This window comes from Pipistrellus hanaki (assembly GCF_964339955.1).
Source record: "Pipistrellus hanaki genome assembly, chromosome: 3".
NCBI lineage: Eukaryota > Metazoa > Chordata > Mammalia > Chiroptera > Vespertilionidae > Pipistrellus > Pipistrellus hanaki.
The window spans coordinates 83,864,937-84,009,115 of NC_140505.1; the positions used below are offsets into that span (position 1 = coordinate 83,864,937).

The 144,179-nt window shown below is 40.6% G+C and overlaps 1 protein-coding gene across 2 annotated transcripts; it reads right to left on the reverse strand.

Moving 5' to 3' along the window:
- Positions 1 to 7,864: 7,864 nt before the first annotated feature.
- On the reverse strand, positions 7,865 to 112,221 carry HTR2A (5-hydroxytryptamine receptor 2A). Of its 2 annotated transcripts, XM_084879425.1 has the most exons (4): positions 111,847 to 112,221; positions 110,699 to 111,421; positions 107,859 to 108,059; positions 7,865 to 10,438 (listed from the first exon to the last, which is right to left on the reverse strand). In XM_084879425.1, exons 2-4 carry the CDS (start codon positions 111,108 to 111,110, stop codon positions 9,639 to 9,641), a joined length of 1,413 nt encoding a protein of 470 aa, XP_084735551.1. In that variant the 5' UTR covers positions 111,111 to 111,421; positions 111,847 to 112,221; the 3' UTR covers positions 7,865 to 9,638. The 2 variants fall into 2 exon arrangements, with proteins under 2 accessions (XP_084735551.1, XP_084735552.1); XM_084879426.1 differs by lacking the exon at positions 111,847 to 112,221 and having other exon boundaries at positions 110,699 to 111,449.
- Between the last annotated feature and the right edge of the window lie 31,958 nt (positions 112,222 to 144,179).

The window sequence follows — 144,179 nt, forward strand, 5'->3', positions numbered from 1 at the left end:
CCCTTCCCAGACAGGGCACTCAGACTAGCTGAGTTGCCCACTGTGCTTTATGCCAAGGGTATTATTAATAACCATAGAGGCCTGGTGCATGAAATGTGTGCACTCGGGGGTTTCCCTCAGCCTGGCCTGTGCCCTCTCACAGTCTGGGAGCCCTCTGGGGATGTCCAACTGATGCGAAAGCAGAAGAGGCTCTTGCCACTGCTGCACTCGCCAGCTGTGAACCTGACTTGTGGCTGAGTGGTGCTCCATTTGTGGGAGTGCTCTGACCATCAGGGGGCAGCTCTGCATTGAGAGTCTACCCCCTGGTGGTCAGTGCACATCATAGCGACTGATCATTCATCCATTCAGTCATAGTCTCTCAAGGAGCCTCATTGGGTAAGGCATGTTAATTTATCCACAGTTAATTAGGCTAATTTGTGCCAAAGCCAGTGGTCTCAACACAATAAACATAAATTTTATAAAAGAGGACTGGGTAATTTCCCAACAAACATCTTACTTTTAAAAAAGTAATTTCATCCCCAGACCTCTCACACTTAATGTCTTAGGTATAACATAATCATAATAGACCCTCACTAACAAATATGTTGCAAGAATGAATGATTTGCTGAACTTGTCTCAACCTGATTTGAATATATTTTTGGTTATATGACCAAATAACTATATAGACCATAAACCAATGGACCCTTTTTGGATTTATTTTTTCCTATAAAAGGAGAAAAATTGAGTTTTGGGGGTATGAGATCTGAATTCCATTGTTGCTTCTGATGCTGATAGGCCAGGGATAATTTCTCTACATTTTCTAGATCTTCATCAGTCCTTCTGCTAACTGAGGAGCCTGGATGAGATGGTTGCTAAACTCTTGCTTTCAAATTTACTGAGTATGCATCTTTCTGTTCATTCCACTTCAGTGGTTTAGATCTATCACTCAGGGCAAATAAATAGAATTAATACAGAGAATTTGGCTCAATAATTAGAACTTATACAAAGAACTCATCATCTATGTATTAGGATGGCAGATTGTTGTTTAGATCTTCTTTAGCTGCAGGAGGAACAATAATAGTTACCATATGTATCTTAGCAGAGCTGGAAGGAATTATCTGTAGCATTCTTTTGAGTTTTTAAATGCTTAAATGCTTTTGAGTTTGATTCTATATGAAATGTGTGTGCTGGTCATATGGTCTCAGGAATGAATTTATGTGCCATGCCAGCACAGCCAAGGGTTCAGTGTGCCTGAGGTGGAGGGAGGGGGGAAAGAGAAGGGCATGGTGGTGGTGATGGCTAAGGATTAAAGAAAAGACCGACAGGAGAATAAGCTGGGTCTAGGTGAATCTCCTGTGCCTGGCTGAGGCTACAGAGACAGATCCAGACAACAAATTCAGCCTTTATTTTATAGCCAGATGTAAACAAGGTGGTGGTCACCATAGTTACAATGTTCTTGTGAGTTTCACTTGTTTTCGCAGCACTTGGTGCACCTCCCACTGCCTATTAGCTACCCAGATAAGATCTAGAGAGAGTCATAAGGTCAAGCTTAATTATGCTAAAAAGGCTGTGCTCTTCAAGCTGGGACTTGTTTATGGCTTTACCAACAGGTAGTAAGTCCAAGGCTTAACCCTATAGCCGCTCCCTACATCTCACCCTTCTTTTATTTTTAAGCTACTGTAATGGAAGTAAAACTTAAACATTGAGGACAAAGCTCTGACTATTAAAGCAATACCAAAACAATGCCAATGCAAAACCCAAACTACAGACATGTTAACATTTTAAAACTTGAACACATGAACAAAACTCTAGCTATTAAAACAATAACAAAACAATACCAATACAAAACCCAGACATAGCTATTAACAAAATAATGCCAATGCAACACAACAAAAATAGAGAAATAAAACTATAGTAACATTTTTCTACTAAATGAGTTTCTTTTGCTAATTTACTTAAAGTCTTCAGACTTGGCTGCACAAGACTTCATAGAAGACTGGCAGCTAACCAATGCTAGCATGGCCAGAAACATGGTTGAGGGAGTAGCTTCCATTTCTTGCCTTTCTACCATCTGCTGGGCCTCAGTTAACTTATTTAGATGACCCCATGTTGGCACCTCAGTCCCTTGAATAGCCTTCATCATCTTCCTTTTCTATATTGCTGTCAGCAGAAAAACTCTCAGTCTTTTGAACGACGGGACAAGGAGCTTCTCTGTGTCCATTGTGGTGACGTACATAACTCTCTGGCACCCAAATTGTCTGCGCTGCTCCTTCTGAAAAGACACAAAACACAACCTCTTCCCCACATCATTAGTGGATCTGGTAAAACTCTTGTCTGGTTTGTGCATCCTTCCACCTGGCTAACCTGGCAAAGGCTATTGTACAGGAGGTCCGGTGCCTTCCAGCTGCTGTACAACCCTCTGCATTGTAATTCAAAAAGTTTAACATAGTCTAGGTGGATCTCTGTGCCTGGCTGAGGCCACAGAGAGAGATCCAGATGACAAGTTGAGCCTTTATTTTATAGCCAGAGGTAAACAGGGTAGTGGTCACCATAGTTACAACGTTCTTGTGAGTTTCACTTGTTTTAGCAGCACTTGCTATATCTCTCATAGCTTATTACTTATCCAGATAAGGTCCAGGGAGAGTTATAAGGTCAAGCTTAATTATGCTAAGAGGGATGTGCCCTCTAAGCTGGGACTTGTTTGTGGCTTTGCCAACAAGGTCAGTCCGAGGCTTAACCCTATAGTTGCTCCCTACCATTTTAGATGTGATTGTATAATATAAATATATGTTTATTTAATAGTTCTTACCAACCAATATATCACTTTCTACTGAGAGGCATATTGATTTTTGAGACCACAATTAATCACCAAATGTGTAAACATTCACACAAGATCTCAACCAAGTGTCTTTGCCCAACCTTGATTTTAGTTGCATACATGATGAAGAGTTTCAGGTCACCTCTTACTTCTAGTATAATTGAGTCCCAATTGTCTGCAGTACCCTTGATAGCATACCCTTAAATAGACTTTAACTTCTTTCCTAATTTTATCTGTTTCCTTGGATCACTTCACACATAAACAACTTGTACCCAGGTCTGCACTTGGGGTGACCAAAACCAAAACAAGATCATCTAAATATCTGAAATAAATTTAGACAGGAAGAACAAATTGTTTTGTTCTCTAGAAGCCAAAATAAATACCCTTTTAAGATCTCATAATCCTAATTATAAGTAAAAACTTAAATAATCTAGGCTCTAAAAAAGAGATCTTTGGTGCCCCATGAATTTTAAATCTATTTGAGCTCATAAATTTCAACACTTCAAGAGACTTGAATTCAGATAATAGTGAGAGCACTTGTTCTTCAGAAAGACTGTTCAGAAGAGTTACCCAGTATCTCGTAGCAGCTAACCAGTGCAGAAGAGAAACTACAGTAGGAATACTTTATGTTGATATCTGACTCTTGGTCTCATATCTTAGAAACTCCTTAGGTCATTAACAATTTTTGTTCTCATAAGATTCCCATATAAAAGGGAAAACTGTCATTTATTTAAGATTCATCCAAAGAATTGAGAACATGAGTTGTGAGTTCCAGAATATACTTTCCACACGAAACTGTGCTTTGGTTCCTCACCTTGACTGGATTCCTTAGCATTCAGATAAGCATAGACCGAGAAGATCATTGACTTTATACTCTTTATTATATACTTGAGAGAAAAGAGGCTATGACTTGTCTGGGTAAGACAGCAGCAGCAGAGGAGACCAAGGTTTCCTGCCTCTGTCTTCTGTACAATGAAGACAGGTAAATCCCAAAGTTCCAACTGGGTGTGAAAACTCCCCATAATGTGTTGCTTCAGATGAACATACTATTGCTAATTATCAAAATGATAGAACAGAGCTAGGATTGATGTTTAAGGGAAAACATTTGTTTTTGCAAGGCACCTGCAAAAATAATAATTAACAAATGCATTTTGTCTTATTGCATATTTACTGGGGCAAATGCCATCTATACTAGTAAAAAGGTTATATGCTAATTAGACCAGACATCCTTCTGGACAAAGCCATGGTGGCAGCGTCCAAGGCAGAGGCAGTTAGGGGCGATCAGGTTGGTAGGGGAGGGGAGTTAGGGGCAACCAGGATGGCGGGGGCGGGGGGGGGGGCTATCAGGCAGGCAGGCAGAGTGTTTAGGGGCAATCAGGCAGGCAAGTGGGTGAGCAGTTAGGAGCCAGCGGTCTCAGATTGCTAGTGATTGGGCCTAAACTGGCAATCAGACATCCCACAAGGGGTCCCGGATTAGAGAGGGTGCAGGCCGGGCTGAAGGGGACCCTCCCGGCCTGTGCACAAATTTTGTGCATGAGGCCTCTAGTTGACTATAAAACTTGAGAAAGAGCTTAGTTATATTATTAATGTTCCCAATTTAGAACAGAATCTACAGATGTTTTTTTTCAAAATCATTATTATTGTAAATTAATATTCAAAGTTAAGTTCTAAAAGTTTACATAAATTATGCTTGAAGTTACTTGTTTTTTTTGTGTGTTATCTGAACATTTCTTATTCCCCAATTTATTTCTCACTTGTCTTCCTAGTGCTTAAAGTTTTTGCCTTTGGTTTTTACCATTTGAATTATCATTATGATGAACAGCTATAGGGATCTCAGTCACAGACAATGGTTTATCAGCTTGAATTACTTATTAGTGTTCTACCAGAGAGGAGAAGCTTGAGAGAATATAAGTAAGATTTGATGGAAGCAGAAGAAAAGAGTACAAAGAAAGTGAACTCTGTATCATGATGAGGAAAAAGCAGAAGCAAAAGTTTTAAAATGAAGCCGAAACCGGTTTGGCTCAATGGATAGAGCGTCGGCTTGGGGACTGAAAGGTCCCGGGTTCGATTCCGGTCAAGGGCATGTACCTTGGTTGCGGGCATATCCCCAGTAGGGGGTGTGCAAGAGGCAGCTGATCGATGACTCTCTCTCGTCGATGTTTCTAACTCTCTATCTCTCTCCCTTCCTCTCTGTACAAAATCAATAAAATATATTTTAAAAAAAAGTTTTAAAATGATAGGCATGCACAAAGAATAATAGAAGTTGTTGAATAATAATATTGCTTAGCTCATAATTTTGTCTAGATTTTGCTCTGATGGCTTATAATATATAGATACTTTGTTCTTTTTCTTTTTAATAACAACACATTCGTAACATTTACAGAGTATATTACAGGTTACCAAGCACAGCCATAGCCATGGACTAATTTAAGTGACTTTTCAATTAGCCAAGCCAGATTCTAGTAGCTTCAGAGACAATAAAATTGAGACACAGAGCTATTAACTGACTTGCCCAAGTTTATATAATCAGTGAGTAGGAAAGCTAAGATGGGGACTTGCATCTTTTGGTTCTGAACCCAATACTCTTTCTCCTGACTAGATTGAGTAGGGAAAACATTTATGCTTCCCTACTCAATCTAGTCAGGAGAAAGAGTATTGGGTTCAATCTAGTCAGGAGAAAGAGTTAGATAACCCAGGCTTGAATTTGCCTTTTTTTTTTCCCCCCCACAACATGCCAGTGTTGTGGCCTTGGGCATGTTACTAACTGCTCTAAATCTGTTTCCTCATCTATGAGAAAGAGGGAATAAAAATACCTACCTTGTAGGCTTGTCATGAGGATCCATCAGATGAAGCAAGAAAACAGCTTAATGCCTGAACATGGCAGGTACTTAATACATAGAGCAATAAACACCTGGAAAAGATACCTACTATTTCTATTTCATAGAATTTTCCTATATTTAAAGGTTATATGATGAATGAGGGCAACTTTCCAGTTTATTCAATGATACAGTGTCTCCTTGACTTACTCTAATTCAGGAAACTAGCTCCTGTGAAAATGTGTGTCTGTGTGTGTGTGTGTGTGTGTGTGTGTGTGTATGAATGCACTGTGCATGTCTTGGTGTACACCTGTACAAGTGTGTCCACAGGCACCTATGTGCATGTACTGAGGATATAGTAGCAGCTGGTTATCTGTGTTCCTAGGCTATATGTATCCAGAAATGTGGTCAAATATGGAGCATTTGTCTGCTGAAGATAACTGGAAACTGGATCATGACCATAAATCTAACTCAACCAAGTGGGCCTGAGCTCCAGAAACACAAGCTCTGTGCTCTCTAAGTATTTTTATGATACTTGAAGTTCCCACCCTGGACAGTTTAGAGCAACTGTCTTCATTAGACACAGCTATGAACTTGCAAAATTATGTTTTATTTTTTAGTATACTTTATTTACAATTACAGTATTCATTCTTTCTTGAAATATTTTAGAATAGACTTGATTAAAATAATTACATAATAATATCAACTTTTTGTTATATATGGCACAGAATAATTTAACACTTTATAAATACATTTCATTGATGCACAAATGGGAGAAGCACCCTTTGCCAAAAGCAGTACAATAATTTAGTTTCATTTAGCTACAGAATCGGTTTAAAAACTGACCATGAGATGGCACTGCGACCAAGGGATTAAGTATGTCTTAAACAGAGTTTTCCCTAGTTATGGCATTTAATTTCTTTCCTTAAATACAGAATAATCTGCTATTCTACTTAACGCAGAGTAAAATTGGTTACTTTATTTTAAAGTATTGACTAGGACAGTGTTCTTTAATTACAGATCTATTAATCATTCAAGGACTGTATTTCACTGGGGTAAGGAATGTATTTAAAAAGCCTTAGTAGTCAGGAAGTTTCTGGACTAAACAAAGGGCCAAAAGATAGCATTTTATCTAAGATCAATCAACTATAATATATAGAAGGAACATTGTTTTCCCAACCTTCATAGAATTGCTCTACAGTCTTTCCATAAAATTAGGTCAACTTCCAGTTTATTTAAATACTGATACTTGTTACATTTTAATCTGCTTTGACAGCAATGGAAAGTCATAGAAACATTACAACATGAATTCACATTTAAAACAACATAATACAAACATGCACACATATGTATATACTGAGTGTTTTCATTAATGACTTGCTTTTCCTCCATATAAATATGTAAATATTGAGTGAAGTGCATGGGAACATGTCTGCACATGTATACAGATACATGTTTGCCTATAATATACCCTTGAATTATATATACATATGGAAAGAAAAACATACACATTTGTAATATATATATGTACTCTCAAAAGACATCTGTCAGGTAATATTTATGCTCATTCTGCTCAAGATTGAGTATATGGGTGGAATCTGTAGTCTTTAATATATAATGAGATGGGCAGAGTTATAAACTAAGGCAAAATGCATAACAGCAGAAACTTTAACACCTGTATATTTTTATCTGTTAGTATGGTATAATCATTAAAGTAGTTCAGATCCAATGCAGTCTTGGTACTAGTGATTCACTATAATTTTTAGCTTTGAACTAAATACCTTTCAATGTATCTATAAGGACTTATTTTGGATAGCCATAAATGCATTTCCAAATTATACAATGGCACTTATCATGTTCTTCAGTTTTCAAATCTACATATTTTTCAAATAATTTAGAGAAAAAATGTAATTCTCATTCAATAGAAAATATTATATTACTGCTTTAAAAAAAATTAGGAAGTACAATTTTAGTGAGAAATAAATCAGTTAGTTTTTACCGAAGTGAAATAAATTTTTCCCCAAAAAACTTTGGTAGTCACAGGTTGGGTCCAGGTTAAACTACATATTTCTGAATTAATTGTAAATTTTGACTTCAAGTGGTATTTTCCTTCTACTGTGTTTGGTTGATACTCATCAGGAAACTTATTGAGAAAACTATCCTCAGAGTAGAAACAAACCACTTTCTGAACCAGAAAGAAAGAAAGAAAGAAAGAAAGAAATTGAATTGATTCTCAAAATAAGTCTGTTAATATTTTTTTAATATATATATTTTATTGATTTTTTTACAGAGAGGAGGAGAGAGGGATAGAGAGCTAGAAACATCGATGAGAGAGAATCACCGATCAGCTGCCTCTTGCACACCCCCTACTGGGGATGTGCCCGCAACCAATTACATGCCCTTGACTGGAATCTAACCTGGGACCTTCAGTCCACAGACTGACGCTCTATCCACTGAGCCAAACCGGTTTCAGCAAAGTCTGTTAATATTTTTGACAAGGACTATTCCATTAGGTCATTTTCTTTGAGCTGGAGAGCATTATAAGTGCAATAAGCCAGTCAGAGAAAGATAAGTATCACATGATCTCACTCATATGTGGAATCTAGTGAATAAAATAAACTGATGAATAAAATAGATCCAGAGACATAGAACATGCAACAGACTGAGGAATCTCAGAGGGAAGGTCGGGTAGGATGTGTGGATGGGAAGAGATCAACCAAAGTACTTGTATGCATAGATACATAACCCAGGGACACAGACAAAAGAGAGGAGAAGGCTTGGGGTGGAAGTGGGGGTGGGGGTGGGAGCAGACTAGAAGGGGTCAATGGGGGGAAAGGGGAGACATATACAATACTTTCAACAGTAAAGATTTAAAAAAATAAAGGCAAAGATCTTATTTTAATTATTTTTATATCCTTAGTATTTAAGACATTTCCTCATAGATAGTATACACTTGGTACAGGATTGTGAAACCAAAGCTGAACAGGAAATAAAATAGATTGATTGCTGTGAAAGCATCAGTTTACCTGATGGATGGGTGCCCACAGGAAAGACATCTGCATTTTATAGAGAAGTCTAAGACTACTGCTGTCAGTAGCCAAAAACCTGAGTTTATTCCTAAGTCCTGACAGAGTTACATCAATATGACTCAGTGCTGTAAGAGAGCATGCATGATGCAGTTATAAGAAGCAGTAACCAAACACCTACCTCTATGATGCCATTTAGGAGAAGCAATTTTTAGAAATGTATTTGATAATGTTAAATTATCATTTTGATAGAATGGCTAGTAGAACAAACACTAAACAAGACCACATTTTAAATTCAGAGTAAAGCACAGGTAGTAGAGAAAGCAGCAATAGTTATGAAATAACATTTAAAATCTTTTTCACTTCTGAGAAGAATTAACCTGAAATTCAGCAGATGACAGCAACTTTGCGAATATTTCAAAATGGCATCTATGGAAAAGTTGTCAAATATTTCATTTAATTATTTTAGCAATACCGACTTCATAACACTGTTCTTAATGGCTTATTTTTGTTGTTGCAAATATGTATCATAGTAAGCTTTAAAGAGAATTGTTCTGTAAGAGGCCATTATATTCAATAAACTTTTCACTATACATAGCTATTTTTATTCACAGCGGTCAAGTAACCAATTTATGCCATCAATTAACAACATAGTAGGAAGGTTTCCACTTGAAAATAGAAATTAATTTAGATTTATTTATAGCCTAATTATAATTAAACAATAAAAGCTAGTTATTTTAAAGACATATCATTTACAATGTTAAAAATAAGTATCATAAAACTACAGCTTGAAATGCTGTCAGAACATTTTTGAAGTGCACATTTTGTGACATTAACCCTGCTTTTAACTGATGGAATAAAATGAGGCATCTAGATATTATTGTTGGTTTTACTAGACCCGCCTAATTTTTTCCAGCCTCTCTGTTATCTTCTTCTTTTTTTCCAGATAGGTGAAACTTGTTCAGTGTGTCTTCCATGGTTGCCACGGCAACTAGTCTATCACACACAGCTAACCTTTTCATTCACTGGATTGATATTGTCTGTGGGAGCATATTCCAAATTTTGTTTTCCTAGAGGAATCATAGTACAGTCATTACCTGTCATTTCGGCATCTTTCTTTGAATTCTTTTTCTGTCCCTTTTGGAGTTGACTAGATTTGTAGGCTAAGGCTGGGATAGTGTTCACTAAAATTAACTGCAATGGTTTTTTATTTTCCTTGTACTGACACTGAATATACCGGGAAAAGGCTGACCTGTAGGTCTTGTTGAACAGGGTGTACACCAGGGGGTTCACTGCTGAGGAGAGGTAACCGATCCAAACGAACACGTTGAGCAGGGCTCCGATGACGTCCTCGTTGCAGGACTCTTTGCAGATGACGGCCATTATGTTCGTGATGAAGAAGGGGCACCACATGACCACAAACAGAAAGAAGACGATGCCCAGCACCTTGCAAGCTTTTTGCTCATTGCTGATAGACTGCATGGTCCTCCTGCCATAGGCACCTGGCTCCCTGTGGATTGACCGCTGGAAGAGCTTTTCTGAAGACAGGGAACTCTGAGGAAGAAAGCTGAAAGAAGCTAAGTTGGTCCGTGTGCCAAGGTCACCCCCACACAAAGTAGCTTCTTTCTGGAGTGACTTGATAGTGAGAAAGTAGGTGATCACCATGATGGTTAAGGGGATGAAAAATGACACGAAAGAGCCGATCAGGACAAAGTTATCGTCCGCGAGTAAGCAACTCCCTTCCTTAAAGACCTTGGAATCATCCTGTAGCCCAAAGACTGGGATTGGCATTGATATACCTGGAATTAGACAGAAAATGAAAAGTGATTATTAAGGAATTGAGTACCCGAAGGCAAGAGCGAGGATACATAATGGTGGCCGTGCAAAAGATTTTATATCAACATTATTTAAAAGCTTAATATATACTTTTAGGGACAATTTAAAATTCCCTTGGAATTATTTCCCTTCAACTTAAAATTCTCTTGAAATTACTTTATATCAACATTGCTTAAAAGCTTACATATACTTTCAAAGAAAATTTAAATTACCCTTGAACTTAATTATAGATATTAATTTTTATATTGTAACTGTATATTATCTATACTAATAAAAGGGTAATATGCTAATTAGACTGGGTCAACCGGACATCTTCTGGACCTCTGACTTCCTTCTGAACAAAGCCACGTTGGTGGAGGTTGAGGAAGAGGCAGTTAGGGACAGTCATACCAGCAGGGGAGCAAGCAGTTAGGGGCAATCAGGCCAGCAGGCAGAGGTGGTTATGGGTGATCAGGCAGGCAGACAGGTGAGCGGTCCCAGATTGTGAGAGGGATGTCCCCCAGGGATCGGGCCTAAACCCACGGTCTGATATCACCCAAGAGGTCTGAGATTGGAGAAGGTGCAGGCAGGGCTGAGGGACTCCCCCCCACGCACAAATTTTGTGCATCAGGCCTCTAGTATATTATAATATGTAATCATAACGTTTAATTTTAATATATAGTTATATATTAATTATAATCTATACTAATATATAGTATATTTTGATCAGACATAATTAACATAATATATAGTTTCTTATACTTATACTAGAGGCCAGATGCATGAAAATTCATGCAAGAATAGCCCTTTCTTTCCCTGGCTGCTGGCACTGGCTTCCCTCTGGCACCTGAGACCCAGGCTGCTTCCCTCCTCCAGCCACCTGCAGGCACCCAGGACCTGAGCTGGCTTCCCTATGTCCCTGGCTTTGTCCAGAAGGATGCCCAGTCTAATTAGCATATTACTTTTATTATTATAGATGTTATGTTGCCCTATATAATCCTTTACCTATAAAGAACAATAAGACTAGCTTTAATAGTTCATGCCATATTTTTCTGATTATATTATACTTATTAGTTGAAGAAAACACACAGAGAAAAAACCCCCACAAAAATAAAATGACCAATAACACCACCACCCAGAGATAATCACCATTAATAATATAATGTTGTTTATTTCATTTTATCTATTTACTAGAGGCCCAGTGCACTAAATTCATGCATGGGTGTGTTCCCTAGGCCCGGCTGGTGATCAGGGCTGATCAGGGCCTTCTGGTTGCTGGCCAGGGCCTTCCTGCTGGCTCTTGGCTGCCGGATGGGGCCTGTCAGATGGGGGGAGGGACCAAGGGAGGCTGGCCAGCCATGGGAGGTTGGCTGTGGGAGTGCACTAACCAGCCAAGGCAGCTCCAGCATTGAGTGTCTGCCCCCTGGCGGTCAGTGTGTGTCATAGCAGCCAGTTGTTCCGGTCATTTTGGTGTTCTGGTCTCTTAGGCATATATACATCTCCTGATATTATCACACTACCAGTCCCACTCCTAAATAGAAATTTAATATTTTCTTAATATAATTAAATATAGAATCAGTTTTCAAATTTCTAATTTTCCTGTAAGGTTATTATATATCTTTAGTAATAGAATATTCATAAGGGTGTATTACAAAGTAATAAGCAGCCACAGACTTTCTTTTGTTGACAAATACAAGAGTTAGGTATAGGATGAGACAATACATGGGGTCAGTTGCTCTGTCACTCAAATGTGGGGAACCTCTATCTGGCACAGGAGTAGGCAGAGTAGGGAGCAGAGTAGATAAAAGCAACACTTTTCCTCTCATCATGCTAATTTCTCCCCCATTACATAGGACTTTATTAAAGGGAGATTCAGCTTGCCACCACCACCTTGTGCAGTTTTTGGGAAGTGGGAGAGTCTTTCTCTAGTGCCCTGCGAAAGGCCAAGGCAATCCTATGACTGCCACAAGGAAGAAACAAGGTGATAAGGAAGACAAGGAGACATGAATCAAATTCTCTGTATAACTTGGTTTAAGGTCGCTTCATTTGTGAAAAGGTAGATATCATAGGGGCACTCTGAGAGAAAGTCAGAACCAAGTTTCTTTCTAGTACTGGGCCAGGTTTTCAGCTCCCTCAGAAGTGTATAATAGGGAGTGTCACAGCTTCTGATCCAAACTCTTTAGAGTTTATTAAGTGGTCACAATCCAGCCAAGAACACAGCCTCATTCCAGAGTTGGGGGCTACTACTCGCTTGACTCTTGTGATAATGTATTCATTATCATCTGGTAAAAATTTTGTTGAGGATCTATAATCTAATTTGTACATACATAGAACAGAGGTCAGTTCCATTCAATTGTCCTACTGCATATCACCTCATAATTGCCATTCTTGCCAGGAGAGAACATTAGCTTGAGTTAAAGTAATACTTAACATAATTCTTTCTCAGTAACATTTTCTAGTATCTTCATAGACTTAATGGACAATATTTTTCACTTGTCTATGCAAAGCCACTCCAGTACTCTTGGAAGGTGGAGATAAATGACATCAGAACTGCTCTTAAGGAAACTAATGTGGTTAATGACCCTTCACTTCCTTCATTCCTCTCTGTCCCTGGCCTATTTTTGGGAACATTCTTTGGGTCAAGAAGAGATGGAAGAATGATGGCTCCAAGAGGAACATCTTCTGAAACTCTTTTTAAAAAAAATGTATTTTTATTGATTTCAGAGAGGAATGGAGAGGGACAGAGAGATAGAAACATCAATGATGAGAGAGAATCATTGATAGTCTGCCTCCCTCACATCCCTTATTGGGGATTCAGCCCGCAACCTGGGTATGTGCCCTTGACTGGAATCGAACCTGGGACCCTTCAGTCTGTAGGCTGATGTTTTATTCACTGAGCCACACCCTGCTCAGGGATCCTCTGAAACTCTTTCTCTCTCTCTCTTTTTTTTTTTTAAAATGTATTTTATTGATTTTTTACAGAGAGGAAGGGAGAAGGATAGAGAGCTAGAAACATCGATGAGAGAGAAACATCGACCAGCTGCCTCCTGCACGCCCCCTACCGGGCATGTGCCTGCAACCAATGTACATGCCCTTGACCAGAATCGAACCTGGGGCCTTCCAGTCCACAGACTGATGCTCTATCCACTGAGCCAAACCGGTTTTGGCTCCTCTGAAACTCTTGATACACACCAGTTTTATTTAGCCTTCACAAAAATCTTACTTTATTTTATTCGGTTATAGTTTACAATCAATATTATTTTGTATTAGTTTTAGGTGTACAGCGCAGTGGTTAGGCAATCATATATTTTACAAAATGTACCCATTGTTAAGTCTAGTACTTACCTAACACCATACATAGTTATTAGAATACGAGAGGCCCAATGCGTGAAATCCATGCAAGAACAGGCCTTCCTTCCCCGACTGTCAGCACCAGCTTCCCTCTGGCACCTGGGCTTCTCTCACAGCCCTGGCTTCGTCCAGAAGGTTGTTCAGAAGGATCTCCAGAAGGATGTCTGGTCTAATTAGCATATTAAGCTTTTATTATTATAGATTATTGCTCTTTCTGGTTTGGCTCAGTGGACTGAAGGGTCCTGGGTTTGATTCCAGTCAAGGGCACATGCTTGGGTTGCTGGTTTGATTCCAGTATGGGGCATACAGGAGGCAGCCAATCCATGATTCCCTCTCATCATTGATGTTTCTATCTCTCTCTCCCTCTCCCTTCTTCTGTGCAATCAATAAAAATATATTTAAAAGAAAGAATACTATTGACTGTATTTCCTATGCTATACTTTATATCCCTATGGCTATTTTGTAACTACCCACTTCACTTCTTAATCCCTCATCTTTTATATCCAGCCCCTTGATCCCTCCTTGCTTCTGGCAACCATCAGTCTGTTCTCTGTAGCTATGAGTCCGTTTCAGTTTAGTTTGTTCATTTACTTTGTTCTTTAGATCTCATGCATAAGTGAAATCATATGGTATATATCTTTCTCTGACTTATTTCTTATAGCATAATACTATTTAGGTCCATCCATGTTGTTGCTAATGGTAAGATTTCATTCTGTTTTATGGTTGCATAATATTCCTTTGTACATATGTACAAGAACTTTTTTTTTATCCACTTGTCTATTGATGGGCGCTTGGGTTGCTTCCATATCTTGGCTATTGTGAATAATAAAGCAATTAACATAAGGGTGGCCTTCAGGAAACTCTTGATCATAAAAGTTAAGACATGATTACTAAGAAGAATGTTTGTTTTCCAAGTGTTTGAACTTATAACTGTTAAAGGTGTTTCCTGTACTTTTCTACAACGTCTTTGTTTCAGAGTGCAGTTATTCATTGATTAAAATAGACCTGGATTTGAGTCTTGGCCCTGGTTCTTTGCTCCTGGGCCAGTGACTTCACCCCTGTAGGCCTCAGTGCCTCATCTATCACATTAGGATGGCACCCACATGTCTCCACTGATTGTGGTGAGGTTAAATGAATTAAATATACAGAAACCTAGAACAGTGATTAGTTCAGTTATTCTCCCAATGAAAATAGCATTCTCCACAGAATTTTTCAGATTGAATACATTAACTTCATTTTTTCTAATTTTGTTTTATTTCACTTTGTTTGTATATGCTATATTTTAATATATAATATATCTTAAACCAAAAGAAGCTAAAAAGCATTTTGGTTATTGGCCACATAATTAATAATGATGTAATTATCAACTTCTGCCAGGGTGACAAAGAGACTCAATTAATTTAATTTTGTATAGCTTGAACTGTTGATTGCTTTTCAAATGTGATAAATTATAGTCATTACTATTAGTTATGATACACATAAACAAAATATCAACTGTAAAAAAAAGTTGTATTATTTTGTCATTAAACTCTTGGGTGTATACCTTTAGAGCTCTTTGCCATCTTTGCTTGTGACCTGGTGATTTATATAAGTGAAAATTCTCAATTAAACAGAATATGGGATTATCTAAAACACCAAATTATTCAATAATTTGAAATTCAAATGTGTTCTTGTTTGGGGAGAATGAACACACACACACACACACACACACACACTCACTCACACAAACACCCTTTCAGAATGGCTCACCTTCTGTGGGCAAAAAGGGGAAGTGTGAGGGAGCCATCTCACTGTAGTAGAGATTCCTCCCTCTGCTGCCTGGGATGAAGAACCATTTTAAAGTGAATGTGGCAAGAAGCCTGTCTAAAAGGGGGACCTTGATTTGGAGGGGGAGAATCAACTGATTAGGTCTTTCAATGGCACATTCCTCTTTATTTATAACAAAAATATCCTAAATATTTCTCATACACCATTCTTTTTCAGAGCCTCCCTCATAATAGCAGTCAGCAAAGGTTTGTGAAAAGAATAAGTAGATAGTTAAAGCAATACTCTATAAGGGAGAAATTTTCCACCAAAGAATCAAAACACTTGGGTAAGCTTTCTGGGTAAAATAAGCAGTTTAAAAACACCAAGAGATGACTGCACTGGCTTATATCCAAGATTGTGGACATAGCCATTTTCAGTGCATTGATTTTCTGGATGCTTTATTTGATAATAGGTGCTTTGGGAAACCTGACATTTCTCACTTGGAATTTCTGCATATAAAGCATTTTCCTTTATGAACAAACAGAAAGTAGCTTGAACTATGTGACTCTGCATTTTATTTAATACATTTTTTCTGATGAGTGGAAAACAGCAATCAAAATTCAATATCTGTAGAGAGCTCTCCATACACATTTTAATTTCTTTTGATTGCAACTCAGACAATGAAATGAATGGAAAACATGACACTTAGAAACACATAGGCTTTCACTGGTGACTTTATTTCAGGGTAGCCCTGCTTACTCTTTGTACAGAAATTAGTTTGCACCTCTGGTAAAATCTTGCCACAGTCTGGGTAAATGGCCTTAATTCTGAAGCACTGGCTGTGAAAGATGAGCTTTATTCCTTTTAGTTTTTTTTTTTTAATTAGCAATTAGTTTACTGATAGTTGATTAGTAACCTCCTTGATCCAATGACATAGTGAATGAGCAACTATATATTGAAGCCTTATTCCATGGTGGATACTGTTTGTGGTATTTTGGCCAACATAATCCTTGTATAAAACTAATTTTTCTAGTTCTGGTTTGTTTTAGAAAAATGTATTTTTAAATCTATTATTGTTGAAAGTATTACCTACCTGTATGTCCCTTTCTCCCTCACCCCCCCCATTGACCTCATTAGCCCTTCCCTGCCCTCTGCCTCAGGCCTTCACCACCCCATTATCTGTGTCCAAGGGTTATACATATATGCATACAGGTTCTTTGGTTTTCTCTTCCATCCCATGTACCCATACCTGCCTTCCCTATGAGATTTGATAGTCTGGTTCATGCTTCTATGTCACTGGATCTATTTTGTTCATCAGTTTATTTTGCTCTTTAGATTCTACATATGAGTGAGATAATGTAATGCTTGTTTTTCTCTGACTGGCTTATTTCACCTAGCATAATATTCTCCAGGTCCCTCTATGCTGTCTCAAAGAGTAAGAGAACATTCTTTTTTTACAGCTGCAGAATACTCCATGGTGTATATGTACCACAGGTTTTTTACCAACTCATCTAATGATGGGTACTCAGGCTGTTTCCAGATCTTAGCTATTGTAAATTACACTGCTATGAACATAGGGGCGCATACATTCTTTCTAATTGGTGTTTCGGGTTTCTTAGGATATATTTCTAGAAGTAGGATCAGTGGGTTAAATGGCAGTGGGTTAAATATTTGAAACTCCATATTGTTTTCCATAATGGCTGCACCAATCTGCATTCTCACCAGCAGTGTACTAGGATTGCCTTTTCTCCACATCCTCACCAGCACTTGTCATTTGTTGATTTGTTGATGGTAGACATTTTGACAAATGTGAGGTAATACCTCAGTGTCTGCTTAATTTGCATCTTGCTATAATTAGTGATAGCATTTTCATATGTCTCTTGGCCTTCTGTGTGTCCACTTTGCAGAAGTGTCTATTTAGGTTCTTTGCCCATTTTTTTAATTGGATTGTTTGTCTTCCTTTCTTAAGTTGTATGAGTTCCTTATATATTTGGATATTAACCCTTTATCAGATATATCATTGCCAAACATGTCCTCCAGTATAGTGGGCTCCCTTTTCATTTTGTTAATGGTTTCTTTTGTTGTGCAGAAGCATTATTTTTATGTAGTTCCCTTTGTTTATTTTTTCCCTAGTTTCCTTTGTCCTAGGAGATGTACCCACAAATACATTGCTATGATGAGATTTTTGTCTGAGATTTTTCTCCCTATTGTTTCTACTAGAATTTTTATGGTTTCATGCCTTACGTTTAAATAATTTTATCCATTTTGAGTTTATTCTTTAAAAATATTTTTTTTATTATTTTAAAATATGTTTTTTTTTATTGATTTCAGAGAGAGAGAGATAAAAACATCATAATGAGAGAGAATCACATATTACTGGAAGTATTAGCCATTGTGATTAGACAAGAAGAAGAAATAAAAGGCATCTAAATTGGAAAAGAAGAAGTAAAACTGTCCTTATTCTCAGATGACATGACATTGTACATAAAAAGCCCTAAAGACTCCATCAAGAAACTAATAGACTTAATAAATGAATTCAGCAATGTAGCAGGATACAAAATTAATGCCAAGAAATATATGGCATTACTATACACCAATAGTGAACTTACAGAGAGACTGAAAAAAATCCCATTTACCATCACACCAAAAAAAAATTAAGATGCCTAGGAATAAACTTAACTAAGGAGGTAAAAGACCTAAATGTGGAAAACTACAGGGCACTGAAAAAAGAGATAGAGGAAGACGTAAACAGATGGAAGAACACACCATGTTCATATTGATAGAATCAATATCATTAAAATGTCCATACTTCCCAGAGCAATTTATAGATTCAATGTTTTTCCCATTACAATACCAATGGCATGTTTCACAGACCTAGAATGAACTCTCCAAAATTTCACCTGAAATGAAAAAAGACCCCGAATAGCCACAGCAATCCTGAGAAAGAAGAACAAAGTAGGTAGGATCTCAATATCACATTTCAAGCTGTATTACAAAGACATTGTACTAAAACCAGCCTGGTACTGGCACAAGAACAGACATATAGACCAATGGAATAGAATTGAGAACCTGCATATCAACCCAAACCACTATGCTCTATTAATATTTGACAAAGGAGGCATGAACATACAATGGAGTCAAGAGAGTTTCTTCAACAAATGGTGTTGTGAAAATTGGACAGATACATGCAAAAAAAAAAAAAAAAAAAGAAACTAGACCACCAACTTACACCATAAACAAAAATAAACTCAAAATGGATAAAGGACTTAAACATAAGACTGGAAATCATAACAATACTAGAGGCATCTACAGGCAGCAAAATCTCAGACATATGCCAAACCAATTTCTTCACTGATACCACTCCTAGGGTAATGGAAACTAAAGAGAAAATAAACAAATGGGACTTCATAAATATAAGAAGCATTTGCACAGCAAAAGAAACCATCAACAAAAAAAATATGCATGGGAGAACACATTTGCAAATGTTACCTCTGATAAGGGTTTAATCTCCAACATTTACAGGGAACTCATACAATTTAATAAAAGAAAGATAAACAATCCAATAAAAATATGGGCAATAGACCTAAATAGATACTTTTCAAAAGAAGACAGAAGGAAGACCAAGAGACATATTGAAACATGCTCAAAGTCACTAATTATCCAAGAGATGCAAATCAAAATGACAATGCGGTACCATCTCACACCTATCAGAATGACAATCATCAACAAATCAACAAATGACAATTGCTGGCAAGGTTGCCGAGAAAAAGGAACCCTCGTGCATTGCTGGTGGGAATGCAAACTGGTGCAGCCACTGTGGAGAACAATATGGAGTTTCCTCAAAAAACTAAAAATGGAACTCCCATTTGACCCAATAATCCCACTTCTGGGAATATATCCCAAGAACTAGAAACACCAATCAGAAAGGACATATGCGCCCCTTTGTTCATAGCAGCACAATTCACCATAGCTAAGATTTGGAAACAGACTAAATGCCCATTAGCAGATGAGTGGATTAGAACACTATGGTTCATCTACACAATGAATTGTACACTGCTATTAAAAGGGAGGAATTCTTACCATTTGCAGCAGCATGGATGGAACTGGAGAACATTATGCTAAGTGAAATAAGCCAGGCAATGAAAGAAAAATACCACATGATCTCACTCATTTATGGAAAATAAAGAACATTATAACCTGATGAACAAAATGATCTATACAAAGGCAGTAAAGCATCTAACAGACTGTCAAATTACAGCAGGAAGGCTGGGGAGTGCTGGGGAGGTGGAGAAAGAGATCAACCGAAGGACTTGTATGCAGGTATATAAACATAGCCAATGCACACAAGATACTGAGTGCAGGGTGGGATGAGGGCATGTGACAGGGGTTAGGGGAGGCTGAGGGAAGGTCAATGGAGGTGGGGGGAGGAGATATATGTATACTTTAAATAATAAAATAAAATTTTAAAAATAGGATTTTAGCCTCTATATTCATCAGGGATATTGGCCTGTGGCCAGTCGGCCTCGAGTTTGACAGGATCAGGCTAACATCCCACAGCAAAGCAGAGAATTGATGGAGAGGGCAAGAAACTTGTCCTCTATTCCTCCCCCAATTTGTACATGAGTTACTTGAAACAACAACAACAAATAGGCTAAATGTCCAAAAATGTTTTAAACCTCGTGTTCCATCCAAGGCAATATATGTTACTTGGAAGAAATGCTCATCTCCCTTAAGGATAAGCAGTTGTTCACTGCTCAAGCTGGTGGCTTAATTGCCCCTGTCATTGATTTCTAGAAAGGCAGTCTCCTGCTCTTCTGACCTAATTCCTTTTCCTTTCTGTTTCCCTGTCCAGAAGTTGTGCTTGCTGTGTGATAATCTTGCACTGAAGGATAAAGAGACTGAATTCTGACTTGTTAGTGTTATTGCAACATCTGAAAGGCCATCCACGTCCTCATTCCAGGGCAGATTGACTTCCATTGACCACCTCTTCCTCTGACAATATGTTACAAAACCCAAATATGATATGAATGACATAATGGAATTTGAAAAGTTATCAGAACGTTGTTTTGACATTGGAGTCACAAGTAATAGCATCTTTTCAAATTATTTCATTTGACTTGTCATCCACTATCCCTTCCTCTTTAAATAATTGAATTACATTATTCAGAAACAGTGGAAACCTGTTCTTTTCTAAACTGCATATTTAGCAACATGCTCATGAGCAAAGATTTTTACAAAAAAAAAACCACACAAAAAACACGTCTGTGCCACTTTATTAAACCTCATTTTTAAAGTATTACCCCATTTCCTCCATTTGTTTTAAAGGGAACAGATTTTTGGGAATAATTCTTTCTGAGGCTTCTTTCTGGTTCTGGTGCTCCGGGCTTTGGACCCAACTTGGGGTTTAGACCCCATGCTTCTCAGTGGGTTCTTCTGAAGCTGATATATATATACTTCCAGAACCTCAGCTGTGGCCCTTGGGAGTGGGAACACTCTGCTCACATCACCACCTTTCCTATGAATTTTAATGTAGCTTCTTTTGTAAATCCTTGGTTATAAGACCCCATGACAGCTTTCTTTCAAGACATACCATATATAGAGCCTTCTCTAAATTATTTCTTTTCTTAAAAAAATTCTTATTATTATTCTATAGTCTTTCATCAACCTTAAAAATAATTTCTGCTATCCTATTTCACACTTCTAATATCTTTTTTTTTTTTCCTGGAAAAGTCATTTCCCCCATTAGAAGATAATCTCATTAATGGTGGAAGTATATATCAGCTTCAAAAGAACCCACTGAGAAGCATGGGGTCTGAACCCCAAGTCGGGTTCAAAGCCCAGAGCACCAGAACCAGAAAGAAGCCTTTACACATATATCTTATTGTAAGCCACTCCAGCACCTAATGTACCTTTTCTTATTCTAGAGGTTTAGTAAATGCTTGTGGAATTGGTGAGTAAACAACTAAGAAAGAGAGAAAAGATAGAGTTATAAGAAGTGAAAATTACATTTAATTTTATAGGCACAGTTTGAATTAACTGAAATTATTTTATAGTATTTCCTTTCATTTTTGCTGTGGAAACACAGTAAATTAGGTTACCAATTAGTCAGAGAGGACAGAAAGAGGGAAAACATATATTTATGTAATACTTAATTCTTCTAAGAGAATTGCATATAAAGTTAACCATCCCATGAGCTGACCACCTTAACAATTAAAATCATAAGGGAAAAGATCTCTGTAAAGGGCAGTGTCTGAGTGGGAATCAGGGGCCTGGGTTTATTCCTGTATGTTCTGACTCATAACCTGGATTTAGGCCTGTTATTTGCTCAAAGCTCTTTTTCAAGTTAATTAAACAAGTGTCTGCAGGAAAAGTGCCAAATATAGCATCACAAGACATAGGTTTGTGTCCTGAGATTGTCAATCACTAGCTGGATGACCTTATGCTGCTTCATTTTAAAGCATCTCTCTGTAAGGTGGAGATAATAAAAACGGACCTTCCTTAACTTACATATAGGGCTTTGGTGAGAAAATAGTGAGGCAATGTGCCTGACTTATTTTGAAAATGTTTAAGATTAAAATGATTATAATGTACTAAGATCTATGCCAGACTCTGTGGGTACTGCAAAAGACCTTTGAGAACTTTCATGAAGTCTAAAATTTTGTGTGGAAAAAATAATACACACACGATCTAGTAAGATAGCAGTGTAGGACAAAATGAAATAATGAGGCAAAATAGGCTGCCATGGATAAATACTCCTTCCTCCATGATGTTAGAATGCGATGCACATTGTGAGTTAGTATCTCCAGCGAAAGGTTGAACAGGAGATGAGGTTGCTGAACTGGGCCATGTGGGTGAATAGAATCTGGACAGAGTCAGGACCAATGATGAGGAGGTGAGTATATGATCATTGTACATCCAGAGACCATTGTGCAACTGGCCTTGCTGGGACTGAGTTCCGCTGTATCTGGCATGCAACTGTGAATTTAGGAATAAGCCCACAAGCTGCTTATCAGAGACATCAAGCAGGTCCTCTCTATGAGACAACAATCAGTTTTAGTAGTTCATTCACAAATCAAATATTAATTGAATATACACTGAACTAGATATTTTAGGAATTTGAGAGGAAGGAAGAAGTACTTGAGTCTATAATCACAACTTTATTTATTTTTACATTTTTAAAACACATTTTTATTTATTTCAGAGAGGAAGGGAGAGGGAGAGAGATAGAAACATCAATTAAGAGAGATCATTGACCAGCTAGCTGCCTCCTGCATGCCTCCTACTGGGGATCAAGCCTGCAATACAGGCTCGTGCCGTGATGGGGTATTGACCTCCTGTTTCATAGGTCAACACTCAAACACTGAGCCACACCAGCCAGGCTATAATCACTATTTTATAATCCAAGACTTTTTGCTGTTATTCATAAACTTATCAATCCAAAATAAGACTAAGAGGAAAAAAGTACAGAGATGTAAGCAGAAAAACTAAGTTTAGTACTGGCATAAAAAAAAATTAAGAACAATACAATCAATGTAAATCTGTATTTACCCTGGCTATACTTTTTTAAAAACAGCTATAATGCAGGATAGCATATCACAAATGTTTTGGTCTCAAAACTCATTCACACATTTAAAAATTATTGAGAATTCTGAAGAGTTTTGATTTTTTGAGTTATATCTATAAATATTTGTTGTATTAAAAATAAAAACTGAGAACAAAACATAATTCATAAATTTTGAATTATTTTAAATTTAAAAATAAAATTAATAATCCTATTATATAATGTAAATACATTTCTATGAAAATAATTATATTTTCTATAGTACATCAAATAATGGCACTGATTTACAGCTTTGAAATCTCTTTTATGTTTGCCTTAGTAGAAGACAGCTGGATTCTCAGATATGCTTCTGCTTCAGCCTGTTGTTATATCAGACACTGCGTATACTTTAAAAAAATTCCACTGTACCCTCATAAAAAGATAAAATGGAAAAGGCAAACATCTAATTTTTTCCCATGCTTTATTGAGAAAAAACTAATATTTAATGATGTGTAAGTTGTACAATGTGATGATTGATATACATATATAATACATAACCAAGTATCTATAGAGGCCTGGTGCACAAAATTTGTGAACTGGGGGGGGCGGGGGGGGGAGAGGATGTCCTTCAACCCAGCCTGCAGCCTCTCCAATCTGGGACCCTTTAGGGATGTCTGCCCGCTCGTCTAGGCCCGATCCCATAATTCAGGACTGCTGGCTCCCAACTGATTGCCCCTAACTGCTTCTGCCTGCCAGCCCGATCACCCTAATCACTCCCCTGCCAGCCTGATGATGTGTAACTGCTCCCGGGGAGGCCCAATTGCCCCTAACTGCCCTCCCCTACTGGCCTGATCTCCCCCAACTTCCATCCTCTGCAGGCCCGGTTACCCCTAATGGTCCTCCCTGCTGGCCTGATTGCCCACAACTGCCTTCCCTTGAAGGCCTAGTCCCCCCCAACTGCCCTCCCCTGTTGGACAGGTCCCTCCCAACTGCTCTCTCCTCCTGGCCTGATCGCCCATAACTGTCCTCCCCTGTAGTCCTGTCTCCCCCCCCTACCCCCCCACTGCCCTCCCTTGCTGGCCTGGTTTCCCTCAACTGCTCTCCTCTGCTGGCCTGATCACCTCTAAATGCCCATAACTTCCTTCTCCTGCTGGTCATCTTGTGACAGCCATCTTGTGTCCAGATGAGGGCAGTCATCTTTCACCACTTGGGGGCAGCCATCTTGTGTCTTGGAGTGACGGTCAATTTGCATATTACCTTTTATTATATAGGATAATAAAAGCATAATATACTAATTAGATTGGATGTCCTTCCAGATGAAACCATGATGATGGGGCCTGAGGCACAGGGCCCCCCCACCTCTGCAGTGGCGGGGGCCAAGCCCCATGCAGTTAGGGGTGACCAGGCCAGCAGGGAGGGCAGTTAGGGGCAGTCTAGTTTACTATAATAAGGTTAGTTAACACATGCTTCACTTCACATCATTACCATTTTGTTGTTCTTATGGTGAGAATAATAAAGCTCTGAATTCAGCCATTTTCAAGTATATAATAGTCAACATAATGTACCTTAGATCCCTGGAATTTGTTTATCTTATAAATAAACATTTGTGCCCTCTGACAAACATCTCCCCATTTCCCCTATCCTTTATCCCATGGCAATAACCATTTTACTCTGTTCAAATATAATGATTTTAAATTTCACATATAAGTGAGTTCATACAATATTTGTCTTTGTCTGTCTTATTTCACTTAGAATAAAGCTCTATGGTTCATCCATTTGTCATAAATGGCAAAATATACTTCTTTTTTATGGGTAAATAACATTACATTTCTTATATATATCATATCTTCTTTATCCATCCATCAATGGACACTTAAGTTGTTTAGTGTCTTGGCTATTGGGAATAATACTGCAATGAACATGGGGGTGCAAATATCTCTTTGAGAGAGCAGTTTGATTTCCTTTAGATATATTTATTAAAAAAATAGTATGGACTTCTTGAAAGTATCCCAGAAATCCTGGAACTTTGAAAACCACTGATATAGAAGAAAAAGCCATCAATCTGGAATCAGAAAAAAAAAGTTTTGATTCCCTTTGACCTTTAAACGAGCCACTTAATCTCTTTGAATTTTTTTTCTATCAAGTGAACACTATTATTATTTTAAATATATTTTATTGATTTTTTTACAAAGAGGAAAGAAGAGGGATAGAGAGTTAGAAACATCGATGAGAGAGAATCATCAACCAGCTGCCTCTTGCACTCCCCCTACTAGGGATGTGCCCACAACCAAGATACATGCCCTTGACCAGAATTGAACCTGGGAACATTCAGTCCGCAGGTCAATCCTCTATCCACTGAGTCAAACCAGTTCCGGCCAGAGCTGTTTTTTAATGAGGCCAGAGTTTTATTGGAAAAGATGGGAAACATGATGGAGATGATGTTGGTTTGGTTCGCACACAACAGAATCAATGTCCTTAACACCATTGCACTGTGGATTGAAAACATTGGGAAGGGAAAATGTCACCGTGATAAAACTAAACAAAAAGAGAGAAAGGAAAAGAAGGCCAGGTCTTCAAACAGTTCCCAGCAGGCCTCTGGACACACAGTGATGAGAAGAGCCCGGGGTGTGAGGTCCGTTGAGAAACCCTGGGCAAGTCTTGGTTCCCCCTTGCTACCCAACCGACCTATTAAGAGAAGCAGGGAAGCTTCGAGGGGGTCACCATCCTGTGCAGAGAGGCACACATCTCTGTAGGGAATGCATTTTGTGCAGCCAGTATGGAAAGCAGTAAGGAGTTACCTCAAAAATTAAAAATGGAACTTCTTTATGGCAGAACAATTCCACTTCTGGGAATGTATCCCAAAGAATCAGCGACCTTGATTGGAAAGAATATATGCACTGCTATGTTCCTTGCAGTGTTATGTACAATACCAAGATCTGGAAGCATCCCATGTGCCCATCAGTAGGTGAGTGGATAAAAATGCTTTGGTGCATTGAGACCATGGAATAGTGCTTGGCTTTGAAAAGGAAGGTAATTTTACTATTTGTGACAGCATGGATGAACCTGGAGAGCCTTATGGTAAGTGAAATAACGTGGATGGACCTTGAAATGTTTAGTGCAAAATCCAGTGAAAAGAAGACAACTACTGTGTGATTCCACTCACATGAGTTCCTTAGCGCCATCGGAGTCAGAGATGGAAGGTAAGATGAAGGTACCAGTGGTGGTGGTGGTGGTGGTGGGGGTAGGAGGGAGTAAGAGGGTGAGATGCAGAGTTGTTGTTTACTGGGGCCAGAGTTTATGTTGGAGAAGATGGGAAACATGATGGAGATGATGGTGGTGTGGTTTGCACAACAGTATGAATGTCCTTAACACCACTGCACTCTGAATTGAAAAACAGTGAGAATGGAAAATGTCACCGTGATAAAATGATCCAAAAAAGAGAAAGGAGATGAAGGCCAGGTCTTCAAACAGAACCATGGTGGGAGGTGCTAAGGCCACCTGAATTCCAGCTCCCAGGAGGACTCTGGACACACAGTGATGAGAAGAGCCTGAGGTGCGAGGTCTGTTGAAGAACCATTGTCAAGCCTTGGTTCCCCTGACTATCCCACAAGCCTGTTAAGGAAAGCAGGGAAACTCTATGGGGGTCACCATCGTATGCAGAGAGGCACACATCTCTGTGGGAAATGCATTCTGTGTAGCCAGTATGGAAAGCAGTAAGGAGTTACCTTAAAAATTAAAAATGGAACTTCCTTATGCTTCAGCAATCCCACTTCTGGGAATGTATCCCAAGGAATCAGAGACATTGATTGGAAAGAATATATGCACTGCTATGCTCATTGCAGTGTTATTTACAACACCAAGATCTGGAACCAGCCCATGTGCCCATCAGTAGACGATTGAATAAAAATGCTTTGGTACATTGACATTATGGAATACTACTTGGTTCTGAAAAGGAAGGGAATCTTTCTATTTGTGACAGGGTGGATGGACCTGGAGATCCTTATGGTAAGTGTAATAAGCCAGTACACCTTACTGTTGTGCCAGTACACCTTATTGTTGCCGGCCCTCTCTTGTTTGCCTATGCCTCCCACTTTGAGTCCAGAAACACTTTATTATTTCTGCGTGGTCGGTTCCTGTGGTTAGGCTGCTCAAACTGCCTTTTCTGTCCCGCCTATCGTCCACCCGCCTTTGTTTTCCACTGGACCCCTGCCCTGAATGCTTAAGTCAAACTAACTTTTCTCACTACGATGCCCACCACAGTAACCCTACCATATCTGGGGGTAACACTTCAATGATTGTGTGGCATACATTTGGGATAATCAATTTTTTTATTGTTTACCTGTTCCAGTTTCTTCAAATTAAGTTATTTGGAAAAAGTAAACAGCTGAAATTTGAGTGTATTTTTTTGCAGATTAAAGACTGATAAGAGAAGAATATTGGACTGATTTAATATTGTCTTTTGATCTGCTTCACACTGGAGAATGGAGGTGATGCCAGATTGTGAAAAATAATAAAGCCAATTATTTGTCTGTTCCTCAGTGTGACCTAGTGCCATGATTGTGTGACTAGCAAGTCTGAAATCTGTAGGGCAAATCTGAAATCTGATGCTGCAGTCTTAAGGAAAAACATTTTCTTCTATTGGAAATCTCAGTTTTTGCTCTTAAGACTTGGGTCAGCAGCTTGAAAGGTGCCAGGGACAGAATTGTCTGGCTTCAGGAGGAGAGCTGGAAGGGCAGTGTTTCCTTGAGAAAAGTGCTGACAGAGGCATTGCTCCTTTGCCCAGCCCTCCTCACACAGAGCCAGGAGGTGGGTGCCATCCCATGTTTTTATTTTTAATTTTATTTTAAAATATTTTTGTTGATTTCAGAGAGGAAGAGACCAGGGGAGGGAGGGGGATAGAAACATCAATGATGAGAGACAATCATTAATTGGCTGCCTCCTGCATGCCACACCCTGGGGACCAAGCCCAAAAGCTGGACACATGCCCTGACTAGGAATTGAACCATGACCTGCTAGTTCATAGGTGAACACTCAACCACTGAGGCTCACTGTTTAGACACCATGTTTTTATTTTTAATAAATAACATAAAATTAACCATTCTCACCATTTTTAAAGATTTTCACTTTGATTTTTTCCATTGATCCTGAGAGAGAATGGAAGGGAGGGATCTCACATTGATTGGTTGCCTCCCACCTTCCACTCCCAACTGGCAGTGGGATCAGACTTGCAACCCAATGTTATAATAATGTAACCCCTCTAATTATTTTGTGAAATGTTTGCTGTATGGAAATCCCCAATACAGTGTAACTTCCAAAATTATTGAACACCCCAATATCTTGATGTAAAAGCTCTGCATCCTCCAAATGTAAATGCCCTGCTCCCAGTATAAGGCACACTGTCTGGCCCACACTGATAAGGACACAACTGGTTTATGGCGGTCTATATAAGCTCGGGACCAGCTTCAGTTGAGTTTTCCTGCCCGATAAGAGGAAGACTCCATGTCGCTCAGAGAGACAAGCCCCTGACCGCTCTGCTGTGTGAGCCTGAACCACCTGCGGCCGCCTGTCTCCATCTTCATCACCCGTCTTTCGGTGTGCATCCCTGGGTTGCCTCTGCTGGAGCCTAGGACCCACGAGGAATAGGTAAATAACCCTTATGTGATTGCATATTAATTCTGTCTGTGTGTCATGTGTTCAGGTTCAGCTCAGCTTTCTAAACATTGAAGTACCAGGGGATAGGCCATTATTGCTGACCCCTGGTCACTTGCATTTGTCCCACTAAGTCTAGACAAATAATCAATTAATTGAGGCTTAATTGGGACACCAGATCCATGCCCTTGACTAGGAATTGAACCCCCAATCCTTTGATGGTCTGATTGATACTCTAACCATTGAGCTAAACCAGCCAAGGTACATTTTATAACCATTTTAAGTGTATGGTTTAGTGGCATTAGGTGCATTCACAACATTGCACAGCCAGCGCCACTGTCCAGAAGTCTTTTCCTTTTCCCTGTCTGAAACTACCCATTAAACAACTCCCTGCCCCCTGCTCCAGCCCCTGGCACCATTCTACTTTCTGTCTGTATAACTATTGCTACTCTGGGTATTTCATATAAGTGGAATCATACAAATTTATCCATTTATATCTGGGTTCTTTCACTAGGCATAGCATCCTCAAAGTTCATCCATCCAGTAGTATATAACAGGACTTCCTTTCTAAAGGCTAACAATATTCCGTTATATGTATAGACCACAATTTGTTTCCCCATCCATTGTTGAGGGACACTTGGGTTGCTTTGAATGCACATTCTTACCCCCAAGGCTGGCTTCAGGAGGACATAAGATAATGCCTCCCTCAGACGTTTTAATGCTGCCCAGAAGGGAATGTGATGGGGTGGTTACTGGAAGTTGGAATCACGGCGGGACCCCAGAGCCACTCTCCTCAGCCTGAGAAGGTATCCACACCCTCAATATGCAGTTGGGCTGTTGTGGAAACAGCTGGCTTCAGACTGGGTGCAGGAGTTTAAAAAAACAAGGGTGATTTGCAGAATTAAACTTTGCAATGGATCCAATATTTAAGCAAGGTTATGTGTTAAGTGCTGTTACATGTCAGATGACTATTGAGTATTTGACTAAAGTCCTGAATTACAAAGGAAGCACAAATGCAAAGGTTACAGACTAAAGGAATGTAATATCTAGCAGGTTTATCTAGTAGTGCTATTTTCCTTCATTATATCCACAATACACTTGCTACAAGAGGTCGCGATGGATTTATAAATATTTGGGGCCCAATAACCATTCCATTGGCATGCCCTTCACCATGATGTGCTTGCCTTTAGCAATGAGAGGACCACACTTACAGCAGGTATGTATGAGAGGATGAGATAGGTGACACGGGCAGGCATCCTGAAGATGTTGTTGGCACGCACTAAGGGTCTGAACCCATGTCCACCCACTATCCGGTAAGAGTAGAAATTACCACTGTGTGGAAAGCTATGTTCACTTCCTCAAACATGTGCATATCCCAGAAGGGACTAATATGGACACATTATTGGGCACCTGGGTGTTTTCTCTCTCTTTCTTTCTCTCTCTCTCTCTCTCTCTCTCTCTCTCTCTCTCTCTCTCTCTCTCTCTCTCTCTCTCTCTCTCTCTCTCTCTCTCTCTCTCTCTCTCTCTCCGTCTGTCTCTCTCTTTCCCTCTCTTTCTCTTTCACCTTATTAGGAATTTATACACTGAGTGGCCAGATTATTATGATCTCTGAATGCATAGTAATCTGGCCACTCTGTAGACTAACCACATAATTGGGATTTTAAAATAATGTTTTTCCATGTATAAAAACTGCTTCGTGGGTAGTTGGAAAGAAGCAGAGGACTTACTAGTCAGAGGCTGGGTGCCATTATCTCTTGGTCCCTTGATATATCAAGATTTGCAAGCTTTCCCTTATACATAAGCATACTGAGTGGCCAGATTATTATGCGTTCAGAGATCATACTAATCTGGCCACTCAGTGTATATAACAAGGGTGCTTATGTTGCTTAGAGTTGTGCTGGAATCTGAAATAATTTTTTCTTTTGAAATTGCTTTTCCAACAATTAGTCAATGTGCTTTGACTAATTTTATTGTATACAAGCAGTTTGAGCTCATATACCTTGTTTTGAAATCTTTTCCCCTCAGATATCTTATTTCAAACTATTATATCTGTGCTGTCCTTCAAATCATAGATTCAAAACTTAAAAATAACTAGTGTTTTTTGCTATTTGCTATGCCCTGGGAACAATACCAGTGGGCAAGGAGGAGGTTATTTCCATCAAAAGCTAGGAAACCGGAGGTGGGCTGTAGTATTAGAAAACGGATTCCCCCTGTGGGGCCTCATCTGGGGGCTCCTACGTGGTATTGGACAGGACTGAAATAAAGCAAACTCTAGTGGAACTGGAAACTTCTACTTTCAAAGCTGAACTATCTTTTATTTTTGTTATTTAAAAACTTCACAAATTATCTCTTTATCAGTTTTATTGAGATAAATTGACATTGCACAGTATAAATTTAAAGTGTACAATGTGTTGATTTCATGCATTCATATATTGCAAAATGATTATCACCATAGCACTAGCTAACACTTCCATGACACAACCATTTTCCATTTGTGTTGAGAATATTTGAAATCTACTGTCTTAGCAACTCTCAAACACTGGTATATAATCACCATGCTGCACATCATATCCCCAGAACTTGTTATTCTTGTAACTAGAAATTTGTACCCTTTGGCCCGTATATTCCATTTCCCCACCCTCCGCCCCTGTAACTACCACTCTACTCTTTTTTTCTCTATGTAAAGCTGAATGATTTCTCTATGAATTATACATTCCCTTTTGCTTGGCACTATTTTTATATACATTTATATTTATATTATTCTATTATAACATTAATAACAATATTATTACATATTATTATTTATATTATATATTTGAATATATTTAAATACTGATATATAAAAACAATAACATGCAAATTAATCATCACTCAACTATACCCAAAAGCCATGCACACAAGCCAATCAGGAGCAAATATGCAAATAAACCCAACCAAGATGGCTGTGCCACAGAGAACAGGAGGGAGGCTTGGGTTTCCCCAGCAATACAGGAAGCCAAGCTTTCCACCTGCCCTTTCTGGCCTAGGCCTCCACTCAAGGCTACAAAGTTTCAATGATAGAAACACATGAATCCACACAGAAACGGCAGCAGCCACAGAGCTGGAAAGAGCAGGAGACTAGGATTGACCCCGGCAATGGAGGAAGCCAAGCTTTCTGCACACCCTGGCCAGCCCAGGCCTCTGCTTAAGACTACAAAGTTTCAATTATAGAAGTTACATAAATCCCAACAGACCACGGCAGCAGCCACAGAGTGATCAGAAGGCCTGGCTCTACTCCAGGATACAGTTTCAATTGTAGAGGAAAGCAAATCCCAGATACCAGGGCCTCTACTTGGTTGCCCAGGGGGCATGTCCAGCCTGCAAATGGCCACAGGCTCCTCGCTGAGGCTGCTCCATGCCCAAGGAAACCTCCACCCTGATCCAGGACACCCTTCAGGGCAAACCAGCTGGCCCCACCCATGAACCAGGCCTCTATCCTATGTAATAAAAGAGTAAAATGCAGATCGACCATCAGTGCAACACACATGATGGTTGCCCCTATGTGGTCAAAGATCCTGCCCTATGTGGATACACGATGGCCACCACAAGATGGCCAGCAGGGGAGGGCATTTGGGAGGGACTAGGTCTGCAAGGGAGGGCAGTTGGAGGCGATAAGCATACAGGGAGGGCAGTTAGGGGTGACCAGGCTGGCAGATGAGGGAAGTTGGGGGTGGCTGCACCTGCAGGGAAGAGCAGCTGTGGGTGACCAGGCCTGCAGGGGAGAGCAGTTGAGGGGGACTAGGCGGGTGGGGATGGCAGTTAGGGGCAGTCAGGCTGGCAGAAGAGTGGTTAGGGGGTGATCAGGCTGGCAGGCAGAATTGGTTATGGGCAATCAGGAAGGCAGGCAGGTGAGTAGTTGGGAGCCAGCAGTCGTGGATTGTGAGAGGGATGTGGACTGCCTGTTTAGACCTGATCCCAGGGAGTTGGACATCCCTCAAAGGATCCCAGATTGGAGAGGGTGCAGGCTGAGCTGAAGGACACCCCCCTCCTATGCATGAATTTTGTGCCCCAGGCCTCTAGTATATACAATAGATAACATTCTATGAAATCAGAAAAGAGCCCTTCAGTACCAATCTCATTGAACACATGAGCTCCTTCTGTGGCCCTCCCTGGACCTGGGTCTTGGGGGCGGGCCTTCACAGGTTACCTTTCAGGTACTGAGCCCTGCTCATGGGTGCCGGCAGAATCTGCTCCTGTGGGACCATTCTGTTCCATGTCTCTGCCTAAGCCACTGCCAGCTGCCAGGTGCCTCCAGAGAACCTTGGTCTGTGATCCCTTTCTCTAGCCTCAAAGCCAGCAATGCGTGTTGAGTCCCTCCCATGGCATCCCTGACCCACCCTCCTGCCCATTTCCCACTTCAAGAACACCTGGTCACTGAGGGCCAGGACCTTAGGGTGGGGCCACAACTTCCGCACGTTCAGTACAGGGTCTGGGATTTGGTGCTCAATAAATGTCCAATCACTGATTTAAAAACAAAGAAACACCTGGTTAACTTCACCACCTGCCTGACCCAGGACAGTTGCCAGGTTACGTCTGTAACCTGTGTTACCATTGTGACCTGTCTTAGTTCTGTGACCTGTTGCCACATGATACCCCACCAGGCTGGGCTGGGGCCACTGCAGGGTGACTCCCCTGCAGGCTCAGGAAGAGCTCCCCAAGATCTTGTCATATTTAAACTCAGACTCAGCTGTTGAGACAGAGCTGGCCACATGGAGAAAGGGGAAACCACCACCAAAGGGGCAGCAAGTGCCCCCGGGGCAGGGAGAACCAGGCTGGCTGGGTGCAGGAGAGGACGGGTGAGTAAAGGGCCCTTGTGTGGGGAATGACATGATCAGGTTTATATTTTTTAAAGGTCATTCTGTGATTTTTGGCATTTAAAATTATATTTGAGGGGGTAGAATCCATACAGATGAAGAGGGTGAGATGTACTTCAGGTACAGAGAGTGGGAACATGGCCTAGAGGCAGGAGAGATGAACACTGGAGACCTGAGCACACACCTCTCAGAGGCCGGTGAGTGAGGGACAGGGCAGGGCAACAGAAGACCCTCCATTGAGGGTGCAGGGCAGGGGGACAGAGGACCCTCCATGGGGGGTATAAGGCAGGGGGATAGTGGACCCTCCATTGAGGGTACAGGACAGGGGGGAGGGACCCTCCATGGAGGGTATAAGGCAGGGGGATAGCGGACCCTCCATTGAGGGTACAGAACAGGGGGGAGGGACCTCCATGGAGGGGGCAGAGCAGGGAGGATAGGAGAGGAGGGAGGGATGACATGGGACACTGCCCCCACCAAGGAGGGTCCCCTTTCCCCTCAAGAAGGTTTCCCTGTTCCCCCAACCCTGCCCCTTCCCATGGTCCCCTGTACTTCCTGCCTTCCGATGGAGGGCCCATTATCTCCCTTGTTCTGACCACTCTATGGTTGGTTTCTTTTCTCCTCAGCCTTGCCCCCTCCATGGAGGGTCTTCTGTTTCCCTCTCAGGTCCCCTCACTGACAAGCATCTGAGGGGCATGTGCTCTGGTCTTTCCTGTCTTTATCTCTCCTGCCTCCAGGCCATGTGCTCACTCTCTCTACCTGAAGCACATTCTCACCCTTTTCAACTGTCTAAATCCCACCTGTGCTCTCAAGGCACATCTCAAATATCATTTCAAATGTCAAATCATAAAGTGATCTTCACAGGGGATGGGGGTGGGGGAAAGTATGAGATGGCAAAGGGGGGCAGATTGTGATGGAAGAAGACTTGCCTTGGGGTGGTGAACACACAATATAATCCTGCCTAATAAAGGAGTAATATGCAATTAACCACCACTCTGCAACACCCACCAGGCACCCCCATCAGCCAATGAGAGAGAGTATGCAAATTGACCCTAACCAAGATGGATGCGGACACAGAGAACAGGAGGGAGGCTTGGGTTTCCATGGCAATGGAGGAAGCCAAGCTTTCCACACACTGCCGGTGGGCCCAGGCCTCCACTCAAGGGTACAAAGTTTCAATTATAGAAGGTAAATAAATTCCAACAGAAATGGCAGCAGCCACGAAGCTGAAAGAGCAAGAGGCTAGGGTGATGGAGGAAGCCAAGCTTCTGCCGCCCTGGCTGGCTCAGGCCTTCATTCCAGGCTACAAAGTTTCAATTGTGGAAGATATGTAAATTCCAGATACCAGGGCCTCTGGTTGGGTCACTGGGGAGCATGGCCGGCCTACAAACCACCACAGGCCCATCTCCCAGGCCACCCCACACCCTAAGGGAATTCCCACCCTGATCCAGGACACCCTTCAGTGCAAACCAGCTGGTCTCCACGCATGCACCAGGCCTCTATCCTATCTAATAAAAGAGTAATATGCAGATTGACCATCACTCCAACACAAAAGATGGCCAGCCCTATGTGATCAAAGATCCTGCCCCCATATGGACACAAGATGGCCACCACAAGATGGCCAGCAGGGGAGGGCAGTTGGGAGGGACCAGGCCTGCAAGGGAGGGAAGTTGAGAGGGACCAGGTCTCCAGGGGAGGGCAGTTAGGAGTGACCCGGCCAGAAGAGGAGGAAAGTTGGGGGCAAACGGGCTGGCAGGGGAGCAGTTAGACATCAATCAGGCTAGCCTGGGAGTGGTTAGGGAGTGATCAGGCTGGCAGGCAGAAGTGGTTAGGGGCAATCAGGAAGGATGGCAGGTGAGCAGTTGGGAGCCAGCAGTCCTGGATTGTGAGAGGGATGTCCGACTGCCTGTTTAGGCCGGATCCCACTGGGATCGAGCCTAAACGGGCAGTCGGACATCCCTGGAGGGGTCCCAGATTGGAGAGTGTGCAGGCTGGGCTGAGGGACACTCCCCCCATGCATGAATTTCTTGCACCAGGGCTCTAGTATACAGATAATGTATTACATAAATGTATACCTGAAACCTATATAATTTTATTAACTAATGTCAGCTCAATAAATTCAATTAAAAATAGGTGGGGGCCTTTAAAAAATATATTTTATTGATTTTTTACAGAGAGAGGAAGGGAGAGAGATAGAGAGTTAGAAACATGGATGAGAAAGAATCATCCATCAGCTGCCTTCTGCACACCCCCTCCTGGGGATGTGCCCGTAACCAAGGTACATGTCCTTGACTGGAATTGAACCCAGGACACTTCAGTTCGCAGGCCGGTGCTCTATCCACTGAACAAAACCGGTTTTGGCAAAAGGTGAGGGCCTTTGAGGGTGTTTGGATCATGAGGGTGGAGCTCTCATGAATAGGATTAATACCCTTTTAAAAGAAACCCTCACTTTGCAAGTTCTATATATGTCTATGATGTAAATTTGAAATATTGAATGCCAACTCTAATTGAAAAAAAATTAATTATTAAAAATGAAATTTAAAAATAATAAACATAAAATGAAAAATCAGAAAATGATCTTTAAAAAATATAAATCAGATCGCGCCTAAAAGTTTGAAGGGCTCCAGCAGTAGTCAGCTGTGCAGACAGAATCATGTCTGTGATGGTGTTACACTGCTGGGAGAGGAATGCCCTGTCTTCTTCCTCCAGTCGCCTCTGTCAGTGTTCTGACCACAGCTGGCACTGGGGCAAGGCAGAACTGTGCTTCCTTGAGAGCAAGCTAAGCATCACTTTGGCTGCTTAGTTCTGGTGTGGGAGCAGACACAGAGAAAACATATTTTTAAGCCTTAATGGTTCTAATAGCATTTTCAACCCTCCCAAGGGACAAATGACTTTTACCTTCCTTCCCTGCACTCCTGCCAGCCTGGCCCACCCAATCTTGAGGACAGAAGGCTGGCGCAGTGTTGGCCAGGAAGCTAGGGAACATACATCTGGGTGACAGTCTGAACAGAACTGCAGTTTCCTTAGGAAGGAAATGGAGGGAAGCATCTGCTAGTATCAGCCACGCATGTAGAGACTATACTTTTCATGACACAGTAATAGGATCACAGCTGCATGACCCTGCCATGTTCTCCTTCCCCAACCACATTTCAGGGGATCCAAGAATCGCCCACCATGACAAGCAGCTTCCTGGCCTCGGAGAACTCACCGACACTCTGCAAAGCCCTTAAGCTCACACAGCTGTTCTCAGACTATGGATCCCAGATATCTTAACTCCTGGGAAGCAACCTATAGTGACTTTTAAATTTCACTCTTACAGTGGAATTACTTGAGTACTCACTGAGAACCTGCCTCATGCAATCTGAGTACCTGCAGAAGCTCTTTCAGTGACTGAGCCTAACAGGCAGCAAGCAGGTGGCAGATCTTGGGGTGCCTTGGGAGCTTTGCTGAACGGCCCCTAGGCGCAGTGCTAAGAAAATCCAGCCTTGGTTTGGACCTTCTTGTGCTCATTCAGGCCTGGCAGAGGTAGCCACACACTGTGAATTGCTTTGTAGCTCCAAAGAGGTTGCCCAGGGCCAGTCACAGGAAACATCTGACATTGGCTGGCACCAGAGTCCCTCCCAGGAGGCCCCAGTGTCCAGATTCAGATGACTTCAGAGCAGGATCCAGTTAGCTTTACAAGTAGCATTTCCCACATGATGTTATTAACCAATAGATTCAATTTAAATCACAGGAAGAATATTGTGATAGAAGCTATAACGTGGATGGAACTTGATGACACGTTCAGTGCAAAAGCCAGTGAAAAGAAGACAACTACTGTGAGATTCCACTCACATGAGGTCCCTAGCCCCATCGGAGTCAGAGATGGAAGGAAAGTGAAGGTACCAGAGGTGGGGGTGGGGGAAATGGGGTGGAATGCAGAGTTGCTGTTTACTGGGGACAGAGTTTTGGTTGGAGAAGATGGGAAAAGTGATGGAGATGATGGTGGTGTGGGCCACACAACTGCACTGTGCATTGACAAAATAATGAAAACGGAAAATTTCACTGTGATAAAATGATCAAAAAAGAAAAGAAAAAAAAAAGTAGAAAAGAAGGCCAGATTTTAAAATAGAACCATGGTCGGACATGCTCAGGCCACCTGAATCCCCGCTCCCAGCAGGCCTCTGGACACACAGGGATGAGAAGAGCCTGGGGTGTGAGGTCTGCTGAGAAACCCTGGGCAAGCCTTGGTTCCCTCCTATCTACCCCACAGGCCTGTTAAGAGAAGCAGGTAAGCTGTGTGGGGGTCACCATATTGTGCAGAAAGGCACACAACTCTGTGGGGAATGCATTTTGTGCAGCCACTGTGGAAAGCAGTAAGGAGTTACTTCAAAAATTAAAAATAGAACTTCCTTATGTCTCAGCAATTCCATTTCTGGGAATCTATCCCAAGGAATCATCAACATTGATTGGAAAGAATATATGCACTGCTATGTTCATTGCAGTGTTATTTACAATACCAATATCTGGAAGCAGCCCATGTGCCCATCAGTAGGTGAGTGGATAAAAATGCTTTGGTACATTGACACCATGTAATACTGCTTGGCTGTGAAAAGGAAGGGAATCTTACTATTTGTGACAGCGTGGAGAGCCTTATGGTAAGTGAAATAAGCCAGTCAGAGAAAGACTAATGCCATATGATTTCCCTTGTATGTGGAATCTAATTAGCAAAATAGGTAAACATAGAAAATAGAAACAGACTCAAAGAGAGCAGACTAACAGTTATCAGAGGGGAAAGTGGCTGTGGGTCTCGGTAAAAAAGATTAAGGTGTAGGGAGAAGGTGGAATGCAGATTGTTTACTGGGGACAGAATTTCAATTGGAGAAGATGGGAAAAGTGATGGTGATGATGGTAGTGTGGGCTGCACAATAGTATGAATGTCCTTAATGCCACTGCACTGTGCACTGAAAAACAATGGAAATGGTAAATTTCACTGTGATACAATGATCCAAAAAAAGAGAATGGAAAAGAAGGCCAGGACTTCAAACAAAACCGAGGTGGGATATGCTCAGGCCAATTGAATCTCCGCTGCTAGCAGGCCTCTGGACACACAGTGATGAGAAGAGCCTGGGGTGTGAGGTCTGTTGGGAAATCCTGAATAAGCCTTGGTTCCCCTGGCTATACCACCAGCCTATTAAGAAAAGCAGAGAAGCTACATAGGGGTCAATATCCTGTGCAGAGAGGTGCACCTCTGTGGGCAATGCTTTTTGTTCAGCCACTGTGGAAAGCAATAGGAGTTACCTCAAAAATTAGAAATGGTACTTCCATGTAACCCAGAGATTGCACTTCTGAAAATATATCCTAAAAAAATCAGAGACATTGCTTGGAAAGAATATATGCAATGCTATGTTCATTGCAGTGTTATTTGCAATACCAAGATCTGGAAGCAGCCCATGTGCCCATCAGTGGGTGAGTGGATAAAAATGCTTTGGTACATTGACCCCATGGAATACTACTTGGCTGTGAAAAAGAAGGTAATCTTACTATTTGTGACAGCATGGATGCACCTGGATAGCCTTATGGTAAGTGAAATAAGGTGGATGGACCTTGACATGTTTAGTGCAAAAGTTAGTGAAAAGAAGACAACTACTGTGTGATTCCACTCACATGAGGTCCTTAGCACCATCAGAGTCAGAGATGGAAGATAATATGAAGGTAACAGTGGTGGTGGTGGTGGTGGTGGGGTAGGAGGGTGAGATGCAGAAGTTGTTTTTTATTTATTTTTTTACATATTATTATTATTTTTAAATATTTTATTGATTTTTTATAGAGAGGAAGAGAGAGGAATAGAGAGATAGAAGCATCTATGAGAGAGAATCATCAATTAGCTGCCTCTTGCACTCCCCCTACTAGGGATGTGCCTGCAACCAAGGTACATGCCCTTGAACAGAATGGAACTGGGAAGTTTCAGTCTGCAGCCTGTGCTTTATCCACTGAGCCAAACCAGTTTTGGCAAGAGATGTTTTTTAATGGGGCCAGAATTTCCATTGGAAAGATGGGAAACATGATGGAGATGATGGTGGTGTGGTTCGCACAACAGTATGATTGTGCCTAACGCCAGTGCACTGTGGATTGAAAAACATTGAGAATGGAATATTTCACTGTGATAGTATTCTCCAAAAAAGAGAAAGGAAATGAAGGCCAGATCTTAAAACAGAACCATGGTGGGACGTGCTCAGCCCACCTGAATTCCCGCTCCCAGGAGGCCTCTGGACACAGTGATGAGAAGAGCCTGGGGTGTGAGGTTTGTTGCAGAACCATGGGCAAGCCTTGGTTCACCCTGGCTACACCATCGGCCCATTAAGAAAAGCATGGAAGCTGTGTGGGGGTCACCATCATATGCAGAGAGGCACACATCTCTGTTGGGGAATGCATTTTGTTCAGCCACTGTGGAAAGTATTAAAAGGTTACCTCAAAAATTAAAAATGAAACTTCATTATAGCACAGCAATTCCACTTCTGGAATATTTTGATTCACACAACAGTATCAATGTCCTTAATGCCATTGCACTGTGGATAGAAAAACAGTTGGAATGGAAAATTTCACCATGATAACACTATCAAAAAAAATAAAAAGAGAAAGGAAAAGAAGGCCAGGTCTTCAAACAGAACCATGGTCGTAGGTACTCAGGCAAACTGAATTCCTGCTCCCAACAAGCCTCTGGACACACAATGATGAATAGAGCCAGAGGTGTGAGGCCTGTTGAGAAACCCTGGGCAAGTCTTGGTTCCCCCTTCTAACCCAACTGACCTATTAAGAAAAGCAGGGAATCTTTGAGAGGGTCACCATCATGTGCAGAGAGGCACACATCTCTATGGGGAATGCATTTTGTGCAGCCACTGTGGAAAGTATTAAAGAGTTACCTCAAAAATTATAAATGGAACTTCCATATGGCACAGCAATTCCACTTCTGGAATGTATCCCAAGGAATCAGAGATATCGAGTGGACAGAATATATGCACTGCTATGTTCATTGCAGTGTTATGTACAATACCATGATCTGGAAGCAGCCCATGTGCCCATCCGTAGGTGAGTGGATAAAAATGCTTTGGTACATTGAGATCATGGAATACTGCTTGGGTGTGTAAAGGAAGGAAAGCTTACTATTTGTGACAGCGTGGATGGACCTGGAGAGCCTTATGGTAAGTGAAACAACGTGGATGGACCTTGCATTCACTGTGCAAAAGCCAGTGAAAAGGAGACAACTATTTGTAATTCCAATTACATGAGATCCTTGGAGCCATTGGAGTCATAGATGGAAGGTAAGATGAAGGTACTAGTAGTGGTGGTGATGGTAGTGGGGTTGGGGGTGAGTTGCAGAGTTTTTGTTTAATGGGGCCAGAATTTCGGTTGGAGAAGGTGGGAAAAATGATGGAGATGATGGTGGTGTGGTTCGCACAACAGTATGATTGTGCCTAACGCCAGTGCACTGTGGATTGAAAATCATTGAGAATGGAATATTTCACTGTGTTAAAACTCTCCAAAAAAGAGAAAGGAAATGAAGGCCAGATCTTAAAACAGAACCATGGTGGGATGTGCTCAGCCCACCTGAATTTCTGCTCCCAGGAGGCCTCTGGACACACAGTGATGAGAAGAGCCTGGGGTTTGAGGTTCGTTGCAGAACCATGGGCAAGCCTCTGTTCACCCTGGCTATCCCACCGGCCCATTAAGAATAGTATGAAAGCTGTGTGGGGTCACCATCATATGCAGAGAGGCACACATCTCTGTGGAGAATGCATTTTGTTCAGCTACTTGGAGAGTATTAAAGGGTTACCTCAAAAATTAAAAATGGAACTTCATTATGGCACAGAATTTCATTTCTGGGAATGTGGAATTGGAAAGAATATATGCACTGCTATGTTCATTGCAGTGTTGTTTACAATACCACAGCAATTCCACTTGGAAGCAGCCCATGGGCCCATCAGTGGGTGAGTGGATAAAAATGCTTTGGTACATTGACCCCATGGAATACTACTTGGCTGTGAAAAAGAAGGTAATCTTACTATTTATGACAGCATGGATGCACCTGGAGAGCCTTATGGTAAGTGAAATAACGTGGATGGACCTTGAAATGTTTAGTGCAAAAGCCAGTGAGAAGAAGACAACTACTGTGTGATTCCACTCACATGAGGCCCTGAGCGCCATCAGAGTCGGAGATGGAAGGTAAGATGAAGGTAACAGTAGTGATGGTGGTGGTGGTGATGGTGGGAGTGTTTGGAGGGTGAGATGCGGGGTTGTTTTTTATTAATTTTTTATTTATTATTTTTATATATTTTATTGATTTTTTTTACAGAAAGGAAGAGAGAGGGATAGAGAGTTAGAAACATCAATGAGAGAGAATCATTGATCAGCTGCCTCTTGCGCTCCCCCTAAAATGGATGTGCCCATAACCAAGATACAAGCCCTTGACCACAATCGAACCTGGGAAATTTCTGTCCACAGCCAGAACTCTAACCACTGAGCAAAAAAGGTTTAGGGAGAGATGTGTTTTAATGTGGCCAGAGTTTCCATTGAAGAAGATGGGAAACATGATGGAGATGATGATGGTTTGGTTCACACTACAGTATCAATGTCCTTAATGCCACTGCACTGTGTATTGAAAAATGTGAGAATGGAAAATGTCACCGTGATAAAACTATCCAAAAAAAAAAAGAGAAAGGAAAAGAAGGCCAGGTCTTCAAATAGAACCATGCTCAGAGGTGCTCAGGCCAAATGAATTCCCGCTCCCAGCAGGCCTCTGGACACACAGTGATGGGAAGAGCAGAGGTGTGAGGTCTGTTGAGAAACCCTGGGCAAATCTTGGTTCCCCCTTCTGACCCAACTGACCTATTAAGAAAAGCAGAGAATCTTTGAGAAAGTCACTATCATGTGCACATAGGCACACATCTCTATGGGGAATGCATTTTGTGCAGCCACTGTGGAAAGTATTAAAGAATTACCTCAAAAATTAAAAATGGAACTTCCATATGGCACAGCAATTCCACTTCTGGGAATGTATCCCAAGGAATCAGCGACATTGATTGAAAAGAATATATGCACTGCTATGTTCATTACAGTGTTGTTTACAATACTGAGATTTGGAAGCAGCCCATGTGACCATCAGTGGGTGAGTGGTGGTACATTGACCCCATGGAATACTACTTGACTGTGAAAAGGAAGGGAATCATACTATTTGTGACAGCATGGATGCACCTGGAGAGCCTTATGGTAAGTGAAATAAGGTGGATGGACCTTGACATGTTTAGTGCAAAAGCCAGTGAAAAGAAGACAACTACTGTGTGATTCCATTCACATGAGTTCCTTAGCGCAATCGGAGTCAGAGATGGAAGGTAATATGAAGGTAACAGTGGTGGTGGGAGGGTGGGGTAGGAGGGTGAAATGCAGGGTTGTTTTTTATTTATTTTTTATTTATTATTATTATTATTTTAAAAATATTTTATTGATTTTTTACAAAGGAAGAGAGAAGGTTAGAGAGTTGGAAACATCAATGAGAGAGAATCATCGATTAGCTGCCTCTTGCACTCCCCCTAACAGGGATGTGCCCGCAACCAAGGTACATGCCCTTGAACAGAATGGAACTGGAAAGTTTCAGTCTGCAGCCTGCGCCCTATCCACTGAGCCAAACCCGTTTTGGCAAGAGATGTTTTTTAATGGGGCCAGAGTTTCCTTTGGAGAAGATGAGAAACATGATGGAGATGATGGTGGTTTGGTTCACACAACAGAATCAATGTCCTTAACACCATCGCACTGTGGATTGAAAAACAGTGGGAATGGAAAATGTCACCGTGATAAAACTAAACAAAAAGGGAGAAAGGAAAAGAAGGCCAGGTCTTCAAGCAGAACCATGGTCGGAGGTGCTCAGGCCAACTGAATTCCAGCTCCCAGCAGGCCTCTGGACACACAGGGATGAGAAGAGCCAGAGGTGTGAGGTCTGTTGAGAAACCCTGGGCAAATCTTGGTTGCCTCTTGTAACCAACCGACCTATTAAGAAAAGCAGGGAATCTTTGAGAGAGTCACCATCATGTGCAGAAAGGCACACATCTCTATGGGGAATGCATTTTGTGCAGCCACTGTGGAAAGTATTAAAGAGTTACCTCAAAAATTAAAAATGGAACTTCCATATGGCACACCAATTCCACTTCTGGGAATGTATCCCAAGGTATCAGAGACACTGATTGAAAAGAATATATGCACTATTATGTTCATTGCAGTGTTGTTTACAATACGAAGATTTGAAAGCAGCCCATGTGCCCATCAGTGGGTGAGTGGATAAAAATACTTTGGTACATTGACCCCATGGAATACTATTTGGCTGTGAAAAGGAAGGTAATCTTACTATTTGTGACAGCATGGATGAAACTGGTGACCCTTATGGTAAGTGATATAACATGGATGGACCTTGAAATGTTTAGTGCAAAAGCCAGTGAAAAGAAGACAACTACTGTGTGATTCCATTCACATGAGTTCCTTAGCGCCATTGGAGTCAGAGATGGAAGGTAAGATGAAGGTAACAGTGGTGGTTTTGCTGGCGGGGGGGGGGGGGGGGGGTTTGGAGGGTTAGATGCAGGGTTGGTTTTTATTTATTTTTTATTATTATTTTAAAAATATTTTATTGATTTTTTACAGAAAGAAAGAAAGAGGGATAAAGAGTTGGAAACATCAATGAGAGAGAATTATAGATCAGCTGCCTCTTGCACTCGGCCTACTAGGGATGTGTCCGCAACCAACGTATATGCCCTTGAACAGAATGGAACCTGCGAAGTTTCAGTCTGCTGCCTGTGCTCTATCCACTGAGCAAACCGGTTTCGGCAAGAGATGTTTTTTAATGGGGCCAGTGTTTCCTCTGGAGAAGATGGGAAACATGATGGAGATGATGGTGGTTTGGTTGGCAAAACAGTATCAATGTCCTTAACGCCATTGCACTGTGGATTGAAAAACAGTGGGAATGGAAAATGTCACGGTGATAAAACTAAACAAAAAGAGAGAAAGGAAAAGCAGGCCAGGTCTTCAAGCAGAACCATGGTCAGAGGTGCTCAGGCCATCTGAATTTCAGCTCCCAGCAGGCCTCTGGACACCCAGGGATGAGAAGAGCCTGGGGCATGAGGTAGATTGAGAAACCCTGGGCAAGTCTTGGTTCCCCCTTTCTACCCAACTGACCTATTAAGAAAAGCAGGGAAGCTTGAGGGGGGCACCATCCTGTGCAGAGAGGCACCCATCTCTGTGGGGAATGCATTTTGTGCAGCCAGTATGGAAAGCAGTAAGGAGTTACCTCAAAAATTAAAAATGGAACTTCTTTATGGCAGAGCAATTCCACTTCTGGGAATGTATCTCAAAGAATCAGCAACATTGATTGGAAAGAATATATTCACTGCTATGTTCATTGCAGTGTTATGTACAATACCAAGATCTGGAAGCATCCCATGTGCCCATCAGTAGGTGAGTGGATAAAAATGCTTTGGTGCATAGAGACCATGGAATAGTGCTTGGCTGTGAAAAGGAAGGTAATTTTACTATTTGTGACAGCATGGATGAACCTGGAGAGCCTTATGGTAAGTGAAATAACGTGGATGGACCTTGAAATGTTTAGTGCAAAATCCAGTGAAAAGAAGACAACTACTGTGTGATTACACTCACATGAGATACTTAGCGCTATCGGAGTCAGAGATGGAAGGTAAGATGAAGGTACCAGTGGTGGTGGTGGTGAGGAGGGGCGGGGGGAGTAAGAGGGTGAGATGCAGAGTTGTTGTTTACTGGGGCCAGAGTTTATGTTGGAGAAGATGGGAAACGTGATGGAGATGATTGTGGTGTGGTTCGCACAACATTATGAATGTCCTTAACACCACTGCACTGTGAATTGAAAAACAGTGAGAATGGAAAATGTCACCGTGATAAAATGATCCAAAAAAGAGAAAGGAGATGAAGGCCAGGTCTTTAAACAGAACCATGGTGGGAGGTGCTGAGGCCACCTGAATTCCAGCTCCCAGGAGGACTCTGGACACACAGTGATGAGAAGAGCCTGAGGTGCGAGGTCTGTTGAAGAACCATTGTCAAGCCTTGGTTCCCCTGACTATCCCACAAGCCTGTTAAGGAAAGCAGGGAAACTCTATGGGGGTCACCATCGTATGCAGAGAGGCACACATCTCTGTGGGAAATGCATTCTGTGTAGCCAGTATGGAAAGCAGTAAGGAGTTACCTTAAAAATTAAAAATGGAACTTCCTTATGCTTCAGCAATCCCACTTCTGGGAATGTATCCCAAGGAATCAGAGACATTGATTGGAAAGAATATATGCACTGCTATGCTCATTGCAGTGTTATTTACAACACCAAGATCTGGAACCAGCCCATGTGCCCATCAGTAGACGATTGAATAAAAATGCTTTGGTACATTGACATTATGGAATACTACTTGGTTCTGAAAAGGAAGGGAATCTTTCTATTTGTGACAGGGTGGATGGACCTGGAGATCCTTATGGTAAGTGTAATAAGCCAGTACACCTTACTGTTGTGCCAGTACACCTTATTGTTGCCGGCCCTCTCTTGTTTGCCTATGCCTCCCACTTTGAGTCCAGAAACACTTTATTATTTCTGCGTGGTCGGTTCCTGTGGTTAGGCTGCTCAAACTGCCTTTTCTGTCCTGCCTATGGTCCACCCGCCTTTGTTTTCCACTGGACTCCTGCCCTGAATGCTTAAGTCAAACTAACTTTTCTCACTACGATGCCCACCACAGTAACCCTACCATATCTGGGGGTAACACTTCAATGATTGTGTGGAATACATTTGGGATAATCAATTTTTTATTGTTTACCTGTTCCAGTTTCTTCAAATTAAGTTATTTGGAAAAAGTAAACAGCTGAAATTTGAGTGTATTTTTTTTTTTTTTGCAGATTAAAGACTGATAAGAGAAGAATATTGGACTGATTTAATATTGTCTTTTGATCTGCTTCACACTGGAGAATGGAGGTGATGCCAGATTGTGAAAAGTAATAAAGCCAATTACTTGTCTGTTCCTCACTGTGACTTAGTGCCATGATTGTGTGACTAGCAAGTCTGAGATCTGTAGGGCAAATCTGAAATCTGATGCTGCAGTCTTAAGGAAAAACATTTTCTTCTATTGGAAATCTCAGTTTTTGCAGCTTGAAAGGTGCCAGGGACAGAATTGTCTGGCTGGACGAGAGCTGGCAGGGCAGCTTTCCGCTGAGAAAAGTGCCGGCAGAGGCATTGCTCCTTTGCCCAGCCCTCCTCACACAGAGCCAGGAGGCGGGTGCCATATATGAGTCTCCATCCCATGTTTTTATTTTTTATTTTATTTTAATTTTTTTTGTTGATTTCAGAGAGGAAGGGAGCAGGGGAGGGAGGGGGATAGAAACATCAATGATGAGAGACAATCATTAATTGGCTGCCTCCTGCATGCCACACCCTGGGGACCAAGCCCAAAAGCTGGACATATGCCCTGACTAGGAATTGAACCGTGACTTGCTAGTTCATAGGTCAACACTCAACCACTGAGGCACACTGTTCAGACTCCATGTTTTTATTTTTAATAAATAACATAAAATTAACCATTCTCACCATTTTTAAAGATTTTCACTTCGATTTTTTCCATTGATCCTGAGAGAGAATGGAAGGGAGGTATCTCACATTGATTGGTTGCCTCCCACCTTCCACCCCCAACTGGCAGTGGGATCAGACTTGCAACCCAGATGTTATAATAATGTAACCCCTCTAATTATTTTGTGAAATGTTTGCTGTATGGAAATCCCCAATACACTGTAACTTCCAAAATTATTGAACACCCCAATATCTTGATGTAAAAGCTCTACATCCTTCAAATGTAAATGCCCTGCTCCCAGTATAAGGCACACTGTCTGTCCCACACTGATAAGGACACAACTGGTTTATGGCGGTCTATATAAGCTCGGAACCAGCTTCAGTTGAGTTTTCCTGCCCGATAAGAGGAGGACTCCATGTCGCTCAGAGAGACAAGTCCCTGATTGCTCTGCTGTGCCAGCCTGAACCACCTGCGGCCGCCTGTCTCCATCTTCATCATCCGTCTTTCAGTGTGCATCCATGGGTTGCCTCTGCTGGAGCCTAGGACCCACGAGGAATAGGTAAATAACCCTTATGTGATTGCATTTTAATTCTGTCTGTGTGTCATGTGTTCAGGTTCAGCTCAGCTTTCTAAACATTGAAGTACCAGAGGATAGTCCATTATTGCTGACCCCTGGTCACTTGCATTTGTCCCACTAAGTCTAGACAAATAATCAATTAATTGAGGCTTAATTGGGACACCAGATCCATGCCCTTGACTAGGAATTGAACCCCCAATCCTTTGATGGTCTGATTGATACTCTAACCATTGAGCTAAACCAGCCAAGGTACATTGTATAACCATTTTAAGTGTATGGTTTAGTGGCATTAGGTGCATTCACAACATTGCACAGCCAGCACCACTGTCCAGAAGTCTTTTCCTTTTCCCTGTCTGAAACTACCCATTAAACAACTCCCTGCCCCCTGCTCCAGCCCCTGGCACCATTCTACTTTCTGTCTGTATAACTATTGCTACTCTGGGTATTTCATATAAGTGGAATCATACAAATTTATCCTTTTGTATCTGGGTTCTTTCACTAGGCATAGTGTCCTCAAAGTTCATCCATCCAGTAGTATATAACAGTACTTCCTTTCATAAGACTAACTAATATTCCGTTATATGTATAGACCACATTTTGTTTCCCCATCCATTGTTGAGGGTCACTTGGGTTGCTTTGAATGCACATTCTTATCCCCAAGGCTGGCTTCAGGAGGACATAAGATAATGCCTCCCTCAGACGTTTTAATGCTGCCCAGAAGGGAATGTGATGGGGTGGTTACTGGAAGTTGGAATCATGGCGGGACCCCAGAGCCACTCTCCTCAGCCTGAGAAGGTATCCACACCCTCAATATGCAGTTGGGCTGTTGTGGAAACAGCTGGCTTCAGACTGGGTGCAGGAGTTTAAAAAAACAAGGGTGATTTGCAGAATTAAACTTTGCAATGGATCCAATATTTAAGCAAGGTTATGTGTTAAGTGCTGTTACATGTCAGATGACTATTGAGTATTTGACTAAAGTCCTGAATTACAAAGGAAGCACATATGCAAATGTCACAGACTAAAGAAATGTAATATCTAGCAGGTTTATCTAGTAGTGCTATTTTCTTTCATTATATCCACAATACACTTGCTACAAGAGGTCGCGATGGATTTGTAAATATTTGGGGCCCAATAACCATTCCATTGGCATGCCCTTCACCATGATGTCCTTGCCTTTAGCAATGAGGGGACCACCTTACAACAGGTATGTATGAGAGGATGAGATAGGTGACACGGGCAGGCATCCTGAAGATGTTGTTGGCACGCACTAAGGGTCTGAACCCATGTCCACCCACTATCCGGTAAGAGTAGAAATTACCACTGTGTGGAAAGCTATGTTCACTTCCTCAAACATGTGCATATCCCAGAAGGGACTAATATGGACACATTATTGGGCACCTGGGTGTTTTCTCTCTCTTTCTCTCTCTCTCTCTCTCTCTCTCTCTCTCTCTCTCTCTCTCTCTCTCCTTCTCCCTCTCTCTCTCTCTCTCTCTCTCTCTCTCTCTCTCACCTTATTAGGAATTTATACACTGAGTGGCCAGATTATTATGATCGCTGAATGCATAATAATCTGGCCACTCTGTAGACTAACCACATAATTGGGATTTTAAAATAATGTTTTTCCATGTATAAAAACTGCTTCGTGGGTAGTTGGAAAGAAGCAGAGGACTTACTAGTCAGAGGCTGGGTGCCATTACCTCTTGGTCCCTTGATATATCAAGATTTGCAAGCTTTCCCTTATACATAAGCATACTGAGTGGCCAGATTATTATGCGTTCAGAGATCATACTAATCTGGCCACTCAGTGTATATAACAAGGGTGCATATGTTGCTTAGAGTTGTGCTGGAACCTGAAAAAATTTTTTCTTTTGAAATTGCTTTTCCAACAATTAGTCAATGTGCTTTGACTAATTTTATTGTATACAAGCAGTTTGAGCTCATATACCTTGTTTTGAAATCTTTTCCCCTCAGATATCTTATTTCAAACTACAATATTATATCTGTGCTGTCCTTCAAATCATAGATTCAAAACTTAAAAATAACTAGTGTTTTTTGCTATTTGCTATGCCCTGGGAACAATACCAGTGGGCAAGGAGGAGGTTATTTCCATCAAAAGCTAGGAAACCGGAGGTAGGCTGTAGTATTAGAAAATGGATTCCCCCTGTGGAGCCTCATCTGGGGGCTCCTACATGGTATTGGACAGGACTGAAATAAAGCAAACTCTAGTGGAACTGGAAACTTCTACTTTCAAAGCTGAACTATCTTTTATTTTTGTTATTTAAAAACTTCACAAATTATCTCTTTATCAGTTTTATTGAGATAAATTGACATTGCACAGTATAAATTTAAAGTGTACAATGTGTTGATTTCATGCATTCATATATTGCAAAATGATTATCACCATAGCACTAGCTAACACTTCCATGACACAACCATTTTCCATTTGTGTTGAGAATATTTGCAATCTACTGTCTTAGCAACTCTCAAACACTGGTATATAATCACCATGCTGCACATCATATCCCCAGAACTTGTTATTCTTGTAACTAGAAATTTGTACCCTTTGGCCAGTATGTTCCATTTCCCCACCCTCCGCCCCTGTAACTACCACTCTACTCTTTTTTTCTCTATGTAAAGCTGAATGATTTCTCTATGAATTATACATTCCCTTTTGCTTGGTACTATTTTTATATACAGCTATATTTATATTATTCTATTATAACATTAATAACAATATTATTACATATTATTATTTATATTATATATTTGAATATATTTAAATACTGATATATATAACCCTATCTAATAAAACAATAATATACAAATTAACCATCACTCAACTATACCCAAAAGCCATGCACACAAGCCAATCAGGAGCAAATATGCAAATAAACCCAACCAAGATGGCTGTGCCACAGAGAACAGGAGGGAGGCTTGGGTTTCCCCAGCAATACAGGAAGCCAAGCTTTCCACCTGCCCTTTCTGGCCTAGGCCTCCACTCAAGGCTACAAAGTTTCAATGATAGAAACACATGAATCCACACAGAAATGGCAGCAGCCACAGAGCTGGAAAGAGCAGGAGACTAGGATTGACCCCGGCAATGGAGGAAGCCAAGCTTTCTGCACACCCTGGCCAGCCCAGGCCTCTGCTTAAGACTACAAAGTTTCAATTATAGAAGTTACATAAATCCCAACAGACCACGGCAGCAGCCACAGAGTGATCAGAAGGCCTGGCTCTACTCCAGGATACAGTTTCAATTGTAGAGGAAAACAAATCCCAGATACCAGGGCCTCCACTTGGTTGCCGGGGGGCGTGCCCAGCCTGCAAATTGCCACAGGCCCCTCGCCCAGGCTGCCCCATGCCCAAGGAAACCTCCACCCTGATCCAGGACACCCTTCAGGGCAAACCAGCTGGCCCCACCCATGCACCAGGTCTCTATCCTATTTAATAAAAGAGTAAAATGCAGATTGACCATCAGTCCAACACACAGATTGCTGCCCCCATGTGGTCAAAGATCCTGTCCCTATGTGGATACAAGATGGCCACCACAAGATGGCCAGCAGGGGAGGGCAGTTGGGAGGGACTAGGCCTGCAAGGGAGGGTAGTTGGAGGCGATCAAGCATACAGGGAGGGCAGTTAATGGTGACCAGGCTGGCAGAGGAGGGAAGCTGGAAGAAAACATCCCTCGAGGGGTCACAGATTGGAGAAGGTGCAGGCTGGGCTGAGGGACAACCCCCCCTGCCCCATGCACAAATTTTGTGTATAGGGCCTCTAGTTAGGAATATAAATAAGAATGGCTATACTGCTAGTAGTATATATATAGTTGACCCATGAAGAACATCTGTGCAGTTGAAAATCTATGTATAACTTAAGTGGACTTCCACATATGTGGCTAGCCAACCACCAGTTGAGCCTTGGATAACATGGGTTTGAACTGCAGGGGAAGGGGAGTCAGTTGAATTGAGTGGGTCAATTAAAAACAATCTACAATCTGAAGTTCAAACCCCTGTTGTCCAAGGGTCAACTGTAGTGTTGCCTAGCAGAGAGAAATCATAGAGAAAAATGTTTGATAGCCTTCCTTAATGTGATGAGTTCTTCACGTTTGTCTAAAAAGCCTTCCTGTAGCTGAAACTTCCTACATCCCTTGTTCGGCTCTAACAGAAATGAAAACCAGCTTGCTGTCATCCATAGACCTTGGTTTAAAAATTGGTGCCTTATTTGCCCCCTTTGTTTCAAGGTCTGTTAGTAAGGAACCAGTTTATCAATCAATACAAGTCCTTGCAGAGTAAGACCATCTCTCAGAAAGGTTGGTGATGAACTCCTCAGCTCTCATTTTTCAAAACCAAGTAACAAATGTTGAAAATTTAATTGGGGTAGCAATCTGTGTGTTGGACTGATGGTCAATCTGCATTTTACTCTTTTATTAGATAGGATAGAGACCTGGTGCATGGGTGGGGCCAGCTGGTTTGCCCTAAAGGGTGTCCTGGATCAGGGTGGAGGTTTCCTTGGGCATGGGGCAGCCTGGGCGAGGGGCCTGTGGCAATTTGCAGGCTGGGCACGCCCCCCGGCAACCAAGTGGAGGCCCTAGTATCTGGGATTTGTTTTCCTCTACAATTGAAATTTTATGGATGATAACACTTAAATCAATTGCCAAGAGTAATGAGTAATGGGTGTGCAGTGTGACAGTACTTTAGAAAGTACAAGAGGGTAGCCTTATGAAATATGGGGCTTCTTTCACAGGCGTTGGGAGTTCATGGAAATTAGTGTGAATGGCTTTCTCCCATGGCAGCTCTAATGAAAGATTTTCAAAGATGGTTCTGCCATTACTTATTTTATCAGCCAGAGAGTTCTTTGGTTTAAGCAATAGAAGTTTATTTGGGCTGATTAAGCAGAAAATGAGTTTAATAAAATGATATTAAGTAGTTTAAACAATTTTTGAGAGAGTTAAAATTCCAGGAGTAAAATTGCATTGCAGACTTGTCAGATAAGAAAACTTTTGCTGTTTTCCTTATCTACTGGCCACCAGAGGGAACAGCATTATAAGGTCTTGCCACACCAATGCTATTTCTATACAAGGACTCATTTATGTAACCACTGCAAACCTGACACCTCAGCCATCTCTATGCTCAGAAAAATTGAGTTGCTCACATACCATCTTTGTTCACTTTGCTTTTTCTACATCACAGTTTTCCAGGGTGCTGCTCGTTGGTGGAACCTGGGCTATAAGCCAATGTCCTAGCTATAAAGAAGTCTAGGAATTTGAGTTCTGCTTCTTGGGAATTTCCCCAAATATAGAAAGGCTACTTTATAAGTACCACACGCTAACGGATTGCACCACTGGAGCCCTGGCCTAGAAAGGCTAGTTTAAAGAGAGGGCCATGAATATGACAGGCACTTGTTTAACTTGACCTATGTATGACATGATTTGTAGCTGTTGCAATTGGGCTGGGTTACGGAGATGCCTCTTCCAAAGATGGCAATGCTAGAATTACTGGTCTCTTCCTATTTTCCCATAATTATCCTCTTTTTCTGACATTCCTGCAGTCAACATATATTTAAATATTTAATACTTAAAAATGAGTCAATATGGAGTTCGCTGTCCCACCCTCCTGCAGATCTGTGATCTGGTCATTAAGTGATTGGTCATTACACCTCAAGGAGTAATGGATAATTAGCATATTCCTCACTTATTATATAGGCTATGCATAGCCCAATGACAGGGGCAATAGGGTAGTGAAGACCTAGGGGTTGGGTAGGTGCTGTGAAGAGGAAGGTAAAGAGGGATGAAATGTGAGATATCTGTAATACTATCCTACCTAATAAAGAGGAAATATGCTAACTGACTGTCATACCCTCACAAAGATGGCAGTGCCAACAGTCAGTAAGGAGGGAATATGTTACTTGACTTCCATACCCTCAAAGATGGCAGCACTCACAGCCACAAGATGGCGACACCCAGTCCCCTCAGGCCCGCCGGGGCTGCAGGTGTGCAACATGGCTAGGCCTGTCCCCAGGTGGGTCCGGCCACTTGCACACCTGTCTTGGAATCTCCCAGTCCCCTCAGCCATCCAAGGCTGGCCCGAGGCACAGGCAAGCCTCAGATGGCTGCTGTCCAGCCACCCAGAGCCAGCCCAAGATGCAGGCAAGCCTTGGATGTCAGCTTTCCATCCAATGTCTGAGGCACAGGCAAGCCTTGGATGGCAGCTGCCCAGCTGCCCGAGTCTGCCCAAGGTTCAGGTATCCAGGGCTGGCTGAGGCTTCTGCTGTTGGCAGTGGCAGCAGCAGAGATATGATGGGGATGTTGCCTTCCCCTGATAACCAGGTCACCTCTCGCCCCCGAAGGCTCCCAGACTGTGAGAGAGGGCATGCCGGGTTGAGGGATCACCCCTCTCCCCAGTACATGAATTTTCCTGCACTGGACTTCTAGTCTATAATGAAAAAAATATATTTAAAAAGTCAGCATAGATTCCTAGGCACAGGGATATTATAATATAACTAAAGGCCAAGTGATGGGTAAGATCCCTAGGCCTGGCTGGTGATCTGGGCCAATTAGGGCCTTCCAGCTGCTAGCCAGGGCCTCCCTTCCCCAGTTGCTGGCTTCTGGTAAGGGCCTTCTTTCATTCTGCGCCACCCTGGTAGTCAGCACATGTCAAAGAGAGCGACCAGTCTCCTGGTCAATCTCCCTCAGGGACAATTTGCATATTAGGATATCTATCTATCTATCTATCTATCTATCTATCTATCTAACTATAGAGAGAGAGAGATTAATATTTAATAGCACTTGAGGCAGCAACAGATTAGCTTTTTTGGCCAGGAGATTAAGATTCCTCCCTTATGGGTTGAAGAGTATCTAACCAAAAGATGTTAAAGTCCTGATTTCCAGTACCTGTGAATATGACCTTTTTGGAAATAGGGTATTTGATGATGATCAAGTTAAAATAAAGTACTAAGGTGAGCCCTATTCCAGTATGACTAGTGACCTTATATAAAGTGGAAATTATGACACAGAGACAGACAACTACACAGAGATAACACCTCGTGATGATGAAGGTAGAGAGTTCCAAAATGCTGATGAAGTAAGTGGAAGCTACATTGACCCTCTCTCAGGACCAAACTGGAATTACAACTGAAATACAGAAAACCATCCTGAATAATCAACTGAAGACTAGCTGGAGAGAACTCTGATAACAAGGATGGGAAGTGGAGACTGCACTCATAGAAAGTGAGGACCCGCAAAGGGGATGGCTGGGTTACCACATAAAACAGCTGAAGTTACAGAGGAAGATCTAAATTATGGGGGGGTAGGTGGTTTCCACTGAGAATTCTGGGGTCTAAATCTCAAGCTGGACTCCCTTGCACAGAGCACAAAAACTGAGAAAGGTGCCAACCTAACAACTGGTTGTAAAAAGCAGCGGGTTGCTATCAGCTACTGAAAGACAGATGGAAATGCAGGCACCCTCTTAAAGGGCCAACGCTCAAAATTTCATGTGTAGCCACTCACCTTGGGCTCCAACAGAGAGAGGGCAGAGTGGAATGGAACTGTGTGAGCAGAATTCAAGATTTGGGGCTCTGGGGTTAGAACTCATAAGGCATCCACCCGTTTTTCTGTGCTGAGTCATTCCCTCATCCTGCAGAGGACATATTTTTCCTGCAGACCTTTACCATCCACACAGCTTTTGCCTAGGGGCAGAAGCAATTCCCCATCTTTATGAGAGACCTCTCGCCTTCCCTGGGGTTGATAGTGTGAGGTTTATTGGCATAATTCACCATAGCTAAGATTTGGAAACAGCCTAAGTGCCCATCAGCAGATGAGTGGATTAAAAAAATGTGGTACATCTTGCCGAAGCTGGTTTGGCTCAGTGGTAGAGCGTTGGTCTGTGGACTGAAAGGTCCCGGGTTCGATTCCGGTCAAGGGCATGTACATTGGTTGCGGGCACATCCCCGGTAGGGGGTGTGCAGGAGGCAGCTGGTCGATGTTTCTCTCTCATCGACGTTTCTAGCTCTCTATCTCTCTCCCTTCCTCTCTGTAAAAAATCAATAAAATATATTTTAAAAAAATGTGGTACATCTAAATAATGGAATACTACACTGCAGTAAAAATGAAGGAATTCTTACCATTTGCAATAGCATGGATGGAACTGGAGAGCATTATGCTAAGCGAAATAAGCCAGTCAGAGAAAGATAAATACCACATGATCTCACTCACTTATGGAATATAATGAACAATATAAACTTATGAAGAAAAACAGATCCAGAGACAGAGAAGCATGGATCAGACCATCAAACCTCAGAGGGAAGGTAGGGGAGGGTGGGGGTAAGAGGAAGAGATCAACCAAAGGAATGTATGCATGCATATAAGCCTAACCAATGGATATAGACACCAGGGGTGTGAAAGTATGAGTGGAGTGTTAGGGGAACAGTGGGGTGATAAGAACACATATGTAATACCTCAATCAATTAAAAAAATTAAAACCTGAATAGCAAGTTAAGTCCTTTGCACAATTTTTTGATTGGATTGTTTATCTTCCTTTTGTTAAGTTGTATAATTTTCCTATAAATTTTGGAGATTAAACCCTTATCAAAGATAACATTGGCAAATAAGTTCTCCCATTCAGTGGGTTCTCTTGTTGTTTTGTTGATGGTTTCTTTTGCTGTGCAGAAGCTTTTCATTTTTATGTAGTCCCATTTGTTTATTTTCACCTTAGTTTCCATTGACCTAGGAGCTGTATTGGTAAAGATATCGTTATGACATATGTCTGATATTTTGCTGCCTATGGATTCTTCTAAGAAAAAATATTTTATCCACTCTGATATTATTTTTGTGAATCTTGTAGATTGATGGTCTAGTTTCATTTTTTCTTTACATATATCTGTCCAATTTTGCTATCACCATTTATTGAAGAGACTGTCTTGTCTCCATTGTATGCTCTTTCCTCCTTTGTCAAATATAAATTGAGCATAATGGCTTGGGTCGATTTCTGGGTTCTCTATTCTGTTCCATTGGTTTAAAAGTCTGTTCTGTGCCAGTATCAGGCAGTTCTGAGAACAGTGGCTTTGTAATATAGCTTGATATTTGGTATTGTGATCCCTTCAACATTGTTCTTCTTTCTCTGGATTGCTGCAGCTATTTAGGGTCTTTTTTTTAATTCAATATTAATTTTTGGAGAGTTTGTTCTATTTATGTGAAATATGCTGTTGGTATTTTAATGGGGATTGCATTGAATTTATAGATTGCTTTGGGTAGATTTGACATTTTAATGATTTTGATTCTGCCAATCCATGAGCATGGTATATTCTTCCATTTGTTTATGTCTACCTCTGTCTTTTTTTTTTTTTTTTTTTTTTTTTTTTTTTTTTTTTAACATCCTGTAGTTTTCAGAGTACAGGTCTTTTACCTTCTTAGTTAAATTTCTTCCTAGGTACCTTAATATTTTTGTTGCAATAGTGAATGGGATTTTTTATTTTTTATTTTCTCTTTCTGTGAGCTTGTTGTTATATAAAAAAAGCCATAGATTTCTGGATGTTAAATTTATATGCTGCTACATTGCCAAATTCATTTATTAAGTCTAATAGTTTTTTGATGGTGTCTTTAGGGTTTTCTATGTATAGTATCAGGACATCTGTGAATAATGACAGTTTTAGTTCTTATTTTCCAATTTGGATGCCTTTTATTTCTTCTTCCTATCTGATTGTTATGGCTAGAACTTCCAGTACTATGTTGAACAATAGTGGTGAAAGTGGGTCCAATAAAAAATGGGCAAAGGACATAAATAGACCTATTTCAAAAAAGGACATGCAGAAAGCCAAGAGACATATGAAAGGATGTTCAATGTCACTAATCATCTGAGAGATGCCAATAAAACGACAATGAGATACCATATCACACCTATCCGTATGGCCATCATCAACAAATAAACAAATGACAAGGCTGACAAGGTTGCCAAGAAAAAGAAACCCTTGAGTACTGCTGGTGGGAATGCAGACTGGTGCAACCACTGTTGAAAACAGTATGGAGTTTCCTCCAAAAATTTAAAATGGAACTGTCATTTGACCCTGCAATTCCACTTCTAGAAATATATCCCAAGAAATCGGAAACACCAATCAGAAAGGATATATGCACCCTTATGTTCATAGCAGCACAATTAATAATAGCTAAGATTTGCAAACAGCCTATGTGCCCATCAGCAAATGAATGGATTAAGAACGGTGATACATTTGCACAGTGAAATGCTATGCTGCTGTAAAAATGAAGGAACTCTTACCATTTGCAAAAGCATGGATGGACTTGAAGAGTATTATGGTGATATTAGCTGGTTGGAGAAAGGTAAATATCCATGATCTCACTCATTTGTGGAATATAATGAAAAAACATAAACTGAACTAAAGTGGTTCTAAAGACATTGAAGCATCAAACAGACCATCCTATCTCAGTGGGAAGGTGGTGGTTGGGGGGTGGGGAGGCTTCAATGGATGGTGAGAGATCAACTTGTATTCATGCATATAAACATAAATCATGGGCACAGACTGTAGTGGGGTGAGGGCATGTAATGGGGTTGAAGATGGAAGACAACAGGGGAGAGGTCAATGGGGGGAAAAAGAGACATATATAATACTTTAAACAATAAAGAGTTAAATTTTAAAAAAGGACTGAATAACAATCAGACTGCAGGTAGAGATGGATCTCTGGAGGCTCATAGTCAGTCTTTGCCTGATCTCCTTCTGTGTCCAGGTCTAGAAAAAGCAGACCATGGTGCACATCTTGGTCCTTTCCAAAGGCACCCAGTCCCAGCAGAGGGAGCCACAAGCTGTGGATTGCTGATAGCCCCAAACAGGGTACTCAGGGCCAGTCACAAACTACACCTAATATTATCCTGCACTGCATCACATAAACAAACTGAGAAAGTCACATAGTTAGATCAATTGATGAAGAAAAAGGATTTTACAAAATCCAGCACCCTTTCTTGATAAAAACTCTCAGCAAGGTGGGAATAGAAGGATCATACCTCAACATAATAAAAACCCTATATGACAAACCCACAGCCAACATAATACTCAATGGGCAAAAACTAAAACCATTTCCCCTAAGAACAGGAACAAGACAGGGATGCCCACTCTCACCACTCCTTTTCAACATAGTACTGAGGAAGTACTAGCCATTGCTATCAGACAAGAATAAGAAGAAATAAAAGGCATCCAAATTGGAAAAGAAGAAGTAAAACTGTTCTTATTTGCAGATGACAGGATACTGTACAAAGAAAATCCTAAAGACTTCATAAAAAAACTAATAGACTTAATAAATGAATTTGCCAACATAGCAGGATACAAAATTAATGCCAAGAAATCTATGGCATTTCTATACACCAATAGTGAACTTACAGAAAGAGAGGCTATAAAAGCAATCCCATTTACCATCACACACACATAAAAATAGAATACCTAGGAATAAACTTAACTGAGGACATAAAAGAACCGCATGCTGAAAACTACAGGACACTGAAAAAATAGATAGAGGAAGACATAAACAGATAGAAGAGCATACCCTGTTCATGGATTGGTAGAATCAACATCATTAAAATGTGCATACTACCCAAAGCAATCTATAGATTCAATGCACTTCCCATTAATATACCAATGGCATATTTCACAGACCTAGAACAAACTCTCCAAATATTCATCTGGAATATAAAAAGACCCCGAATAGCTGCAGCAATCCTGAGAAAGAAGAACAAAGTAAGTTGGATATCAATTCCAGATATCAAGCTTATTACAAAGCCACTGTTCTCAAAACAGTCTGGGACTGGCACAAGAACAGACATATAGATCAATAGAATGAAATAGATAACCCAGAAATCAACCCAAACTACTATGCTCAATTAAACATATTTGACAAAGGAGGCAAGAACATACAATGGAATCAAGACAATCGCTTCAATAAATGGTGTTGTGAAAATTGGACAGATACATGCAAAAAAAAAAAAAAATGAAACTAGTCCACCAACTTACACCATACACAAAAAATAAACTGGGGGGAAAAAGAGACTGGTGCAACCACTGTTGAAAACAGTATGGAGTTTCCTCCAAAAATTTAAAATGGAACTGTCATTTGACCCTGCAATTCCACTTCTAGAAATATATCCCAAGAAATCAGAAACACCAATCACAAAGGATATATGCACCCTTATGTTCATAGCAGCACAATTAATAATAGCTAAGATTTGCAAACAGCCTAAATGGATAAAGGACTTAAACATAAGACTGGAAATCATAACAATACGAGAGGAATCCAAAGGTAGCAAAATCTTAGACATATGCCGAAACAATTTCTTCACTGATACCACTCCTAGGGCAATGGAAACTAAAGAGAAATAAACAAATGGGACTTCATAAATATAAAAAGCATTTGCACAGCAAAAGAAACCATCAACAAAACAAGAAAGTCCACTGCATGGGAGAACATATTTGCAAATGTTATCTCTGATAAGGGTTTAATCTCCAACCTTTACAGGGAATTCATACAACTTTATGAAAGGAAGATAAACAACCCAATCAAAAAACGGGCAATGTACCTAAATAGATACTTTTTTTTAAAAAATTTTCTATTTTTTTAAATATATTTTATTGATTTTTTTTGCCCCCCTCCCTCCCTCCTACACATCCCCTCCCTCCCCAGAGTTTTATGTCCATTGGTTGTACTTATATGCATGTATAAAAGTCCTTTGGTTGATCTATTATCTCCCCCAGATCTTCCTCCCCTCCCCACTGTAATTTGACAGTCTGCTTATTGATTTACTGTCTCTATATCTATATTTTGGTTCATCAGTTTATAATGTTCTTTATTATCCACAAATGAGTGAGGTCATGTGGTGTTTCTCTTTCATTGATTGGCTTATTTCACTCAGCATGATCTAAATAGATACTTTTTGAAAGAAGACTTAAGGAAGGCCAAGAGCTATATGAAAACCTGCTCAAAATTACTAATCATCCAAGAAATGAAAATAAAAATGACAATCAGTACCATCTCACACCTGTCAGAATGGCTATCACCTGCAAATCAACAAACAAGTGCTGTCGAGGATGTGGAAAAAAGGAACCCCTGTGCACTGCTGGTGGGAATGCAGACTGGAGTAGCCACTGTGGAGAACAGTATGGAGTTTCCTCAAAAATTAAAAATGGAACTCCCATTTGACACAGTAATTCCACTTCTAGGAATATATCCCAGGAAACCAGAAACACCAATCAGAAAGCATATATGCACCTCTATGTTCATAGCAGTACAATTTACAATAGCTAAGATTTAGAAACAGCCCATCAGCAGATTAGTAGATTAAAAAGCTGTTGATATATCTACACAATGGAATACTACACTGCAGTAAAAAAGAAGGAATTCTTACCATTTGCAGCAGCATGGATGGAACTAGAGAGCATTATGCTAAGTGAAATAAGCCTGTCAGAGAAAGATAAATATCACATGATCTCACTCATTTATGGAATGTGATAACAACATAAACTGATGAACAAAAACAGGTCCAAAGACAGAGAAGTATTGATCGGACCATTAAACCTCAGAGGGAAGGTAGGGGAGGGTGGGGGTAAAGGGGAGAGATCAACCAAAGGACTTGTATGCATGCATATAAGCCTTACCAATGGACACAGACAACAGGGGGGTGGAGGCATCAGTGGGGGGAAGGGGCAATGAGAAGATAAGGACACATATCTAATACATTAATCAATAAAGAAAACAAAGGAAATGGAAAAGATAGTCAGTACACCACCAGAAGCTGGAAATGGCCTGGGACAGACTTTTTTCTCACAGCCCTCAGAAGGAACCAACCCTGCTGATGCCTTTATTTTAGTCTACACTTTAGAATTGAGACAATAAATTTCTGTTATTTGTGTCAACCAGTTTGTGATATTTTGTTATAGCTTCCCTAGGAAAAAGTAGATGACTATGGATTGGTCAAATGAGGCCACAGGGCACTCATTGAATTATTAGGTTGAAAAACATAAAAGTCTTATCTTTAACCATTTTCTTGCTTTCATAATGAGCAGTTTCACATCATTCAACCTAAATTTTTTTGTGTGTGTGCATGAAGCCTCACCTAAGACCTATAAATAAATCTAATTAGGTTGGGTGGAGGGCTCTCTCTCTCAATTTTACTTCTTCCTTGCCTGAAGTAGAAAGGTGCTCCTATCTGAGGGATATCCTGGCCACCTTTCTCCTCCTCCTCCTCCATCCCCTCCTCCTCCTCATTCTTTTTCTTTTTTTTTTCTTTTTACTTTCCCTTATGCTTTTGGGGTTGTTCTTCTCTAGTCCATACAGGTAAGTACAATGTAACTGGGTACAGAACTCCATAGGTTTCCCTTCCTAAAATGGCTTGAGGTGGATGGGGTAAGCAGGTAGGGTTCTGAAAGGGCTATGAAAATTTACAAACCTAGGAAAAATTATCCAAGATACAAACATGTAACCTTAAATGAAATTTAACTTAAATATATATAAAATACATCATTATGCCAACTAGACAGATCAGCTCTGATAGTTTTATATTAATATGCTATATTAAATATAACTTTCATATTTAAAATAATATGGGTGGGGACTCTAAAGATAAGAGTTACTAAGGTCTTAAACAGCCATGAACATTGGAGAAATGGTCTGTCCTCTGACTACCACTATCTTGTATTTATGCCTTTTTCCTTGCTGGTGTATTTCTTGATACTCAAAATGATAAGATTAGAAGTTATGTGAGGATTTAGGACAAACGGGGTAGAATAAAGCAATCCTTTGTCTTGATTCATCTCTGGTTACATGTTTCTCTTGAAAAACATATCATTTTTAGATAGTATAATATAATAAGTGCAAGATTCAGGCATTTGAGTCCCTGCCAATACTATTTTATTCCTTTCATAAGAATGCTCCGTTAACTTGAATAGTTTTTTTTTTTTCTATAAAGGTTTTCTCTAAAATAAAGCAACACAGCACTCCTCCAGGGCTTTATAATCCAACAAATATGCAATTTAGAGAAGGCTTGAAATGTAAAAACCTAGGTACAACTTTCTATCTTTCCAGTGAAATATCAGTAAACCTAATTAGTTAACCTCTTTTTCCAAAGAAAGAGAGGTAAGAAGTAGAAATGTTAAAAAAAAATGTTACTTTGTTCACCATGATATAAGCTTATGAAACTTAAGGGGGGAAAAAAGCAGCAGGGTTTTGAATAGGAATGAGCATTCTAAATGGATGTCTGGCTTGGTTATCCCTCTATGGAATATGGGTCTTTTAAATTAATCTGAGTCTTGGATATACCTTGAAGTTTGTGAAAAAGAGTGAGCTTGTCCTCTGCCAGTAGCCTTCTTCAACTCTTACTAACAAAATACTAGAGTAAAGTAGCCCTTAATATAATCTGGTATGGTGATTCTTATGTATAAACTCTCAAAGTACATTCATCCTGGGATCACAGTTTCTTATTAAACCACTTACAACCAAGGTTACGGAGATGTCACTATCTCATTACTTTTTCAATCATTCAGCAAATATGTTCTGAATGCCTACTGTCAGGCATGATGCTAAGTACCCAGGAAATGACCTTGGCCAAAACATCCACAGTCCCTGGCATCATGGAGTTCAGTAGGAGACATTAATAAGTCACGGTGAAATCTAAGATGGTGGCATGCTGTTATAGGGTGCTCTGAGGGGCACTATCTCGGACACTTGACTTGGATTTGGGGAGCATCAAGACAGCTTTCTGTGGAAAGTGATCCCAAGCTGAGACCTGAAAAACAATAAGGACTTATCTAGAAAAATTGGATAAATTACTTAGAGGCAAGAAAGCACAGCATATAATAACTGAAAGTAATTCATTTGAGGATCCTAGAGAGATGTGTCTGGAGAGGTTATGCAAGAGCCACCTCTTGAAGAACCTTCTGTGCCATTTGGAGATGGTTTAACTTTAGCCTGAGAGGAATGGGCAGCCATTAAGTGAATTTAGGCAGCGAATGGAAATGATCAGATTAATGGCCTGGTAGTTTGAAAAGTGGATTGAAATGAAACTAGACCAGTAAAGAGCCTGATGCAGTAAGCAGGGTGAGAAGTGACTGACATCAGTATTAGTGGGTACAGAGAAAAGTGGGAGGGATTTATAAGATATTAAGTGATAAGAATTGGCAGAATTTAGTGTTTGGGTGTGGGCTCAAGAGAGAAAATGAGGACTAAAGGTTTTTAGCTTGATATAGTCATGGAACTTGAGATCTCATGAAGTGGCGGCAAGTTTTAGGAAGAGTCAGTGGCAAGAGTCAGTTTGGGACACATTGATTTGGAAGTACTTAGTGCATATCCAAATGGACCTCCTGGTAAACAGATGTGTGAGCCTGGATAAGAAAGGTGTTAGGAATTCCTCCAGGAATGAGCCCTTCAGAAAGCTGTTGGGGGAGGACTCCAGGGAGAAGTGAGTACTGAGCTGAGTTTTAAAGGATGAATAATAGTGGTCAGGTAATGAAGAGGGGAGAGGGGTGTTCCAGAAAACAGGAGATTGTTGGTGAAAGAGAGCAGAAAGCAATGAAGAAATCTAGGGGCTGAGATGAAGAAAGAGGGCAAGAAATAATTTTTAATGGGTTTTACATGGCATGTTTTATGCATAAGGAACTAGAAAGAAGTCAATAAAATTCTGAGAGACAAGGAAGATGGCAAGAATGATGCTCAGGGTGCTGGCTTGGCTGATGGTGGGCCACTTGATAAGCTGGGCAACACCAGGTAGGTGATGGCAAGGAATAAATCTGAAAAAAGTAAGATAGATGGGCCATAAACATTGGCTTTTTATTTTAGTAAAAATGTCATGAATTACTAAAAGATTGGAATTTGTTTTCATTACAAGAAACAGTTATTTTAATTACTTTTATTTGTAGTAAAGAATTTGTGGTAATGTCATTTTACTTTTTAAAAAAATCAATATTAAAGTTTAGGAGTTAATTTGCAGAGCATATTTCTTTTCCAAACCCAATGCAGACCTCTACAATAAAAGCTTTAAAAAAATTTGTGCAACGCCTCAAATGTTATTATGTGGGTGATTTCCCCTAATTGTTTAAGTTTCAGCTGAAATAAAAATGGTCAGAAAAACTTCCCCTGAGCACTTTCTCTAAATAGTTCCAATTGTTACTATCGTGGTACTATGTCTTGTTCATTCACATCAATTCCATTAGCTTCAAATTGTATTTGTTTGATTGTATATTTGTCTTTCTCTCTCATTTTACTTAAGGTCTTTGGTTGGTGTCTGTGTTGTACAGGTTGGTAAATTGGCTGTCACCAATGGCTAGACTTCTAATCTGAGGCCAGAATCCACTTTATGTTGCTATATAGTACATGGAAATCTCCACAATAATAAGATTGATCTAAGAAGAGATTTTATGTTACTCGATGGTAACATGAAGAAATTAAATCAAAACCATAGTGCCAGATATAGTAAATGGGTAGGTGTGTCTGTGGGTATGGGTTTGTGCTGGGGTCTGGGATAGAGAGATCTGTGGCAAGGAAGGATTGCCGAGAAATCATATTTATTTTCTTTTGGGTGAAAGAGTGTTATTGCTTCCGAAGAAAGAGGAGAGCTTTACTAAAAGAACTCAAACTTAAACTATGTTGATTGTGTGACTATATTCTTAAGTGCAAAAGTCTTTAATGAACCTTCTTCCAGAAGTTGGCTTAATTGCATTCTAACTGGGCAGAATGAATTCTTAATATGAACATATTTTATTTGCTTAAAATGAATATTGTTGTAGTTACCCCATATTCATCAACAAAGTGGTCATTAGCAGCTATCAATGACTGTTGACAAATTCCATTACTGAAATAATGAAATCTGATGGGTTAATATTATTAACATTTGCTAATGATTTTGCATTTACAGAGTATGAGACTGTAACAAAATAGAGCTGCTTACTTAGGCAATTGACTACAGGGAAAAGGTGAGAAAATAAGCAATGAAAAGTTCATGGAGCTTATTGAAAAATGGATAGCTCCCAGGAAAAACTTCCCCAATAAATGCAAATTCAGGTATAAGTCTCTCCATCACTTTATTGAAAAGTTTTATTACTTAAAATTAGATTTTGTTTTTGTTGTAGGTAGGAATGGAAAGCTAAGTGGGAAAATAGGAATTTATCCTCTTAGAATGTCCTAGTTATTTTATAACAACTGATATAAAACTGAACTAAGATGATAAAATAAAGCACCAGGCTCAGAGGTAAATGGAAGAGAAAACCTTAGAATCAAGAAAAGGAGAATAAATAAGACGAAATCCTACTGAGTGGTGGCATTTCTGAAATTTTGGCTGATGTACAAAGAATTTTGTTTTATTTTTTTCCCCTAGCAGCTTCCTTCTCACTGACATACTTTTAGATTATAAAAACTTTCCTTTCCTTAGCCCTAAAACACTTATTAAATTTCCAGTACCTCCAGATACATGACCCAGCAACAAGAAGTACAACACAGCTCCTCTCCAGCAGAATTAGCTATGGGCAAAGTAGTAAACTTGCTTGAATGATATAGTTTGGGAGACATTGGAAAGGTCTTTCTTCAAATTCTCTTACCTTCCTGAAGTTTTCCCATCACACAATCATTTCTTTGTATGTATAAAGCATATTGATCTTTCCAGTACTCTCTGCTTAAAATGCACGCATTTCTGGAAGAGGTCATTTAGAACCTACTAGCTCTTATCAGTCCTGTGGAGACTAAAGTGCGTAGAAAGGACTATTTTAGAGAAATAGTCCCTCTGCAACCCTCTCCCCACTGCAACCCTCCCCACATGGCGCCAGTCTCGAGCAGCGGGCTTTAGCCCAATCCAGGTGAGCAAGACTGAGAAGCATGGTGGGGGGCATGGCCTGGCCACCTGTGGGTCCCTCTCAGTGTGGGCAAGCTCCTTCACTCTCTGAGTCCTGGTTCTAGCAACAGCAGTCTGGCGTGCTGCTTGAGAAGCCAGGAAGGTGACAGAGAGAAACCCTGTTGACCTGTTGCCCGACCAGCAGCCTAGGACCCAGCACTGCCACTGAAACAGACCGGCTCAGAGCACACCGAGCTTGGGGGAAAGGCAGCCGCCTGTGAGGGGCCTTGCCACCAGCCAGCTCCCGGTGGATCCCACCTCAAAGGAAACTCGGTTCCTGAACTAAGGAACCACCTCTTTGGTTCCTTAGTTCAGTCTATCCCGGCTAAAGAGGAGCAGCTGGGCACATTTTATGGGAGAATTAAGGCTCTAAAACAGTGTGTTCTTTTTCGTTGAGATTGCTACCTAGTTGTTTTAGGCCTAAATTCCGGGTGATTGTGGGGCCTGGCTCTGCCACTGGGGCCTGCGTCTTCCAATTGGCCTGTATTTGTTGTAAGAGCCCAAAGAGAAGAAGGGAAACAGTTTTTCGATGCGATGGATTTGACCAACAGACAAAGGTGGGCTGTGTCTGATATACACACAGAGACACCAGCTCTGAGCCCCCTGGCTAAAGAGAGCTCAGGGCCTGTGTGCAGAGCCTTCTGGTGGTTTCTGTTTCCTTGCTGAGGCCATCCTTCCTGGGAAGACTGGGCCCCATGCTCAGCTCCAGCTCAGTGGGTCTTCTCCAGGCTGCTCCCCCAGTCTTCCCTGCCCTGATAGCTCCCCCACCTGGATAGGAGGAGGGACTGGCCAGCCAACCTCCATGACCCCTCTCCACACCTGTCCAGCTGGATCGAATTTGTGCACCTGGCCTCTAGTTCATTAATAAAACTTTCTTTCTCTACTACCTTTGTTGAGAGGTTTTTGGGTTGAGAGAATTTGTTTTCAACCAAAATTTCCAACAAGATCTAAACTTGACGATATAGGTGTACCTCATGCTCTTAAAATACTCACCCAAATCTCTAGCAGACGAGAACATGTTTGCAAATACAACAACAGAGACTTTTAGAGAGTTAGGTGACTGGCCAGTGGGGAAACTGTCAGTGTCAAACTCAGGTTCTCCTCCCTCTAAATATGGTTGATTTCTTTTGAACATATTTTTCTCCCCACCCTCTAATTATGGCTAGTAATGCATTGTAACTTTAGGACAAAGAAGATTAATTTTACAATATCTCAAAGAGTGAAATAACAGAAATGTGCATTGTCCTAGAGTGAAAATAATAGAAATGTGCATTGTCTTCACTCAAAGAGTGAAATAACAGAAATGTGCATTGTCTTCATGTAGCAGGAACTGTCAGCTAGCTGAGAATAAGGGCTGTGAGTAGGGCAGTGGGAGGGGAGAGGCTCAGTTGTTGGGGGCTCGAGGTTAGTGAGTGAATGACATGACAGAAACATAACTCTTCTATGACCTCAAAAGATAGGACAAGATGAAACAATGGTTCAAAGTTTACTAAGAGAAAAGCATCAGGGCTGAAACAGACAGCAATACAAAATAATTCTGGCTCCACCAGGCTGAGATGCAGAATGAAACCAGTACTGTATAACATGGGGCACACCTAGAGTGGTGCTGTTCAATGGAAGGGTCTGAGATGATAGAAGTGTCCTGTGATGGTGTGCTGTCCTACGTAGTAGCCACCAGTCGTGTGTGCATTAATTTTAATTTTAATCAATTTAAACTTTAATTATCAATATACATGTCAGGACTGTTTGATTAAGGAAGAAATATTTTAGGGTCATTTATATATGCATGCATGTGTGTGTGTGTGTGTGTGTGTGTGTGTGTGTGTGTGTACTTGTGCTATTGGGGAGGGATAACTCTGGTATGTGGGATACTGATCAGCATTCATCACTGATTGGTAAATACAATACATAGAAACTGGAGTTAAAGTGCTCCTAAAAGTTGTTGGCAGTGAAGAAAACATTTGGATGTTCAGAATGAGGTAAGCTTTTCTGGGCTCTTGAGTTAGCTATATCATCAGGCCTTTTTGCTATCTTTCTCTCACACACTTCACTATTTAAAACGTTGCTATCTTTGTTTTGCCCATATCCTGGGAATCCTAAGAGGATTAATTTTTAGAGTTTTCTAAATTGCTTTGTGGATTAAAATTCTATGTATGGTATTTGTTACTGTGGGCAGTGCTGACTTGGAGAGACAAGAATTCTGACAGTTCACACTTGTAGGGTTCAGAGAAATCCATCTGTGTGAGGTTGGCCCAGAGTTCCTCCCTTCTCTGCCTCTCCCTTTTCCCGGGGTCTCTCAGCTCCCAGGCAGAGCTTGCCTACACCTGCCTTTGAGGCCTCAAGGTAGCACACTGGAAATAGTAATAGCTTTGAAATCTAAAAACCTGCATTTGAGTACCAATCCTGCTTTGTTTTGAAATCCTGAGTAGATACTTAGCCTTTGTGAGCCTTAATTCTCTCATTTAATAAATTTATTGAGCAATGACAGCTATGGGCTAGACATTGTTTTGGGACTGGAGCATCATCATCAGTGAACTGGGCTAGAAATAATTATCCTTATTGGGGGAAGCTGAAGATAAAAGATAAGTAAAATATATTACATATTTAATATTACATATTTAAATATATTACATATTACAATAAAAATATATTACCTTCTATTATGTAAATATATTACATAATAGAAGGTAATATAAAATAAGCTACAGAGAAAAAGCTGGGTAAAATAGATAGGGAGAAGATGGGAGAGAATATAACTTTGGGAATGGGGTGCAGGGTAGGTCTCACTAAGAAGTAAGTATTTGAACAATGGCTTAAAGAGAACGAGGCAATAGAATATGTACCATCTGGGTAATTGCTTTCCAAACTGCAGGTTTGAGTCCAGAAAAAATAAAAAATAAACAATAAAAAGGAAAATAAAAAGTACTTGTTGACCCTTATCTGAAACTGAGACCTATGACAATAGCTATTCTTTTTTTGTTTATTAATTAAAGTATTCATATGTGTCCCTATCTCCCCTTCCCAACCCCCAACTCATGCCATCACACCTCCCCTCCCCTGTGTCTGTGTCCATTGGTAAGACCTATAGGCATGCATAGAAGTCCTTTGGTTGATCCCTCCCCCTTACCCCCACCCTCCCTTATCTTCCATTTGAGGTTTGATGGTCTGATCCATGCTTCTCTCTGTCTCTGGATCTGTTTTTGTTAATCAGTTTATGTGGTTCATTATATTCCACAAATGAGAGAGATCATGTGATATTTATCTTTCCCTGACTGGCTTATTTTGCTTAGCATAATGCTCTCCAGTTCCATCCATGCTGTTGCAAATGGTAAGAATTCCATTGTGTAGATGTATCACAGTTTTCTAATCCACTCATCTGCTGATGGGCACTTAGGCTGTTTCCAAATCTTAGTTATGGTAAATTGTGCTGCTATGAACATAGGGGTGCATATATCCTTTTTGATTGATGTTTCTAGTTTGTTGGGGTATATTCCTAGAAGTGGGGTCACTGGGTCAAATGGGAGTTTCATTTTTAGTTTTTTGAGGAAACTTGATACTGTTCTCCACAGTGGCTGCACCAGTCTGCATTCCTACCAGCAGTGCACGAGGGTTCCTTTTTCTCCGCCTCCTCGCCAGCACTTGTCATTTGTTGATTTGTTGATGGTTGCCATTTAGACAGGTGTGAGATGGTACCACTATTCTTAAAATGCTTACTGTATGCTAGGACTATAATAAGCATAAAATACCTGGCATGTATTTTATATCTAAAATACTTTATATCTTCAATCTGGTGCCAACTAACCTTTACCCTGGAAAGTGAAGGCTAACATGTTGACATATGGTTAGTCTCAGAGAAAGGGCCATTTTTAATTTGAATCTGTATTGTTCCATGACTTCTCATTTATAAATTTCTATCAACATAATGACATATGTTGAGCCTGGTATATATGTGAGTGTTCTATGTAGTATAAATGTCTGAGGAGACAATTCTCCATGGAACTTCGAATTTCTATCGCCCCAGAGTATTTTTCAATGACAGTTATAGTGTTTCCATCGGGAGCAGAGAGCAGGCTGCTTACTGCTCATCATAAAGGATTCAGGGTTTTTAGGCTCAGATTCCCTTTCTGTAATGCAATATACTGTGTGTGTAGTTGTTTATAGGACCCTCTGGCATCACCCTGTAGGAATTGGGGCTCAGGCAACAGTGTAAGAAAAGCGATGATACTCTGGCTATTGTTAGCACAGGTAATCTCTGATCCAACGCTCTCAAGTTATCTGCCAGCATCCACAAAACTGTAGCAGGCTAACTTAGAAGCTTTGCAAGTAAAGTAAAATCTAAGACCCACCCTTTAGTTTTCACATCTACTATTTGAATGAATTAGAGATTTTGTTAGAACAAGAGAATAAAGAAATTTAAAAAAGGATAAACCTCATAAACAAATTATTGAAGATTTTTTTCTGAAATCTAAATTTTAACTTTTTTTTTTTTTTGCTTTGATGGAATTCAGTACAAAGTACCCAGTTTATAAAATAGAATATTAAAAGGATAGTTTATAAATTGTTCCAGCACTACTGCAAAGAGATGGTCAATCCTTAAGTATTTGGTCTCCTTAAGCAATTAATTGGAAACCCAGATCATAGCTTTGTGAATTTAACAGACTAGCAATGGAAATTTTATTTCAATTTTCAAACAACTTTTCTTTTTCATCTCTTTTAAACTATGAGGATGTCTTTTCTCTAGAAAGGTCAGACTTCAGGAAGGCCATGTCATTTAAATAATCTGAAAGCTTAGATCTTCAGATGTACACAGTTGCCAGAACTGGGTCAGAGAGAGTCAAGCTGAATGAAATTACCGAAGGCTGCTCTAGGGATGGAAATGCAATCTGAAGATGAAATGGAGGCAAAACTCTGACAGCTTGGTATTAAGATTTAACATTTGTACAGGTCTTTGAGGGTAAAGGCGCTGCCAAGTACAAAAAACTATTCAGCAGATCATGCATTTGGAGGTCTCAACCATATGTCCGTTAGCAAACCTCAACTCAAGGAATTACATACTACCTATCTAATGTTTACCTAAAACACCACTGTTAGTTTTATTTTTTCCTTAAATGAGAGAATTAACACCCTAGAAGATATATAATTATTATGCTTAGTTCTTTAGGGAACTTACTCATAGGGAATATAAATATAGGAAATTTCCTATATTTAACTGAATTCCTATTTTTTCCTTTATATAGCATTTTTAAATTAATTTCTTTATTGATTAAGGTATCACATATTTGTCCTCACCCCCCCCCATTCCAAACCTGCCCCCCACGCATGCCCCCACCCCCCTATTGTCCTTGACCACTGGTTAGGCTCATATGTTTGCACATAAGTCCTTTGGTTGATCTCTCGCTTTTATTCCCACCCTCCCTTTGAGGTCCAACAGTCTGACCCATGGCTCCTTATCTCTGTGTTTGTTCTTGTTCATCAGTCTATGTTGTTCACCATTTCCTTTAGATGAGTGAGATCACGTCCTACTGGAAATATACTTATAAAAATCAAAAATGAGACAAGCAATAATAGTTTTGCTGAAAGGCATATGAATCAGTCTGTAGTGAGCTTCTTTGTAGGCCACCAGATCTTTTGAGACCCAATTTCAATGTGGAAGTCACTGATGACACCTTACCATAATAGCAGTCAGCAGCTGTGTATCACAGCATTGTTTTTATTTGTTTGATTTTTCAGTTTGTGTGTGTGTGTGTGTGTGTGTGTGTGTCTGTGTGTGTGTGTTTAAGAGAGAGTGGAAGAGAGAGGGAAAGACAGAGAAAAATATTGATGTGACAAAAACACATTGACTGGTTTCTTCCTGCACGAGTCCCAGCCTGGGCTCAGCTGGGAGGAGCCTGCAACAGAGATACATGCCCTTGACCAGAAATCAAACTCCAGACCCTTTGGTCTACAGGCCAGTGCTTTATCCACTGAGCCAAACTGGCTAGGGCTATATAGCATTGTTATTACTTATTTTTAAGCACTTCACCAAGGAAGTCTATAGTGGCTATTTATCTTTAAATCATCCAGAAGTGCTTTACTAACTACATGTATGTACATTCACTAGATACTAAAATATTGCCATTTATAAAGATGGAACAAAGTTATTCATGGCTAGTATCACATGATCTCACTCATATGTGGGAATCTAATGAACAAAATAAACTGATGAACAAAATAGATCCAGAGACATAGAAACATGGAACAGACTGTGGAATCTCAGAGGGAAGGCAAGGGTAAGGTGGGGAGAGATTAAACAAAGAACTTATATGCATATATGCATAACACATGGATACAGACAATAGTGGGGTGAAGGCCTTGGGGGGATGGATGCCAGGTAGCGGGGGTCAATGGGAAAAAATGGGAACATCTATAATACTTTCAACAATAAGAATAAATTTTAAAAAATTTTAAAAAGAAATAAAAAGGAATTAAAGTAGATATGACAATAAAGCACAAACAAGTGGGGAAAATAATAGATAAATTGGGCTTCATCAAAATTAAACTTATGTGTATGTAAGGATATTATCAAAGTAAATGACAACCTATGAATAGAAAAAACATTTGTAAATCATAAATGAAAATTTTAATATTCAGAATATATATATATACGCATACATATGTAAACATATATATGCATACTATATAATAAAGAGGTAATATGCAAATTGATCATCATTCTAACACACATGATAGCTGCCCCCATGTGGTCAAAGATGGCTGCTCCTATGTGGACACAAGATGGCCACCACAAGATGGCCACCACAAGATGGCCAGCAGGGGAGGGCAGTTGTGAGCGATCAGGCCAGCAGGGGAGGGCAGTTAGGGGTGACCAGACCTACAAGGGAAAGCAGTTAGGGGCAACAAAGCTAGCAGGGGAGGACTGTTGGGGGAGATGAGGCCTGCAGAGCAGGGCAGTTGGGAGGGCCCAGGCCAGCATGAGAGGGCAGTTAGGAGTGACCAGGCCTGCAGGGGAAGGCAGTTGCGGGGGCGGGGGAGACCAGGCCAACAAAAGAGGGCAGTTAGGGGCAACTAGGCCAGCAGGAAAGTGCAGTTGTGGGTGACCTGGCTAGCAGGGGAGGACAGTTGGGGGGGACCAGGCCTCAGGGAAGGGCAATACGGGGGGAGGGGGGAAGAGACCAGGTCTGCAGGGGAGAATAGTTGGGGGGAACCAGGCCTGCAAAGGAGGGCAGTTGGGGGTAACCAGGCTGGCAGGGGAGGGCAGTTAGGGGCAATTGGGCCAGCAGGGGAACTGGCAGGGAAGTGGTTAGAGGGTGATTAGGCTGGCAGGCAGAAGTGGTTAGGGGCAATCGGGCAGGCAAGCAGGCAAGTGGTTGGAAGCCAGTAGTCCTGGATTATGAAAGGATTGTCCAACAGCCCAGTGGGATCGGGTTTAAACGGGCAGTTGGACATCCTTTAAGGGGTCCCAGATTGGAGAGGTGCAGGCTGGGCTTAGGGACAACCCTGCCCCGTGCATGAATTTCATGCACCAGGCCTCTAATTATATATACATATACATATACATATACATATACATATACATATACATATACATATACATATACACACACATACACACACACATATATATGTGTGTGTGTGTGTATATATATATATATATATATATATATATATATTCCAAAAACTGGACAAAAAAAAAATCCCAATTAAATGGACAAAGGACTTGAATAGACACTCTCCAAAGAAGATATACAAAGGCCAATAAGCATAGGAAATTACATTAGTCACTAAGGAAATGCAAATTAAAGCCACAATGAGATCCTATTTCACACATACCAGGATGGCTAGTATAAAAAATCTGTACTAATAAAAGCCTAGGTGGTCCTCTCACCCTTGCGTGACATCATCATAAGGTGGCTGCCACAAAATGGCCACCACAAGATGGCTGGCAAGAGAGGGCAGTTGTGGATGAACAGACCAGCAGGGGAGGGCAGTTTGGGATGATCGGGCTGGCAGGGGAGGGCAACTGGGGGCCATCAGCCTGGTAGGTGAAGGCAGTTGGGGCGGGCCATCAGGATGGTAGGGGAGGGCAGTTGGAGGCAATTGGGCTGCCAGGGGAGCAGTTAAACATCAATCAGGCTGGCAGGGGAGTAATTAGGGGGTGATCAGGCTGGAAGGCAGAAGTGATTAGGGGCAATCAGGGAGGCAGTCAGGCAAGCAATTGGGAGCCAGCAGTCCTGAATGGTGAGGGGATGTCTGATCATCCCCAACTGCCCTCCCCTGCTGGCAGTTGGATATCTTTTGAGGGGTCTCATATTGGAAAAGGTGCAGGCTAGGCTGAGGGAGACTACCCCATGCATGAATATTGTGCACTAGGCCTTTAGTATATATAGCTAATATGCAAAGTGTCCACTCAGGAGTTCTACTGGGGACTGGAAGTTCAATCACTTGCTATGACAAGTGCTCACCACCAGGGGGTGTCAAAGAATGAAGGAAGGCCTCAGCTGGCAGCCAGAAGGCTCTGATTGACCCTGATTGCTAGCCAGGTTTGAGGACCCTACCTGTGCATAATTTCATGCACCAGTCCTCTAGTCTATACTAATAAAAGGGTAATATGCTAATTAGACCAGATAGATCAGATGTCTTCCAGGCATTTGGAACTCCTTCCGGACAAAGCTGCAGAAGCTGTGAGGGCCAAGCGAGGGCAGGCAGCCATGGCGGCTGGCATTGGCAGCAGCAGCGGGGTGATGGGGGTGGAGCCTTCCCCTGATAGGCCTGGTCACCTCCTGCAGAGGCAGTGGGAGAGGCTGTGGTGTGGTCCCAGGTCCCGGTCCCAGTGCCATGGCCCCTCCTTTTGTAGAGGCCACGGCATGGTCCTGGGATCCTGGGGTCCTGGTCCCAGTGCTGCAGCCCCTCCTTCTGCAGAGGTGGTAAGAGAGGATCTATGCAGCCCTGAAGCCTCTGTAGAGGTTGGATGGGGTGCAACTGCAGTGCCTTATCCTCCCTTAGTCCCTCCCCAGCTGGCCTGGCCCCAGATCACCCTCCCCACCAGTGGGCAAAGGGTGGGGCCAGTGTTAAGGAGCAGTGATCCTAGCTTCTGTTTGAGCTGCACTCCCCCTCCCCCATCCCCTGCTCAGCCAGAAGCCAGGCTCATGACTGGTGAGCACAGTGGAGGTGGCGTGAGCTTCTCCCATCTGCATGGCAGGTGGGCAATAAGGAGAAAGGGGATCTGGACTGCAAAAAGGTTGTCTGAGTTCTAGCTTAGGCCTGATCCCTGGGGAGTCCTGGACTGTGAGAGAACACAGGCCACACTGAGTTCTCCCCTCTCCTCAGTTCATGAATTTCATGCACCAGGCCTCTAGTAGAAAATAACAAGCTATGCTGTGAAAAATGGAACACTCATATTTTTCTGATGGTAATGGAAAATGTTTGGCAGATTCTCAAAAAGCTAAACATAGAGTTGCCATGTGACCCAGAAATCCCACTCCTTGGTATTTAAAATAAAAGAAAATAGGACTAGAACAAATCCTTATATGCCGATGTTTATTGCAGCCTCATTCACAACAGTCAAAAGGTGGAAACAACAAAAGTGTCCATTGACAGATAAATCAATAAACAAAATGTACATATAATGGACTCCTATTTAGTTATATAAAGGAATGAAGTTTTGACACCTGCTATAATATATACAAACTTTGAGAACCTGCTAAGTGAAGTAAGCCAGAAACAAAAAGACAGATATGATTCTGTTTATGTAAAATATCTAAAATGGGGAAATTTATAGAGAAATAGAGTAGAGGCTATCAGGGATTGGAGTAGGAGAAAATGGGGAGTAATTGCTAAATGGTTAGAACTTTTTTTTTGGGGGGGGGCGGTAATAAGCTTAGAAATAGTTTCACAAGATTGTAAATGTTATACCATTGAATTAATACATAAAAATAGTTTAAATGGAAAATTTATTTTACAATAAAAATTTTAAAACTGTATATATTTATTTGTGATTAGAAAGAAATGAAACTTCTAAATTGGTGAGATAAATGCTGTCTTAAACAGAAAAAAGTGAAATTACCAAAGTAAATATACGGTACATGAAGTAATTATAGGAAAAAAATACTAAAAGAACAAATATAGACTAATGTTGGAATAGAATAAAATTAACCATATTAAATGCCAAATCACTGTTTTGAATATGCTACTTTATTAGTCAAAACTGGAAACAGAATTGGGAGAACAACTAATAGAATATGTTATTATGCCAACATGAGGTAATAGTTTGTAGCCATTCAAATAATAATTGTGAAGCCCATATGGAAAAAAAACAAACAGAAATTGATAATTAGTTTAGGAATTCACTATACCAAGTTGCTCATGTTAATACAATATTATATGAAAATATCAGAATTCAGAGTAGCACAAATAATATCTTTGCTGAAATATGTTTTAGTGGGGAACAAAACATAAAAAGTTCTAGTGATATCATTGTAATTAACCCAGTTATAAATAACTGGAAATAAGCAAAGGGAAGGCCAAATATTTTAGTTATTTGTGCTGCTTTGCCAGGAAGCTGCAGTTTAACACTCTCCAGGTAGCCACCAGAAGGGACTGGATCAGGGAAGAGCAGACTCATGCCCAGTAAAGTCTGGGTGAAACAGGGAAGGTACTGCTCTGTCAGTCACTCCTGAGAACAGGTCATTGGCTAGAGTAGGTGTGACCACTAAAAGCATGGGAAGATTTAAGATACTTAAATCTCGTAAACAAAGGAGTTGCTCTCTTGCTCTCCTGTGCTCTTGACTCCTGGCCTGTGGGACTCTCAAGCTCCTGCTCTCTTGCATTCACCCACATGGCTCACGGTCATGTGGACTTCACACAATAGACTGATGGATTGCAATTAACCTAATGCTAACCCAGACCCAGCTCCACTGTGGGACAGAAGCTTTGGACACTGGCTTTCCTTCTAGTTCTACTGAATCCTTATCTGCATATCTTCCAGGACTGGATTAATGGAAATGGGCCTTTGGAAACTTAAGAATATAATTCCATGCAAATAAAAATCATTAATACTCCTGTGCAAGTCTCAGAAAATTCTTCTTCTTGAGATATCATAAGGACCAAACCCCCAGCACCTCCCCTTTCATTGTTAATACCAGGACTAAAATATTTCAAATGCTCTTGCTTTATTCATAGTTTTTGTTTGTTTGTTTCTTGTTTTTTAAAAAGAAAAAATATTGGTTGGCTCAATACCTTGCATCTTTAATAGTGTAATTATCTATTGCACATGTGTCAAACACAAGGCCCACGGGCCAAATCCAGCCCGCCAGGCCTTGCAATGTGGCCCGCACCGCGCTGTCATCACTGCACTCCGCTGTCAGTTTATGACATTGTCAGTTTATGACTGTTCAGTAAACCATTCGGCCCGCGATTTAGGCTGGATTTTAGATTTTGGCCCCTTCTCTGATTGAGTTCGACACCCCTAATCTATTGTGTAAAGTAACTTTGAAATTTCAAGGTAGATTTCCTTTATCCTGGAGCTGTATCAGTTTTATTCAGTTTTAATCTGAAGACTTGCTTTGTCTAAATTGGGCTAAAATTAATGAGAGTAGAGATAAATCAGTAGTTTAAGGATAAATTAAATTCCTATTAAATTTTGCTTGGGATCTATCTAACTAAATATCCTCATTTAATACCAAGGCTTCAGGATTCAAGTTATATAACTTTAGGACTATAGAGTTGATAATTAACTAAGGAATTTGGTAGTTGAAGCTCCTCATTTAACAAGTGAGGAAACAGACATAGCTGGCTCACATGCCAACAAAGCAGCAGCTCAGGTTGCCTGGTCTGAATGCTCAGCTCATCCTCCCAGTGTAGCTTCTTATCTTGTGCTGTGCTCTGCAAGACAATGTGTTGAAGACAGAGGAGCTTGGTGCTAGAAGGTATAATTTCAAAATGTTGTTAGTGTATTGTTGTTAATTTATACTAAATTAACTAAGCCCACCATCCCTTCTCTCCTCCCTCTCAATTTTTAGAATCTTTTATATTGTGAGAATTATTTCAATCTTCCAATAATTGAACTTTAGTAGATGTCAGAACTTAATATAGCAAAAGCTACCAAAATAGCTATTAAATCAACCTCATTCTGATTTTTAACCTTTCCTGTGAAAAATCTGTTAAAAGTCCATAAACCAAAAATGGTAAATTTTGACCTATAAACAAAACAAAATAAAACAAAACAAAGGAAATCAATCGCAAAATCTTGCCTTCTTTATGATTGTTATCTACTCAGTTCTTGAAAGGGGGGTTGGATTAAAAGAGAACTCCTTTTGATTCATTTGTCCTCCCTTAGTCTATTGCTGGCCTATTTCAGGCTGCTGAATCACTAATTGGGTTGCTAAATAATCAGTTGTCTCTCTGAGATAAGCAAATCACCCTGAAAAAGGTATTACTCTTCCTAAAGGGTCAATGATTTAGTTGATTTATCCAAGAACCAACACAATTTCTAAATAATTAGAAAGTGTTTAGGGGTGTCGAACTCAATCAGAGAAGGGGCCAAAATCTAAAATCCAGCCTAAATCGCGGGCCGAATGGTTTACTGAACAGTCATAAACTGACAATGTCATAAACTGACAGCGGAGTGCAGTGATGACAGCGCGGTGCGGGCCACATTGCAAGGCCTGGCGGGCTGGATTTGGCCCGCGGGCCTTGTGTTTGACATATGTGAAACAGACTTGCAGTTGTAGATATACCACATGTTTTGGTTAGGCCAATTAGAGGTTTCAGCAGCCTTCTTTGTATTTTGACACCCAACTTGTTCTGAATGTGATTTTGAAGGTCAAATGGAGACATAGAAATAAAATGCCTTGCTACCAGGACAAAGGCATCTTTGTTCAGAGACTTACTAACAATTTTGGGTATTGAGACCTAACTGTGGAAAAGGGAATTACAGAGCTGGAAAAGATTATCTAATGGAATTCAATTCTAGGTAAATCTCACATAAGACTTAAGATTTTGGTAAAGTATTTAAAAATAGCTCCAGGGAAATTACTTGAGTTGTATTGCTTATTTTTTCTCTCTCTCCCTCTCTTAAATCCTGGTAATGTGTTATTGATGGGCAGTCATATCTTTAAAATAACATGGTGCTCTTTGGCATATGAGAAGGTACCTTATTACCTTGACCACTTTGGAGTGAAAGGGTAGCTTTTACTCCAAATTTGCAAGGTAATAACTTAAATTTAGTTTTACACCAAACATAATTTGAGAAGAGATGATAAAGAATCAAGGCCAATGCACCTGCTTAAAGAACTCAAAGATGTATAAGACATGGCCCCACCCTGTCCTTGAGAGGTTAAACACCTAGTATGCTCTATTGCATTGTTTGACAGCTCCATGCACTACTGGTGGAGGTGCTTACATGGTTTCTTGTAAAGAAGTGTATACACAATGTACATATCTGAAATTAAATTTTAAAGAGTACATAGCAATGCAATCTATGAAGATGAACATGAAAAAAAACACGCACACAACTATAGAAATTCTAAACTGATAGTTCAGGCAGTGCTTCCTGGGCTTCCTCTCAATTCCTGCTGAATCAGATTATCTGGAAATAGTCCCTAGAAATATACATTTCCTTATAATTCTAATGCACTTTTAATTTCCTTATAAAAATGTAATCATTTACAGAAACAAAGTGGGTTCTTGATACTTAGAAATAAACTTAACCAAGAAGGTGAAAGATCTGTACTCTGAAAATGACAGGATGTTAAAAAAAAAGACATATAAACAAGTGGAAGAATATACTGCGTTGTTTTGATTGGAAGAATTGACATCATTAAAATGTTCATGTTGCCTAAAACAACCTATAAACTCAATGCAACCCCTATTAAAATACCAATGGCATATTTCACAGTTCCAGAACAAATAGTCCAAAAATTTATATGGAACCAAAAAGACCTAAAATAGACACAGAATTCTTGAAAAAGAAAACAAATTTGGAAGAATCACAATACCAGATGCACAGTTATATTAGAAAGCCATTGTAATCAAAACAGCCTGGTTCTGGCACAAGAACAGGCATATAGATCAATGAGCAGAACAGAGAACCCAGAAATTGATCCAATAAATGGTGCTGGGAAAATTGGACATATGCATTTAAGAAAATGAAACTAGACCACTAACTGACACCATATATAAGAATAAACTCAAAATGAATAAAATACTTAAATGTAAGTCGTGAAACCATAAAAATATTAGAAGAAAAAATAGGTAGCAAAATCTCAAACATCTCATGTAGCAGAATTTTCACCAATATAGCACAAGGGCAAGATCAACAAAGGAAAAAATAAACAAGTGGGACTACATCAAACTAAAAAGTTTCTGAACAGCGAAAGAAATCATCCTTGAAATGAAAAGGGAACCCATGGTATGGGAGAACATATTTGCCAATGTTATTATTGGCAACAGTTATTATTAACTGTTATTATCAATTAATAACATCTGATAAGGAGTTAATTTCCAAAATATATAAGGTACTCATACAACTCAACAAAAGAAAGACAATCCAGTTAAAAACGGGCAAGGGACCTGAATAGGCACTTTTTCAGAGAGAACATACAAGTGGCCAAGTGATATGTGAAAAAATGTTCAATGTCATTAATCACAGAGATGCAAATTAAAATTAACATGAGATATCACCTCACACCTGCCAGAATGACTACAACCAATAAGTAAAAACAAGTGCTGGTGAGGATGTGGAAAAAGCAAATCTAGTACAGTGTGGGTAGGAATGCAGACTAGTACAGCCACTAGAAAGCAGTGTGGAGTTTCCTAAAAAATTAAAAATGGAACTGTCTGGCCAGACAGTATGGCTCAGTAATTGAGATCATGGTTTGATTCCCCAGTCAGAGCACATGCCTGGGTTTTGGGATTGGATCCCAGTAGAAGGTGTGCAGGAGGCAGCTAATAGATGATTCTCTCTCATCATTGATGTTTTTATCTCTCTCTCCCTCTCCCTTCCTCTCTGAAATCAATAAAAACATAAAAAATGGAACTGCCATTTGACCCAGTGATTTCACTTCTAGGAATATATCATAACAATCCCAAAACATTCATCAGAAAGAATATATGCACCCCTATGTTCACAGCAGCACAATTTACAGTAGCTAAGATCTGAAAACAGCCTAAGCACCTAAATGTAGATGAGTGGATAAAAATAGCTATGCTGCATTTACACAGTGGAATACTATGAAGCTTTAAAAGAGAAGGACTTCTTACCCTTTGTGATATCATGGAAGAATCTTGAGGTGATTATGCTAAGTAAGATAAGCCACTCAGGGGAAGACAAGTATGACATGGTCTCACTTATCTGTGGAATCTAATAAACAAAATAAACTGAGGAACAAAACAGATTCAGAGACATGGAAGCATGCAACAGACTAATTAATCTCAGAGGGGAGGGTAATGGGGGTAGTTGGGAAGAGATTAACCAAAGAACTTGTATGCATGTATGCATAACCCATGGACACAGACAACGGTGTGGTGAAAGGCTGGGGTGGAAGAAGAGCTCAATGGGGTGGGGTGGGGTAGGGGTGGGGGGAGAGACGGAAAGGGGATACCTAAAATACTCTCAATAATAAAGATAAAAACAAAACAAAGTAGGTTCTCATCCAACAGTAAAATTGTCTTCAGCTATGCATCATCATTTTTATTTATTTCATATTGTTTCAGAAACTTGTCTGTTCATGGTTATTATGATTGATTTGAAAAGTATTTTACTTTCAGAGTTCAGGCTCATTCTCTGAGTCTTTTATTCACTTAAAAAACAAACAAAAACAAAACACTCTTACCAATGGTTTAGCAAAACATGAAGAGAATACCTCAGAATAGTCAGTTTAGCAGTTCTGGCTGCTTGAAGGGCTGGTGTAGGAGTGCGTAAGGCTACAACCAGAATCTAAAAGTTCTCCACTCCCCCGAGGAACATTCCTTATTAACATTGTTGCTGTAATTGCTTTCACTTTTATGAGAAATGTAAACACTAAAAAGAGGAAACCTCATTAATATAATTAAAATATTTCATGCTTGAATTTAATAATGCTCTTTCCTGCTTAGTTTAAAGCTCCAAGTTATGAAAGACAAAAGTGGGACTTTTAGCTTTTGCTTCAAATTAGAATGTGAAGTCCTCGTGGTATTTGTTTCTCCTTCTTAGCTTATGTCTAGACTAGCTTTGCCAAACCCGTTTTTATGGAAACAGATGTTAAATCTGGGAAAATCATGGAAAATCTACTGTAGAGATGTTTATCCAAAATTTCTTGCTATACTTTGTTAGGTGAGGTCTTATATGTAAAATAGTTGGCACAGGTGGTCATAATACTTTCAAGATGACTGGCTGGTGCATGTGTGTGGAGGGGCTTGGGGGAGGGAAACTTAAAAACCTCTCAGAAAACCCTGTTTTTCTCCCTTCCTTTGTTTACTTAACCCTTCCTGCCTTTCTTTCCCCCTCCTTTTTATTTTATTTTTTTAAAATATATTTTATTGATTTTGTACAGAGAGGAAGGAAAAGAGATAGAGAGTTAGAAACATCGATGAGAGAGAGTCATCGATCAGCTGCCTCTTGCACACCCCCCACCGGGGATGCGCCCGCAACCAAGGTACATGCCCTTGACCGGAATCGAACCCGGGACCCTTCAGTCCCCAAGCCGACGCTCTATCCATTGAGCCAAACCGGTCCCGGCTCCCCCTCCTTTTTAAAATTCATTTATTTTATTAAATCAACCAACATAATTGAGCTCTTATATATAGTTAAACAGACATACACCCCTTTTTCTCCTTTATGGGTTAGGCTCTTTAATAGATGGCTTTAGGAGACAAACTAATCAGCAGAGATACTATCTTTGAGTATACCCAGGGAGCATGTCTATTAAACAGATAGAATAATAGGAGGTTTGGTGTCTTTACATCATGAGCATCTAATACATAATGGCTCAATATACATCTAGGAATGATGATGCCTGAATTGAATGGTTGGGGACACAATAGAATACTGATAGATATGAATAGGAAGGTATTAGGGTAGCTGGGAAACATAAAGGGAAACTCTCCTTTCCCTTTAAGTAGAGAAATCATTGGTACATTTTTTGTAATATATCATAGGCATTTAAGTGGTTCAGAAGCCAGTGCCTAAAATGGAAATAGATATAATAACCAGCCTACTGAACACAATAAATGAAGATCAACTTTATTCCAGACAGGGCTAAATATCTTTCATTGGGTGACACAAAATTTTAATAAGTAACAGCCCTTACCTCATCAAACAGATGAGCTAATTGCTGTGTTAGGGAAGTAAGAGCACCCCTGAGTTACACAGGCCTATCAACTGGGTGATTTCTGAATTCCTATATCAAATGTATAAACTGGGTGGTGTTGTTGAATAAAATGAACAGTGGGAATTAACTTGGTCATTTTTAATCATTTGAATGTAGCCTGTAATTGTGGTCATTTATATACATTTTTACAATGATCCATTTGATAGTTAAAAAGGAATCGGAGGGCTTCTGGTGAAGATGGCAGTGTACGTAAATGTGGTACTTGCATCCTTCCACAAGCACAACAAAATTAGAGCTAAACTACAGAAAAACATTGTTCAGAGCTGCTTGAAATCTAGTGGAACAAAGTTTTACAATTAAGAATATAAAGAAGTAGCTACATGGAGACTGGTAGGAGGGGCAGAGATGCAGAATATGCTGGTCACATACCCAAGTGTGGCAGATAAAAATCAGGAGGAATAACTTGTCTTTGAAGGTTCTCATTGAGGAGCAAGGGGTTCCAGACCACATTAGCCTCGCAGCCCAGGGTTCCAATGCCAGAAAAGAAGTCCCCATAACATCTAGCCATGAATTGAGGCTGAGTGAGAAGGAAGGCTGCTGGTTTCTCAGGCAATTCCTCTCTAAGGGCACATGTAAGAACTTACTCAAACTCACTCCCTCTGAGCTACAGTGCTGGCTGGGCAAGCAGCTCAAAAGATACCAGAGACATACAGGGAGGAAATGAATTGTCTGGCATCAGGAGTAGAAGTGGAGGGGCAACTTTCTTCCAGACAGAAGTGCTGGCAGAGGCCATTGTTTCTTCTCTGAGGCCTTCCCCTACAAAACCATATCTGAGTCTCCACCAATCTGGTTATCACTGCTTTTCTCAACCTGGGGATTCCATGACACTCTGCCCCACCCAACTTGCAGGCCCACCCAAGCTATTTCCAGTCACCTTTCCATACAAATGGCTTGTCTTGGCTCATACTTTAGACGTCCCTAAAGTCTCTTGAACAAGAAATGTTTGTGTACCCTGTACCTCTTGCTAAGTGCCTCCAGGCCCAGCACTGGCAACAGCTAGCCCTTTTTCACAAACAGGCCTCTTCTGGGCACCTCCAAGACCAGTACAAGTGACAGTCATCTGCAGATCACTTTGTAGCTCATTCTGGCTGGCCCTAGGCAGAACGCAGGTGGTGGCTGACCTTTTCCTGCACCTCTCAGGAGGCCCCAATGAACAGCTTTAGACCATGCTGAATCACCACCCAAATACCTCTACAAGGGACACACTTAAGTGGAAGACTCAGTGGGCAACAGAGCCCCACTGAAGTGAATCCTACCCCATGGAGAAGGACCTTGCATAGCAGATCCTCTATGGTGGTCTCAACCAGTCCTTACAGCTGAACAGCCTGGGGGTAAATCCCTCAAATTGACATGCCAATAACAATCAAGGCTCAACTACAATATGAGGTTATGAACAGCCCACACTTGATAAGGAGGAAGGCAGGAGGGTGGTGAGGTCACTCCTGGAGTTCCCAGCTCAGGTCAATGGGGAGGCTATGCCATTGGAGCCTACAGGACACCTACTATATTAGACCACTCTACCAAGCCTGGAAGACATAGCAACTCTACACAGTGCATGGAAACAAACATAGGGAGGCTGCCAAAATGAGGAAACAAAGAAACACATTCTAAATAAAAAAATAGAACAAAACTCCAGGAAAATAACTAAATACAATGGAGACAACCAATCTACTAAATGCAGAGTTAAAAATACTGGTTATAAGAATGCTCAATGAATTTAGGGGAAGCATAGATTAACTTAATGAGAACTTCAACAGTACAAAAAAATGGGTATGGAAACCATAAAAAGAATCAGTGATAAATGAAGGATACACTAACTAAATGAAGAATAATTTACAGGGACTCAACAGTAGAGTAGATGAAACCAAGAATCAATTCAGTGATTTGGAATATAAGGAAACAATAACAACAACAACAACAACAAAACACAATAAAAAAAAGAAGAAAAATAATTTAAAAAATGAGTATAGTGTAAGGAGCCTCTGGGACAACTTCAAGTTTACCAACATTCACATCATTGGAGTGTCAGAGGAGAAGAGAAAGAGTAAGAAATTGCAAACCTATTTGGAAATACAATAACAGAAAACTTCCCTAACCTGATGAAGTCCAGGAAGCTCAGAAAGTCCTAAGAATTTGCATCCAAAGAGGCCCACACTGAGACACGTCAGATTACAATAAAAAAGGTTAAGGACAAAGAGAGAATCTTAAAAACATCAAGAGAAAAGCAGTTAGTTACCTATAAGGAAGCTCCCATAAGACTGTTGGCTGATTTCTTAACAGAAATTTTGCAGGCCAGAGAGATTGGCAAGAAATATTCAAATTGATGAAAATCAGGGACCTACAAGATTACTCTACTTAACAAGATTCCTCTGTCCTCAGAATCACAGGACATATAAAGAGCTTACCAGACAAGAAAATGGCAATGGAGTCATTGCCACCAAACCAGTATTACATGAGATGTTAAAGGGTCATCTTTAAAAAAGAAAAAGAAAAAATATGAACAATAAAATGGCAATAAATGCATATCTATCAACAGCTGAATCTAAAAAACAAAACAAGCAAGCAAGCAGAACAGTAGCAGAACCATAAACACAGAGAACATTTTGATGGTTGCCAGATAGGAGGAGATGTGGGAATAGCTGAAAAAGTGAAGGGATTAAAAAATACAAATAGGTAGTTACAAGAATAGTTGTGGGAATGTAAACTACAGCATAGGAAATAATATTGTGATAACTATGTATGGTGTCAGATGGGTATGAGATTTATCAGGATGATCACTTGTTATGTTGAACCACTGGGTTGTACACTTGTAACTAATATAATGTTGTATGTGAACTGTATTTGAAAAAATTAAAAAAAGAAAAAAGAAATAAGAATATGAAAAGGAGTTATGATGAATCTATTCCACAGAAATTAGGTAAATGTCATGGACCAATTAATTCACCATCTTAAAGATGTCTTAAAAAACTTATATAATAGCAAACTTTAATAACTTTTTTTCATCAAGGTTCTTATTGGATACATTCTAGTAGGAATTTGGCAAGATGTTTCCATCTACTTTTATTTTCCAACAGTCCTAATTCCAGAAATCAGGTATTAATTTTAAAAAGGAGAAATATGAGGTCAGATTAGAAACTAAATTTAGGAAGATATTTTAAAATGCTGGTATTCTTCATATTTCTTGAATTCTTGTTGCTAAAACAAAGGCTGTTACCCTTAACCAAGTAAGAGCCCCGAAATGAGGGAAGAGTCAGAAAATGCCATCTTCTAGAGTTAAAACCAAGAAGGTTTTAACAAAAATTATAACAAAAATAGATGAAACTCTTCATCAGTAGAAATCTTTCTAGAATTGACTTCCTAAAAGAAAGGTTTGAAATTGTTTCTGATTAAAGCATCTATCTCTGTTTATCCAAAATTCTAAGGTATCTCTCTGAAAATCAGCTAGCACTAATAACATGACTAATATAAGCAAGCACTGACCTTAGAACTGTTGTATTTTATATAATAGGCTATTCTGATGACTAAGATGATATATGAAAAATAGTCTGATAGCCAAGGGATGTCCAGCATTATTCAGTACTTTTTAGGGGAAAGATGCTCTGAATCTAGACAACTGCTTTTGCTTATTTAGAGACAAACATCCCTAGAGGGGAAAAGGGCAATTCGTCATTGTTACAGAGTTATAAAAGTTTCCTTTAAAGGACTTTGAAGTTAATATATCTTAATCCTTTGTTTATTATACTATATTTTAATGTCTTTCTTCCACGTAATTCTCTCTTCTTGGAAAATTCACTCTCTATTTTCCCAACTTCTGTCATCTTTCAAAACTCAACTCAAACATTCCCATCTTCATATAACCTTCCCTCATCCCAAACTCTACTGAGTTATTTGCATTTTTATTATAATGGACAATTCCATTTGCTGTTATAGCTAGTCTTTCTCCATCAGACTATAAGTTTTTGCTGTGTACTTATATTTTAACTAGTGGCCCGGTGCACAAAATTTGTGCACAGGGTTGGGGGCTGTTCCTCAGCCTGGCCTGCACCTTCTCCAATCTGGGACCCCTCGAAGGATGTCCTACTACCTGTTTACAGGGATCGGGCCTAAACCAGCAGTCAGACATTCCTCTCACAATCTGGGACTACTGGCTCCAGCCGCTCGCCAGCCTGCCTGCCTTCTTGATTGCCCCTAACCACTCTGCCTGCTGGCCTGCTTGTCTCCAACTGCCTCCCACTGCAGGCCTGTTCACCCCAAAATGCCACCCTGCCAGCCAGATCAGCCCCAACTTCTCCCCGTGCCAACCTGCTCACCCCCAACTATCCCCACTGCTGGCCTGCTCACCCCCATCTTTCCTCCCCACTGGCCTGCTCACCCCAACTGCCCCCCTGCTGGCCTGCTCACTCCAAACTGCCCCTCTTGCTGTCCGGATCACCTCCAACTGACCCCCACTGATGGCCTGCTCACCCCAACTGGCCCCCCTGCTGGTCTGCTCACCCCAACAGCCCCTGCCGTCCTATCCTGGCCTGATCACCCCCTAGTGACCCAAGGTTCCAGCCCCTCCTTTTTATCTATTTTTTTTTTCCAGCACTTCCTTGAGCGGAGGTCAGGGCTGGCTGGAAGCAAGTATATAGAATTCATTTATCTTCTATAATTGAAACTTTGTAGCCTTGAGCAGAGACCAGGGCCAGCCAGGGTGGGAAGCTTGGCTCCCTCCATTGCCAGGGCAACCCTAACCTCTTGCTTGCTCCAGCTCTGTGGCCGGCTGCCATCTTGGTTGGGTTAATTTGCATATCCACTCCTGATTGGCTGGTGGGCATGGCTTATGGTTATAGCAGAGTGATGGTTAATTTGCATGTTTCTCTTTTATTAGTGTAGATTCATGTTAATAAAACATAAATATGCATCCAAACCTCTGGTAAGTACATGTATATTTTTTAAATATATATTTTATTGATTTTTACAGAGAGGAAGAGAGAGAGATAGAGAGTTAGAAACATCGATGAGAGAGAATCTTCTATCAGCTGCCTCCTGCACACCCCCTACTGGGGATGTGCCCGCAACCAAGGACTTGCCCTTGACCGGAATCGAACCTGGGACCTTTCAGTCTACATGCAGATGCTCTATCCACTGAGCCAAACCAGTTTCGGCAGTACATGTATTTTTATTCACTTCTCAGTCTGTCCCTCACATTCTTTTACTGTCCAAGGCCTATTGGGAACACTCGCTAACTTCATGATGTTTTCTATAGCCTTTTGAGAGGATTGCCCCATCAGGAAGGATTTTTCCTTGTAGGTGAATAGATCCAGGAAAATGGGTATATAAAACGTATGTATTAAATAAGTCAGTTTATTTTAATTAACCTAATTTAAGCCAAATTTTTGGAGTGTGACCATCTGAGAGAGAAAGAGAGAGAGAAAGAGAAAGAGAGAGAGAGAGAGAGAGAGAGAGAGAGAGAGAGAGAGAGAGAGAGAGACCTGAACTTGTAAAATTGATGCCTGGATTGTAGATTGTGGAGACCCCACTAATGACTAGCTGCAATGGGAGATCCTGCCTGAGAGACCCATGAGCCATCAGGATATATATTACTCCCCTTTTTATAGATGTTAAAAAACTCGGGATAAAGGAAAACTACCCGGAGAGACCATGCAGATTCTGATATGACAGAACCTGGGTTAGAGGAAGATGATTTTAATACACTTTCCAAATAAGTCTTAAAATCTCAAAGCAAAGCTCACCAGCTGGTGGGGAAAAATGCACCAGCATCTCCTTCTTGCAGGCACTATTATTTTGTCATTTAATATAACTACAGCATGGTTGGCATAAATAAAACAAAATAAAGTAGTCTATTTTTATATAAATATACGCTTTCTCCATACTTTACATGAAAGCCTACCTAAAAACAGCTTTTTGAAACTGAGCATGTAAGGAAATAAAAAATTATTGAAAGTGTTTTCAGTGTCAGAATCTAGAATTAATTTTTGTATGCACGCATCCCTAGATAGGCATTATGTATTAAATTGTGGCCCGGTGCAAGAAATTCGTGCCCAGAGGTGGGGTGTGTGTGTGTTCCTCAGCCCGGCCTGCACCCTCTCCAATCTTGGGCCCTTTGAAAGATGTCTTACTGCTGGTTTGCAGGGATCGGGCCTAAACCAGCATTAAAACATCCCTCTTGCAATTTGGTACTGCTGGCTCCTAACCACTCACCTGCCTGCCTGCCTGCCTTTCTGATTGCCCCTAACCACTCTGCATGCCGGCCTATTCTCCCTCAACTGTCCCCCACCACCAGCTTGCTCAACCACAAATGCCCCCCTTGCCAGCTTGATCACCCCCAACTACCCCCCTGCTGGCCTGCTCACTCCAAACTGCCCCCCCCCCGGCTGTCCTAATCACCTCCAACTGACCCCCACTAGTGGCCTGCTCGCCCCCAACTGACCCCTCTGCTGGTCTGATTACTCCCAATGGCCCTGTCCTCCACATGCCTGATTACCCACAACTTCCCTCTTCTCTTGGCCTCTAATCGACTCTATCTCAGCCCTGCCACCATGGCTTTGTCCAGAAGAACACCTGGAAGGTCTCCTGGAAGGTCTCCCAGTCTAATTAGCACATTACGCTTTTATTATTATAGATAGAGGCCTGGTGCATGGGTGAGGGCGGGCTGGTTTGCCCTAAAGGGTGTCCCGAATCAGGGTGGGGATCCTGCTGGGGTGCCTGGCCAGCCTGGGTAAGGGGCTGAGGGCCATTTTTAGGCTAGCATCACCCCCTTCAGGGTGGGGGTCTCCACTAGGGTGCCTAGCCAACCTGGGTGAGGGGCTGATGGCTGTTTGCATGCTGGTCAAGCCCCCCAGCAGGGACCCTCATCCTTTGGGGGTGTGGCCAGCCTGGGTGAGAGGCTGAGGGCTGTTTTCAGGCTGGCTATGGCCTCCAATGACCCAAGCTCCCAGCCCTTCCTTTATTTATTTTATTTTCTTTTTCTTTTTTTTTTCAGCATCTCCTTGAGTGGAAACCTGGGCCGGCTGGAAGCAGGTATCTGGGATTTATTTATCTTCTATAATTGATACTTTGTAGCCTGAGCAGAGGCCAGGGCCGGCCAGGGTGGGCAAGAAGCTTGGCTTTGTCCATTACTGGGGGCAACACAAGCCTTCTGCTTGCTTCAGCTCAGTGGCTGCCAACATCTTTTTTGGATTAATTTGTTTGCTTGCTCCTGATTGGCTGATGGGTGTAGCAGAGTGATTGTTAATTTGCATGTTTCTCTTTTATTAGTGTAGATAAATTGGGATCAAGATGAAGTATAACTTTTTGTTTGTTTTTCATTTCTTATTCTCTAGGAACTCATGATTTAAGGGGGGATAAAAATGATATGTGAAAAGGTAATATGTAAAAGAATTATGGAAGAATCAAAGCAGGGCAAGTAACTAATCCTTAGAGAGAAGGGATAAGTGGAGAAGGCTTCCTGGAGGAGGTGATACCAAAAGAAAAGCAGAAATTATCCAGGCAAGGAGATGAGAAGAAATTTGAAGCAGAAGATACAAAAGTAAAGGTGAAATGACATGCGGATTATGGGCAATTGAAGCTGGAGAATAAAATGTAAGGCAAACTGTGGCAGGATATAACATAGAGGGACTATATTTATAGGGCTTGTTTCTCATTTAAGGATCTGTCATCTACTGGCAACAAAGTCATTCAGGAGTTTCCAACACAAGAATGATTTAGTTAAATCTATATGTTATAAAGTTGACTTGAGTGACAAAGTGGAGAATGACAGCAAAAAACATTTAGACTAGCACAGGATAGAGATGGTGAGGGTTGGATGGAAAGAGAAGAATGATTTATAAAATAACTAAAAACCCAAAGGACTAATCAATTACTTAGGAATGGAGGTAAAGAAAGGGGGAATCAATCTTGGTGTCTAGTGACTGAGTAGACATTAAACTATGTTTTTAGATATTTCAGGAGAAGAAATGGCAGATAAAGAGTACACGTTTTTATCAAATAGCACTGAGGTTCCTATGGGACTTCAGGCTAGAAGTGTCCATCAGATGGTTGGATGCAGGAGTCTGAAGGCCTGGGGAACAACCCTGTGGGCTAGAAAATAAGCTGATCAGTTCATCAGTATTCTTCTAATAGCTGAATCCATGGAAATGGAAAGAATGGAGTAAAATAATGAAGAATAAAGTGAGAATGTTGAGAATGGATCTGGAGAGTCTAATACCATTTAAGGAGTAAGAGGAAAAGTGGTCTACCAAAACAACAGAGAAAGATAAGAGAGGGAAGGAAAAATGCTGAGGAAGGCGACAGTTTGAAGAGGGGAGATACATCCACAGAATTATATAAATGCATAAAAGGACAATAAGGAACAAAAAATATGTATTTATATATATGAAAGCTTAAGCGACCGAATGACGGAATGATCATTGGTTGCTATGTTGCACACTGACTACCAGGGGGCAGATGCTCAATGAATGTGCTCTCTGGTGGTCAGTGCACTCCCACAGCCAACCTCCCATGGTTGACCAAAGTCCCACAACCCTCCTTCCCCACTGGCCAACCTTCCACGGCCTTTCCCCTCCACAAGCCACCCTCCTGTGGCCCCTCCACCAGCTGGTCAACCGCCCATGGCCTCAATCAGCCCTGATCTTGCTGGCCAGACCAAGGGACCCGACCTCTAGGCCCAGTGCATGAAATTTGTGCATGGGGGTGGGAGGTCCGCTCAGCCAAGCCTGCACCCTCTCCAATCTGGGACTGCTCAGGAGATGTCCAACTGCTGGTTTAGGCCCTGTGGATCGGGCCTAAACCAGCAGTCTGACATCCCTCTCACAATCCGGGACCACTGGCTCCTAACTGCTCACCTGCTTGCCTGATCGCACCTAACCGTCCCCCTGCTGGCCTGGTCACCCCCAACTACTCTGCCGGCAGGCATTGTCATCCCCAACTGCTCCCACTGCCAGCCTGGTCATTCCAACTGCTCCCCCGCCCCCTGCTAGCTTTGTTGCCCCTTAGTGCCCTCCACCAACCTGGTCACTCCTTACTGAACCCCCTGCTGGTGTGGTTGCCCCCAACTACTCCCCCACAAACCTGGTCACCCTTCACTGCTCCCCTCTGCTGGCCTGGTTGTCCCTCACTGCCCCTCCCCACCAGTCTGGTCACCCTCAACTGCTCCCTCATACCAGCTTGGTTGCCCCACACATCCTGCTGCTTAGTCATTTGGCTGTCCCTCACTAACCCCCTGCTGGCCTGCTTGCCCCATGCAGCCTGCTGCTCTGTCATTTGGTCACCCCTCACTAACTCCCCTGCCAGCCTGGTTGCCCCACACAGCCTGTTTGGTCATCTGTTCAGTTGTTCACTTAGCCTTTTATGTATATAGATAATTTTTGGTGGATCAAGATAGTATCTAAGCACATGTGTCTTTGCTTTCTTACTCTTAATTTCCATTTGATGATTTAAAAAGATAAAATGCATTGATAAGAATAAACTATAACAACCCATAAAAAGAAAAAGGGTCTCTTCTCATTAGTATTTCACAAATGATGGAAGAATCTTTGGAAGACAGACAGCAGATGGGACCTGGTTCAGAGGTTTTAAAGAAAGGACCAAGACAAACAAAAGAAAGAGCTGCAGCAAAGGTTAGTAGGGTTTGGAAAGAACAGCTTAAAATGCAAACACAAGCCGAAACCGGTTTGGCTCAGTGGTAGAGCATTGGTCTGCGGACTGAAAGGTCCCAGGTTCGATTCCGGTCAGGGGCATGTATGTTGGTTGCGGGCACATCCCCGGTAAGGGGTGTGCAAGAGGCAGCTGGTCGGTGTTTCTCTCTCATCGATGTTTCTAGCTCTCTATCTCTCTCCCTTCCTCTCTGTAAAAAATCAATAAAATATATTTTTTTAAAAATGCAAACACAAGTGTCAAAAGATACCTAAGTAGAAGGGAACTGAGGGGTATTATCAAAGGGCTGAAATCTGAGGGGATCTTCCAGAGCCTGCAGGTTCCTGACAGCTCAAGATAGGAGGGGGGCAGGCGGGGAAGGTATATGGATACTAATCCTCTGCTTTAAATTCCCAGTCCTGTTCCTTCTCCTCTGCCTCCTCCTACTTAAAATAATGATTAGCAAAAGAGCAAAGAAACTCAGTCCATGAAATAGGTCAAAACAACAGTCTGAGCAAAAGGATAGAACTTTTTTTTTTTTTTTTTTAAATCACTGGATCATTTAATTTTCTCATCAGTTTTTAGTGACCCTGGAGGGTGTATGCTACTAACTGCTGTTTTATTGAGCATGTTGTCCCAAGCTATGGATAGAGTCTGCCATGCAGAGAGAAGTCAGCTGTCACTTTGCCTGGGCTATTAAATAGCCTCTTACCCATGGGTGAGCATCCTGAAGGACAACATGTCCTCCAAGAGCATAGGTTTTCTGTGATGATATATTTCTAAATATAAGTTGAGGTGGTCAGGCAGGGAAGATGTTCCCAAAGTCACCTGCACCTGTGGGCAGAAAGGGAAAGGACTGATGTATTCTAAGGACAAGACAAAGAGGTGGCAGGAGTGAGAAGTGGCCCTGCAGAGCCTTTGCTTCAAGGCAGTGGCAGCATAGCTGGTCACTTGGCCGCTCTCTGGTGCTGTAATACTCTAGAGAAGGACAACAGCCTCTCCACATGGCTGTGAACATCTCTGCTTCTGGACACTGACCTACTCATCTGCAGGCTGGATGATGCTCAGAGCTCTCTCCTGGAACTCTGGGTATGACTATGCAGTGTGACAAAGGTAAAAAGGAAAGGCAATTTCATTTCACCTAGGACAGAAAATGCAAAGATAGAGAAACCTAGGAAAAAGCAAATTAGACTAATTCTTTACAAGGTTTCATCTGTATCCTGGTAGGAGTTCACCTACAACATGATCTGCAAGCAGTGGGACAGAGAACAGGTTGCCTGCAGAATCTCTGAAACCTACTTCTTAGGTTGACTCCTGGCAATGAGCCAGGTGGACATAAACCTGTCCAGTCCCAGATGAAAAAATCCTAAGTGGGATCCTCAGATACTCAGTTTCAGGCAGTGAAGCTGGGAATGTGCCAAAGCAGAAAGGCCAATAGAGCATCAACTGACTGAGCTGATTTTATTCAGCTGATTTATTCTATATTTTCTAAGCATTTTTTTCAGAAGATATGGTATGATAGAAAAATTAAACATACATATTTATCATTCCTGTTGGACCTAAATGTGCATATAATTTTTAACCTTAAGTGTTAATATTTTTAGTAGTTATATTTGTTTATATGTATTTACTTACTTCATTCACTGTAGAATTTGAAGCCACACACACACACACACACACACACACACACACATACACACACACACACACACACACACACACACACAAAGGAGAGAGAAAGAAAAGAAAAACAGAACCAAGAAAAGTACATAGGTCTAAAAAATTGATTTATAGATACCAAGATGGCAGTCTAGGTAAATGCCAGTACTCATAGGATCTCACAACCACATCAAAATAACAATTAAAATACAAGACAATTATCATTAAGAACCCCCTGAAAACTGGCTGTGTGGAAGTCCTAAAACTAGAGACGTAGAGAAGAAAGCACATTGAGACTGGTAGGAGGGGCAGAGGCATGGAATGGGCTGATTCGGCACCCACATGAGCTGGGTTTTTAATCCAGAGGAAGATTGTCTCTGTGGAGGCTGCCATGAGGAGCAAGAACCCTCCACCCAGTGTGCCAGAGCTGGGAGAGAACTCCCTGTAATTTTGGACTGTAAAAACCTGGGGAGGGGGGAATTATGGCTGAGGGACATGGAGGCTGCCAGAGACCTACTTGTCCTCTGAAAGGGCTGGCACAAACTTACTTGGACTCACTTCCTCTGAGCTCCAGCTCCTGGAGGTGTTGGGGAACCCAGACACATACAGGGAGAAACTGGATTATCTGGCATTGGGACAGGAACTCAGGATCAGCTTTGTACCAGATGGAGGTGCTTGCAGGGGTCATTGTTCTTATTCCTAGACTCTCTTTGTTCCAGAGCTGACTGGCAACCATATCTGAGTCCTCTGAAGCACACTGTTTGCTTGACCTTAGTGATTCCCTCAGACTTCACCTTGTCCAATTTGTAGTCCCATCCAAGCTGTTTGCAGCAGCTATTCCATATGAATGGCCTGTCCTGGATCAGGCTTCAGACTTTGCTGAAATCTCTTAAGCTGCAGCTGGTGTCAGCATGTCTCAAACCTATCAATAAAAGGTCCAAGACCCGGCACCAGCACTAGCCTGCCTTGCTTCACAGTAGGGCCTTACCTAGGCACTTCCAAATCCAATACAAATATGAGGAATCTGCATATCTCTCTGTAGCTCCTGCTAGGTGGCCCACGCATGGCTAACTTTGCACCTCCCTGAAGACCCAAGAGCCAGTGTACCCAGTGGACTGCTTCAGTCTATACCAGATTACAACTCTATATACATCCACAAGCAACACATTCAAGGGGCAAACTGAATGAACGTTCATTGAAGCAAGTCCTACTCAGTAGGGGTATTTCTTGCACAGCAGAATTTTCACTGTAGTTGTAGCTGGCCCTCACAGCCAATTGGCCTGGAGGTCAATTTCTCCCAGTGACACCAACAGCAATCAAGGCTCAACTACAATAAGACTGTACACACAGCCCACACAAGGGAGCACCTAGAGTGACCAGCTCAGGTGACTGGGGAGGCTGATCCACTGGGCTCTACAGGACACCTACTACACAAGGCCACTCAACAAACTCCAGGAGACATAGCATCTCTATCTATACATAGAAACAAACACAGGAAAGCAGCCAAAATGCAGACACAAAGCAACATGGAACAAATGAAAGAAATAGAAGGAAGCAAAGTACTTTATACAGAGTTCAAATGGTTATAAGGTTATTCAAAAATCTTCATGAGAGTTTCACAGGACTTAGAGACTTTCAAGTATCTTAGTGAAAATGCCAAAGAATGGAAAAGGACCAGTCAGAAATTAAGCATACATAACCGAATAAAGTAATAATTTACAGGAATTCAACAGTAGAGTAGAAGATCCTGAGAATCAAATCAATTATTTGAAATATAAAAAAGCAAAAAACACACATTCAGAAGAGCAAAAAGAAAAAAGACTAGACAAATATAAACATAGTGTTAGGAGCCCCTGGGACAACTTCAAGCATACCAACATTTACATTATAAGGATTCCAGAAGAAGAGAGAATGCAAGATATTGAAAACCTATGGTTTCAATATACCTATCTGGTGAAAGGAATACACTGAGTAGCCAGATTATTATGATCTCTGAACACATAATAATCTGGCCATTCAGTGTATATCCTATATAATAAAAGGCCAATATGAAAATTGTCCCCTCGACCAGGACTTAGACCAGCAAGCAGGCTGGCCAACTGCCCTTGTCCCCTCCCCCTGGCCAGGCTGGCCGGACCCCACCCATGCGCAAATCCATGCGCCAGGCCTCTAATCTATTTATCTATCTATCTATCTATCTATCTATCTATCTATCTATCTATCTATCTATCATCTATCTATATACACACAGTGAGTAGCCAGATTATTATGCTTTCAGAGATCATAATAATCTGGCCACTCAGTGTAGACTTAGACTTAAGAGTTCAGGAAGCACACACAGTCCCAAACAGGAGAAACCAAAAGAGGCCCACACCAGGACACATCATAATTAAAATGCCAAGGGCTAAAGATAAAGAGAGAATCTTAAAAGCAGCAAGAAAAAAGCAGTTAACTACAAGGGAGCCCATAAGACTATCAGCTGATTTCTCAACATAAGCTATGCAGGCAATATGAGAGTGGCAAGAAATATTCAAAGCAAGGACCTATAACCAAGATTACTCTACCCAGCAACACTCTCATTTAATATTAAAGGTCAGATAAAGAGCTTCATAGGCAAGAAAAAACTAAAGGAGTTCATCACTACCAAACCAAGAAATGTTGAAGGGTATTCTTGAAGAAGAAGGAGGAGGAGGAGGAGAAGGAGGAGGAGGAGGAGGAGGAGGAGGAAGCCCTAGCCAATTTATACCTTTACCTGTTAAAGATGGTTGGGAATAAGTAATGGCCATTGTTTTTTCTCATATGGCATTATCCAGGCAAACATCATAAGGGAGGAAGGGTTTACTTACTTTATATATTGTAATGAAAACACAGTTACTTCTGGTCATGAATATTGGGTTTGTGAAGGGAAAATGAAATCCATAGAGGATTCTAGGATCATTCTTAATCTAATGCTTCAGTCTTTTATGTCATCACCCCTTTACTCAGAGAAGCTCACAAATAGAAAACACAATTGAGTTGTAATTATATTCATTTTCCTCAGAATTGGAAGCCTTGGAAAAAATAAAGTGACCGAGTTAGTATCAGTAAGCAGTGAAAAAGAAACAGCAAATCTCAAAAAATGTAACGTAACAAAACTTGAGTAACCTGTGATGTGGTTACCAAGGCTGCCATTTTTTAGATCCTAGCAAATTTTGAAGGTCAGCCACCTACTTCCTCCATGAAGCACTCTCTCCCACCATGTGCATGTAACTATTTTTCATCATCATCATATTTGTGACAAAATTTTATAAAAGTACATAAGAGAAAATATAACAATCTCACCATTCTTTTAAATTTTACCTCTTTGACAAGTGTGAATTCTTTCAACAGTTTCTCAGCGCTAACACACATTTATCTCCATAGTATTACTATTATTATTTTATCAGAATGGGCTCAGATCATTCATCGGATGCCAAAACATGCTTTTTACACTTAACACCATGGACATTCTTCCACTTGAATATAAAATAATCCCAACTCAATGTTTAAATATGCCTGTATATATATTGATTTCAGAATGGGGAGAGAGAGGGAGAGAGAGAGAGAGAAACATCAGTGACAAAAGAGAATCATTGACCACACTGAGGACTGAGCCTGCAACCCAGGCATGTGTCCTGACTGGAAATCAAATGATGACTTCCTGGTTCATATGTCAATGCTTAACCACTGAGCTACACCATCTGGGCCCAACTCAATATTTTTAACAGCTGCAAAATATTCCAAAATTTAGAAAAAAATAACAGCCCAACCATAAACTAATCATAACCCAGTCTTTCCACTTTCCCCAAAATTTCCATTCTCCCAAATTGCAATATTAAAAAGTTTTGTATTTACTTTTGTTTTTCTGGAGAATTCTCTCATGGGATTGTTAGGTCAAATTTTAATAACTTTTGTTAGATTGTCCAAGAACAAACAATTCATATTACACAAACAGGATAAGAGAGTACATAGGGCACCATATCCCAAACAACACTGGGTATTTTAACTCATTTTAATTTTGCCATGAGTAAAAATGATATTGCATTATTGTCTTAAATTACATTTCCATAACTGTTTAAAATGCTAAACATTTTTTATGACTTTTATTGTCCATTTCAAGTTATTTCTCTGTGAATTGCCTGCTCATATAGTTTATTTCCTTATAGTTTATCACCTGATGATATTTTTTCCCATTGATTTTCAGGCAGAGTGGAATGAAAGGAGGTGGAGGGGGGAGAGAGCGAGAGCAAGAGAGCGAGAGAGAAATTGATGTGAGAGATATACATTGATTGGTTGCCTCTCACATGTGACCTGACTGAGACTGGGGACTGAGCATACAGCTGAGGCATATGACCTTGACCAGGAATTAAACTCGCAACCCTTTGTTCCAAGGCTGATGTCCTAATCACTGAGCAAAACTGGCCAGGACTGTATTCTTGTTTTCTTAAAAAATTAAAATGTATTTTAAGGAGATCAACCTTTTGTCTGTTATTCATATACACTGAAGTATTTTTCTTTTGATTTTGCTTATAATTGACTTTAACTATATAAAACTTACAATTTTTCATGTAGTCAGCTATATCTATATGTTTCTTTATGGTTTCTGCATTTTTTGTTTTACTTAAATAGATCTAGTGCACCACTAGATTATTATTATTATTTTTTAAATCTTGGTAAGTATTTTTATTAATTTATATTTTTAAAATATTTATTGTTGAGAATATTACAAATGTTCTGTCCCACTCCATTACTCCCTTCCACCTGATTCCCACCCTGCCCCAGGCCTTCAGCAACTATTGTGTGTGTTCATAGTAATGCATATATGCATATAAGTTCTTTGGTTAATCTCTTCCTGCTCCCTCCTCTCCCCATTCTCCTTTCCCTTTCAGATTCATCATTCTGTTCCATGTTTCCATGATTCTGGTTCTATTTTATTCATCAGTTTATTTTGTTCACTAGATTCCTTGTTCATTTATTTTTTTTTTATTTTTAGATTCAATTGTTGATAGATATGTATTTGTCTTCTTCTCTTCTTCTTCTTCTTCTTCTTCTTCTCCTCCTCCTCCTCCTCCTCCTCCTCCTCCTCCTCCTCCTCCTCCTCCTCCTCCTCCTCTCTTCTTCTTCTTCTTCTTCTTCTTCTTCTTCTTCTTCTCCTTCTTCTTCTCTCCCTCTGGAATACCCTTCAAAGTTTCATGTAATAAACTCCTTTAGCTTTTTCTTGTCTGGGAAGCTCTTTCTGTGACCTATAATTCTAAATGATAGCTTTGCAGGATAGAGTAACTTGGTTGTAGGTCCTTGCTATTCATCACTTTGAATATTTTTTACCACTCCCTTCTGGCCTGCAAGATTTCTGTTTAGAAATCAGCAGATAGTCATATGGGCGTTTCCTTTTGGTAACCAACTGCTTTTCTCTTGTTGCTTTTAAGATTCTCTCTTTGTCTTTAACTCTAGGCATTTTAATTATGATGTATCTTGGTGTGGGTCTCTTTGGGTTCCTCTTGTTTTGGGACTCTCCATGCTTCCTGAACTTGTACATTTATTTAATTCTATTTCTTTCACCAGCTAGGGAATTTTTTTTCTATAATTATTTCTTCAAATAGGTTTTCAATATCTTGCTCTCTCTGTTCTCCTTCTGGCATCCCATAATGTGAATGTTGATATGCTTGAAGTTGTCCCAAGGGCTCCTTATACTATCTTTATATTTTTTGATTCTTTACTATTATTACGAGAGGCCCGGTGCACGAAATTCATGTACAGGGATGGGGGGAGCATGTCCCTCAGCTCAGCCTGCACCCTCTCCAATCTGGGATCCCTCTTACAATCCAGGACTGCTGGCTCCCGTTTGCCTGCCTACCTTCCTGATTGCTCCTAACTGCTTCTGCCTACCAGCCTGATTACCCCCTAACCATTCCCATGCCAGCCTGATTGATGTCAACCTGTTTTCCTCCAACTTACCTCCTCTGCAGGCCTGGTCACCCCTAACTGCCTTCCCCTGCAGGGTTGATCACTTCCAACTGCCCTCCCTTGCAGGCCTGGTCCCTCTCAACTTCCCTCCCTTTCAGGCTTGGTCCCTCTCAACTGCCCTCCCTTGCATGCCTAGTCCCTCCCAACTGCCCTCCCTTGCAGGCCTGGTGCCTCTCAACTACCCTCCCTCCTGGCCATCTTGTGGTGGCCATCTTGTGTCCACATAGGGGCAAGATCTTTAACTACATGGGGTCAGGCATATTGTGTGTTGGAGTGATGGTCAATCCACATTTTACTCTTATTAGATAGGATAGAGGCCTGGTGCATGGGTTGGGGCCAGCTTGTTTGCCCTAAAAGGGTGCCCTGGATCAGGGTGGGGGATTCCCTTGGGGTGTGGGGTGGCCTGAGCGAGGGGCCTGTGGTGGTTTGTAGTCCAGCCACACCCCCTGGTGATCCAAGTGGAGGCCATGGTATCTGGAATTTATTTACCTCTACAATTGAAATTTTGTAGCCTGGAACAGAGCCAAGCCTCCTGCTTGCTCTGTGGCCAGCAGCCATTTCTGTTTGGATTTGTTTATCTTCTATAATTGAAACTTTGTAGCCTTGAGTGGAGGCTTAGGCTAGCAAGGGCAGGTGGAAAGCTTAGCTTCCTCCTTTGCCTGGGAAACCCAAGCATGCTCTCTGTGGCTGTAGACTTCTTGGTTGGGTTTATTTGCATACTTGTTCTGGTGGGCATGGCTGGTGGGTGTGGCTTGTGGGTGTAGTGGAGGTATGGTCAATTTGCATATTACTTTTTTATTAGGCAAGATTTTTTTGCTCTTTTGATTGGATATTTTTTTGCTTCATTATATTCCAAATTGCTGATTTTATTCTTGGCATCCTCTACTCTGCTGTTGAATCCCTATAAATTGTTTATTTTAGTTAGTGTATGCTTAATTTCTGACTCATCTTTTTTCATGTCTTTGATGTTCTCACTAAGTCCCTTGAATCTCTCATTAAGATCTTTGAGCAACCTTATAACCATTGGTTTGTTTGCTTCATTTAGTTCTTTTTCTGGAAGTTCTGTTCTTTAATTTGTGACATGTGTCTTTGTCTCCAAATTTTGGCTGCTTCACTGTGTTTGCTTCTATGTATTAGGTAGAATTGCTATGTCTCCTGGAATTGATATAGTGGCCTTGTGTAGATTTCCTGTAGGACCCAGAGGGTCAACCTCCCTAGTCACCTGAGCTGGGCACTCCAGGAGTGCCCCTGTGTGGGCTGGGTGCCAGTATTGTTGTAGTTAAGCCTTGATTGCTGCTGTGGTCACTGGGAGGAATTGACCTCCAGGCCAATTAGCTGTGAGGACCAGCTGGGAATATAGCAGAAGACATCTTTATAGAGCAGGATTTGCTTCAGTGGGGTTTTGGTGCTCACTGAGTCTAACACTTGAATGTGTCACTTGTGGACATGTAGATTTGTAATCTAGAAGCTATCCAATGGGTGTACTGTGCCGCGCGCCCCCCCCCCCCCCCCCCCCCCCCCCCCCCCCCCCCCCCGGCTGAGAGATGCAAAGTCACCCAATGGCTGGAGCCGCCCAACAGCAGCTACAGAGCAATTTGCAGATTGCTGCTACTTGTGTTGGGGTTGGAAGTGCCCAGCTGTGAAACAAAGCATGCTGATGTGAGTGCCAGTCCTTTGGTCTCTTATTGATACATATGGGCATGCTGATGCCAGCTGATGTTTGTTTGAGAGATTTTAGGAAGGCTTGAAATCTGAGGCAGGATAGCTCATTCAAATGGAAAAGCTGCTGAAAACGGCTTGGATAGGGCTACAAATTGAATGGGGCAGGGTCTCAGGAAATCACCAGCGTGAAGTGAACAGTGTGAGCCAGGTTGTTGGAAACTCATATGTCTGCCAGTTAGCTCTGTGAAGGGGGAGGTCCCAGAGCGGGAACAATGACCCGTGTGAGCACCTCTGTCTAGGAGAAAGCCACTCCCAAACCTTGCCCTGGTGCCAGACAATCCAGTTCCTTCCCACGTGCCCCTAGATTACCCAAAGCTACTGCCCCAGTGATTTAGCTCAGAGGGAGATAGTCCAAGTAAGTTCATGCCCCTGCCCTTTATGAGGAACTGCTGGGACTCCAGCAGCCTATGTCACTCAGCCACAATTGCCACTGGTTTTTGCAGCCTGAAGTTATGGGGACTTCTCCTCCCAGTACTGGCATCCTATGCTGAGTGATCTGGTGTGGGGCTGGGACCCTTTGCTCCTCATGGGAGACCTTTACAGGTGGGTCCTGGACCAGCCCATTCTGTGCCTCATACCAGTCTTGAGGTGCTTTCTTCTTTACTTCTCTAGTTGTAGGACTTCCATTCAGATGGTTCTGCATGATGGCTGTTATGTATTTTAATTATAATTTTGATGTGGTTATGGGAGGGAGTGATTACCTTGTTTACCTATGCTTCCATCTTGGTTCTCTTTTCCTATATTTTTAAAAATTTTATTGAATTTATTGAAGTGACATCCTATATAACAAAAACTAAGTGTTCAGTTGTTCATTCAACCAATCAAAACATAATATGCTAATGATATGCTAAGGCTGCTCAACGGCTTGCTATGATGTGCACTGATCACCAGGGGACAGACAATCTGATCAGTAGGTTAGCTTGCTTCTGGGGTCTGGCTGATCAGGACTGAGTGAGATGGGCCTGGGATGCCCAGGAGCCCTCACATGGTTCCTCCCTGAATGACCAACCTCCAGTATCCTCCCCCACTCCAATCATGCACCAGTGGAGTTCCTCAGCCTGGCCTGCCCCTATCACAATCCAGGACCCCTCAGAGAGCCAGTTTTGGCCTGATCCTGCAAGCCAGGTCAAGAGACCTCACTGGTGAATGAATTTGTGCACTGGGCCTCTAGTTGGTTAATAAAATTGTATAGGTGTATAATTCAAGTGTATAATTCTTCATAATACATCATCTGTACATTATATTTTGTACTTGCCACCCCAAGTCAAGTCGCTTCACCATTTTCCCTTCTTTACCTTCTTATACTTTTCCCACCCCCTTTGAGATTTTTTTTGTTTTGTTTTCTAATCTTCATTTGAGGATATTTTTTTCCATTGATTTTTAGAGAGAGTGGAAGGGAGGGTGAGAGACACACAGAAAGAAACATTGATGTGAGAGAGACACATCAATTGTTTGCCTCTAACATGTGTCCAGACTGTGGCCAGGATGGAGCCTGCAGCCTAAGTACATGCCCTTGTCTGGAATTGAAACTGCAACACTTCAGTCCATGGGCTGATGCTCTAACTTAGGGGTGTCGAACTCAATCAGAGAAGGGGCCAAAATCTAAAATCCAGCCTAAATCGAGGGCCGAATGGTTTATTGAACAGTCATAAACTGACAATGTCATAAACTGACAGCGGAGTGCAGTGATGACAGCGCGGTGTGGGCCACATTGCAAGGCCTGGCGGGCTGGATTTGGCCCGCGGGCCTTGTGTTTGACACATGTGCAACTGCTGAGCCAAACTGGGCAAGTTTTTTTTTTCTTCTTCTTAAATCCCTTCACTTTTCACCCTTCCCCTCTGAGAGCTGTCAATCTGTTCTCTTTAGCAACACTAGATTATTTTAAAATTATGTAAAATGCCTAAAACCTATGAATTGGGACTCATGATGAATAAGGAATAAAACAATTTAGTGGGATTATTATTTACCTTAGATATATTAATAGAAATATGTATAATGAGGACTTTTTGGGATAGAAAAGAAAGAGCCAAGTAGAAATTCAAACTAACTGGGATGGGAAGGCAATGAAGAAGGCATTGTGCAAGTCAGCAAACCTGAAATGGGAGCAAATGGATAAACTATTAAAAAGAGAAATATATGTTTAATAGAAAATAAGATGTAGGAATAAAACATTATGTCCATTGTCATAGTAATGTAAATAGGCTGAGTTTCATTATCAAAAGGCAGTCATTGCCAGATTTTGTTTAAAAATATCCATCTGTAAGTTAACTGTGAAAATATACATTAAAACAAAGGAACAAAGATAGTAAAGATGAGATGAGAAAAGATACATTGTAGAGATTCAAAGCCTAAGGAAGAGATATGATAATATTAGTATCAAATAAAGCAAAATTCAGGGCCCAAAACTGTTTGAGGGGATTAGGCTAACAAAACAGTTTGGATCTTAGGAGTAAAGATTCTGGAATGAAGGGAAGAGTGAAATAATACAGTAATAGTGTGTGCTGCCTTTCCTTCAAGGTATTTACTACTTTCTTACAGGAACAAACTGAGAGGATGGTAGCTCAAGATTTAGTAGCAACTTACAATGTTGAAGAGACAAAATTGTAGCTCAGAGCTCTTCAAAATGGAGAACGTTGAGGTTTCCATTTGAGGTTATGAAGAGAATGTACCCTGGGTATAAGGGTAAACTACAAACAGACCAGTGTTTATAAAACCCAGCCTAAAAGAAACTCAGTCCCTGACTGAATTGGGGGTACCCAATCTAACCACCTGCTAAAGCTAAAGGACTACTCTTTCAAGAAAGAGAATATCAACAGAGTATCCACAATTTTTTTTTTAACAAAGTGTTCAATACTCAATTAAAAAAAATTACCAGGCATGCTAACTGAGAGAACCAAGAGGAAAATGACCCATGAGAATAGTAATCCTCAGGTTACTCAGATATCCAAATAACAGTGATTAATATTTAAGAAAATAGATGAAAACATGAAGAATTATTCCAGAGAACTGGAATAAAAAGCTAATATGCAAATAGTCTGAATGCTGGAACTGTCTATTTGTATATAAGCCTTTTATTATATAGGAACGATCGGTTGCTATGATGAACACTGACCACCAGAGGGCAGACACTTAATGCAGGAGCTGCCCCCTGGTGGTCAGTGTACTCCCATAGGGAGAACACCACTCAGTCAGAAGCCCCAAGACCGGCTCATGGTTAATGAGCACAACAAGCACAGCAGCAATGGCAGGAGCCTTTCCCGCCTCTGTGGCAGCGCTAAGGATGTCCGACTGATGGCCTAAGCCTCAAGGGCTCCCAGACTGTGAGAGGGCACACTCCCTTTCCCCCTAGTGCACGACTGTCTTGCACCAGACCTCTAGTCTATAAAATTAACTGGGAATTCTAAAACTAATTGCAACTTCCTCCTTGATGGTCTGTCTCAGTGGTCCTCAGCTGTACCTTAGAACCCCCAGGTTCTACAATGATCCCCATAATGATCCCCATTATGATCTCCAGGGGTTCTTATGTGCAGCTGGCATTGAGAACCACTCCTAACATAATGAATCCAAAATTGCACAGGCCCAGAAAGCACAAAAAGTTTCTGGGAGCGAGAACTAGTTTCTCAGTAAGGAGATACATTCATCAATAAGAGCAGGGCTTGGTGTTGGAAGTTTAACCCCACTGCTCCTTGCAAGCCACAAAACCACTCTCTACTTAGCTTCCTTAATCTATCAAAAATGTACAGCAAGATCTTTTGTTTTGTCTCCTTCAGACCATAATGTGAAGTTTAAAATGGAAAAGAGAAAAGACTTTTCAAATTTTAAAAACCATACCAATGTAATTTGTGAATATTCTCATCATAATCAAACAAAAACTTTGCCCTGTTAAGGTGGGCCTTGCCTAAGTCATTTCATTTTTTTGCACCCCAATTTTCTCACCTAGACAATGAGTTCCTACTCTGCAAATTACATCTTAAGTAGAAAGGCAAACAATAGAAACCAAAACACAAGATATTATATGGTTTGCTTATTATACATTTGGATTTTTTATTACAAAGCTAGGACTCATGCTAGTCCCTGATGTCAAGCCTGCCACCATATCCCATGTCTCTCATGTTAGTAGATACTGACCCCCAGGTGGCCATAGCACGTATGGCATTTCTGCCTGCAAAGTTTCGTGACTTCAAAACAAATCCTGGGAAATTTTTGGTTACTGACTAAGCCTGTTGAGGTGACATGTGCAATTGGCTTAGCTGCCTGGGAGCTGCCACTTTAGGTTCCATTACCTGAGCTTTCAAGATTGTTAAGTGTGTGACAGATCAATGCTGGTTATAGGTGTATGTGTGTAATCAAACTCAGTGGAGCAGGTTGAATCCTCTGGAATCATAAAAGGAGGAAGGTGTTGCAAAGGCGCTGGGCAGGCTAAAATGCCTGCCCTGTGAGCAAGTTCTGCCACCTTCTTTTGTTCTCACCTTCTCCCTCTGAGTTCAGTACCAGCCACCATTCCTAGCCCCCTGAAGTTGTGAGTTCTCCAGTACGGAGCTCTGTATTCTTATAGTGACCACAAGTCTGGTGATTATAAATGTTGAAGTCTCTGGGAAACTCAAGAGTTACAGTAGTGATTTTGAAAGCATGAGATGTTTTGGAAGGTGGCTAGTCCTGATTTGGACTCTATTGGTGTATACATTCTTACCTGTGCAAAGCAATACAAAGTTATGCTGTCACCCAGTGATGTGAATGGGTTTTTTTTTTCTTTCCCTTAGCAAATCTGATCATTGCTATGTTGCAGCATACCTTACAACAAACAAAATAATAAATTATGATGTTCTGTCATGATGAACTGTCATTTCAAATGAGACTGAAACATTATTCCCACTTACCTACTGATATAGTCCAAACAGCAATTATTTTCAGAAATGCCTTAGTTCTGGAATTGAAGCGGCTATGATGGATGGGGTTCTGGATGGCGACGTAGCGGTCCAGCGAGATGGCACAGAGGTGCATGATGGAGGCCGTGGAGAAGAGCACATCCAGGTAAATCCAGATTGCACAGAGCTTGCTAGGCAGAGGCCACTGGTAACCTAGGATGCAGAAGCTTAGTGTCAGTAAGCGGCCTTATGCTGCCTCTGGCATGCGGATTCTCTCCCACTGCAACAGTCTCCGTCCTGGGGAAAGGCACAAGAGGCAGCAAAGGGCAACATGAGAGATTTTCAGTATTTCAAAAAAGCCTAGTAAGAACTGTGGTCCACTACAATATGATTTCTCTTTAGCATTTCTTTCACTCTGTTCTGCCTAACAAAACGTATATTTTTGCTTTGCTTTGTTTTTAAATTACTTAGGTCATAAGTTATGACGTATTTTGGGCTCCTGTATGAAGCACCTCACAGTATACTGTCCTTACTTACTCACACGTCTTTCACACGTTTTCTGTTTCCTGTGGTTAGGCCCATCCCTTTGTCATTATTATAATTGCTCAGTCTTACCCAGTGATGGCATTTAGTAGTCTCTCCATAAATGCTATTGGCGTGAAGGAATAAATGACTAAAAATCCAGACTGAGAATATGTCTTTACTTTTAAAAATGAAACATAATTACCTAATAATGCTTTAGGGGTTAAACTCAAATTTGGGGCTTATGGGGGTGAGGACGAAGACAATGGTGAAGGAGATCATGGTTTTCTGTCCTGAGAATTGTTTCAGGGGTGCTGATACTGCTGGTCCAGGGACCCCACTTTGCCAACCAATGGTTAGGGCAGTGGTTCTCATTCCTGGCCATACATTAGAATTAGTGGAGAACTTTAGAGAAGTCCTGATGTCTAGGAGGGTGGGTCCCAAACACTTCTAAAGCTCTCCAGATGATTCCACTGGGAGGCCCCCGAAGGAGGTTGCCGGCTGTATTAGAGAGATAAGATATGCTTATGGACATAAGCAAAGTGTCTGCATTAAAAATTTTTTTTTGATGGGGACCTAATGGTTATATAAACCTAATTAATTTTGATAACAGTATAAGCAATGGTGTTAGGTCTGTGTGTATGTGAGAAGGAAAATTATGAAGCCCATATATAAAGTCCAATATTCCAGACCCACAAAGCTGAACAAACTCTTCATTTTCAAACATATTTTCTCTATCAAAATGCCACCACAGGTATTCAGAAAAGTAACGTTTGCAGGACACAAGCCTAACTTACTGCCTTTCGCACGGATTATTTGCAAAGAGTTTCAACAGAACTAGAGCCTTTTCCTTAGCAGCGCCTGGGGGGAAGGCGTGCTCAGCCTGGTCGGAACTGCTGTTGGCTCTTAAAGAAGTTTTCTCTGCCGGGAGGCAGCCGCAAGCCTTCGGCCAGGTTTCCGCAGCAGGGATAAGGAGGGGGCATTTCCTCCCCCAGCAGAGTTCAAGGGGACAGTGCAGGGAGGAGCTCAACTCCGCCGGGAAATGGCTACACGCAGAACAGCTGCCGCTAGGGGGCGCACTTGCAACCCGGAGCCTGAGACGCCCAGCAGGTTGCAGCTTCCTAAGGTGACTGGCTGGTGCCTCCTCTCCCCTCATCAATCTCCACCCCTCCTTGGGGTCATTCCCACCCTGCCGCTGCAGCGGTTTTAGTTCCCGGACTGGTCGGCCCTGTGGATAGTCACTGGAGTTTGCCTTTGAGCAGGAGAGGGTTTTAAGAGGCGAGGACCTCTCCAGTGTATCTGAGAAATGACAGGCGAATTTAATGAAATGATCTGGTGGTGACATTCGTGGTCTAGTAGGCTGTTTTGTAATGAGCATTACCCATTATGTGCAAACCAGAGCCTGCTCTCCTTTGCTCACCTCCCTCCTTCCCACTCCTCAGGACTGGACTGATAGATTTTAGCCCTAAGACTTGGCCAGAAAATCCTCTCTTAAAGACAGCACTCAACTTGTTTCTAGCTCTGGATGACTGCTGATGTGCCTGTGTCAGCAGTCTTAATTCTCTTTCTTTCTTTCTTTCTTTCTTTCTTCAAAATCTGGCTGTATTACTTACAATTTGGAAAGAACACCACATTCTACTCCCAGCTAAAGCCACCCCAGTGTTTGCTGACTTGCTGAGAGGTTTGACTCTTTTTAAGTCAGTTGAGAAGAAAGCAAGATTAACCTCTTTCCATTTGTTTTCCACCCTCCTCCACACCAGAATGGAGGAGTTTATGCATATGCATTTTAAAGGCACCCTTCCAAATTAGCTTCCCTGGGCAGGGAACAATGAAAATCAGAGTAATTCATTTATTCTAATGGAGACTCTGCATATTCTAACATTAAATCCCACTGCACCACTGCAAATGTTCTCAGGTAATTGGGAAGGTATTACCACTCCATTAGAAGCGCTGAAAACTATGACAAAGATAGAACTGTTCTCTCTTAAAGGCTGGAATATTTGGGAATGTAAAGGAGTGAAAATCAAATGGATTCAGAATGGCAGGTAAGTTATTGCTTTATGACTGCATTGGGGCATTTATAATAATTTCTACATAAAATATATGTGTTTCAAAGCACAAAACTCTTTAAGAATCACAGATAGTAGATTTTTAAAAATAGGAAAACCCCATTTAAGAGTAAGTTTAAGTAACTAGTGTAACAGAGGGCCCTGGTTTACTAACAAAGCCTCCTGTTTATTTTGTCCCTTGAGACCCGGCTCATCTGCTAATGACATGCACATGCTCTTTATTGCTAGTGTGGGTACAAGTGGGAAACCAGCACCACTCACCATAGAGGATGGTTAGCATGGACACGGGCATGACAAGGAAACCCAGCAGCATATCAGCTATGGCAAGTGACATCAGGAAGTAGTTGGTGGCATTCTGCAGCTTTTTCTCTAGGGACACTGCCATGATGACGAGTATGTTTCCAGCAATAGTTAGAATAATCACTATAGCTGTCAACAAAGCAGACCAGTTCTTTTCCTGGAGATGAAGTAAAGAGAAGCATGGTGGTGAGAGACAATCCTCACAGGAAAGGTTGGTTCGATTTTCCGAGTGCACTGTCCAGTTAAATGCATCTGAAGTGTTAGCTTCTCCAGAGTTAATGTCATTATTGTAGAGTCTTGTGCCTTCATTTCGGTGCATTAAGGAGTTTGTACTTGAGCTCAAAGAAGTGTTTCCTTTACAAAGCATATCCATTTCTAAGCTGGAACTTGCAGTAGATGAAGTGTAGAAATATTAACAAGTTATAGGCTCTGCTCACCATCCATTTTTGTCACTGAAGCTGGTGTACATGCTGGGCTCCTTGGCTGGCTTTTCCCCTGCCATGATTGCAGTAGTAGTTAAAGAACTGCAGTGGCTCTTTCTTTATATTCCATTCATTCACAATATTTGTAGAGTCCTCTGCTTGGTTTCATTTTTTTTCCTCCAAAGCAAGATCAAAAAGGCAGAATGAACTTTAAACATAGAGGTTGCAGAGTTTTGAGCATTCGGGGAGAAAAAATGTGATCCTAGCCAAAAAAGAAAAGTTTTGTAACTACCAGGAATCTCTCTGATCTCTCTCTCATTCTGTTGGTTATGCTGATCACACTAGGTTAGCCACAACAGTGTTAAAATAGCATGCAAGCCAAAACAGCAGGTTGCATGCCTTCTACATTCAGAAAACATCCAGTGTTAATCCCATAATAATTGAATGTACTTTGGATTATAGTTTTCAGTCAGTCTTAGGCTGAATTGCCAAAGCTGCTGTCAGAAATTTCAGCGTATATTATGTTGCTTAGTTAATAAAAGAAAAAAAAAGTCTTAAGCAAAGATTAACAACTTTCCACATTAGAAATTCTCATTGTAAGATGATTACATTTTAGCTAAGCATAATTTCAAGCCCAAAAGAAAATTACACAGCAATAACATATAGAATGAGAATATGAGCACTTACATTTGTCTTCAGAGTCCACACATTAGACACACCGCTGTTCTGCATCTCTCATCATCATTCACTGGTAGAGAGTCCCTTGAGCTTCCACCAGTACAATGACAGTAATTTGATTTCTGTTTTGCCGGTTTAAAAACCTGCATGTAAGGGTCGAGCCAGTTCCAGCACTGCGAGGTTCCTGTTGGCTTCCTCTGTCCTCGCTTGGCAGTGTTACTCTCTCCCCAGGCAGCTTGCCTCAACGAGGCACACATTTAGAAATCATTCACAAGCCCCTCTCGAAGTCACACAAAAGAAATCACACAGCAAAGTAGGGAGAGCTGCCTGCACTGAGGGACACGTGGTTTCCACGGGAATGGACTGCTAGCTCTCAGGCTGTCTCCTCCATGTCGTCAGAACTCCCTCTGTCTGTGTGTCACAAACTGCAAGGTAGCGGCAGCAGCCAGGAGGGCGGACCAAACAGGCTGTTTTTCTCCTTTTGCTATATGTTAACATTGGCAAGTTTTCCTTTGTTTTAAAAAGAGAGAAACTGGAGAAATGGCCTTTGTACAGATTGCTAAGGCAGGTAAGCTGCACTGGGATAATCATTAGGGTGTCAGGGTGAGGAGAGAACACAAATAAGACTAGAGAATGGTGTATTCTGGGAAAGTGTTCCCTGAAAGCCAGGCACTTTCATTCAAACCTTCAGTGCCCGTGCCTGGCGTGAATTACTCACACTGGGGACTTGAGCTCAGAGTAGTCAAGCAAATCTTGGCAGATAACTCGGAAACGGTTAGTACTATTTTAATTTATTATTAAATACATACACCATTTAACTAGTTTAATTTTTCTCCTTGAAATATACCACCTAGAAATAATTCAAAGCCTGAAAGAGAATAATTTGCTTGTTCAGAAATAATACTAAAGATAGCCCTTCTAATTGTAAGAAAGCCCTTTCTCTGTTTTTTAAAGAAGGCAGATATATGTATGCATGGATGAGTATTCACACACAGACACATACAGACACATACACACACAGGAGCATATTAAAAACTGTGAAAAAATTGTTTATATTTATCTGTCTCACTCCCCTGCCTTCCACAGAACACTCATTGCAGGAAACTTTTGTTTGTTTAATGAATATAAAATTTAATTCAATTTAAAAATGTAAAGATTGTAAGTATTTAGTTTGAATTTTGAAAAATATACACCTGTAAAACCATTACCCCAATAATTCCCTCATGCCCTCTTTTGACCTTCACTTAAATGGAAACATTTAGTGTAAGCTACTTTTGTTCAGCAGCATTCATTATGCTGAAATTCATTCTGTCTCTGTGAGTAACTGGTTTTTTAATGAATTGTAGTCTGAGAAATTATTAAGTGGCCTGGATTTTTGGAAAATCAATCATTTATTTATTTATTTATTTTAGTGTTCAAAAAAAAAAAAAAAAAAAAGACTGGATCCTTGTTTTGTCTGTCCTTTTTTGGCTTCTTTCCTTCTTCTTCTTCTTCTTCTTCTTCTTCTTCTTCTTCTTCTTCTTCTTCTTCTTCTTCTTGTAACATATTTTTATTGTTTCAGAGAGGAAGGGAGAGGAATAGAAAGAAACATCAATGATTAGAATCAATGATCAGCTGCCTCCTGCACGCCCCCTACTGGAGATCGAGCGTACAATCCAGGCATGTAACCTGCCTGAACTCAAACTGACCTCCTGGTTCATAGGTTGATGCTCAACCACTGAGCCACATCAGTTGGGCAACTTTTCTTTTTTTTTTAAATTATTAAATTTATTATTAAATTTAATTATTAAATTTATTACTATCATTAATAATTCAGATTTCAGATGTGGATTTCTATGTTACAAGATCTGTGTATTGTACTGTGTGCTCATCACCCAAAGTCAAATCTTAATTTTTTAAGACAGTCCAAATGTTAAAATTCACTTAATTGATTGGTTTTGCTCTGAATTGGCAGCATTAAATTATTTTATTTAATATTCTTTCTTAAAAATATCTCCCTGGGCTTTCTGCTACTCACATCTTACTGATGGTTTGAGAATGAGAACAGATTTTCACAGAAAATTTTCTGAATGATATGCAATTCATCACTTTCTTTGGGTGTTCCAATTCTTAGGTCTGGAACAACCTGCTGACTGTGGAAAACAATGTCTTGAATTGTGTCTGTTATGCCATTGACTGTGTCAAAAGAAACAACTACTTGAAATTAGCTAATGATTCTTATCTGCCTTTTAAATTTCCTCACACTGGTGTTTTATTTAACAACATAAACTGAAGAACAAAAACAGATCCAGAGACAGAGAAGCATTGATCAGACCATCAAACCTCAGAGGGAAGGTAGGGAGGGCGGGGGGAGGGGGGGGTAAGGCGAGAGATCAAACAAAGGACTTGTATAAATGCATATAAACCCAACCAATGGACACAGACACCATGGGGTTGAGGGCATTAGTGGGGGGGATAGTGGAGGTAATGGGGGGAATAAGGACACATATGTAACACCTTAATCAATAAAAAATTTAAAGATAAGCATTGAATGCTGTGTCAAGAACTCTTATTTATTTATTTATTTATTAAAATTTATCTTTATTGAAATTACAACAGATATTTCCCTTCTCCCCCTACCCCTTCTCCCCATTCTCATATCCCTCAGGCTTTCACCACACTATTGTCTGTGTCCATGGATTATGCATACTAGTATATGGGTATAAATTCTTTGATTAATCTCTTTTAATTGCTAACTATGAAGATAGAAAAGGTTCCTGCCTTAATTAATTTACTTAAAAATGGTGGTAATAAACATGAGTATTAGGGAAGAGGTATAAACTTAGTGGTCAATGGCATGTTAATGGTATGTAGAGATAGAAAAGAGAAGAGCTCTGAGGCATGAGCCCAGGGTTACTCCAATATTTTGAGCTCAGGAAGGTGTGGAGAAATCAGTCACACAGATTAAGAAGGAGCACCCAGTAGGTACAGAGGGATGCAACAGTGGTATTCCAGAAGGAAGACTTCAAAAGGGGGTGATGGCGGGGAGAGTTTGCTCAACTAGGTCAAATGCTCCTGATTGAAGAAAAAGCCCAACTAAGTGAGAACAAACAAGCAAGAAAACAAAAAAATGGGAAGAGAGAAAGAAATGATAATGAGTATAGGCAGTATAGACTACTCTGAGGATTTTCTTGGGGAATAACACAGCAGAAAAATGAAGTAGTAATTGAAAGATGATAAGAGGTCAATAGCTGTTTTTTTTGTGTGTGTGTGTTTTTTTAAATAAGTTAAACTGAAATATGCTTTTGTGATAATGGAAATGATCCATTAGAAAGAGAAAAATTGGCAATATAATAAAAGCAAGAATAAAAATAAGGAAATTGGTTAATATATATTAAATTGCTCAAATAAGAGGTGGTGAGAGATCAGACAAAGGCTATGATAGTGGAAATGGAGAGAAGTTCATAGATGTATTTTAGAAATAAAAGTACCAAGACTTGTTGGTTTATTGGGAGTGGGGTAATAGGAGTGGAAAGTTGATTGGTGAGGAAATAAAGAAAGGAATCTAAGATCAAGAATCACTTTTAGGTTTTTGGATTGAACAATTGGACAAATCATAATGTAATTCATAGAAATGGAGAAAGACTGAACAGTTGGGTTTTAGGGAGCAAAATCAATACTCTGTCATGGGTAGTCTAATTTTATTATTTTAGTTAGAATTAAGTTTAGCTGCATGTATCAAAAATTCCATGATAATAGAGTATTAAACAGAGAACATTTTTCCTTTCTAAATGAAGTCTGCAGGTCCAGAGCTGACATGAGACTTACATGATCATCAGGAACGTAGGCTCTTTCTATTTAGTTACTCTGCTATCCTTATTGTGAAACTTTGTGGTGTTAGATGGATTCTTGACCTCAAGCTATCTTGTTCACATCCCAGCCAGCATAAAGGAGAAAGATGAAGTTTCCCCCAGTTCCCTCCAGTGTCACACATGACAGACAGTTTTGCATATTCATGTGCGCCAAAGTTGGATACATGGTCACTCAAGCTGCAAGGGAAGGGGAAGAAACTTTATTCCAGCTGCCTGTGCATTCAGCTGTAGATCAAGGATTCTGTTACTAAGTAAGAAAGGGAGAATGGAATTGGGAGGCAATTAGGAGACTCTCACATAGACATCCAAGAGAAACTGTATAAAGACAGTTGAATCAGAAGCTACAGAATCAGTTATAGCAAAGGGTATACATTTTGGAGTCATCAACCTTCATAGATAGTATTTAAAATTGTGTGCTTTTAAAAAATAGTTTTGTTCCTGTCATAATAAGTTACTATAAACTTAGTGGCTTAAAACAACAAATATTTATTATCCTACAGATTTGTTTCTTATAAATCTGAAATGGGCCAAGATCAACATGTTGGCAAGGCTATGTTCCTGTTGGAAAAGCTTAGACCTAATTTTCTTTTTTTTAAAAATATATATATATATTTTTTATTTATTTTTTTATTTTTTTTTCTGCTTTCATGCAGTGATGTATTTTATTTTTTTTATTTTTTTTAATAAGTTTTTATTTTTCATATTATTACAAATGTTCCTCCCCCCCCCCCCCCACCATTGCTCTCCTCCACCAGGTTCCCACCCCATCCTCTGCCCTTTCCCCTCTCCCCATTGTCCTCATCCATAGGTGCACAGTTTATGTTCAGTCTCTTCCCACGCCCCCCTCTCCCCTTTTCCCCAAGAATCGTCAGTTCACTCCCCTTCCATACCTCTGATTCTATTATATTCAACAGTTAATATTGTTCATCAGATTTTTTTAATTTCCTCGGTTTTTAGATTCATTTGTTGATAATTACGTATTTGTTGTTCATAATTTTTATCTTTGTTTACTTTCTCTTCTGAAAGAACCCCCTTCAGCAATTCATATAATTCTGGTTTGGTGGTGATGAACTCCTTTAGCTTTTTTTTATTAGTGAAGCTCTTTATCTGGCCTTCGATTCTGAGTGATAGCTTTGCTGGGTAGCTTATTTTTGGCTGTAGGTTCTTGCTATTCATCACCTTGAATATTTCTTGCCATTCCCTTCTGGCCTGCATGGTTTCTGTTGAGAAGTCAGCTGACAATCGTATAGGTGCTCCTTTATAAGTTACTACCTTCTTTGCTCTTGCTTCTTTTAGTATTCTCTCTTTATCTTTTGCTCTTGGAATTTTAATAATGATGTGTCTCGGTGTGGTCCTCTTTGGATTCCTTTTGTTTGGAGTTCTGTGCGCTTCCTGGACTTGTAAGTCAAATTCTTTCACCAGGTGGGGGAAGTTTTCTGTCACTATTTCTTTCAGTATGTTTTCGATATCTTGCTCTCTCTCATCTTCTGGAACCCCCATAATTCTGATGTTGGTTCGCTTGAAGTTGTCCCAGAGGTTTCTTACATTATCTTCAATTTTCTGGATTCTCTTGCCTTCTAGCTTCTGTGGAGGAGTGTCTTCTGGCTCTTTATGTTCCAAATCTTTGACTTGATTCTTGCGATCTTCCCTTCTGTTTTTAGGACTCTGTAAAATATTTTTTATTTCAGACAATGTATTCTTTATTTCTTGTTGATCCCTTATCATTTCTTGTTGACTCCTTATTAATTCTAGTTGATCTCTTTTCATATCCTCATAGGCCTTATCCATCTTTTCTAGGAAATTCTTGAAAAACCTTATAAGCGTAGATTTGAACTCTATATCCAGACGCTTTTTGTCCTCCATTTCTTTCGTTTGTGATCTATTTTGTTGTTGCATTTCGCAGTTACAGATGGGACGGGGTTTCAGGGTGGAGCCTGCAGCTTTGGCTTCCGTCAGCCCCGCCCTATGCGGGTCCTTCAGTGCTCGCTGCCGGCGCCTCTGAGAGAAAGGTGCCCTCGATTTTCGCCTGCTGCCAAACAGTCTATGCTCTCCCACAATGAGCCCGGTATTGGGGTTCAGTTCAGTTGGAAGTGGAGTTGGAGGTGGCGTTCACAGCAGTCTGGAGCCCCAGTCTCCTTCCCGTCAGGGCAATCCCGCGGCACAGCCGACCGTCCCTTCTCTGGGGGCAGTGTGCGCGCCTCGGGGACCTCCTTTCTCCGCTCCCCCGGGTTCTGCCTTATAGCCCAGCTCCCTCTGGATGAGCCTGGGTCCCCGGGGTCTGGCCCAGGACTGGGGTTCAGAGCAGTCAGGGGCCCAGCACAGTCGGAGTTTTATCTCCTTTCCGCTAGGGAACGCCCGCCAGGCACTCGGCCTCCCTCCTCTTCGGCTCCGTCCTCTTCTCGTGCACCACGTGTCTCCGTACCTTAGGCTTTTACAGCTCCTCCGTGCTTCCTTCTGGTTTTCTCCTTGCTTCTTGTTGTAGGATTTCCAGTCAGTCGACTTTCCTGTAGTTCTGGGTAATGTCCATTTTATATTTTAGTTGTATTTTATTAAAATTGTTGTGTGCGGCTGCGGCTAGTTGCCTACCCGAGCAGCCATCTTGGATTCTCCTAAAATATATATTTTATTGAGTTTTTACAGAGAGGAAGAGAGAGCGATAATTTTCTTTCTGTTTCTAGAGGCCAATTATATTCCTTGGCCTATGGCTCCTTCCTTCATCTTCAAAGCCAGAAACTACAAGTTGAGTTCTTCACATGCTGTCATTTCTCTGTGGGAAAGATTTTCAACTTTTAAGAACTTGTGTGATTATATTGGGCCCACCTAGAAAATCCAGGCAAATATCAATCTCAGGTCCTTAATCATAATCACATCTGTAACATCATGCTTATCATTTAAGGTAACATATTTACAGGTTTGGAGGATTAAGACATAGGCATCTTGGGGGTCATTATTCTACTAATTCATAGTACTTTAAAAAGCAAAGGGTATAATAGAGGAGAACAGAGGACCTGGGCCTCGCATGCCAACATTTATATTTTACTAAATTTAAAAGATTTGAAATAGGTGAGACACTCCTAAAAATTTTTTTTTTAGAAGTGGTCAGACAACTTTTATTTGAGAGTCTGATTTCATAAAATCCAACAGAGATAAGTAATTCAAGAAAGAAGCTAACTGAGAATTTCACTAATTTTAAAATGTCTATTAAAATGAAGGTACAGAAGAGTCTATTGGATTTGGTAACTTGGGTTTTTTGGTGACCTTGATTACAGCAGTTTCACTGAAAGTGTTAACATGTATAAAAGCAACATGACAGTGGTAGGGGAAGAGTTCTGATAATGTTAGGTAGAAGAATAGGAATTATGAGAGGCCTGGTGCATGAAATTTGTGTGCAGGGTGGAGGAGGAGATGTCCCTCAGCCCAGCCTGCACTCTCTCCAATCTGGGACCCCTTAAGGGATGTCGGACATTCTGTTTAGGCCCGATCCTGGGATCTACACAGGCAGTTGGACATCCCTCTCACAATCCAGTACTGTGGATTCCCAACTGCTCACCTGCCTCTGCCTGATTACCCCTACCACTCCTCTGCCAGCCTGATCAATGCCTAACTGCTCCCAGCAGGGCCAATTGCCCCCTAACTGCCCTTCACTGCCATCCTGGTCACCCCTAACTGCCCTCCCCTGCTGATTAGACTGGACATCCTTCCAGACAAAGCCGGGGCTGCAAGGGCCAAGCCAAGCTGCCACAGCTGCAAGGACTGAGTTCCTTGCACAAATTTTGTGCATCAGGCCTCTAGTAATATTTTAATAAGTATGTATGGTACCAGTGGTTACTGGAAATATTGGGGGTGGTGAATACTTTATAAAATATATGATAAGCTAACACTATGCTGTACACCAATATTAATACAAAATAATATTGAATGTAAATTGTTATTAAAAAAATAAAAAAGGAAACAAAAAATAAATAATATTGTCAAAAATATAAATTGTTCGTTCGCTTTAGGCCTGGCATTCAGAATTATTCAAGATTATTCAGGATTATTATTAGCAAATGACAAATCCAAGTCAAAGAAGCATCAAAGGAAATTCTCATGTTATTGACAAGTCCAGGAATGGATCTGGTATTTCAGGTATGGATGGATCTAGTGGCTAAAAAGATGCAGACTATAATTCTGTCTTTGGAATCTTTCTTTTTGGTTGCCTGATTCTCTTCTTCAGATAGTTTTCATCGTGTAGCTATGAAAGATGGCTGTTGGTATTTTAATTTTCCATAACTGCAGTCTTTAAAACAGGATTTAACTTTATGATAGTCCTTTATCACATGTAGGAAAGACCCTGATTGGACCTATATGGGCCACATGCCCATCTCTGAACCAGTCACAGTGGATAGGGAAATGTACTCAAATTGGCCAGTCTGGAGCCTGCCACCAGCCCATCCCTGCGAGGAAAGGTCAGGACAATGTGGTTGACTGCTTCATTGGGACTGTATAAAATGGACCCCTTTCCCAAATAAAGATTTTGGCCCAGACTAATAAAATTATATATATCTACTCTATTAGTGAAAAGTAGTTCTTGGCTTATATATTTTGATGTGTCAGATTGGCTCTGACACCTGAGTCATACTTAGGTGCTTCAAGAGACATGGTATTTATTTCAGAGTCTACTTGGTACATTCTTACTCTGGAAATAGATAGCACTACAGTAAATCAGTGACCTAAAAGTATGTGTTTCCTGAAATATCTAATTTACTATCATCCATAACCTCAGTTTGGGAGAAATGGATATGTTATTACTTAGATTCTCATTATAAAGAAAGATGGAAATCGCTTTCTTATAAGAAAAACACAGAACTATTTTGGGAAAAATATTTTTGCTAGTCCCACAAAATGACCTTCATAAAATTTTGCAAAGATATTTGGGCAGGATCCCAAATTTTGTTCAAGTACCAACTGTGAGCCCACCCACCCTGTTAGGTGTCTGTGGCATGTACTGAAGGAATAATCCAGGTAAATTTACTTCTTATTCCTAACTAGTGCACGCAGTGAGCCAGTCTGGACTATGTGGGTTGTGAGGGTTCTCTTTGTCTGATTAAAGCCATGCCTAGCAGCCTATTGGACCTTTCATTTGCACCCCATTCTGGTTCCCACTAAACACTGTGAAGACAGTGAGAGCTGAGGAGAGGATAGTTGAGGTACTTTCCAAGAGAGAGAAAACATTTGGGCCAATTTTACCAAGCTAGCATTATAAGAAAAGCAGCATATGGGTGGAAATACATACATCTGAAAAGCAAAAAATGACACCTTACTGCTCAGGGATATACTCTAACCTTTTTAATTCTTTCAAAGATGGCTGTAGTAATGTGGCAATGTGGCCTCATTGTGTCCTTATGAAGGAGAAAGGAGGTCTTGACTTTTGCCAGATTAGAAAGGGTAAACAATAAACTTGATTTCTCTGTATTCCATTGGGTTAAATAGACATAGCTCATTCAATCTGAATATGAAGTGCTGACTTCCTTAAGAATAGAACAGTATAACAGAAAAGTTAAGTTTCCATCATCATGCGGCCACTTTTAAAATCCAAATTATTGTTCCTTCTGTCCATCCAATATTGATGCTCCAGGCAGTTAAACCCTCAGGGCCTGTTTAAAATATTTCAGATGGGGTCCCAGAAACTACCAAAAAGAATAAGAACATTACTTCAATTTAGTTTCTCCTGAAGCCACACTATACATTGAGATAAAATTACTTTATGCTTTAATTTCCATCTGAAATTATGCTCAATCAATTCTCCAAGATAAGGTGACATATTCTATACCACTATACCCAATAAAACTTCCACAATTTTGGAATAAAAAAGATAGTAACATTTTATTTGTAAAAATTATTTGAGCTAGTATATTCCTCAAATCATGCAGTCAAATATATAATATTTCGTTTGAAGCACATTTTTACCTCCACATCCCTTCAAATTTATGAAGGAGTTGTTGTCTTAGACTAAAGAGATCAGTCCTATTTTTAACCTTATGTTAAAGAGAGAATTGAAGCCAATTAGTCTAATACTGCTTTTGCTTCTTGTTGCCTCACAGTGTCTGTGTTGAGGCCTCTTCCTGCTCTTCTTAAGAAAAGTTTCTCCTTGGTCATGGAAGTACCCTTGTCCCTTGGTGTCCCACAGTAGTTGGTACAGTTATTCATTCAAACTTCATTCATACTCATGTGGTGATCATTGCCCTTAATGTCCTTCCTCTGACTGTATTAGGTGACTTGGTTCTAGGGATCTTCCTGCCAAAACCACAAACAGTTAGGCTCCAGGATGTGTGAGTTCTCAGAATAGAGTGGTCAAAGGAAAGATTGGATAATGATATTCAGGAATTTTTAGAGGAGATACATTAATGGAATGAATTAGTTTTTATTTCTTTTTAAGTCTCTTCCAATTTTAATATTACTTGATTCTGTGAATCTAAAATAAAATAAAATTTGATGCTATGTTTTAAATTGAGTTTTCTTCTATTTTTTTTAGCTATAAAATAAGAGCATATTGTAAAAAATAAGCCACTTAGAAACAATCTCTCTCCAAATCATACTCCCTTATTTTATATCCTCCTAGATATTGTCTTTGCATATTCAAGTATGTTATCATACATATTTGTATGCATACATGTGATATATAGATGATATTTCACATATAATATATATTTAAAAATACTACTTTAAAATTATAGCTGTATATAAAATTTAAAAATATATGCAATAGACTTCTAATGCATATCTATAATTTATTTAACCAGTCATATATATATATATATATATATATATATATATATATATATATTTAGTTTGCAGTATCTTCTTTCTTAATTTTTTTCTTTATTGATTAAGGTATTATATATGTATCCTTATCCCCACATTGTCTCCCCACTGCCCCCGTCATGACTTCACCCCTAGGTGTCTGTGTCCATTGGTTAGACTTATATGCATGCATATAAGTCCTTTGCTTGATCTCTCCCTCTTACCCCCATCTTCCCCTACCTTGACTCTGCAGTTTGATGGTCTGATAAATGCTTCTCTGTCTCTAGATCTGTTTTTGTTCATTAATTTATGCTGTTCATTATCCTATCTAATAAAAAAGTAATATGCAAATTGACCATCACTCCAACACACAAATGGCTGCCCCCATGTAGTCAAAGATGGCTGCCCCCATGTGGACACAAAATGGCTGGCAGGGGATGGCAATTGTGGGTGATCAGGCCTACAGGGGATGGCAGTTAGGGGTGACCAGGCTGGCAGAGGAGGGTAGTTGGGAGCAAGCAGGCCTGCAGAGGAGGGAAGTTGGGGGGGATCAGGCCAGCAGGGGAGGGCAGTTAGAGGTAACCAGTCCAGCAGGGGAGGGCACTTAGGGGCAAACAGGCCTGCAGGAGAGGGTAGTTGGGGACAACCAGGCCTGCAGGGAAGGGCAGCTGGTGGTGGTGGGGTGAACCAGGCCTGCAGGGGAGGGAGTTGGTGGCGACCAGGTCTTCAGGGGAGGGCAGTTAAGGGCAACCAGTCTGGCAGCTGAGGGCAGTTAGGGGAGAGCAGTTAGGGGCAAAAAGGCTGGCAATGGAGTGGTTAGGGGGTGAGCAGGCTGGCAGGCAGAAACAGTTAGGGCCAATCAGGAAGGCAGGCAGGCGAGTAGTTGGGAGTCAGCAGCCCTGGATTGGAGAGGGTGAAGGCTGGGCTGAGGGACACACACATAGGTGCACAAATTTCATCTACCCAGCCTCTAGTATTCTATAAATGAGTGAGATCATGTGATATTTATCTTTCTTTGGCTATTTTGCTTAGCATAATGCTCTCCAGTTCCATCCATGCTGTTGCAAATGGTAAGAATTCCTTCTTTTTTACTGCAGCATAGTGTTTCATTGTGTATATGTACTACAGTTTTTTAACCCACTCATCTGAGATGGGCACTTAGGCTGTTTCCAAATCTTAGCTATGGTGAATTGTGCCGCTATGAACATGGGGGAACATATATCCTTTCTGATTTGTGTTTCTAGTTTCTTGAGATATATTCCTAGAAGTGGGATCATTGGGTCAAATAGGAGTTCCATTTTTAGTGCTTTGAGGAAAGTCTATACTGTTCTCCACAGTGGCTGCACCAGTCTGCATTCCTACCAGCAGAGCACGAGGGTTCCTTTTTCTCCGCCTCCTCTCCAGCACTTGTCATTTGTTGATTTGTTGATGATTGCCATTCTGCCAGGTGTGATATGTTACCTCATTATCATTTTGACTTGTATCTCTCAGATGATTAGTGACTTTGATTATGTTTTCATGTCTCTTGGCTTTCTGAATGTCTTCTCTAGAAAAGTGTCTATTTAGGTCTTTTTCCCATTTTTTTCTTATTGGATTGTTTATCTTTATTTTGTTAAGTTGTATGAGTTCCCTGTAAATGTTGGAGATTAAACCCCTTTTGGAGATAACATAGGCAAATATGTTCTTCCATGCAGTGGGCTCTCTCTCTCTCTCTCTCTCTCTCTCTCTCTCTCTCTCTCTCTCTTTAAATATATTTTATTGATTTTTCACAGAGAGGAAGAGAGAGAGAGATAGAAAGTTAGAAAATCGATGAGAGAGAATCATCGATCAGATGCCTCTTGCACACCCCCTACTGGGGATGTGCCCGCAACCAAGGTACATACCCTTGACCGGAATCGAACTCGGGACCTTTCAGTCCACAGGCCTACGCTCTATCCACTGAGCCAAACCGGTTTCGGCTGCAGTGGGTTCTCTTGTTTTGTTGATGGTTTCTTTTGTTGTACAGAAACTTTTTATTTTGATGTAGTCCCACTTGTTTATTTTCTCTTTAGTTTCCATTGCCCAGGAACTTTGTCAGTAAAGATAAATGTCTGCTACTTTGTTGCCTATGGCTTCTAAGATTTTTATGGTTTCCCATCTTACATTTAAGTCCTTTATCTATTTTGAGTTTATTTTTGTGTATGATGTAATTTGGTCATCTAGTTTCATGTTTTTGCAATTATCTGTTCAGTTTTCCCAACACTTTTTATTGAATATACTGTCTTGTATTCATTGTATGATCTTGCCTCCTTTGACAAGTATTAATTGAACATAATTGTCAATTTCTGGGGTTTTCTATTCTGTTCTACTGGTCTATATGTTTGTTCTTGTGCCTGTACCAGGCAGTTTTGAGAACAGTGGCTTTGTAGTATAGTTTGATATCTGGTATTGTGATCCCTCCAACATTGTTCTTTTTCAAGATTGCTGCAGCTATAAGGGTCTTTTTTTATTCCAGATGAATTTTTTGTAAAATTTGTTCTAGGCCTATTAAGTATGCCGATGGTATTTTAATGGGGATTGCATTAGATTATAGATTGCTTTGGGTAGTTTGGACATTTTAATAATGATTCTACCAATCCATGAACAAGGTATATTCTTCCATTTGTTCGTGTCTTTCTTTATCTTTTTTTTTTTTTTTTCTAGCATATTGAAATTTTCTGAGTACAGGTCCTTTGTCTCCTTGGTTAAGTTTATTCCTAGGTATCTTAATTTTTTTGTTTTTTAGCAGTATCTTTTCTCCTTCCAATATGGTCTGCATTTGTATGACTACTATCCCTCTTCCCCCACTCCTCCATGAACTAGTTCCTGCTATAACTCCTTCTGATGTCCCTGGTAACCTTACTTGAGATTGCTTGAAATTTAGAATCACTGCTTCAAACTATTTTTTATATAGGATTTTGCTTCAGTTATGTCTTTTACATTCATGTCATATGTTTGGTCAAAATTTTACTCTTCTCCTGGAAATTTTTGGGGAGGAAGAAATATTTTTGGTCTGCTAGTTTGTTTGTTTGTTTTTCTCTTTCTTTCTTTCCTTTTTTTTTTTTTTTTCCCCTCAGAGCTTTTCTCCAAAGGTCTAGTGTTATTTACATCTAGTTCAGTCAAGTTCCTGATCATACATTGTGTGTGTGTTTGTGTGATTTTGATTTTTACTTCATCCCTAGCCAGCAAAACTGATACTGCTTGACGGCAATTAATGTAAACATTCTTCCCACAGTTAACCTGCCTCACCAACAGACAGCTTTCTGATATCTCATTTAGCCTTGACTTCTCTATGTCAATGGATTCCATTCTGTTTGTTACCAAAAAAAAAGGGGGGGGGGGCAGAGAGGATTGTTTTTGTCTTTCTTCTCATAGCTTTCTATCTCTTGGAAAAATAGGTACTGCTAGCTTTGTGTGAGATCTGCAACCACATCCATCCTCTCTTGGCATTTTGCCACACCACTGTTTGACCTCTTCTGAATTTGGAAGCCCTTTTCAGATACAATAGTTTTAGGTTGCCACAGGCTACTAGTTTTGTTGGATATGGAACCTGCTTTTGTTTTTAACACTTAAAGTTTTCTATTTTGTCTCTGAATGGACAAAGGGACAAAATTGTCCTAACTACATGTTTTAGAATTGGACATATTTTTGCCGCATTGGGATGAATCATGTTTGATCAGTCACATAGATTGGATTTTCTTTCCCTGCCAATTCTACTTTGCATCAAGGATTTATCTTTCATTTAATTTAAAGTTTTGATAGTATGCTTTCTAAGCTTATGAAAACAGGTGAAATGTATGTTGAAACATCAAGAAGAGAAAGTCTCCTGACTTTTCTATGTATAAGGAGACTTGAAGAAAAGCTCAGTCTCTTCTGAGGTATGAGTGCTCACACTTTAGGCAGGGCACTGATGTTTTCTCCTGGCTGGATTCAGCAAAAAGGTTGATGTATTATACTGAATATGAAGGTGATGTTAGCAATAGCAAAGATCATCAACTTTTAATCCTTAAACTAAATACTGCTTGCTGCTTGTTTTTATAATAAAGTTTTATTAGAATATAGCTATGCTCATTCATTTATTGCTTCTTTCATGATATATGACAGAGTTAAATAGTTGTGACAAAAAAAATTAGTCCTACATATTCTAAAGTATTTATCTGTTTCTTCACAGAAAAACAATCTGCTGACCCCACCTTTAGAAGAACTTATTCTCTATCACCTTACAATTCTCTTTTTCTATTGTTTTATTATAGTAACTCTAAGAATAAACCAGAAACTTTCATTTCCCATCTCTGTTACCTATTGATAGCATATGAATGTTTGGCACATAAACAAATCTTTAATATTATTTCTTGCCCATAGACCCTATCCCATTTTTGTAGGCCATCAATTCATTTTTTGGGAGATGCCAGAAAATTAAATATTTATAGACTTAAAGGTAAATAGCAAAACTACAATATTTTACTGCTATCTCTAGTCAGCTTTTTTGGTATTCAGAAGTCTGTCATATTGATCTTTAATGGTTGTATAATTGCACCCAAATTTTGTTAGTATGTATTTTGGGAAGGGTCATGATTCGTGACTTTTAGAGCCACTAGCTATTGACCCTAATGGCCAAGGAACATAATGAAAGATTATAAAACATAAAACAACTTTATTGTTCCAACCATTCCTTTCTCTCCTTTTTTTTGCTTTATTTTCTAGGCATGTTTTTTCATTATTGTAATAAAAAATTACAGTGATTATATCCTGACTGTACATACTATTCTAAACACAAAACCAGTGTTTTGCCTAGAAACAGAGTAATGGAATTGTGTCTAAAAATATGCAGTAAGACTGATTACTGGATTTGAATTTATTGACAATGTACTTCTGTTCCTTTTCCTTCAAATCTTTGAACTCTTGATTAAAGCAATTAAAGATTACTGTTGAATTGTCCCAATTGTTCTCCTCTTTCTATGAACAATGCTGGTTAATTTTAAGTTTGCTTATTTGTCTTAGTTTTCAACCTTTATGCTCCTCTCTATTTTCTCCAAATCCCATCTGTTTGGAGCCTAGATGAGAACTGGGGAGTGAGGCCAGAGGCTCTATACACAGTAGGTGTTCAGTCAATGTGCTATGACTCACAATATTCCATCTCTCATACATATAATGATCTGCCTTCTTAATGGAAACATTTTAGTGCTGACTATCATTCAGCTCAAAATCTTTTAATATAGACATGGTTGGTTATTTATTTATTTATTTATTTATTGCTGTAGTTGAATTTGGTTGCTGGGGTTTGATTATTACTTTTTCCTTCAATGACACTTATTTTAATGACACAACACTGAGTCCAGATCACAGTTTCTGGTTTTTAAAAACAGTGTATCACAACAGTGTTCTTTCAGACATCACATTATACTCTTTATGATATGGTTCTGGAGATGATGTCTACTCCTCTGGTAGCTCACCACCTACCATTTGCTTTTCACCCCAGAGAACATGCAAAATCATAAATATCTAAAAATCCTCTGGAGTTATCTAATTCTGAGATGGCATAAACATTCCTTTGAAATATACTTACCTGCATTGATACTGAGTTTTCTATTGATTATGCACCTGTATTTCATTTAAAATAATAGCAATTGCTTTTGAATGAAACATATTCATATTTTTTCATTTTTAAATAATTTTATTTTTAAATTACAGTTAGCATACATTATTATATTATGCTCTTCTCTATATTCTAAACACCAATATTTAGACATTACATAACTTACTATATGATCATCCTGATAAATCTAGTACCTTTTAGACACCATACATAGTTAGAATATTGTTAACTATAGTCCCTATGCTACACTTTACATCCCCATGACTATTCTGTAACAGCCAATTTGTATTTCTTTTTTTTTTAAAATATATTTTATTGATTTTTTTACAGAGAGGAAGAGAGAGGGATAGAGAGTTAGAAACATCGATGAGAGAGAGTCATCGATCAGCTGCCTCTTGCACACCCCCTACTGGGGATATGCCCGCAACCAAGGTACATGCCCTTGACCGGAATCGAACCCAGGAACCTTCAGTCCCCAAGCCGACGCTCTATCCATTGAGCCAAACCGGTTTCGGCCAATTTGTATTTCTTAATCCCTTCACCTTTTTCACACATCTCCCCAACCCTGCCCCCGCCCCCAATCTGGGAACCATCAAAATGTTCTCTGTATGTATGAGTCTCTGTCTGTTCTGATTATTTATTTTAGTTTTTAGAGTCAATTGTTGATAGATATGTATTTATTATCATTTTATTGTTAATATCTTCTCCTCCTCCTCCTCCTCCTCCTCCTCATGTCACTCCTCCTCCTTTTCTTTCTTTCTTTTCTTCTTCCTCTAAAGACCCTTTAACATTTCATGTAATACTGGTTTGGTGGTGCTGAACTCCATTAGCTTTTTCTTGTCGGAAAGCTCTTTATCTGTCCTATGATTCTAACTAAGGAAAGAATAATCTTGGTAGGTAGACTAATCTTGATTGTAGGTTCCTGCTTTTCATCACTTTGAATATTTGTTGCAAATTCCTCCTGGCCTGCGAAGTTTCTGTTGAGAAATCAGCTGACAGTCTTATTGGAGCTTCCTTGTAGGTAACTAACTGCTTTTCTCTTGCTGCTTTTAATATTCTCTCTTGGTCTTTAACCTTTTGTATTGTAATCTGATGTGTCTTGGTGTGGGCAGCTTTGGGTGGATCTTGTTTGGACTAAGCTTCGTGGACTTGTATGTCCATTTTCTTCAGCAAGTTAAGGAAGTTTTTGTCATTATTTTTAAAATAGGTTTTCAATTTCTTTCTCTCTTCTCTTTCTGGTACCCTCATGATGTGAATGTTGATATGCTTGAAGTTGTTCCATTATACTATATTCATTTTTTAGGACTGTTTTTTCTTTTTGTTGTTTAGATTGAGTGGTTTTTACTTCCTTACTTTCCAAATTGCTGATTTGATTCTCAGCTTTATCTGTTAATCTGTTGATTCTCTGTAAATTATTCTTCATTTCAGTTAGTGTATCTTTTATTTCTGACTTGTCTGTTTTATGCTACTGAGGTTCTCACTAAGTTCATTGAGCATCCTTATAACCAGTGTTTTGAACTCTGCACCTAGTAGATTGCTTGTTTTTTTGTTTTTGTTTTTTTAGTTCTTTCTCTGGAAGTTTTGTTTTTTTCTTCTGATTTTTCATTTGGGACGTGTTTTTTGGTTTCATCATTTTGGCAGCCTCGCTGTGTTTGTTTCTATGCATTAGGTAGAGCTGCTATGTCTTCCAGGCTTGGTAGAGTGGCCTAAAATTGTAAATGTCCTTTGGAATCCAGTGACATAGCTTTCCCATTCACCTGAGCTGGGCACTCTAGATGTAGCCCCACTTCCCACCCCATGTGGGCTGTGCCCACCCTCCTATTGTAGTTAAGCCTTAGTTGCTATTGGAGTGTCAGTTGGATGGATTTATCCCCAGATCAACTGTAAGTACTGATTGCAACCATTGACTCCCTACCACCGACCACCTAACACTATGGAGGATGAACTGTGCAGGGGTTTACTCCACAGAGCAGGATTTACTTCAGTGGAGCTTTGGTGCCTGCTGAGTATTCCCTTTGAGTGTGTAGCTTGTTGAAGTGGTAGGTGGTAATGCTTTGACATGGTCTGAAGCTGTCCACTGGGTTCATTGGCTCTGAGGCTTATGGGAGGTGTAGGCCAAGATCATCCACTGCTTGTGTTCTGGCCTGAGCCACTTTGCATGAACTAAAAAAGTGATCTTCAGATGGTTATTACTTGTGCTGGGCTTGGAAATGCTAATACAAGGCCAGAATGTGAAGAAAGTCTGTCTGCTTGTACTGTCAGACCTAAGGTCACTTAGCCAGAGGTACAAAGCATCCTTTTTTGAGAGACTCTAGGAAAGTCTGAAGCATGAGCCAGGACAGGCCATTTGTATTGAAAACCAATTGTAAAGAGTTTGGGTGGGCCTGAAATTTGGGTGGGGAAGCACCTCAGGCAATCACCTGGATGGGGCAAACTAAGTGAGCCATGTTAATGGACACTCAGATATGGCACCCATTTAGGGCTCACCAGAGGCTTTCTTCTGTGTGGGAGAAAGCTGCCTCCACAGCTCTTGCCCTGATGCAATTCAGTTCCTCCCTGTATGTCCTTGGTGCCTTTTGAGCTGCTGTCTAAGTACTGTAGCTCAGAGGCAGTGAATCAGAGCAAGTATCTGTGTGAGCCATTTAAGAGGAATGCCTGGGACTCCAGCAGCCCTCCATGTCCCTCAGCCTTAATCCCTACTGGTTTTTACAGCCATAAGTTATGAAGTCTTTTCTTCCTGGCAACAGGATTCCTGGATGGGAGGCCTGGTGTTGGGTTGGGACCCCTGGCTCCTCGGGGGGAACCTCAAAAACTGATATCCCTCCAAGTTTTTATCCATCACATATGGATGTGGAACCAACCTCTTCATCTCTCCACCATCTCTACCAATTTGGATGTGGCTTCTTTAATTTCCTAATTGTAGGACTTCCATTCAGCAAGACTTTAGGCAGTTCTGAATGATAGCTGTTCTATAGTTTCATTGTAATTTTGATGTGATTGTGGGGGAAGGTGAGTACTGCTTTTAACTACATTGTCATTTTGCCTGATGTATATCTATATCATGTTCTAAAGCAAAGAAGGGAAAGGGATAGGACTGAATGCTTATTGAACAATATACCAGGTATCATGCTTCACATGCATATCTTACCTAATAAAGAAAGAATATGCTAATTGACCATCACACCCTCACAAAGATGGTGGCACCCACAGCTACAAGATGGTAGTGTCCAGTCCCCTCAGCCTTGTTGGGGTGGCAGGTGTGAAGCACAGCTGGGCTCACCCCCAGACGGGTCTGGCTGCTCCACATGCCTGCCTCCGGAGTCCCCCAGTCCCATCAGTCCCCCAGCCACCCAGGGCTGTCCCAAGGCACCAGCAAGCCTTGGGTGGTGACTGCCCAGCTGCCCAGGGCCTGCCTGAGAGATGACCAAATGACTGAACAAGCAGGTTGCATGGGGCAACCAGGCTGACTGGGGGGCAGTTGGAGGTGATCAGGCCAGCAGGGGGACTTTTGGAGGTGACCAGGTCAGAGGGGGGACAATTGAGGGCACCCAGGCCAGCAGGGAGGGGGCAGTAAGAGACAACCAAGTCAGCAGGGGGACAGTTGGAGGCAATCAGGCTGGTGGGGAGGGTGTTGTTGGGGGCAACCAGGCTGGTAGGGGGGCAGTTGGAGGGCAATGAGGCTGGCGGGGGGTGGGGGGGTGAGAGGTAACTAGGCTGGCAGCAGGACAGTTGGGGGCAGTCAGGACAGCAGGGGTGGGGCAACCAGGCTGGCAGAGGGGGTAGTGAGGGGTGACCAGGCAGGCAGGCAGGCAGGTGAGTGATTAGGAGCCAGTGGTCCAGGATTGTGAGAAGGATCCCAGATTAGAGAGGCTGCAGGCTGGGCTGAGGGAGCCCCCCACCTTATTCCCCTGTACACTAGGCCTCTAGTGTCCTATAATCCTGGCAACAACTCTGAGAGAGAGGTGAAATAAGAATCTGTGACACAGATACCTCTCAAAAGTCGAGAACTGTGCTAGAGTCTAATCTCACAGGCCAGTACTGGTATTGGGATCTCAACCCCTATCTCCATAAATCTTTCTATTACATCACATTTTCTTTGACTGTATATTTAAATTTATTACATTTTAAACTGTCTAATGACTGCTATTTGTTTTGTTATGGAGATTTAAGATTTATTTTGCCTTTATAATATTGCTGTATAATTTAACATGGCAAAGTGTACATACTGTAAGTGTAAAGTTTGATTAATTTTCCTAAACTGAAGTACCCACATAACCAACACTCAGATTGAGGAAAATAAAAATACCAATATACAAGAAATTCTCTTTATTGTCTCTTCCCCCACTCTAAGAGTAACCAAATACCTAGATTTCTAACAGCAAAATTGATTTTTGTCAATTTTTAAATTTCACATTAATGTAATCATACATTAATTCTGTGTCTGACTATTTTATTAAACATTTTGTTTGTGAGATTCACCTTTATTATTGCATGTAGCTGTTGATTTTTTATAGCATTCCATTGTGGGAATAGAACAACAATTTTTATTCACCTACTGTCACTTAGGCTTTTGGTTAATTTCTACTTTGGGACTACTTTGAATTGTTAGTTAGTATATATCTCTTAGTAAACATAAGTATTCTTTTCCATTGAACATATGCCAAGGAGAGGAATTGCTGTATATTTTGTTTGTTTGATTGATTAAAAAAAAAAAAAAAACAAAAAGAAAACCCAGCACAGTTTTAATAGGTATTCTCAGTCACTGGTCCACTCACCAAATATCTGTGGAGGTTTTTTAAAATGCATATGCCTAAATAATCCTACCATAGAAATTTAGATTCATGTAATCCTGAGTAGGGTTGATTTTTTTTATTATTAAAACAAAAAATAAATGTCACAGAAATACACTTGTGCAACTTAAATTGAGAATCACTGATTTTTTAAAAATCATAGAACATTGTAAAATATTCCTTGGGTACATTTTCTATGTTTTATATCATGTATATGTATGTTGATATACAATCAAATGAACTTTTTTTGTTACATTATTCTCCTTTCTTTCTCTGGGTTTATAGCATTTTTTTATTGTCTAAATTCTCTGATTGACACGTCCTCTCCCCCCCACCCCCCTAAGCCATTCCCACCCTGGGCAAACTCCCAACACCCCATTGATGTGTCCATTGGTTATGCTAATATGTATGCATACAAGTCCTTTGGTTGCTCTCTAACCATCCCCTCCCCTGTTGCCACAACCTGCATGGCTGTGTTCAGCATTTGAAGGAGGGCCAACACACAAATGAAAATACTAGATACAAATATGAATTATTAAGCAGTGGGGGCCAGGTTGAGCCTATTTCTTGAAGAGACACACTGAAACCTGGGCTTATCCACTTTTTAATTCAGTTTTAGATACAAATCTTGACCTCAGTAAATCATGACAAACAGGTAGCAGACAGCCCATCTCTAAGGTCAGTAAAGATTAGAAATGTCCAATAAACAATTACTTGGAGGCTGTCAGGTCAAGAAATTGCTTTGAGTCACCACTATCTCAGCATGAACAATTGGTGCTTAGTATCAGTCCTACTAAGGATCAAGATCCATCAATCAGGTTGGCAGGGAGTGGTTAGGGGGTGATCAGGCTGGCAGGCAGAAGCAATTAGGGGCAATCAGGAAGGCAGGCAGGCAAGCAGTTGGAAGCCAGCAGTCCTGGATTGTGAGAGGGTTGTATGGCTGCCCATTTATAATTGGGCCTAAACTGGCAGTTGGACATCTCTTGAGGGGTCCCAGATTGGAGAGGGTGCCGGCTGGGCTGAAGGACATCCCCCTCCCCCCTTGCAGGAATTTTGTGCACTGGGCCCCTAGTTAGGATTATAATTATGATAGTTGTTATTAATCTGCTTTCATAAAAAAGCATTTTATTGAGATAAGGAAGGAAGGTGCTTCATCCAATACTATCATAAAGCATTGTTCACCTTATTAAAATGTCTTTCATTTTATTCCATATCCCATAGAAACAGAAGCAAGTTAGAAGCTTAACCCATTCATAGAAAATGTTAGGAATAATGTTTTTGTAATTTGCTGAGTTACAAAAGGTGCCTGAAGGTAAATTTTTCTGGGGTCTAGAAATCTCTTACTAGCAGAATTATAACAAGCCATCCTTATGTTCATAGATTGTGTGAGCATGATATATTTTACTTCTTCACTGGCTGCCTCCTACACACCCCCTTGTGAGGATCAAGTCTGAAACCCAGGCATGTGTCCTGACCAGAATCAAACCATGACTTCCTGATTCATAGGTCCACACTCAACCACTGAATCACACTGGCCGGGCTGCTTTTTACTTTTAATGTCCCTATTTAAAAGCACTTTTTAGTGTCATAGCAAAAGGTCTCTAATTTACAAAATATTATGCTGCTTTTTGGTTTTAGATTTTTGTTTTCCATAGAACATAGATTTTTGTTTTCCAAAGAGCCATCAGAAAAGTTTCTGACACTTTTCTGATGGCTCTAGCATACTTTATAGTTGTCACACAAGAAGCTGAGATAAGTTTCCTGAGGCTCCATGTTCAATTTCATAATATGATTTAATTTACATCTAAAGTCAGAAATACAACTTGACTAGTTTTATTCTGAAAGTAGTAATTTCTGCTGATTTTCTTTGCTCATCCTAAAGTACCCTACTCATGTACCATCATGACCTATGAAGTTCATAGGCCCACAAATATGTGGTTCCTCATTACCTGTGAGGGTCTTTAAGAATTGTGTATATAATTTATAGATCTAGCTCAATGTGTAACAGTGTGAGCATAAGTGTGTTGAATAGATGAATAAATGAATAAATAAATCTGTGACTGTTTCTCACTATATATATGTTTTCTCAAACAGTTGTGGCTAGTTTTTATAAAACTGAATTTTATAAGATGAAAAGAATATTTGCTATTTTTTTTTAAAATAGATTTTATTGATTTTTTACAGAGAGGAAGGGAGAGAGATAGAGAGCTAGAAACGTCCATGAGAGAGAAACATCGACCAGCTGCCTCCTGCACACCCCCCAACGGGGATGTGCCCGCAACCAATGTACATGCCCTTGACTGGAATCGAACCCGGGACCTTTCAGTCCGCAGACCCACGCTCTACCACTGAGCCAAACCGGCTTCGGTGAGTATTAGCTATTTTAAAGAAACCTGAAATAATTGCTTCTGGGAGAATTGTTTTTAAATTGAATCATTCCTCTACTTAATAAGAGAACTGAATCACTGTTTTACATTTAATTATGGGCCTATTAAGAGCATAATGAGCATAAGCATAAGAGCAAGAGAATTAGGTTTCATACATAGTCCTCACAAACCAGTAATATAAATTGCCACTCATGCTGTTCAGCTTGAAAAAGAGACATTCTACAAACATGTTTTTCTTAAACATTCTTTTGTTTTTCTAAGTATTGAACATGGCTCTTTTGAGGAGAAAAAGTGAGATGGAATTAAACAGCATGATTCAACAACTGGAAAGACCAAGAGATTTTCCCAATAAAATAGGTCATCTTTATGCCATTTACTAGTATATAGTTATTAGAGGCCTGGTACATGAATTTGTGCACAGATAGGGTCCAGCTGGCCCACCCCAATTGGGGCCATTAGCTCTGGGAAAGCTGGGGGAGGGGCTGTGGGTGATTGGCCATCAGGTCCCGCCCTCAATGAGGGGCGATTGGGGGAGGGGACATGGTGGTTGGTGGGATGGCCCTTCCCCCTGTTTGAACTCCCAGTTGAGGGGGCATTTTGCATATTAGCCTTTTATTATTTAGGATATATAGTTTAAGGTAGGTGCAAGTTTACAATTCCAAACAATGCTGGTAATCCTATCTAATAAAAGAGTAATATGCAAATAGACCATCACTCCAAAACACAGGATGGCCATCCCCATGTGGTCAAAGCTGGCTGCCCCCATGTGGACACAAGATGGCCGCCACAAGATGGCCTGAAGGGGAGGGCAGTTAGGGGTGACCAAGCCAGCAGAGGAGAGCAATTGGGGGAGACCAGGCCAGGAAGGGAGGGCAGTTGGGGGACACCAAGACTGAAGAGGAGGGCAGTTTGGGGGGGCATGCCTGCAGGGGAGAGCAGTTGGGGGTGATCAGGCCTGCAGGGAAGGCAGTTAGGGGTGACCAGATCAGCAGGGGAGAGTAGTAGGGGTTGACAAGGGCAGCAGAGGAGGACAGTTAGGGGAGACTAGGACAGCAAGGGAGGACAGTTGGGGGACCAGGCCTGCATGGGAGGGCTGTTGGGGGGACCAGGCCTGCAAAGGAGGGCAGTTGGGGGGGTGGACTACAGGGAAGGGCAGTTGGGGGGAACCAGGCCTGCAAAGGAGGGCAGTTATTGGGGGACCAGGCCTTCAAGGGAGGGCAGTTAGGGGTGATATAATTTGCAGGGGAGGACAGTTAGGGTTGACCAGACTGGCATGGGAGGGTAGTTAGGGGTGACCAGGCCGACAGGGGAGAGACAGTTAGGGACAAATGGGCTGGCCAGGGATCAGTTAGACATTGATCAGGCTAGCAGGGGAGTGGTTAAGGGGTGATCAGACTGGCAGGCAGAAGTGGCTAAGGACAATCAGGCAGAGGCAGGCAAGCAGTTGGGAGTCAGCAGTCCTGGATTGTGAGAGGGATGTCCGACTGCCTGTTTAGGATCTGGCCTAAATGGGCAGTCAGACCTCTCTTGAGGGGTCCCAGATTGGAGAGAGTACAGGCTGGGCTGAGGGACACAGCCCCATGCACAAATTTTGTGCACTGGGCCTCTAGTATTATATATATTATATATATTTTTTCATAAACTTACTATCTCACATTCACCTTAAAACATTAGTATCCTCATGGAACCAAAACAAAGAAAATCTACCTGTGATGTATTCTACACATTTTTTTTTTTTTTTTTTTTTTTTTTACATTGCATTTTGTTCTGAGAGTTGAGGTAATTGTGGACATGACTGTCGTAAACCCAAAGGAACTTGAATTGGAAGGGCACAAAGGCACATGTCTTTGCAGTTGATCTTTTTTTTAAAATGTAAACTTTTTGAGATAATTGTAGATTAACATGCAATTATAAGAAATACAGAGAGATCCTAGGTATATTTCATTTAGTTTCCACTTCTAGTAACATACAAAAACAATATTGCAATATTATAACCCACTTCGGGCTGCTCATGAGAGTACCACCCCTACCCTTCTGCTGCCTCTGCTGCTGGGCTTGAGGCACTGATGGAAGCTGTGGGGTGTGCATGAGCAGCCCCAAGCAGGAAGTGCATTCTATCAGTGGCCAGCCCAGTGCACTTGCATGGAGGTGAAGTCCCTGGTGCCTGCTTTCCTGCAGGCCTGAGCTCCCGAGCAGCTTGGGGATGAACTGGTAATTCCAACAATCTGACAGCCAGCCTGATTCTCCTACCACCCACCCAAATTCTCCTGTTTACCATCGCTAATCCATTGGAGCCTGCAAGCAGGGTGCAAGGACCAAGAGGTCAGCCATTCATCCTGCTCACCAGTCCCAGTCCCGCCCTCCGCCCTGCCCCACTTGCTGGCAGGGGTAGGGAGGGACCCAGAGGTGCTCAATGCACTCATGGTGACTGGTTGTTTAGTTGTCATGGACACTGGCTATATATATATATATATATATATATATATATATATATATAGAGAGAGAGAGAGAGAGAGAGGCATTTGTATGAATATAAGTTTTAATTTCTCCAGAATTACTGTCTAATAACACATTTGCTGGGTTGTAATGTCACATGTTTACTTTTCCTAAGAAACTCACAGTATTATCTACAGTAGATAAATTTTACATTTTCATTAGAAAATTATGAATGTTTTAGTATCTCCATATCCTTGCCAGCATTTGGTACTGTCACTATTATTCATTTAGCTGTTCTGACAGGTATGTAGTGACACCTCCTTATAGTTTTAATATTTATCTACCTAATAATTCATGACATTGGACTTCTCCAGGGACTTTTTGCCATTTGTATAATCTCTACAGTGAAATATTTGTTCATATTTTTGCCCACTTTTAAATTGAATTGTTTGCTCTTTTACTGTTGAGTTTTGAGAGTTCTAGATACTTTGTATATGTAGCTTACAAATACAGTTGATCTTGAATAATGTATGTTTTAACTGTGGGGGTCCACTTATAAGTGTGTCTCCCCCCATCCCCAATTTGACTTGCACAGTTCAAACCCAAGTTGTTCAAGAGCCAACTGGAAGTTGGGAATCCATATATATGAGGGGGGGAGTACTTAAATTACATTTGAATTTTTGACTATACAGGCACTCAAGTGATCCTGTTGTTCAAGGGTAAACTGTATTGTCTCATCCTCTTAATAAGATTTTTCATATGGCAAAATTTTTATCTTTTATCACATCCCATTTGCAGTTTTTCCATTTCATAGATTGTAATTTTTGTGTCAGGTTCAAAAACTCTTTATGTTGCCCTAGACTAAAAGTTTTTTTTCCCTAAAATTTTAATAGTTTTACTAGAGGCCTGGTGCACAAAATTCCTGCATGGGGAGTAAGGGTGTGTTCTTCAGCCCAGCCTCCACCCTCTCCAATCTGGGAACCCTCAAGAGATGTCCAGCTGCCCGTTTAGGCCCGATCCTTCTCACAAACCAGTACTGCTGATCCCAACTGTTTGCCTGCCTGCCTGCCTATTTGCCTGTTTGCCCCTAACCACTCCCATCCCAGCCTAATAGATGCCTAACTGCTCCCCTGCTGTCCCAATTGCCCCTAACTGTCCTCCCCTGCAGGTCTGGATCCCCCGCAACTGCCCTCCCCTGCAGGCCTGGTCCCCCCAACCACCCTCCCCTGGAGGCCTGGTCACCCCCAACTGCCCTCCCCAGCAGCCCAGGATGCCAATCCTTCCTGCCCATCTCCTGCTCTGCTTTCCCATCAGGTTTGGCACCTGGGTTGCTGGGGTGACTTAGGACACCAAGCCTTCCCCCTGCTCTCTGCAGGCTCCATGGCTCTGGCTGGCACTGCCATTTTGGCCCATCAATTTGCATGTCCCCTCCTCATTAGCTGTGGGCACGACCATCTTTATTGCAAAGTGACAGTTAATTTGCATGTTACTCTTTTATTATATAGGATATTTATTTGTAATTTATTTTGAGTAATTTCTGTGTATGTTGTGGGACTTAGGTAGAGGTTCATTGTGTGCATGTATAAATGCCCATTTGTCCTAGTATTATTTGTTGAAAAGACTATCTTTTACCTATAGACTTGTTTTTGCACCTTTACAAAAAATAAGTCAGGCATATTTGTGTGGGGCTACTTCTGAGTTTTTTATTCTATTCCATTATCTATGTCCCTGTACCTCTTCAATACCACACAGTCATGATTGCATTATGTGGCCAGATTATTATGACCATCTGACATTTGTAGGCAAATTAGCCATACACTGCATCATATGGGATATGGAAGCCCAAGGCCTGTTTGAACACCTTTGCTGTCTACAGTTACCAAGATAAAACATCTACAGTTTGCACACAAACACAAGGATTGGATAGTCGAGCATTGGAAAAAAAGTCATGTGGTCTGATGAATCATGTTTCCAGTTGCATCATGTGGATGGCAGAGTGAGAATTTCATGGAAACATCATGAAAACATGCACCCCAAATGCATGAGTACAACCCTTCAAGCTGGTGGGGGCAGTGTTATGGTTTGGGGCATGTTTTCCTGGCATGATTTGGGCCCTTTAATTTGTGTGGAACAACGTCTGAATAGCACAACATACCTAAGTATCATTGTTGATCAAGTTCATCCTATCATGTTGATGGCATATCCCAATGGAGATGGCTTCTTCCAACAAGACAATGCGTCATGCCACAGAGCTCATATTGTGCAAAAGTGGTTTCAAGGACATGAAGGAGACTTTACCTTACTTAGGTGGCCCCCACAATCACCAGATCTCAATCCAATTGAACATTTGTGGGACAAGGTTAAAAGAACCATCAGGCAGCTGGTTCCACAACCATCAAATCTCACAGAACTGGACAGTGCTATTCATCAGGCATGGTGTCAGATTCCTTGCATCACCTTTCAACATCTTGTGGAATCAATGCCAAGAAGAATCACCACAGAATTGAAGGCAAAAGGTGGCCCAATGAAGTACTGATGGGGTGGTCATAATAATCTGGCCACTCAATGTATAATAATTCTCAAAATTGAGTAAATTGGTTTCTTTCAGTTTAATCTTTTACCCAAAATTTATAGCTATTCTAGATTCCATGTATTTCCATATAAAATTCCTACTTTGCCTTGATGAAATTCTTGCTGATATTTGGATAGGAATTGCATTAAATAATTTAATTTGTGTATCATTTAGAGAGAATTGATGTCTTTAATATGTAGAATCCTTCAATCCATGAACATGATTTTTGATCCAATTATTTAGACCTCTCTTTCATCATTGTTTTTTGCCTCTTAGCATGTAACTCCTGTACATGTATTGTTAGATTTATAACTATTTTTATGGCATTTTTAGCTCAATTGTAAATATGACTGCATTAAATGTTGATGTTCTTGAATTCATTATTTGTTTATAGAAATACAATTGATTTTTGCATCTAAACTCAATTCTTACATCTAGAAGTATTTTGGAGAGATTTATTGAGAGTTTCTAAGTAGATACTCATTTCCCAATAGGAACAGTTTCATTTTTTATTTTTCAACCCATATGCCTTTTGTTTCCATTTCTTGCCTTATTGCACCAGGTAGAACTTTCAGCACTGTATTTAGTTAGAATGGTGAAAGAGAAAATCTTTGCCTTATTCCTGTCTTTCACGATAAAGTATAATGTTAACTATGAATGTTTTATAGAGGTTCTTTATCAAGTTGAGGGAGTTCTCTATTCCTATTTTTTTTTCTTCTAATTTTAAACCATTTTTGCCTCCCTGGAATAAACCTCACTTGGTCATGATGTATTTTTCTTTTGTTGCTAAACTCTATTTGTCAATGTTTGGTGAAAATTTGGGTGTCAATATTTATGAGGCATGTTGTTTGGTGTGTGGGTGGGGTGTGTGCCCCCCCCTCCCCAATTTTTCTTTTAATCTGGAAAAAACACAAATAAAATTTTGTGTTTGAATGATTGAAGTCCAGGAATCATCATGAGGCTGGAGAGAAGGAAAGTGGGTTTTTTCAACAAATTCTTCATTAATGGACCTAGGGGGTTCTTCCTTATTGCTTGAGACTAAAGATCCACAGGAGTATAATTTATTACTAAAAGCAAACAGAAATAAAAAATTAAAACAATTTTTTAAGAGGCCAACAAAGACAATGAATAAAAATACCACTATTACTCATCAATCTTTCAAGGATAAATCTATGACATGCATGTCCCCATTCCCATCTCCATTGCCCTATATAACCTATGATGTAGAGATCACTAAATGATTATATTGTAAGTACAACCTCTAAGTCCTTTGCAATACAGAGTTTTAGGAGTCATTACCAGTTAGTTAATCAGCATTGGCATATGATTTGAAGTCCTTCTGCCAATACTAATGCAGTCCAAGCACCAGATTTTATATATGGGAAACAGAAAACCAGAGGGTGGATGATTTGCTCAATGTCACATAGCTAATGAATGGCAGATAGCCATATCCTTTCACCAAACAACTCTATATCCATTACACTGTGCATGCTGGAACATTTGTTGGACCCTGTCTGAGAATTTCTGTGTTATTATTCCCCACATCAATATATTCAGAGCTAGGAGCATCTTATGGCCTTCTTTTAGTCTCAAAGTTGTTTTACCAATTTCATTTCTCTGTTACCTTTCAAAACTGATGTGACTTATGCTACTTGTAGGAGATAGCATCTTATAAGGCTAAGGGCACAGGCTTTGCCTGACCAGGTAAAGCTGGATTGATAGTCCTGTTTTGCCACATTCTTGCTGCACAGTATCTACAATGCAGTCTAACCTCTTTGAATCTCAGTTTCCTTATACCTAGAACACATACCCCCTAATAGAGATGCTATGAAATAAAATCAGATCCTGTATGTGCAAGTGCCTAGCATAGGGCCCAGAATTTTCTCTTTTTTTCCCTTTAATTTGGTTCCAAACATTACTAAATTCTCTGTCTCCCTCCAAAGACTTAACTAATATATTTATAAAGGCATCAGAGCAAAACAAAGATGGTCTATAAATGTCAAACTTAAATGACATCGTTATAGACTTGACCATAAAACAATTGACAAAGAACCTTTCTTTTCTGTATGATATAACATTTAAGGATGATAATTTTAGGATGATAATAATAAATAATTATTATTATGAAATGGCATAAAAGAAAAAATAAAGATTTGAATTTTAAAAAATATCTAAAGAATACACAATGTGCAAGATTTTAAAAGTATTGAGCACTGGAGACAATTCATAAATGCCTCCATGTGTGGATTACAAACATCTAAAGTACTACTGCCAGATGCCTTTTATTGGGAACTATTATTCTAGGCTTATCCAGTGTCACTGAAAGGACACTAGTTACTCCTGGGAATTCCCTTTTAAAAATTTATTTATTAAACTGATTGGGATGACATTGGTCAAAATGAAAATAAAGGTTTCATGTGAGGGTTTCCATGTTACAAGTTCTGTATAATGCATTACGTGCCCACCACCCAAAGTCAAATCTTCTCTTGTCATCTTATATTAGGACTCCCCTTCCCCCCCTCCCCCCCCCACACACATAATTCCTTTTGGCAACCACCACTCTGCTGTTTGTGTTCATAAGTTTCAGTTTTATATCCCACATATGAGTGAAATCATATGGTTCTTAGCTTATTCTGACTGACTTATTTCACTTAGTATAATGTTCTCAAGGTCAATCCATGTTGTTGCAAATGGCTCTATTTCATCCTTTGAGTAGTATGCCATTGTGTATATTTATGTACCACATCTTTATCCAGGACACTTTGGTTGTTTCCATGTTTTGGCCAACTGTGAGTAATGCTGCATGAACATAGGAGTGCATGTATCTTTGTGAAAACATGATTTAGAGTTTTTCAGGTATATATCCAGGAGTAGGATTGCTGGGTTATATGATAGCTCTATTCTTAATTTTTTGAGGAATTTCCAGACTGCTTTCTATAGTGGTTGTACCAACCTACATTCCCACAAGCAGTGAATGAGAGTTCCCTTTTTTCCACATGCTAGTAAGGCTGAGCATCATATATATGTTTAGTGGCTTGTGTATTTTCAGGTTCTCTGCCCACTTTTTGATTGGATTGTTTATTTATTTAGTGTTGAGTTTTATGAGTTCTTTATATATTTTTGAAATTAAACCTTTGTTGGAGCTACTGTTTGCAAATATCTTCTCCAATCTGGTTGGCTGCCTGTTTATTTTGTTGTCTGTTTCTTTTGCTGTGCAGAAGCTCTTCAGTTTTATATAGTCACATTCATTTATTTTTGCCTTTATCTCCCTTGCCATTGGGGTCAAATACATAAAATGTTTTCTACCACTTGGGTACATAAATTTGGTACCTATATTTTCTTCTATGTAACATATAGTTTTGGATCTTATGTTTAGGTCTTTGATCCATTTTGAATTAATTTTTGTACATGGGACAAACTGTAATCCAGTTTCATTTATTTGCATCTGTCTTTCCAGTTTTCCCAGCACCATTTATTAAAAAGATTATCTTTACTCCAATATGCATTTCTGGCTCCTCTGTAAAAAATTATCTGTGTGATTTTATAGCTGGGCTCTCTATTCTTTTCCATTGATCTGTGTATATTTCTCTGCCAATACTATGTTGTTTTGATTATTGTAGCTCTGCAGTATAATTTGAAGACAGGTAGGGTGATACCTCCAGCTTCATTCTTTTTTCTCAGGGTTATTTTGGCTATTTGGGATATTTTGTGGTTCCATACAAATCTGATAATTTCTCTTTCTATTTTTTTTTAAATGACATTGGGATATTGATGAGGATTTCATTAAATCTGTATATTGCTTTGAGTAATATGGCCATTTTCACTATCCATGATTCTTCTAATTGATGAGCACATGATATTTTTCCACTTTGTTGTGTTTTTTTTCAATCTCTTTTAATAGTGCTTTGT

Bases quoted from the DNA above. Each gene is read 5' to 3' on its own strand.
- HTR2A (XM_084879425.1), bottom strand. From the start codon at position 111,110: ATGGATATGCTTTGTAAAGGAAACACTTCTTTGAGCTCAAGTACAAAC. The intron at 108,060-110,698 runs GTGAGTGGTGCT...TCTGCATCCTAG, and splicing joins CATGCTAACCATCCTCTATG to GTTACCAGTGGCCTCTGCCT. The intron at 10,439-107,858 runs GTAAGTGGGAAT...GTCTAATTCCAG, and splicing joins TGTTTGGACTATATCAGTAG to GTATATCAATGCCAATCCCA.